The sequence below is a fragment of the Solanum verrucosum genome, unplaced genomic scaffold (assembly GCF_900185275.1).
Source record: "Solanum verrucosum unplaced genomic scaffold, falcon-dt-bn FXZP01000268.1, whole genome shotgun sequence".
NCBI classification, from domain to species: domain Eukaryota; kingdom Viridiplantae; phylum Streptophyta; class Magnoliopsida; order Solanales; family Solanaceae; genus Solanum; species Solanum verrucosum.
Window position 1 is genome coordinate 2323812 of NW_026019957.1, and position 140508 is coordinate 2464319.

General features: G+C 33.9%; 6 protein-coding genes and 4 pseudogenes across 6 annotated transcripts; 6 read left to right on the top strand and 4 right to left on the bottom strand.

The window, feature by feature from the left end:
- The first annotated feature begins 4601 nt into the window (after positions 1-4601).
- Positions 4602-6382, top strand: LOC125814752 (uncharacterized). Its single transcript, XM_049494213.1, has 2 exons — positions 4602-4674; positions 5499-6382. Exons 1-2 carry the CDS (start codon positions 4602-4604, stop codon positions 6380-6382), a joined length of 957 nt encoding a protein of 318 aa, XP_049350170.1.
- Positions 6383-8376: 1994 nt separating this feature from the next.
- Positions 8377-9047, top strand: LOC125814753 (uncharacterized mitochondrial protein AtMg00810-like). The gene is made up of 2 exons (XM_049494214.1): positions 8377-8719; positions 8863-9047. Exons 1-2 carry the CDS (start codon positions 8377-8379, stop codon positions 9045-9047), a joined length of 528 nt encoding a protein of 175 aa, XP_049350171.1.
- A 6141-nt stretch (positions 9048-15188) lies between these two features.
- LOC125814652 (abscisic acid 8'-hydroxylase CYP707A2) lies at positions 15189-18010 on the top strand. The gene is made up of 7 exons (XM_049494125.1): positions 15189-15461; positions 15566-15884; positions 15999-16385; positions 16553-16727; positions 16851-16957; positions 17040-17158; positions 17273-18010. Exons 1-7 carry the CDS (start codon positions 15262-15264, stop codon positions 17373-17375), a joined length of 1410 nt encoding a protein of 469 aa, XP_049350082.1. The 5' UTR covers positions 15189-15261; the 3' UTR covers positions 17376-18010.
- A 7312-nt stretch (positions 18011-25322) lies between these two features.
- LOC125814697 (peamaclein-like) lies at positions 25323-25948 on the top strand. The gene is made up of 2 exons (XM_049494169.1): positions 25323-25407; positions 25764-25948. Exons 1-2 carry the CDS (start codon positions 25323-25325, stop codon positions 25946-25948), a joined length of 270 nt encoding a protein of 89 aa, XP_049350126.1.
- Positions 25949-26844: 896 nt separating this feature from the next.
- Positions 26845-36353, bottom strand: LOC125814643 (long-chain-alcohol oxidase FAO4A-like). The gene is made up of 4 exons (XM_049494114.1): positions 35925-36353; positions 35149-35418; positions 27933-29357; positions 26845-27241 (listed from the first exon to the last, which is right to left on the bottom strand). Exons 1-4 carry the CDS (start codon positions 36141-36143, stop codon positions 26849-26851), a joined length of 2307 nt encoding a protein of 768 aa, XP_049350071.1. The 5' UTR covers positions 36144-36353; the 3' UTR covers positions 26845-26848.
- A 19889-nt stretch (positions 36354-56242) lies between these two features.
- LOC125814754 (tubulin-folding cofactor C-like) lies at positions 56243-57266 on the bottom strand (annotated as a pseudogene).
- Positions 57267-58242: 976 nt separating this feature from the next.
- Positions 58243-65971, top strand: LOC125814695 (beta-phellandrene synthase (neryl-diphosphate-cyclizing), chloroplastic-like; annotated as a pseudogene).
- Positions 65972-67162: 1191 nt separating this feature from the next.
- On the bottom strand, positions 67163-68966 carry LOC125814755 (desmethyl-deoxy-podophyllotoxin synthase-like; annotated as a pseudogene).
- Positions 68967-70114: 1148 nt separating this feature from the next.
- LOC125814756 (uncharacterized) lies at positions 70115-89335 on the bottom strand (annotated as a pseudogene).
- An 829-nt stretch (positions 89336-90164) lies between these two features.
- Positions 90165-93005, top strand: LOC125814757 (nerylneryl diphosphate synthase CPT2, chloroplastic). Its single transcript, XM_049494216.1, has 3 exons — positions 90165-90170; positions 91252-91307; positions 92467-93005. Exons 1-3 carry the CDS (start codon positions 90165-90167, stop codon positions 92912-92914), a joined length of 510 nt encoding a protein of 169 aa, XP_049350173.1. The 3' UTR covers positions 92915-93005.
- The last annotated feature ends 47503 nt before the right edge of the window (positions 93006-140508 follow it).

The window sequence follows — 140508 nt, forward strand, 5'->3', positions numbered from 1 at the left end:
GGACAATTATATTGCTTATTTTGTTTTATAAGACATAAAACTGACCAAGTATCTCCTTCCAATAAAAGGAATTGCCTTTTTGTTGTTTGAAAGAAAGAATCTTGAAATAATATTTACTAAATCCTCTAAAAGGGAATGCCTTGTCATTTCCAATATGGAATAGGAAGGATCTTGTTTGTTTCTATCACAAATCCTCCACTCCATTTAGTTTCAAAAAAATACTATATAATAGACTTTGCAAATTGGCAATGTCCCTTTCAACATCACTCTAAATAAATTACCAACACATGGAGGTAGTGCAGCGGATGAGATTGTTTTCTTAATCAGATGTCTTGTATTTGAATCTAAATATGAAAAAGTCTTTGGTAAGGAGCGCTTCCCCCCGAATGGGGTCTACGCGGCGCGAATTCGAAATAATCGGACTCCAATATGGACACCAAACATCGAAGGGAAAATAAAAATAAAAAATCACTCTAAATAAATTGCTTTAACCATAGTTTAATGAAAAGGCGGTTGAAACATTTGGCTCCACTAGACTCTACTTCTCTAGTACTACAATATATGTTCATTGTTTTCATCCTTGTTGTATCTCTTATACTCTATTAGCTACTAATTAAATAATTAGCATTGCATAAAGCTAGAGTTAATAGCCATCTAATTAAGTATGTATGTTAATTGCTAACAACTAACCAACTTGCTATTATATTATAAAGTAAAGTATTAAGTCAGAGGGGGACCTAGAACTTGAGCAGTATGATATTATAATCTACGTGTACACCTTTAGCCTCCAAATATCTTCATAAGAATAAAAATTAGCCATAAATTATCAAAAAATTATATTAATTACAAGCAAATTAGCGACAAATTTCATGAAAATTCCAATGTAGTGAACTTTATAAATGACCCCACACAACCATACCCCTAGCATTGAAAGAAAAAAGCTACTTTTAGGTGTAGGGTCTTCACGCGTGATTGAATATTAAGAGTGTGAAGTGAATGATTGAGTAAACAAATAAAGTTAAAACTATAGAATTAACATGCATGCACTTATGTTTTCAAGTTGTAGCAAGCTAACTGTTTCAATTTTTTAATTATTATTTATAGTATGACTTTTGTGATAAAAGGATATGATTTTGTATTGAAGGAGTTTATTTTATTATTATAGCTATTGTCAAATTTATTATTGAATAAAATTATGGAGTCCTCCAAAAATAATTTGTTTTACTAAATAACTAAATAGTATTACTAAAGAGGAGAAGATAGAAGGAGGCTAGTCCTCTGACTCTTTCATATAAAGTGCACTAATCTTCTATCTTATACCTTCACCTCCATATATATCTTTCTATCGAAGATCATGTCTTCATTCAATTGAAGTTATGTCTTGTCTTGTCTAATCATTTTTTTGTAAATTATGGCCTTAGTCAACTGAAACTACGGCATATCCTATTTAATCACGTCTTTTAAATTATGTCCTCAATTAGTTGAAATTATGTCATATTCTATTTAATCACCTTTTTCAAATTTATCCTTAATCAATTGAAATTATGTCATACCATGTTCAATCATCTTTTCAATTTTTTCGTGCCAAATTACTGATAGCAAATGTAACCCAAATAATAGATCTAATTTTTAGATTTTCTAATAAAATTTGCGTTGAATTACTATTCATCAATTGACGGTTGTATAATTTAATACTACTAATATTTAATTGTTTCATGCAATACCTATCTAAAGGATTTGTGGGGCGCAAGCGCAATTGAAAACTAGAAAGTTGTTTGTTGACTCTTACAACAATTTATGAACTTTTGATTGAGATGTATTGTATCATGGACCATGTTTGTAACTTTTCAATAGTTTGACTTCATATAAATCTATCTATACATATATCAATTTTAAACAATATGGTTATGGAGGCCCCTTGATTTTATTATCATTGACTTTTTCCCAATAGAATATTAATTAATATTTGTTGTTGTTGACTTCAACAAGACAAATACTTTTTTTGGTGTGCCAAGCACATATAGGAGATATACAAAAAGTGATCTAAGTTCTAAAAAAAGCTCTAGGACCAAGTCAAATTCGAAACTAACGATAAATTAAAGTTTCAAACAAGCCATACATAATTTAACTTCAAAGAGTCCAAATTTCTAAATGAATTAGGCAATGGATAATTTATTAGATTACTTATCTTTTGAGTTTGATTTCGAAACACAAGATACTATATGTTCATTTAGATATTCAGACTAAAGTTATGAACATTTTACTAAACAATGTGTTAGAGCAAAGCATGTGGCCAAGAACATTTCACAACTCACTAACACAAGAATTATTCCTATCGATGTACTTTATATATTCCACAACTTCGACATATCGCATCTATGTATAAACGAGATATCCAACAACAAGAAAAATTGAATAGAGGAACTTCATAGTATTGACTTTTCTTTATTTATTTATTTATTTTATTTGCATTCTTTAAATTGTGGAATTATTTGATGTAATCAAAAGAAGGGATGATGCTATAAATATTTTATTTCAAATGTGTCCTAGACGTGTGTATTTATGACAAATAATTAATGAAACAAATTGGTTTGCAGACAGGTATCTTTCTCACATCAAAACTTTATGAGTTCCTTTAGTGTTTTTTTTTAATTGGTAGAGTACTATTTTCTTTAACTTCCTAGAACCACTTATGACCCTCAAGTTGATGCTATATTGGGAAATGAATTATGGGGTTTTGTTGTTTTTTTGTCAAGGGCCAGAAAGCCCACTTTTAGCCGTGTGGAATAATGGTATATAGTGACTTCTTTTAAAGTTCAAGTTGACAATCCAACGTGTGATTTTATCTCGTTATTTAAAATTAAGAGATGAAATTAATGTTTCTAATTTCATATCATGAGAAAAATTTCAATTTAAAAAAAACTTGATTTGGAAATTTTATATCATGATTTCATATATTTTAAATATAAGAATTAACTCACAAGTTTATATTTTGTAAAAACAAATCATCATACTAATTACTATATCTACGTATTTTTTGCAAGAATATCATAGGAGTGATGAAATATTTACGACATATGTACATGATGATATAATTACTAATGATTTGACCAATAAACGACTCAATCAATATAGTAAAATGCAACTCAATACTTGAGCTAGGAAAGTTATGGCAATGGAGGATTGGAGAAGTAGTGGGGATGCAGACAACATGTGAGATAACACAACTAAGCAGACTAATAAGAAAATTTATAAGGCGGCGAAGGCAAAGGTTAATTTAGTGGTTACGATAGAAAATATGATTGTTTTTTAATTAACGATTGTATATGAACTATGGGACAAAGGATGAGTTAAGAAATTGTACAGGCTTGTGAAGAGGAGAAAAAAGGAAGCCTCGAGACCTAAATTAGGTGAAGTGCATTAAGAGTGAGGAAGACAAGATATTGGTGGAAAAAACCTTCACTAAGCAAATTAGATGACAAACATACTTCCACAAACTCTTAAACACAAAAGGGAAAAAGACAATGTGTTAGGTGATTTGGAGCACGCTATTAGTAGGATGAGTAGGAAAAAGAATCGAAGACTAGACCAGATGAGATTCTAAAGGCGCTTTGCAAGAGAACTAATAGAAAATATATGGAGTGGCTAGTTGGACTGTTTAATGTCATTTTAAGACGGTACTTGAAGAATAGATATGGAGTATAATGATTTGTTGTACAAGAACAAGAGTGATAGTTAAATTATATGGTTATCAAATTTCTAAGACACACAATAAAAGTTTGAGAGAGATGGTGGAGATAAAGGTCAGAATAGGGTTTGTCCATTTTTGAGAATCAATTTAGATTCATGTCGGGACGATCAACTATAGAAGTCATCCATCTTTTGAAGGGACCACTGGAGAAATATAAGAATGAAAGAGGTATATATGTATGAAGTTCATTGACCTTGAATAGGCCTATAACAAAGTCATGATGGAAGTCCTCTGGGATGCCTAGAAGCTAGAGGTGTGCCAGTGCCTTACATTAGGGCGATAAAGTACATGTATGTGAAGACAAGATTTAAGTTAGAATGGTCGAAGGAGACTTGGAGCACTTTTCATTTGAGATGAAGTTGCACTAGGGATTAGTTCTTAGCCCATTTCTATTTTTCTTAGTAATGAATGAATTGACGTGGTATTTTCAAGATGAGGTGTCATGGTGTGTGTTATTTATGTATGATATATAATGATTATGAGACACGCTAAAAATATATTGGAATGTAAATTTAGTGATGCAATGCATTAGGAAGGCGTGGAAGTGAGGATGGTGTCCAATCAAGAACTCCCATGTTGATCAGAAAATGCAAGTTGTGGACATGAGGATGCTAAGATGGATGTGAGGGAATATTAAGATAAATAAGATTAGGAATGAGAATATCCGAGAAAAGGTGACACTGACCTTCGTGGTGGATCAGATGAGAGAAGCAAGACTAATGTGGTTTGGACATGTGAAGTAGAGATGCACAAATGCCTCTATGCATAAATGCAAGAAGTTGGATATAGTGGGTGCGATAAGAGGTAGTCGTAGGTCAAAAAATATTGGACAAAGGTGATTAGACAGTACATGACGCAACTTCAGATTATCGAGGATATGACCTTACATGGAAGGGTGTGGAGGTTGTGTATTAAAGTAGAAGGTTAGTAGGTAAGGAAATGTTGATCACTTGCAATATCTAGCTATCCTCATCTATTATTATTTATTGTGTTTTGGTTATTTTACTATTTTGTTGTTATTATTATTCTTTTCTTGTAGACATTAACGATGAATTTTATTATTTAGTTACAACTTTAATCCATAGCTAGTTTATGTTTTTTAGTATATAGTAATTTATCTACAATTATAAAGGAAGAGAACTATTTTGATGATCATAGGGGTCTTTACTTCATTCAACAACCAAAAAGATAATGATCCATGTATATCTCAACTAACTACATTATTGAATAAATGATTCAAACAAAAGAAGAGAAAAGTTATCACAGTTTTTTATAGTATTTTAGCACTTTGACTTAGTCTAGGATAGTTGTTATTTGGTCCTTAAGTTTCTCTTTTTAGTTGAAAGCACTATTGAGTTAGTGCTCTTTTTAATTCTACATTTTAGTTGAGTTGTAAGCCTATTTAAAAGGCATCATTGATGCTGAAGATAATATGAAACAGAAGCTTACAACTTACAGTTCAAGAACACTTCTTGCCTGCTAGTTATTTTTTTCCTTTCCAATATTTTTGTTCTTGAGTGAGCTTGAGATCTGTGTTCTCCAACATTTGTGGTATCAGAGCACGCTTAGATTTAGGCAACCTATTAACAGAAAAACACCATGGCTTCCAATGGAAGTTCTCTGAACATATCTCAGCCAGCCATATATACCCATTCTTACGGGACAAAGCTATCAATTATGGAGCATCAAGATGAAGACTTTATTTAAGTCTCAAGATCTTTGGGACTTGATAAAGACTGGTATGCAGATCCGGATGAAGAGCAGCGACTGAAGGAAAATCGAAAGAAGGACGTAAAGGCATTGTTCTTCCTTCAACAAGCAGTCAATGAGACAGTATTTTCCCGAATTGCAGCAGCCACCACTTCGAGGCAAGCATGGAGAATTTTACAAACAGAATTCCAAAGCTCATCAAAGGTAATAGTTGTAAAACTTCAAACTCTTCGGCATGAGTTTGAAACTTTAATGATGAAAAGAAATGAACATGTGCAAGATTTTTTGTCTAGAGCAATGGCTATTATTAGTCAAATGAGGTCATACGGAGACCAAATAACTTATCAAACTGTTGTTGAAATTTTTTTAAGGAGTTTAACTCCTAAGTTTGATCATGTTGTGGCTGCAATTGAGGAGTACAAAGATTTGTCAAAATTTTCATTCGATGAATTGATGGGTTCTTTACAAGCACATGAGGCAAGGATAAACAAGTTAACAGAAAAGCAGGAAGAAAAAACATTTCAATCTAAGGTGGAGGCACAAAATTCAAGAGATCATGAAAAGGCACCAACAGGAAGAGGACGGGGCAGAGGTGCATTTCGTGAAAATAGTCGAGGTCGAGTCAAAGTCTTTGAACAAAGACACTTCAATGAGCAAAAATGTAATAGAAGCAACAAACAATGTCATAACTGCAAGAAGTACAGGCATGTGCAAGAAGATTGCTGGTACAGGGAGAACCAAGCAAATTATGCAGAGACAACTAATGGAGAAAGTAAGTTGTCCATGGCTTGTCGTGATACTAATGAAGTTTCAGGTGATATGTGGTTTGTAGATAGCGGCTGCTCCAATCATATGTCAGGTATAAAGTCAATCTTCAATGAACTTGATGAGACACTAAACTCGACTGTTAGGCTTTGGTGATAACAACGGTCTTCAAGCTGAAGGAAAATGAATAGTAGCAATAAGAAACATCCATGGTAAAGTAAAGCTTCTTCATGATGTTCAATTTGTTCCTAGTTTGGCCCATAATTTACTGAGTGTTGGCAACTCATGACTAATGGATATTCACTTCTGTTTGATGATGGAGCATGTGTTATTAAAGAAAAAAAATCAGGACAAACAATGGTTAATGTTCTCATGGCTAAAAGCAGAATGTTTCCGCTAGAAGTTTCAAATGTGGAAAACTTTGCTTTGGTAACTGGTGCAAAAAATGACTCTGAATTGTGGCATTTAAGGTATGAGCATCTTAATTTCAAGGGGCTAAAGTTGCTAGGCGAAAAAGGTATGGTCTTTGTCTTACCAGAAATTAGTTATTTTGATTTATGCAAAGGTTGCATTTAGAAAGTTGTTTCCTGTTGGAAAGGCTTGGAGAGCATCTACTTGCCTAGAATTAGTTCATGCAGATTTGTGTGGTCCAATGAGTACTGAATCTTTTGGTGGAAGTCGATACTTTTCACTCATCACAGATAATTTCAGTCGCATGAGTTGAGTGTATTTTCTAAAATACAAATCAAAAGCTTTTGAGAATTTTAGAAAATACAAGGCACTAATGGAGAATCAAAGTGGGTTGCGCATAAAAATTTTCCGAACGGACAGAGGTGGTGAGTTCTTATCTAATGAATTTGTCTATTTTTGTGAAGAATCTGGAATTCACAAGGAACTTACTGCACCCTACACACCGGAGCAAAATGGTGTAGTTGAACGTAAGAATCGTACTGTTGTAGAGATGGCAAGAAGTTTGCTGAAAGGTAAAGGACTTCCAAATCAATACTGGGCAGAAGTAGTTGCAACCTCAGTGTACCTACTGAATCTATCACCTACAAAGGTTGTGATGAATCAAACTCCATATGAAGCTTGGAAAGGTAGAAGTCCTTAATTCAGTAAGCCATTTAAGAATTTTTTTGTTGTATTGCTTATGCTTTGGTAAACTCTCAAACTTGTCAAAAACTAGATGAAAAATCACAAAAATGTATTTTCATTGGTTATTGTCTTGAATCCAAAGCATACAGGTTATATAACTCTCTTAATGGCAAAGTGATAATTAGCAGAAATATTGTATTTGATGAAAAATCAAGTTGGAATCGAAGTGAAAAACAAATACAACAGGAGATTTTAATACCCATTGAAGACTCTCCAGATGAAGGACAAGGGTCTGATCCAAATTCACTTGAAGAAGCGATTGAACCAGAGACATTTGCAACATTTGAAGAACCTTCATCTGAGCCAATTCCACTGAGAAGATCAACAAGAGCCAGGAAAGAGAATCCTAGATATTCTAATCAATCTTGTCAATGTGCTTTTATTGTTTCATATCCTATATTTTATGAAGAAACAATTGAAAAAGAGGAGTGGAAGAATGCGATGAAGGAAAAATTGATGGCAATACAAAGAAATGAAATTTGGCAGCTCACTTACTTACCAAATTGAAAGAATGTAGTTGGATTAAAGTGTATATTCAAAACAAAGTATCACGTAGATGGAAGTGTACGGAAACACAAGGCAAGACTTGTCACAAAGGGATACTCGCAGTAGCAGGGTATTGATTTTGAAGAGACATTTTCTCTTGTTGCTCGATTTGAGACGGTAAGAACAATTTTAGCTTTGGTTGCTCAACTAAAATGGTCACTTTATCAACTTGATGTTAAGTCAGCCTTCTTGAATGGTGAACTGGAAGAGGAGGTTTATGTTTCTCAACCTCAAGGTTTTGAAATAAGTGGCAAGAGAAAAAGGTGTACCATCTGAGGAAGGCATTTTATGGGCTGAAACAAGCGCCACACGCTTGGTATAGCAAAATCAATTCCTATTTTATTCAAAATGGGTTTGAAAGGAGTGAAAGTAAGCCTACTTTATACTTAAGGAAGCGAGGTAACAATGATCTTCTTGTTGTATGCCTCTATGTTGATGATATAATTTATATGGGTTCATCTCACTCTACTGTAGCTGAATTTAAATCTAGTATGATGAGTAAATTTGAGATGACTGATTTGGATTTGTTGCATTATTTCCTTGGGCTTGAGGTGAAACAAGGAGAAGGGGAAGTATTTGTTTCTCAAAAGAAATATGCATCAGACCTTCTTAAAAGATTTGGCCTTGTCAATTGTAAATCTGCCGCAACACCCATGAATATGAATGAAAAATTGCACCAGGAAGATGGTACTGGGCAAGCCAATGCAAGAAGTTTTAGAAGTCTAGTTGGAGATTTGATTTATTTGGCTCATACTTGCCCAGATATCTCTATTTTGTTGGTGTTGTTTCAAGGTTTATGAGCAATTCATCAAAGCATCATTTTGGAGCTGCAAAAAGAATTTTACACTATGTTGTTGGAACGTTAGAATATGGTATTTCGTATTCTCATGTTTCAAATTTCAGATTGTTATGCTTTACTGACAATGATTGAGGAGGCTCGGTGGATGATAGGAAGAGTACATCAGGCAATGTGTTCAGCCTTGGATCAGGTGCAATAACATGGAGTTCGAAGAAACAAGTAACAACAACATTGTCGTCTTCAGAGGCAGAGTACATCGCAACAACTACTTCAGCTTGTCAATGCATTTGGCTTAGGAGAATTTTGGTTGATCTGAACTAGAAGCAATAGAAAACAACGGAAATTTATTGCGACAACAAATTCACAATTTCAATGGCTAACAATCCTGCATTTCATGGAAGAACAAAGCACATTGACATTCGCTTCCATTTTATTCGTGAGCTGATGGAAAAAGAAGAGATCATATTGAAATTTTGCAACACTAATGAACAAGTAGCAGATATATTCACAAAGGCACTGCCATATCAGAAACATGTTTATTTTAGATCATTGCTTGGTGTTAGCGATTTTGAATCAAGGGGGGATGTTGAATAAACGATTCAAACAAAAGAAGAGAAAAGTTACTGCAGTTTTTTATAGTATTTTACTGCACTTTGACTTAGTCTAGGATAGTTGTTATTCGGTCCTGAAGTTTCTCTTTTTAGTTGAAAGCACTATTGAGTTAGTGCCCTTTTAAATTCTGCATTTTAGTTGAGTTGTAAGCCTATATATTTAAAAGGCATCATTGATGCTGAAGATAATATGAAACAGAAGCTTACAACTTACAGTTCAAAAACACTTCTTGCCTGCTAGTTATTTTTTTCCTTTCCAATATTTAGGTTCTTGGGTGAGTTTGAGATATGTTGTTCTACAACATACATAACCTCCAAAAAAGATTTGGTCAGCAAAATTCATTAAAATTGAAAAGTAAAATAGAAGTGAAGCTTGACCAAATGCTAATGAACCCACACATAACTAACAAGAATCTACAAAAGATTATGATCTAAATTTCTGGAGCCACGTGTACCCTCTAACAGTTGGCCTCTTTTAATGTTTGTCCAATTTTTGTAGTTGTACGGCTCCTATTGTTTTTCCCACAACATGTCTGGTTACATTACATATAACTTGAAGATCGTACGCAGGATTTTACGTAAACAATGTTGTTATATATGTGTCTATGGATGGAGATAGCTGGAAGGGGTATATTCGCGAGCCCCCTTCATCGAAAGTTACAATATAATATTGAAAAACTATCTTTAACATATATATAATAGGTATTGAATTGCTTAACTTTTATATATGTCTGATAGATTCAATTTTCATTTTTTTTAGGAAGATGAATCTTTCGAATTTGGTCAATCATTAACGAATAATTCTACCACAGACACAAATAGACGGATTTGGTCAAGGCAAAAATTGTCATGGACTATGACATTGTGGCCAATCTGCCTTTACAATATTAATGTAAAGTTTAATAATTCCATGCATGAATAGAGGCAGCATTTAAGTATTTTTGACTTTATTTTTGGTTTTGTCTACCTCATACTTCATTTTAGATTATTTGGTGGTTGGGGTGGGCATGAGGGGTATGGCTAAATTCATGGCATTGCATTTGTCACCTAATTTGTTGTCTTCCCCTTTAGAAAGTTTGGTTATGGCATGACATTTATGATTGAAAAAGGTGATCCTTGTTTGATATTGTGTATTATGTCATCAAGAGAAGGCCTTGGTAGTATATTGTACACCTTAAGGCACTAATTGGGTGTCTTTTCTTGTATTATAACAAATATTAATTAGTGTAACTCTTAGGAGTTCATGATTTGGTTTAGGGGCTATATGTATTTATGCAACAATTAGTAATATGTGAAATATTATATGATGAATAATAATATGTGGATATTGATTATCTTAAGGGTCTTTCTTTTATTTGTAATTACTTTTTATACAATATTTTTCCATAATTTAAGTATATGTTACTTCCTTCTTGCTTTTGAGTCGGAGTTTATTGAATAGTGATAAAATTTGCCTTGGGTAGACGAGGGACTGAAGGGGGGGGGGGGGGGGGGAGCAATTTTCATTTGATCGATAGAATTAATCATATTTTCACTATTGTTGATTGATTATAGCCAAATATTCCCTTAAGATACTTATTCAAGATTGAACCTTACTATAACATGATAGAAGAAAGAGAGGCCACTTAAATAGTTATCTCAGTTTATTTGTTATGTTAGAAATTTAAAATAAAGATATTATTTTTATTTTGTTCTTAATAATTTTTTAAGACTATAAACATCACAATAGAGTAACTATTTAATGAAGGAAGATTATATATTTAATTGCATGATCTATCCATTAATAGGCTGGTCTTTAATTTTTGGACTTAGCCACCAAACTTATAGCTAGAGGAGAATACGTTTTTTTAAAGATGTAGTGAATAACTTGTAGAATATTATATAATGCGAAAAACTATAAACTAATTCCCCCGAAAAAATAGAGGCAGAAATGCAAAATAATCAGAGATTATAGTTTAAGATATTTTTTTAAAAAAAAAAGCATAAAAGGGAAACAATATCAATAATAATTTGAGAGGGAAGAAGTAAATAAGACAATATATTTTCAATTTTCAATTTTTACCCCATCAGGTATAAACAATAAACCTCTCGAACCAATATATAGATAGTATTCTTTTCATCTCATATTAGTTGATTGTTTTTCTTTTTACACGCATATTAAGAAATCATAAATAAGAAGATAATTTTACTTATTCACTTTTAAAAAATTTCTTCTGAATTTTACAAACAAATGTGAACACTTTTAAAAAAATTAATTGCAAGTGTAATATAGGAAAATTTTAATCATTGTTTTTTAAATTTAGTAAGGTGGACAACTAATATGGGACAATTATTTTTTGTAAAATGATCAATTAATATAAGACCAAGGGAGGATTATTTTTCAAAAGATTTGTAGAATTTTTGCTGAGAAGACATTTTTTTTTATGTGTGTTTTTAATGAATTTAATAAATGGTGATTTTTGAGTTTTGACTGCCTTTTTGTATTGAATGCAAAATGGCATTAGCTTTTCTTATTTTTCACTTCATATTTGATACATTTTTAATTATTGAAGATACTTTAGTGTACTTTTAGTTGTTAGTTCACGAGACTTGTTAAGTAATGAAAACAGTAATTACATGTGATAAGCACATACTACTAGTAGTCAAAATTGTTATTAGTAAATTCATAAATATAAAAAAATAAATACATCAAGAAATCAAGGAAATTTAACGTACATCTTTATATATACATAAAAATAATTTAATCTTATATATATAATGTTATCTTTTACTGAATAAAATTTGGATGAACCTCCTTATTCCTACGTAGCTTTTCTACTTATTACTTAACCCAAAAATATATTACAACTATCAGAAGCAGATTCAAAATTTAAAAGTACATGTGAGATTTTAGTTTGCTCTTTTTAAGAATTAGATGTTCTAAATTAATAATTACACATATTAAATAGATTTCTTTAGACAAGTACAATATTTAGTTCAGATCAAAATTATTGAGTTCATAGAATTTGTAATTTACACACTAAATCCACCCCCGACAATGATCAACCAAAATCTTAAAGCAAAATTGTTATTTTTACGAATAGTAGTGATTATTCTCAAAGATAAAACTGACTCTATTTTCTTCGTACCGAATATATTCTTACTCTATTTTAATAAGTAAAAAACAAAGAAGTTTAGGTGAAACAAGAAGTTATAGAAAAATCAAAGTTGTTAGCTCATGCTTATAAGATTGAAAAGTGAGAAATTTTATCAAGTATAATTGTAAATTTACAAAGTAAGCAGTTAAAGAAACACTTTATTCATGATGGTTCTTCTTGTTTTCTAAAGGACGTAATTAATCTTGATTTTTCAATATTAATTCTCACCATCAGTTCATATTATATGGTGTTTTATGTAAAAACAGTGTCTTTCTTTGGAATTATATACTTAAAGTAGTTGTCCACGTACAAAATAATTGTCCATAAACACCATAACAAAATGGTATTATATATATTTGCTTTTAGGGCGTATCTCCTTTGATCCTCTTCAGTTTCTATATTTTGTACTGAATTGTCCTTTTTTTTTGTATTTCTTGATTCATTTAATCAGATTCTTCTGAGCTGATTGAAAATTCTTCATAGATGTCATCATTTTTTTATTGACGTTATAGATTCTAGATCTGAATCAATTTCTTGTCTATCAATTTTTGATATTTTAACTCTTTTTTTGTTACATTCGTAACTTTTGTGTCCTTCTTCGCCATGTTGTAGCATTTACATTATATATTAAAAAAAAGCGTCATGCATATTTTTAAAGTAATAATAAAGTTTCAAAGTTCAATTCCAAATTTGCCCCTTTTGCTATATAATACAGTAATACTCCTTCCGTTTCAAAAAGAATGACCTCCTTTTTTTAGTCTGTTTCAAAAAGGATGAGCTCTTTCTTTTTCTTGGTAATATTTTAATTTCAGTTTTCCACGTGACATGTTTAAGGCCACAAGATTAAAGGGCAATTTTGTACATTTGACATAACTTTATTTTAGGACCACAAGATTCAAAAGTCTTCTTTATTTTCTTAAATTTCATGTCAAGTCAAACTAGGTCATTCTTTGTGAAACGGAGGGAGTACTACATATACAATAAGATAGAATTAATAGTGCAAGATTGTTTTAGTAATATTAAGGTAGTTCCTTGTTGAGGTCACTTTATGACTTTACTGTATTGAATTCAACAAATATTGGATAATTCTTTCTATTTATAGTAATTAAAATTAAATATATGATTTCAGCAACACATTGGATGGGATTTTGTCAAGTTCCAAAATCAATCCATGTAGAAGATAGTGAGGTCAAACTTCAATTTGATAAATTTTTAACCCAACACTTGGCAACATAAAACAAAAACAAGTTTTATTTTCATATTAATATTAAAATCAAATTAATATGTTTAAACTTTACTTAAATCAAAATGAATTAGATAACGACTCATAATCTAGTTCATCTAATATGATCCAACTCAATTTTTCTATTAATTAGACTATTCAGCCTTTACTTTTATCTTCCATGATATTATTCTTTTTTCAATAAATACTCTCTATCAATTCTAAGGATTAAATGATTTTAAAAAATCTAATTAATTCCTTGTTGATTTTCTAAAACAACAAAATATTTTGAATAACTATTTTTAGTAAGTATAACAAATAATTACACTCACCTAAGAAAAAGAGGTTCAAACCCCCTCATATAAAATAGTCTCTAGGTGTATTCTTCCTTTTAATTTTATTTAAAAATAAAATAATATACTAATTTTATTTTATTTTAAATTTATTGATTCCCTTCACTAATCATTGTTTTAAATTCCTATACGATGGTACGGATTGTAAGTTCATCCCCTCTATACCCTTTCCTCCTCTCTGCCCTTTCATAATATGTCAATTGAAGTCCATGAAGTCAACCAACTACTCCCCTACCCCCAACTTGTACTTCTATACCCCACCCAACCCCACTTAATCTTATATCGAAGCGCGAAGTCAGAATTTGAAATTTATAAATTTAAATTTTAGTTTTACTATTTCGGTGGCAAATTTATAGGTTATAAAGAACATATAAACATGTTGTCTTTTTTTTTTTTTTTGTAAAATTAGATATTTTATGTCTATTATTTCAAAAATTGATTTCATATTACTTGTTGCGTTATTTAACTAACGAACTAGCGGGATCAATTTCACTCTATACTTTGTTTCCATTTTCTTTTAGTAGTGCGTCCATCTTTTAGAAATCCTAAATTCGTCTCCGACATATTCAATTGATATACTTAAGATAAATATAATATAAGAAGTTGGATCAAAACTACTGAATATTGTTGAACTCATAAGAGAAATTTTAGCTCTACACCTACCCTATTTTACTCACACACTCTTTTACATATATCCAAAACAATTTTTTTTCGTTCAGTATTCGGAGTCTGCGTTGGAGCTTCGACTAAATTCGAATCACGCACTGCATGACTCTTTCGAAGGTAACACTCTCAATAGAATTTTCTTCACACCCATGGCTCGAATCCGAGACCGCTAATTAGAGGTAAAGTAGTGCCACCACGACACCACAACTCGTGTTGGTACATATATCCAAAACTTACACGTGCCCCCACACACCCTCTACTTTCCTCTCTCTTTCTCTTCTGTTTCTGTTTATTAGTGTATATATAAACAAAAACATGAGCTGGAGGGAGATTCCGTGTGTTGATTCAAGCTGTATGTTAAAGGACCCCCCACCCCTACCCTACCCCCACCCCCACGCTATGATATTATTATTTTATTGCCTCTACTTTACCTATATATATACACCCTTTGTGCTTTATTTCATTCATCAAACCATTTAAGTTTAAAACTAGGTACACCTTACTAGCAACAAACAACACTTGAAGTACCTACTTTTGGTTTTAAACATGGAATTTGTTTCTATGTTGTGTTTGTTTACTTTCATTTCTTTCACTCTTCTTCTAATCCATTCAATCTTCAAGTTCTTGGCTTTTGCTTCCAAGAAATTGCCACTTCCTCCTGGTACTTTAGGTTTACCTTATATTGGAGAAACCCTCCAACTCTACTCACAAAATCCCAATGTTTTCTTTGCTTCCAAAGTCAAAAAGTAAGTATAAAACTCCTTCACTTTCTTGACTTTTCTCTTTGTTTTCTTGATTTCAAGTTACTAATGAAAAATGGGGTTTGGTTGTTTTTTGTGTTTTTGTTTAGGTATGGTTCAATTTTCAAGACTTACATATTGGGTTGTCCTTGTGTAATGATATCAAGTCCAGAGGCAGCTAAACAAGTTTTGGTCACAAGGGCTAATTTGTTTAAGCCTACATTTCCTGCTAGCAAAGAAAGAATGTTAGGAAAACAAGCAATTTTCTTTCATCAAGGTGATTACCATGCCAAATTGAGAAAATTAGTCCTCCAGGCTTTCAAGCCCGATTCGATCAGAAACATCATCCCCGATATTGAATCCATCGCGATAACATCACTCGAATCATTCGAAGGAAGATTGATCAACACTTATCAAGAAATGAAAACAGTATGTTCTCGAATTTCCAACTTACCAAAAAAAAAAACACAAAAACAGGGGAAAACAGAGTCCCCTGTTTTTGATCCTCTGTTTTACTAAACTTTTTTTTCGACTTTTTTGCAGTATACATTCAATGTGGCATTGATTTCAATATTTGGCAAAGATGAATTTCTTTATAGAGAGGAACTCAAGAAGTGTTACTACATTCTCGAAAAAGGATACAATTCGATGCCAATTAATCTCCCCGGTACACTCTTCAACAAAGCAATGAAAGCGAGGAAAGAACTAGCAAAAATTGTTGCCAAAATCATCTCAACTAGACGAGAAATGAAGATTGATCATAGCGATTTGCTCGGGTCATTCATGGGAGATAAAGAAGGACTCACTGACGAACAAATTGCAGATAATGTAATCGGAGTCATTTTTGCAGCTCGAGACACTACTGCTAGTGTACTTACATGGATCCTCAAATACCTTGGAGAGAATCCTAGTGTCCTACAAGCTGTCACAGTAAGATCTCATACACTTGCTAAAAAAATAAGAAAATTCCCAATTTCTGTTGCTCAGACTCTTCAAAAATGTCGCATATCTGACATGACTGCAACAACATTTTTGAAAAGTCCGACCAACATACGACTTCAGAATGAAATCTAATTATATTTTTGTAAATTTTACAGGAAGAGCAAGAGAACATAATGAGAACAAAAGAGGTGAATGATGAAGAAAAAGTTCTAAATTGGCAAGATACAAGACAAATGCCAATGACAACAAGAGTTATTCAAGAAACACTTAGAGTTGCTTCAATTTTATCATTCACATTTAGAGAAGCTGTTGAAGATGTTGAATTTGAAGGTGAATTTTGATAGATTTATTTTTTTTAACAAAAAAAAAGTCAAAAACTATCATATTCCAATTTAGATATTTTAAATATTTTATTAATTTTTTTTTTGTAATTTTGTGATGATTTTTTTTCAGGATATTTAATACCTAAAGGATGGAAAGTATTACCACTCTTTAGGAATATTCATCATAGTCCAGACAATTTTCCTGAACCAGAGAAATTTGATCCTTCAAGATTTGAGGTAAGAAAAAAATGTAATCTTTGATTTAAAAATGTTTTATTAATTATTTTAGTTTTTTCTAATCTTTTTTGTGATATGATAGGTGTCACCAAAACCCAATACTTTCATGCCATTTGGCAATGGGGTCCACTCATGTCCAGGGAATGAATTAGCCAAGCTGGAGATTTTGATCCTTGTACATCATCTGACCACAAAGTACAGGTCAGTAACAGAACTGAAAAAATCTCAAGAATCTAAAAAAAAAAAAAAAAAAAAAAATAGTTTGTCAAATATTATTATTCTAATTTTTCTTTTTTTTTGTTCATTTTATGATAGGTGGTCTATGGTGGGCCCACAAAATGGAATTCAGTATGGTCCATTTGCTCTTCCCCAAAATGGTTTACCCATTAAACTTTCTCTCAAAACATCATCAACATAAGCCTAACAACCATTTGAGATAAAAAATTTTACAAAATTGTGGTTTTTCCTCAAAAAAAAAAAAAAAGAACAAATATTATACAAAAATAAATTTGGGATCTCACATAGAGGCATCACATGAGCTTGACCAGTCTAAAAGACGGGACAAACTAAGATAGACACCATACAAGCTTGATCAGTCTGAAAGTCACAATAAACATCAGGACAACAAGCATCGCACGAGCTTGACCAGTCCAAAAGGCATGATCAAGGACAAAACAAGCATCATACGAGGTTGATCAGTCCAAAAAGCACGACCAGGCATTACACGAGCTTGATCAGTCCAAAAGGCACGACCAAGACCTAGACAAGCATCATAAGTTGAGGACCTAAAATTGTAAATACAAAGAGTTCCCATATTACTTAAGAGATATTACACCACAAAGGGTATGATTCATTTTTTTTCCTTAAAGAAAAGGAGAAAAATAAGAAGGTAATTTATTAGTGTATAACATATAGTAAGAGGAATTTTATTTTATTTTTTGTAATTTTATTTTAATATTTTAGTTTTTAAAATATTCTGACATGTAAAAGAAGTCCGCAAGGCAATTAATGAAAGGTTGATTAAGACAACACATTGTTCTGTCAATTTTTTAAGATTATTGTTGTTTATTTGCTATTGCTATGAAGATTCATATTCAGTTGATAGATACATATGCATCCTCATCCTTTGGATGCAGCTGCCTCCTCTTCCTCATAAAAATAAATAAATAACGGAAAAAAAAACTACTATATAATAATAAAAAAAAGTGTACACTTTGTACAGTACAACTTGTACTGAATTCTTATCATTAATTTTTGAATCATAAAGAATCCAACAACATTTTGTTTGTCCTCCTCTGTCCTCAAAATACTTTTTTTTTTTTTTTCATTTACATGTCTCTTAAAATAGTACTTTATTAATTAGGAGGCGTGTTTGACTATTTTATCTTTATTTATATTTTAAGATATATTTTTTAATTGAATATTTATTTTATTTATGTATTATGATTAAGTGTTTGTGGTCTTCAAAAACAAATAATATTAAGATAAAATAAAAATTAATTAATTAATTTTTTGAGCTTTTAAAATGAAAAATATTTTTGATAAGTACAATAATCATTTTGAGACGGATGGAGTATTTAAGTGTCTTTTTTTTCTCGTGTAAAGTTCTTCATTTGCTTTGAAGAAGAGGTGCACGGATATGGAGGTGTTTGAAATGTTGGTTGTAGCACGAATTAGGAGATGTAAGGTAGGTCAAAACTGAATGGGGGGATTAGACGGGGCATGAACTTAGATTGGAAGGTTTAAAATTGTAGGATTAAGATAGAAGATTAGTAGATAATTGAGTGTTGTCGCACTTTATATGGGATAGGTCGGGGGTTAGCCTCCTCATCTCCTCTTATTATTATTCATCGAAGAATAAGAGTCAACTTAATAATAATAATAATAAGAGGAGAGGAGGAGGCTAACCCCCTACCTATCCCATATAAAGTGCGACAACATTCAATTATCTACTAATCTTCTATCCTAATTCTACACTTTTAAACCTTCCAATCTAAGTTAATGGCAAGATACTTTTCTTTTGAGTCGAAAGTGTACTGGAAATAACATCTCTATCCATAAAGGTAGGAATAAAATCTAAATATATTCTACCCTCACTCAAACCTCATTTGCAGGATTACATTGTACACAATTTTTTTTTTCTTCAGAGGGGGTTCATCGAGTGTTCGGTACCCGCAATCCCGCGTTAAAGTCCGATTAATCTAAATCGGCCCTAGGTAGGGCCTCATTGGGGTAGTCCTCCCTGTCAATTTTTTTTTCCTTATCCAAGGCTCAAATTCGAATCTCACCATTTACACCATCACATCATTCAATTTAGTGGCGTATACGATGTTGTTGTTAGTTCTTCATTTGCTTGCTATGTCGTATACAATATTTTTATACAACGAAATTTGATTAAAATTGAATAAAATGAGTCATTCTGAAAAAAAAAAATTACAATAGCATGAATTAATTTCTAAATAATAGAAATAATTTAACTAACCAAATAATTGATTTCCCAATTTTTTTATAAGTGAACTCTAATTAATTCTGACCATCAGGCAAATTGAATTATTATATAGTTTTCAAATTGAATTTATATATTTTACTTTTATAATTAATTGATATGTATACCAACTTAACAATTACATATCTATTTATTTTTAAAACAATAAATACAAATGATGAACCAATCTAACCTTCACCCAGAAACAAACTAAAAAGAGGAAGGAAAAGAAAGAGCAACCCTACCTATTAGTGTTTTTTTTTTTAATACGTATGATAAATCTTTACTGAATGTGACATTGGATTTATATAAAAAAAATTAATGTTATAAATTTTTGGTCTAGTAGGCTCTTTTTGATATATTATCTGATATTCGAAGTTTCACTAATTCAATTAACTTTTAAATTTGTATTGTGTATAAGATTCATTTAAGATGTAGTTGTTCCTTATAATTTGATACGAGTATTGCTATTTACAAGGATCAAAACCTAAATCTCTAATTAATAGTAAAAAAATCCCAATCATCCACTCTCGGTGAATGGCAAGTAATGAAAATTTTACATAATTTTAAACTCAATTGTCGAAAAAGTTCACGATAGGAATGTTATTATATATTTTGGCCAAAATCATTATGTAAACTCAATTGAATTTTACAAACTCCTTGGGATATTATTTCGATTTGACACAAAATTTTAATAAAATTTGTAATCTAAAACAAATAATAAATATCTATATAGTTATAAATAGAGTATAATAAACATTTCATCTTAATGAAGAACCAACCATGTTCTAAATTTTGAAATTTTGAAGATGTACATATGCACTGTTAATAGTGTTTATAACATCTATGTTTTATATGTTTCGTGTTAAAAATATTAAATTCAATTCAACTTCCATCTTCTATATCTTCTCATTTGAATAACAATTAATTTGACATTAATGAAGATAGGGATATATAGCAAACTGTTGCATTTTAGAATTTTGACTTAAATGCATATATTTGACTTGACTTTCACAAACATGATGAATCACGTTATGTTTTATGAATAAGTCATGTCCTATACTTTTGTAACTTTAATTTTTTGAGAAGTAAAAAGTGCATATATATGTATGACAGGTGAACAACCTTATGTCTAATTAATTAAGAGGCAATAGTTTTCAATAGCACAAGTTTGAATCATACTACTGATCAGTATTGACTTGACTTGATCATATAGTTGGGTATAAATTTGATGAATCACGATTCAAATTTATAGCACGTGCTATTCGATATGGCTAGCTCTCGTTTTGATCAATATTGACTTAGACTTTATCATATTGTTAGGTATAAATTTGACGAATCACAACTCAAATTCATAACACGTGTTATTCAATTTAATAGCTTTCGTCGACCAACTCTCCATCATAGGCATCGCATATACCTTCCTCTTAAAGGACTCACCATTCTCGTTGAGGTTTGCCCCGCCATTGTAATTATGGAATGCCAAACTCTGATATAATATTTATCGCGATCTAAGCCCGTGACATGTATTATCGCATTGGCTTTACAAATTTCATGGATTGACTTCTTGGACTACACCATCACCGAGTTCAAAAGTGCACGTTATGAACTTGTGTTATGTTTTGTAAAGCGTGTATCAGATAGATAAAGACTAAATTTGTTAAATTAACTATCTCCAAAATAACTGATAATACCATTAAAGGACAGATAGACCGTTTACTTACTGCTCTTCACTTTACTCCCCTATTCTGATGTAAATTTATCTAAAATGTCACATGCACCTTTCTTTAAAATCTTATCAACATAAATATCTATCGGTCTTTCTCTTTGATCCGTCCTCATCCGCCAATCCTTCACATATGAGGTTATAATTTGAACAACAATGTTACAATTCTGTATCACCATGACATCTCTATCTCCTAGTTGACTTTGATATATTCTTGTTAATAACTTATTTAAAAAATAAAATAAAATTGTACAACTACCTAGTGTCCAACTGCACATGTCATCACTTAATTATCACCAGTGGTCCAATGCAAATTAATTAATTTGACTTTTTGATGGATTAAATTGCTTAATAAAGTAGATGACTTTAATTCATGAAAAGTTTTTTTATTATATTTATGAATTTTGGAACACTTGTCTATTGTTCCCAGTGGCGGACCCAGGATTTTCATGAAGTGGGTTCAAGATATAAAAATATATCTAATATTATTTGTAATTTTTATGAGGCTAACAACATACATAGCTGACTATACTAAACAATGTTAATACATTTGAAAAAAATTTACATTGACTTATGAATGAGACGGTAAATAACAAGATGGACGAAAAAACTAGGCTTCAATATAAACTAAGAAAATAAAAGAATATTATGAATGATTTCTCTTCATTCAACATTTAACAAATAAAAACAAAATATTAAACAAAATAATTATAACCTTAATTTCAGAATCAAATATATAGAAATATACCTAATATTATTTGTAATTTTTTGTTGATTTTAGAATGATAAGAGATTTTTTAGTTGAAGAAATAAAAAATAACCACAATAATCATATATGTATATATAAAGACTAGAATCAAGAGCGAAAAAACATTCAACAAAGAAGAAGACAAAAGGGTTTTTAGAATTGAGAATAATAGGGATTAGTGCCTTTTTGGTTGAGTGTTTAAAAAAAAAAAATTAAAAACAAAAAGGACAAAAGTTGTTGACTATTGGACTTTTAATTGTAAAAGTAAAAAGTCGCTCTACTTTTTATAGTTTCTAAGTAACTAAAAGGACAAAAATTACACCTACATAGAAGACAAAAATGTGTGTGAACGTTTTATATATCAATAAAACGAATTTAAACTAAAATGTGGCAATGGGTATTCGATCCCAGGTTGGCTGGGAAAATTGAACCCCCTCAACCACTCAGCTAAGCTTCAGACTTGTGTTAATGTGTTCAAAATTTAATATATCCATATAAAATTTTAAAAATTAATTAAATATACATATATATACAATATTATTTTTCAACGAAGTGGGTTCATATGAACCCACTTGAACCACTGTAGGTCCGCCCCTGATTGTTCCTGCATTCATGTCCTCTTTTTTCTTCCCTTATTATCACGTGAAAATCTATCATATTTTCATTTTTCTATGAGATTTTTTTTAATAAATATTTATACGCATAGAATATTTACATTAAATTTTTTCTTAATTATCATGATTAAATGATTTATTAATCATAAATATCATACAATTGTACAAATATCTCATAATAATTTTAATTTTTATAAAATTATACCACATAAATTTATGCTCTTGAATCATTCCAATACTCTACTGATTATTTGATACAATTATTCAATAGGGATAAAGGTTTTCCTATTTTCTTGGGCATGTGTACTGAATTATTTCACTCATATCATGTCCCTATCTTGGAAATTGGGGCTAGAACATTCAGATAAGATTGTTACCTAGTATTCAGAGAAAAAAAATTCTATAAAAAAAGAGATTTTTTTAATTAAGTTTTTACAAAATATAAAATCAGAATAGTAATGTAGTTAGAGAGAAGTATTAAAAACACTTCTGACTTTGGCTCAAATTATTAGTTTTATCTTCAAACTATTGACAGTTTTAAAAACACACATCTACTTGACTTATTAAACTTAGATACACCCCCGATCTTCCACATGACATAGTAAGTGATCAAACTCTTGTAGGAGATTGGAGCCTTAATAAATAGCCAAAAGAAGTATTGAAAATACCCCTGAACTTGACGAGAATTTAGATGTATATTTCACTCATGTTGTAAGATCGGAAGTGTATTTAAGTTAAGTTAGTCAAGTAAAAGGGTGTTTTTAAGGTTGTCAATAATTCGGTGATGAAACTTATAATAATTCACGCTAGAAATTTTTTCAATACTTCTCTCTTATTAAATTTAGGGCTTTTTTTTTGGGTGGGGGGGGGGGGGGGGGGATGACATAGTGTGACTAACAAAAATTTAAATGACTCAATTTTGAACTATATGTCCCTAAATATATTTTACCCCTAAATCTAAAAGAACATTCTCTTTATGGGTCTTAGTTGGTTAGGCCCATTGCATAGCATAACCTTAAGAACTTGGGCTGCAGCCCAAGAAGCTAACTCATGAGCCTATACATATTACTGAAATAACACACACTCATACTAGGTGAAATTTTCACTAATTGATTCTTTTTGGGTAACTGTTTAGTAAATTATTCTTTTTAATATTTTATCGTAAATTGTGGACATTTATTCAGGTCTAAAGATCATTTTTAAGCAAACTAAAATGTTTGAGAAAACATTAAATTATGGTGTAAAACTTTACAAGTTATTGCTAATGTTAAACAATGTTTTGTCCATAATGTTGAGCAATTGAGCAAATATTTGCACAATGTTTGTGTAAATTAGCCTCACACCACCTTTCAACTTCTCTTCTTTCTTGCCTATGGTTAAAAACATATAAACTCTAGACTAAAGCCCTACTTTACCACATAGAAGGCAACACTCAATTACCTACTAATTCTATAATCTAATACTCGATCTATACACGTTGCCCTATTTAGAGACTCCCCCCCCCCCCCCTCCCCCCCTCAAAAAAAAATTGGGGGTAGGAAAGGAGAAATGAGAAGGAGATTACAAGGTGGGGAATCGAACTTTCACCAATAGGGTGAAACTTCAGGTAGCCAATCAACTAAGCTATTAAGATTCACCATATTTTGGGGTGGACTTATCATGATAACATCCTTAATTTTCTATTTTTAATTTAACTCTTTTTTTTATTAGACAAAAAAAAAAGGACAGATGCCAGCCTGTATGGTAATCATGTTATAGTAGTAGGTGAAAATTCCCATGCTCCACATATAATTGCTTCTCTCTATATATAATATAAAAAAACAAGTAAATTAATTAAAACACCAACTTCTACTTTGGCAATTACAGTATGTACAATAAAATACAGCCTTTCATAAACTTAAATAATTGTCAATTTACCCTTTAATTAAGACCAACTTGAATTCCTTTTGATAAATACTAAAAAAATAACAATAATATATTCAATATAATTTTATAAATGAAGTATGAAGAGCATGATATGTATACAAACGTCATCTCAATCTTATGAAGGCAGATAGATTGTTTATGATAGATCCTCAGTTTAATACTACAACAAAAATAACTTTCAGCAGCAATAAATAAACATAATAATATAGAGTGCTAAAGTTTTTACCAGCATTAGTTAAGTGCCATTAGATCCAATGTCGCTAAAGGCTTTAGGGACATATACAAAGATTGCTAATTGCCGCTAAAAATACATATTTAGTGGTAATTGAGCTATTGCCGTTGATTAATTGCCACTTCTCAATTACCACTAAAGATCATTTTTGATGTAATGTAAGTATAACATTTCAGAACAAATTTGAAAAGAAAATATAATAGTGAAGAAGTCATGTTGATGATAATGAATAAAAAAAATAATAATAACGATAAATAATATGATACTTGGAGTTAAAAAAAAGCAAATGATTATATAATATTGCGATAACCATGCTCCACATTTATATAATTGCTTCTCTATTTAAACAAAAAAAAAAACACAAGAAAACTAATTAAAGCACCAACTCTCTACTTTGGCAACTACATTATGTACAATATAAAACAACTTTTGATAATAATTATCATCTTGTCTTTTACCTCTACCAACTTTAATTCCTTTTTTAATATATAAATTTAGAAATTAATAATAAAGCTACATTTCACATGTATAAATACTTATGTAATTTCCTCTTTTCTTCTTCACTAATCTACACAAAGCTTCTTCATATATATTTTTTCTCAATATTGTTTGGAATTTTTGTTTTCTAGAGAAAATGAAGACTTCATTTACTGTTTTGTTCCTTGTTGTTATACTCTTTAGCTCCTCTTTCATTGAAAATGCAGCAATGGCTACTTCAAGTAAGACTCTTTTTCCACTATTTCTTTAAAAAAAAAAAATTGCAAATAATATTTTTCAATTTTCACATATATGCTTTGTATTCTTCTTATATACTACTCAATTTATATGATTTACTTTCCTTATTTGTCAGTTTTTTTTAAAAATACATGTCTATATTCAGTACTTAATAATTTAACTTTAAAATGTTCATTTTAACCTTAATGAAATGATTTTATAGTCACACAAATATCTATGACTTATTTTTAACCACAAGTTTCAAAAGTCAATTTATTCTTAAACTACGTATACTCAACTCAAACTACATCACATAAATTAAACAGAGAGAGTAAGATTTTTTTTTTGTGGTCAATAATAGGTTATTGTGACCAAAAGTGCAGTGCAAGATGTTGGAAGGCAGGACTAAAGAAACGTTGTTTGAAGTATTGTGGAATATGTTGTGTTGCATGCAATTGTGTTCCTTCTGGCACATATGGAAACAAGTCTGAATGTCCTTGTTATAGAGACAAGTTGAACTCTAAGGGAAAACCTAAATGTCCTTAAATATTAAAGAGCTAATAAACTTTCTCTTTTTAAAAAAATAAAGAGTTTATGTTTCATACGACGTTAATGTAAAAAGATATTTATATCATCAGGTCACTCAAATAATGATATCTATGGATCAAATAACACTTGGTGTGACCTGATAGTGTGAAAAATCTTTATAATTTGAACTCAGAAAATAAACTTGTTTTATTTTACTTTTAAGTTCTTTAATTTGTCTTTGTATTTAATTGGTTCTTTGCAATAAAATACTAGAAAGAGTGGGTGTATTTATGTGTATCTTAGTTCAAACATGGTTGTAATTGTGTTTCATAGTGAAAAAAAAGAGAGAGAAAATCTCTATGTTGCTTACAATTTCTCTTGGTATTTGTATTAGTGGATAACATCTTGATGCAATATGTTTGTATGAGATTTAGGTGTTGTAGGATGATTGAGGTTCCATCACCCTTAATTAGAGGTCTCAAATTCAAGCTTTTTGGAATGAAAAAACTCTTGTTGGGAGCGCTGGTCGTCTCCAAAAATGGACCCTGCAATGAGCGAATCCGAATTTACTCAGACCCCAATACAAATACTAAACACCAAGTGAAAAATAAAAATTTTAAAAAATGAGTTTGAACCTTGGATTTTACCTTGACAAAAGTCTTATTAATTTATATACAAACTTAGGTATAATGAAGCGACCATCCAAACTATGGGAAATGTTGTGATCACACCAAATAAATTGTTACACAAATTAAAATAACATTTTTCATAGCTATATAATAACGATTCAACAATACGATACAACAAAATATAAGTATGTAACATTCAGAACAATATTGTATTATTTAAAATATCAATACGATACGATACAATAGGTAACAATTCATCATCCTCAATCCATTAGCAATAATTTCCCATTTAATTCATCTTCTTAGCCTTAAGTACTTGAAGCACATTTTGTGCAGTGCAATATGAAATTGCTTGAACAGTGACCATAGGGTTCACACCAAGGGCAGTTGGAAAAACACTTGTGTCACCAATAAACAAATCTTCAACTTCCCATGTTTCTCCTTTTGGATTTACAACTGATATTTTTGGATCAATTCCCATTCTACAACTTCCCATTTGATGTGCTGAACATATAGGTGTTGAGAGATTTTTAAATCCTCTTGAACTTTCTTCTTTCACAAAACTCTCAAATTCATCAACACTTGATTCTTTCACTTTCAATTTCTTTCCTTTTACATTGTGAGTTCCAATTTCTTCTGCTCCAGCAGCTGCCAAGATTCTTAATAGCTTCTCTATACCGACCTACATCAGTGGCGAAGTCAGAAATTTCATCAAGAGGTATTTAAGGGTAATATTTGACCTATATATAGTACACGGTAGAGGTTTCTCACGAAGAGTGTTCAACTGATCACCCTTCGACATACATATTAGTTATGCCCCTTGCCTTCATGTTAGAACTAAAATATCTAGAATAATTTGCACAACTAGAGTTTGGGGAGGGTAAGGTGGACGATGCAGACCTTATTCCACTACATAAAAAATGATCATTAGAGGGAATTAATTCTTAATTGCCGCTTTTTAGCGGCAATTAGCACTCTTTGTATATGTCCCTAAAGCCTTTAGCGACATTGGTTCTAATGACACTTAACTAATGCCGGTAAAATCTTTAGTATTCTTTATTAATGTCAATATTTATTGCCGCTAAAAGTAGTTTTTGTTGTAGTGTTCCTACCTTTGTGGGGGTAGAGAGGTTGTTTAAGATAGACGACCCTTGGCTCTAGAAAATCATGAAAGAGTAAAAAGTTCTGATGAAAATATTGAAGAAAGAAAATACTATACAAATATTAAGGATAAGAACATAAAAAAGATAAAATTAGAGTATAAGATAATGCTAGTATAATAGGATAATCAGAGTAAAAGAAATAACATTAGTAATGAAATAGAAGAATAAGATAATGCTAGCATAATACTACTAGTAATTAACTATCCATACCTTAAGATTTTGTTCATCAATTTGATCCAATTTGTATGATATTGAATTCGATGAAATTGCTTCTCCTGATCCCTTATCTCTTGCCAAAGCAAATATATGTGCAGTTCTTGAATATTTGCACATTCTCATCTTGATATCAAGGCCTGAAATCCATGGCATTACTACTGAGAACATGCCAGGGTGCAATGCTGGTGTTTGTATAACCACACCGTATCCCGATTCCTCGAAATTCGCGACAACTTTAGACATTACTGACATTATTCCCCCTTCATAGCTCTTTTTCTTTGACTCAGGCCAATTCTTTACGTTGTCATCACTATCTGGAAAGTGTCCCCACGCAAATACAACCGGATGGACATGTAGGTTTTTACCAATATTTGGATTTTTTAAACCACTTCTCTTGAGCAATGAAGGGGTACTAAGTGCACCACATGCTACAATTGTGACTTTGGATTTCACCATGAAAATTTCTTTCACCCCTTCATGTTGAAATTCACAAGCAACTCCAATAGCTTTACTTTTGTTGTAATTATTTTTGTGTTCATGAATTACCTCTAGAGCTTCACATTCTTGAATTATTGCACCATTGCCTGATTTCACTAAATCAACTAGCCATGTCTCATTTGTCCCTTTTTTACTACCATCTTTACATCCCATGCTACACCAACCACAATTATGATTTGACGGTGCATTTCTTGGTATATTTTCCACATGGTACCCTAATTCTTCACACCCTTTTCTCAAAATCATGTTTTGAAACCCTTCTTCATCAATCTTATCTTGAACTCCCATTTTTTCGCGAATGGTTTCTAATGCCTCCTTGTAGAATTCACTTTGGAACATTTCCAATTCATAGATATCACACCATTCTTTTAGAACGTGTGATGGGGTGTCAATTGAGGCGGACCAATTTATCGTTGAGCCACCACCAACGGTGGAACCGGCTAGGAGAAAAACTTCCATGTCTTTGGTCATCATTAGTCCTTTTCCAAGGAACATTTGATCCAATGAAGGTCCTTCAAGAAGGGAAAGATTTGTTCTAGCTAGGTAACTTCCTTTTTCTAAAACAAGTACTTTGTGTCCCGCGTTTGCAAGAACACCAGCTATAACTCCACCCCCAGAGCCCGAACCAACTACCACTGCATCACATTCTATGATGAAAGAAGGACAATTTGATGATGAATTTGGTTTTGAGACATGAAACCCTAGTTTTTGGAGCTTATTGAATAGGGCATTTTGTGGTTGTTTTAGGGTAATGATTCCCTTGTAAAGTGGTCCATATAAATGTTCGTCTCGTTTGTCTGAAAATTCTTCGTGTTTGCTTTGCTTACTATTCATTTTTTCATGTTTTTGTTTCTTGAAATCCGGGTCTTGTCCACAATAGCCTAGTGCTTTCCATGATGGGTTCTGGCCTTTCTCATCCACCTGAAAAACTCACCAAGAAAGGATAAGATATAAAAGGATAAGATATAACAATGTGATTAACTACTGCATATACTGAATTTTTAAACTATCAAAATATATTTAAGATAATTATAGATAAGTTTTCATGAAAAATAAAATTAGTAAACTAGAAAATAAGACGGATTTCCCCCTACGACAATTAACTAATAGCATAAAAGAATATTCTCTATACTGATTATATTCTAATTTATATAATGTAATTTAATTCGATACGAAATTTACAAAGTAAATAAAGACTTTTAGAACTTACGAGTAAGATAAAATGAGAAGTTTAAAACTTAAAATTAATTTAAAATGTAGAAATATATCGTTACTTATTTTAACGGACTAATAAGGAAACAATATCACACTTAGTTCCAAAGCCTCAAGCTAATCCATCTTTGATTTGCTTATGATGTATTTATGTTTTGCAAAGGGGAATTTCAATCTATCTTGATAATGCTAAGGGCATTGAAAAGTTTCTCTAATGTATTTGGGTTGGAAACAAATGCAGCACAAAATCAAATATCTATGGAGTAAATATAACGAGTTAATATGTAAATGATGTTTGTGAGTTAACTCGGTATCAAAAAAGGGCTCTACTTTTTAGGTACTTAAGAGTATGCTGCTTTGATGGTAAACTCCTTTAGTCCTTTGAAGCTCAGTTAGTAGATCCACATTTGACAAACAAGTTCTGCACTCTGGCAAGGTATAGGATAACTCATCCAATTGGGATCGTAGATTGGACATCGTCAGGTCAAATGGTGTTTGTTGATTGTAAGAAATTCTTCAGTAAAACTACTATTAATTTTATGTACTTGTATCATTATATAGATTTTGAGATGCCATTCATTTTTATTATATTAATTTATGATTATGTCCGGTTATATCTTACATACTCAGTACATTCCATATACTGACTGCATACATTTCTCTTCGCTACATTTTTTTATGATGTAGATTTAGATATTCACACTTGGCCTTGTGGCTAGACAGGTTGCAACATTCCAATCAAATGTTGTTAAGGCCTCATCATTCGAGGACTTTATGGAGTAGCTAATAGTTAGATATTTCATTAGAGATAATATTTATTTTAAGGTAGTTCGGTGTTGTTAAATTAGGTCTTAGACCTCACTCACACCCCAAAAGCTAGCTCAAAGGGAGGAGGATTGTCCAAGCTAGTGTTTTAAAAAAACTCTTCTGGGACTCACCCTGGGGCAGGGCTCTAACAAAATGCCCCGAGACTCAAGTGTGGGAATTAGTTCTGCAAGACTTACGCCCGAAGCGCCCGACTGTACGCCCTAAGCACGGCCAACACCCAACGCTCGAGACTCGCCTAACAGATCTTACACAAATTATGCATTAAAATTTTTAATTAACATTGTTGACCCTCGTAATTCTTGAATAAATGAATGATACATAATAATTTTTTAATCTATAGAGATAAGAAGATTGAGAGCAACTCAAACAACAAGTGTAGTATCGCATCTTTACTATTTGGTAACACTATAAAGGTGATTATATATTACGTAACAATTCTTTTAAAAATACGTAGCGAAATTTTACTTTTTCACTTATCATTGGTATTCATGGTTTTGTCATATGTCACAAAATTATCATATTTTATTTAGCTATTTGAAAGTAATTTTATTTTTATTCATGAAGGAGTGATGTTTTTACTATAATACTAGTAAGTTCATTGACTATTTTCTTTTAGGGGGGTAAATTGTATAGTATGATAAAAAAAATTCTAGAAACAATGATTCTTTTATTACTAGGAAGTTAAGATATTAGATTATTTATACTTGTATAGTCATGTTAGAAGTTTTATTTTCTATGAGTTTCCTTAATCATGTTTGTAATTATTTCAAACTATTGATGTATTTTTATAATTTTGTGTTATTAGATTATTATACTATATTGTAAATTAAAAATTTAAAGATCCATAAGGCTTACACCCCACGTCTCGAGGCTTACACCTCTTCCTATACTAAGTAAAACGCCCGCCTCATGCCCCCGCCGTTTAAAACACTGTTCCAAGCATTATAAGGAGTCCACCCATCTCATTAACCACCAATGTGAGACTTTTTGCTTTAACATCCCACCTCACGCCTAGTGCTTAGCATCTACGTGGGTAATTTTTGACCCACTTCACGCCCACTGCTTAGCATCTGGTGCGTGGGCAATTTTTGATTATTTTGGGCCCCAACATTGGTTGAGATGGGCTCAACTCTGATACCATGTTAAATTAGGTTTTATGCCTAACTCACACCCCAAAACTAGCTCAAAGGGAGGAGGATTGTCCAAGCCTTATAAGGAGTCTACAATCTCATTAACCACCAATGTGAGACTTTTTGCTTTAACACGTGTGATGTCCTAGCAAACTCTTTTCTATATTCCAGTTAGTAGAGACTTATATTCATACATAAATTGTTCAGTCTTGTGGATCTTCTGATTATTTTACTTTAGCTTATATTAAGTATATGTTTCAGATAAATGAATTTTAGTTTCCACTTGCATTTTATAAAATGTCATATCAGTTCATTAGCAGCATGCCAATATCAAAGGTCCGTTTGAAGTCATTTGTGATCTTGAGTACCGATCACACCTAGGATATAGACTCATATCGTAATAAAAAATCATTGAATGTGTAATATGAAATGAAGTAGCGGTAGCAAAATACGTGTGGAACTTTGCTCAAAAGGTTGATAATTGTTGTTAATATTGAAAAAAATCATTGATTGTTGTTGGTATTGAAAAAAGACCTATCATATAAGGGATAAATTTTGTTTGTGAATAATCATAAATTTATAATTATTAATCATATTAATCATATCAATCACCACATAATTATGTCATATGTTAAATTTGTAATGCTTCCTTATATTTGACAGTAATATAATTCTATAAATAGTGATATAACATATACTGTTTACATTAAAGAATAGAAAATATACACTTTCATTAATTAAAAATAAATATTATGTCAAGACATAGTATCATAAAGACAAAAATAATATTTACCACTAACTTAGGGACTACAAATACTATTTTCCATTTATAAAAAGAAAAGTCTGTAGATCATATATTCCTCATTGTAGCACCGAACTTGGAGGAATATCATAACTATCATTCGATAATAATATATTTAGTGTACTTCTATAGGTGAGATTTGAAAATAATGATATACACACGGCATATCTCTATTTTATAAATATCAAAACACTATTCCTAATAAACCTACGGATCTAGAAAAGCATGTCAAAAGAGTAAGTATATAAAATAACTATAATAGTAAAAGTCATACTGAAAATAATAAAAAATAATAATAGCAATGATAAATAATATTATAAAACTATCCTTAGGACCAAAGATAATAATAATCATAACTACCCTCAAGTGTAGGATACAGAAATAACAGAAAAGGGGACCAAAGAATGTCAAATGCACCTCATGACAGAACAAAGTGAGTTGGCAACTTTAATTTAAAGGAAGGAAAACAAAATATTATTTTTCATAACTAATTTCAGATCTACTTACCCACAAATGTACTGCCTAGGCAGTACATTATATTTTAAAATTTTAATAAACATGTACATTAATTTATATACCCTCAAGAAGTTGTACCTCTTGTAACTACTAGGCTTGAGAAATAGCCACGTTGAACTTTGTAGCAAATATAACCGTACAAGTACATTTCTATATATATATATATTTATTATTGGTGTAACTACCTGTAATAAGAGCCTAGATACATGTCTGATTACAAGTTAACGTTAACTTAATAGCTTTTATTCATCAATTTAAGACTTAGTCGGACAGTTATTATCAAAAAACAAAAAAGAAGATTGTGGTCAATATCGGATTCAGAATTTTCATTAAAGGGGTTCGAAGAAAAAAGACAATGTCTAAGATTTGAACTTGGAACCCCAAGGTGAGGTTTGAACACTACCACTAAATCAACGTCTAATCTTACATTTAGGAGGTTCAAAATCAATATGTAGACATCAATTATTTTTAAAAAATATATCTTATACATACAATGTATTTTTTTATCAAGGGAGTTTGATCCCCTCAACTACCTCTAGGTCCGCCCCTGATAATGGCAGAGTACTTCTTTTGTTGTTTAATTTGATTTTCAAATTTCTTTAGGAGTACTCTAATTTAAAGTTATGTAAATGCTTACAATTTGATTTCTACTTTTTGAAGGAGGTAGATATGCTTCCCTAGCCATTTTGTTACCCCCTCCGTTCAATAATAGTCGTTCACTATATTATTTTGGAATATTCAATAATACTTGTTCACTTTATAAAATCAATGGATAATTTATAGTTAATTTATAATTTATCCTTATTATTAATTATAGTCATTTCTCTATTACATTTTTCAAGATATTGTATTTATTATATTCAAAAGGTAATATAGTAAATTACCCTTCTATTTATAATTTCTTAAGAAGTGTAGAAAGTTAATAGTGGACGTATTAATTAATGAGGAAGAAAGTGAGGGACCATGCATGTGGAAAGGATGTCATAAAACTCTATTTAATGTGTTGGTGTACAATGAATGCACTTTTAGTGGCGAATAGGCACCAAAAAAAAGGGAAAAAAGAAACTAAGTGACAATCGACCTCAAATCTTTTAGGTAAAAAAATCAATATTAATTCGCCCCTAACTACCAACAATATTAAATGTATGTATTTTTCATGTGTGTCATATAGCTCATATCTATAAGTTAAACTGAAATGATTTTTAAGTCAAAAAATAAAAAATGGCGGGATATCTATTTTTGGTTTTTGACTTATTTTAAGTTATTTTAAACTTATTTTAAGTCATTTTTACCTTGCCAAACACTTCCTAACTTATTTTAAGTCATTTTTTTTATATTTACCAAACACTCCAGAAATCAAAAACCGACTTAAAAGTTTAAACCAATCCAAACACCCTCTAAGAGAGTGTATTTGATTAAAACACTTATTTTGAAATGAAGAAATTTGATGAAATTGAATGGCTTATTCATTTTTTTCATAACAGTTTTGTTAACCTTATTAATTGTGAATGACGAATGAATGGATAAATAAGACAAAAAAGATATTCCATAAAAGGAAAGAAATGGGCAAAACCAAAAAGGAAAAATATATATATTAAATGCAATTTGAAGCCACCTTCAAGGTGGTTGGTGCAAGTGGTACGTTCACCATTAAAGCACAAACAGAACTATAATAGATTTTTGTCGTTCAATTTTTTTTTCTTAAATTCAACGAATAGAAAGAGTTTAGTATATTGAACTGTCTTTTACCTAAATGAGTTTACCTTATATTTAAAGGTAGTGTAAGAGAATTTTTATACTATAAAAGATAACTATACTTATAATTAAAGATTTCAACTTTTATATACTAACAAGGTAAAAAAATACTTTCACTATCAGATCACTTAAAAAGAACACTAACTATAACCATATAACGGTTCAATCTGCAAGTGATATTATCCGCTTTGGACTTAGGCCCACACGGCTTTAAATCGTGTTCCTAGTTGATAAGACCTACTTACTTATATACCCAACATATCTCATGTGCTTTGGACTTAGGCCCACACGGCTTTAAAACGTCCTTGCTGAGGTTTATCCCCATCGCATAGAGTTTGCCTAGATTCAGCACTGAGGTTTACCCCCATTATATTGGGATTTTCCTAAACTCACTTGAACTCCGGCCATGCCCCCGACAACACATAAATTTAGACATTTATATTGTCAGTGCAGATAACTAAAATCGTACCTGAGTGAAGAATACAAGGAGAGTTAGAACTTTCAAGGCAACAAACAGAAGTTTGATGAGTTTGAAGTTGCTGCATGACCATGATTGAACTATTTCTTCCCTCTTGTTTGGTGTAACTCTAGAGAAGTTTTGCAAATATGGGAATTGGCTTGACAAGCTTGCCTTGCCACAAAGTATGAAAGTTCCTATCCTTGTTGATAGTAACCATAGAGCTAATTTGCATAAGTTTAGCTTAGGGTGTTGTATTCTTTCACTTACCATCCATGCAAGCTACAAATTATAATAAAAAAGCAATTTAAAAAGATTTGTATGGGAATTAGAAACATATATGGGAAAATTGTACCCAATAAAGGATGATAACAAGGAGATTAAAAAAAGGATGTGACACTAGGGATCAATAAATCAATTCTTGAAGAGGTTAATTATTTTAATTATCCTACTTGATCATTATAATTTTTTGAGTTCATCGATTAAAATCATGTAGCTCCGCCCTTTGTGTGTCAAATAATTTACTTTTCCTATGAATATATTTGGCTCAAAAAGGGTGGTCAAGTTAAATTACACTTCAAAAATGTCCGGAGAGCTATAAGGTCTTCGTAAGGTATAAGTGTGTAGCTGGAAATCTGATTATTATGCCTTTTTTCCAACCAAAAAAATGAAACAATATGAGTGTTGTAAAACAAGTTAATTTTGTTTCTTCTCTTCCCTATACTTTAATTCCCCAACCCCACCCCACCCCACCAAAGAAAATAAAAAGGAAATTTGAGAAGTCTTACATGTTGAGGAGTTCCATTCATGGAAGCAGAAGTGTGAAGGAATTTGATGACAGAATCATCCATATTTTCTTGATGAAGAGAATTAGTATCAATGGATGGCAAGAAAGTGTCACAAATAGCACTAAGTGAATCCATTTGACTAATAGAAAGTGAGCCAAAGTGTCCATTTTTTGCAACATCCTTCCCTTTCTCCATATTTCCACCATTTTGATAAGCCATATTCTATAGTTTTATTTTTCTTCTATTTTATTTGATAAGAAAAATTATGTGAATTTATGAATGAAAAAGAGTATACCTAGCCTCAATTATCACCACGAGAATGGGCACCATATATAGGGAGAGGGTGTTATTTCTTGTGTTCTAGATAATATCGACGTACCATATAGTGGTCCATGTAGAAAAATTGGTTTCTTAAAGAATTGGTACAAGTAAATCTTGATCTCCTTTATAAAACTTCTTTATTAGATATATCAAAATTATCGTTAACACACACTTTTATAAGCTAAAAACAATGATAATTGGAAGCGGGATCTGAAAAGGATGATGTGTACGCAGTCGTAACCTCATTTTGTGAAGGTGTAGGTTGTTTACGATAGATTCTTCGCTTAAGTAAGACTTATCAAAATCAGTAAGAAAAGAAAACGTTGTAGTAAAAAAACTATGTAAAAAATAACGGAGAAAGGGACTATAGCAATAACAAATAATATGACAACCAAAGAAAAGGAAACAACAAGTAATAAAAAAAGATATATAGCTAACTAATTACAATTAATTAATGTGTATTTTCACCTATTTCGGATTCGCGCCCTGCAGGGCCCATTCGGGGGGAAGCGCTCCTTACCAAGGATTTTTCCATACCCAGATCTCAGGGCTCAACCAAGACCTCTGGTTAAGGAAAGAATATCCCTATCTGCTGCATCACATCTTTTGGTGGTGTGTATTTTCACCTAATTAATGTGATGAAAGAGGTGATTAGTGATGATAATTGATGTCGTTTATAGACAACATCTTAGTGAGTCTTAAGATAAATAAGTGTTTGAGTTTCTTAATATAACTAAACATATTTAATGGCCTAATTAAGTATTGAAACAAACACATGCATGAGGCCTGAATCATCAAGATAATTTACTTAATTTCCTGTTTTAAAATTAATAAGACTAATCAAATTAATTAAAATACCAACTACTATTTTGGCAACTACAGTAAATACAATAAAGCTGCCTTTCATAATAAACTTAAATAATATCTCATTTAACTCTATCAACTTTGACTCCTGATAAATACAACAGAAATAATAACAACATTCAGTATAATTCAAAAGATAATATATATATATAACTTTTATTTTATCTTATAAAGGTAAAGATTATTTTTAATAGATCTTTGACCTAAATACAATATTTCAAAGCGGGTCGGAAAAAAAAAACAATAATGCTAAAGTCATGTTAAAAATTAAAATTAGGAAAAAATACATATATACACAATTTAAGATATCATAATCTCTAAAGTCCCTACCGTTTAAAAAAAATACAAAAGTCTCCTATCGGATACATCCGTATCTCCCCTCGGATACATCCATCTCCTCTCGGATACATTCCTAGCCCCTCTCAGATACATCTCTATCTCCTTTCGGATACATCCCTCCCATTAAGTAATGTATTATTTGCAATGTATTGGACAACCAGAAATGTATCTAAGAGCAATGAAAAATCAGGAATTTTGGTAATTGGGAAAACTTCCGGGATAGGATGTTGAGATTTCTGTACTTTATACTAAAAATTAATTGTGGGGTGTTGTAAATGTACAAACTTAGTCAAGTTAGCGAGTCTAAGAAAAAGAATTCGAGCAATGAAGAAATGAACAACAACAATAAATATTAATCGAAAGAAAGAATATAATAAATTTTGATAAAATAATACGATACCCATACTTCACATGTATACAATTGCCTCTCTATATATAAAAGACTAATCAAAGTAATTAAAACACGTTTACCAAACAAAAATTTAACTAGAACGCCAATTTCTGCTTGGGTAAGGTGAATTACAGTATATATGTACAAAAAACAGACTTTCGTAAACTTAAATAATTATTATCTTGTCTTTTACCTCTACCAATTATTTTTTTTAAAAAAAATTTATACATATAATTTTAGAAATTAATAATAGAGCTAATTTTCACATGTATAAATACTTATGTAGTTTTTCTTTTCTTCTTCACTAATCTAAACAAAGCTTCTTCATTTTTTTTTACTCTCAATATTATTTGGATTTTTTGTTTTCTAGAGAAAATGAAAAAAATATTTGTTGTTTACCCCTTGTTACAAGTAATTATCTTGATCTCCTTTATAAAACTTCTTTATCAGGTATATCAAAATGGAAAATCCTTTTTCCCAGAAAATTTTGTCAGAATGGTAAAATAACATATTTCACATTATGCTATTTTACCTTTTTGAACATTTTTACCCTTTTAACTTTAATACCTTTTAATTAAAAAATAGAAAAAAATTAATTTATTTTAAAATGAAAAAAATATTATAGACTTTTTAAATTTCCGGCACACAATTTTGTCAACTAAAAACAACAATAACATACTCATATTCACGTCAGTATCAATGTGACTAGGAAGGATGATTTGTACTCAATTTTATTTTTACTTGGTAAAGATTTAGGTTGTTTCCACTGCACCATCCACTCAAGTAAAAATATATTAAAATTAATAAGAAATATAGTAGTAAAAGAAGTATATAAAAAGTTAATGAAGAAAAAGACTATAACAACGGCAAATAATACAACAATTGAAGCAAAGAAGCAACAAGTGATAAAAAAATAATTGAAGAATAAAATGGTAAGAGAGTAATAAAAAAAAAGTAAATAATGCTCTACTACCTATGGACCTTCTAACAAAAATAAATAAATGATAACAATAATAAAAATAAATTTTTATTCTAATTCTCGACCCTCATACGTTCCACACAACATATTTATGTGTATTTTTATCTAATTTATTACTTAATCATAGTAAAGTAAATTAGTTTAGTGTAGGGTATAGGCAAACGTTTATCTCTTTTTATTCTGCTTCGGAAAAAATATCACGTTTCTAAAAAATAATTTAGCTTTAAAGTTTTTATATTCATATAAATATTGTTGCAGTAAAATAAATCAATACGTAACTAATTATTACATTTGTAGACATTACAATTATATTTTTGCACCACCCAATATGAAAGAAGAGACGTTTCAAAATATTTTGAATTAAAGATCCAAATTTGTACAATCAAATATTATATTTATAATTATTATATATATATTATTACTAAATTGTTAATAATATCAAATTCAATTAGAATAACTTTCCAAATAGGCCCTTATAATTAAGACTTGAAAATAAAATGTATCACCTAATTTATTACTAAATTATAGTAGTAAAGTAAATTGGTTTGGTGTTGAGTGTAGGTCCAACTTAAATTTCGTTCAATTCATAAAAAACATCTTTCTATTTTGTTTTACAAAAGAAATCATTTTTATAGAGAATAATTTAGATTTGAAATTTTTATATTTACATAGATGTCATTGCAGCAAAATAAATCAACACGCGACAAATTATTCCATTTATAGATATTACAATTATATTTTTGCACCACCCAATACACAAGAAGAGATATTTCAAAATAATTCGAATTAAAGATTAAAGGGAAAATGCATAAGTACCCCCAAACCTATGTCTAAAATCCTTGAGACACATCTAACATTTACTAAGGTCCTATTACCCCCCCCCCCCCCCCACCGAACTTATTTTATATATAATTTTCTACCCCTTTTCGGTCTACGTGGCACTATCTTGTGGGTCCAACGCGTGTTGACAATTTTTTCAAGAATAGTGCCACGTAGGCCAAAAAGTGGTAGAAAATTAATTAAAAAATAAGTTCGAGGGGGTAATAGGACCTTAGTAAAGGTTAGGTGTGTCTCAAGGATTTTGGGCATAGGCTGGGGGGTACTTATGCATTTTCCCAAGATTAAATATGGGTGTATATAAGTTTGTATCCCTTTTTATTCGGTTTCGAGAAAAATATCATCTTTCTATCATTGCAACAAAATAACTCAACACGCAATAAATTATTTCATTTTTAGATATTACAATTATATTCTCGCATCATTCAATACGAAAGAAGAAACGTTTCAATATTTCAAATTTAAAAACAATTTAATTTAGTTTTCTACTCTAACTTTCATGAGAGATTTTTTATAGTCAATTAAATGTTATGATATTTTAAAATTGCGAGTTTTAAAAGTATTATAATTACACAAATATTTATCATGTTTAATCACAAATTATAAAAATCTGTTTTATATCTTAAGTTTCGTGCTTACCTAAACAAATTTACTTAAATTAAAATTAAAAAAATTTTACGTAAAATTTTTTATATTAATATTTAATTTTAAATCACTAATTTTATTGACGCATCAGGTATGCGGAGCAGAGGCATACACGTTGATATTCTTAAATACTTTCTTGTTGTCATCAAGTCTAACGATAGGGACCAAGGGTCTAAGATTTAGGCTTTTAAAATATAAAAGTCTAGCGTATTATTATTTTTTATTAATCAAGACGTCTGAATTTAAATAATATTTTTATATTAATATGTGAATTTAGATGTAGCGGCCGAGGGTTTAAGATTAGGCTTTTAAAACCTAAAAATCCAAGGCTTATTTTTTTTATTAATTAAGACGTTTGAATTTAAATAATTTTTAAAATATTAAAATGTGAATCTATATTACTATATAAGAAGAGCGAATAAGCACACTCTTCTCTGTTAACACGTGTGCTTACATGAAAATACACTCAATTTAAGGATTATTTTTGTCATTCTATGCTTTACTTTACATAAGTGTTGAGTACCTTCAATACTACGAAATCAGTTAATAGCCTCCACTTGGGGCGGACGATGAAGGTACTTGTGTAAATAAATCAAAATAGAGGGTTGCTTTATGGTATTACTTTTCAAACTTGAAATATGATTGTACTTGCCTGCTTCATAAATGTACTTCCTTTTTGTTGGACACAAAAACCATTTGCTTTTTTTCCTCTTTTACGGCTTTAATTGTGTGGGCCCTATTATTACTTTTGTACACCATTTCATTTTTCCTTGCATTGTTCTTATATTTTATTATTTCCAATTTCTATCCTCCAGGAATCTTTGAATATTATTTATTTAATTCATTCATTCATTAATAAATTATTTATATTGTTTCTTCCATTTTAATTGTTTCATCTTTTTTTTTTTGCACGAAGTGTTAAATATGAAGAATATTTTTAAATTTTGTAATCTTAAATTTAAAATATATCATATATATTAAAGTAAAAAGTATTTCTAATTTTATAATCATAGATACGCTATGTAAAAAAATTAAAATTAAGAAGTAATTTTCTTTTTCAAGTGAAATAAAAAAAACATGTTCAAATAAATTGATACGGAAGGAGTCATATTTAAAAAAATAGAATTAATATGTGATATTATTAGAAAGAGCTTTAATATATATTTTAAAAATTATTTTGTCTTCCGTATATTATTTTGTGCATATATGTGGAGTTTTAAAGTTTTAAACATTTTAATATATATTTGAATATTTTATTACTTTCTTCATTTAAATTTTTTCTTGTTTTTCTTTTAATTTGTTCTATATTTAAAAATTACATAAAAAGTACTGAAAATCACAATGTAATAATATAAGATATTAAAAAAAACATAATTAAAAATCATAAAAGAAATTTTATTGACTCTTTAATTCCATATTGAAACAAAAGAAGTTTGTTTGAAAATAACATAAAAAGTACTGTAAATTAAAGTAAAATAACAACTAAAAATATTTAAGAATCATATAAGAAATTTAGTTGACTTTCGTAAAAGTACCTACGTCACATAAAATGGAACAGAAAGAGTAATATATATTATTTGAAAATGATATAAGAAGAGCTATAAATCACAATAAATTAACAACTTCAAAATATATTTAACAAAATCACATACAAAAAATTATATAACTCTCCAAATTTCATCGGTGTCACATATATTGAAACAAAGAACTACTCCCAATTTATGTGACTTACTTTCCTTTTTAGTCAGTCCCAAAAGAATGTCACATTTCTATATTAAGTAACAATTTGACTATAAAATATTTATTTTAACCATGAAATAATTTACAGTCACACAAATTTATATAATTCATTTTGGACCACAAGTTTTAAAAGTCTTCATTTCTTTCTTAAACTCCGTGGCAAATCAAATTACCTCACATAAAATGAGACGGAGGAAGTAATATATATTGGTCCCGCGCTAGCGCGGGAACCTAATATCTAGTATATATATAAAGCTGAATGTAGGCTAGGCTGATGTGGCATGTCTCAATGGCCACCATCTATTTATCTATTTTCTTGTTTTTTTTTAGCATTTTTAATTTCACTTTTATACATGATCTATTAATTAAATATATTAATAAAAGACTAATACAATAAATGTATAATCAAGCTAGCCTACATAGTAACCACAATTGACTTTTATGACCTCTCTTAATTCATCATTAAAAAGACAATAATGAAAGACCATTATTGTGAGCAAATGTCAAAACCGTTTTAATTGATTTAAAACCTCCACACAAAAAAAAATCAATGTTAATATTAATCCTTAGCATTTATAATAAAAGACTGTTTATTTTTCATTCATCTACAACATAATTCTGCATTACTTAATTGTAGAATTTGAAAGATTTCTACACCATTAAAATTTGAAGACAACTATATAAACATAATACAATATACATTCACTATCTCAATTTTTTCATGAATCAATATGAAATTTATGCAATATAAATTTGTAGAAATAAATAGACAAGAAAGAATGAGTCAAAGGAAGAAGACCATAACAATTCAATTTTATTTTGTAATCTCAAAGCATGACTATTACTATTGTCTTGTGTTCTTGTAGAAATGTTGGATCTGTGAAAACATATATGCACAGCGGAAGCATACCAAAATCTTTCTGCTTACATGAATAATAGACAACCAATAATGTTTATGCTAGACCACATAATCATGCTAGAACACATAAAAATACTGAAATTTAATTCGATAAATACCTCCTGAAGCGTGAACAGATACCTTCAAGCGAATCCCCAAGTTAGACAGACCTTCAAGTGAATCTACAAGATAGCTATGGTCTTCTACAGTGATCCCAAGTTCACATATGAACTCTCTCAATACTTGGGTGGGCAAGTATGAATAGAAAACTAATCAATCTAGGGATAGAAGAATCCCTAATTATAGAGATTTCTTCACAGTCCAAAGAGGAGAACCAAACACACGTTATTTTTCTTCAACCGAAAAATGCACGCTAGTTTTCTTTTTATAAGAAAACTAACGCCTCTCCCCTTTTCCCTTTAGAATTAGGATTTTGAGTTCTAGTTAAATATGGGCACTGGAGGGACCACAAAATTAATTATTGAGGCTTCCTATTATGGAAATAATTCCAAATAATTAATTTGAATTATTCTTACCATAATAAATTACAAATCATTCCACTAGAAACTCGTAATTGCACTCCTCTATTTATATTTCGTAATTTCCCATTAAACACTTATGTAATTCCCCATGTTAAGATTTCAGATACTAATCAATAAATTAAATTACTGACGAATTTAACTTAATGATTAATTTCCTTTAGAGCACTACTTAACTTATTTCATGTGTCGGATTCATAAATCCACTTGCAAGGTTTGACACGATGAAAACTTATAAGTTTCTCAAAAAGACATATCAATCAATCTCTATAACGAGACATGGATTCCATCAACTAACTTATTATTGTTTTATTTAAAAATATACTTAAGACTGATTTAAGAGTCGCCACTTAATTTTGGAAGCAAAATCAAGAAAAACTGCGTTTTCAAAAGATTAAAACAGAAATCTAATGAAAGTATTCAAAGGGGTTCGGGGTTCATATTAACATTTTGAGAAGGGTTTGAAAACACCCGAAATGCCCACTAATACGCGGTTATCCAATAATTAATTATTTGGCTAAAATAATTTAACTTAACTTAAATTGCAAAATTGAATTATTTTATAGTTAGAACTATTTTCAAGGGGAAAAAAGGAAATATTTAAATATTATCTAAGTGAGCTATCTTATACAATTATTTCTTTAAGTCTTGTTAAGAGATGACTGGTTTAGTTAATTTCTTAAAGCGAAATGGACGTCTTTCGAGAATTTGAATTGTTGGTCTTAAGATTAATGGCAAATATTAACAAGTAAATAAACATAATAAAACAAAGAGGGAAAGAGATTTGGGCCCAAATCTAGTTTTCCTGTCCGCCTGAACCGGTATTTGAGCCCATTTTCATTTGAAGGCCCATTAGAGTCACCTGCACCTGTCCTAAACTAACACAAAAAAGATGTTTTTCTTTGAGCCTTACGCCCAATTCTTTCATCTGTCCTAAAAAACTAACAAGTAATAGCAAATAAGTGGGCTTAGGCCCAAAATAACAAAATACAATTTATTTATTTTTTGAATTAAGAGTGGGCCTTTGGCCCAAATTTTTCAATTTCTCAATCTGTTGCTTCTTTCAACTTCAGGATCTATTCGTCGACTTTTATAATTGGCTGACTCAGATAAAAAATAGAATTGGGCCTCCATGGTCCAAAGGGAAATGCAAGGAAAGGGTCCATAGAACCCGGACATATTTCACATGCAAACAAACAATACAAAAGAAAAAGGCATTAGAGTTATGAATAGACTCTAATACATATATTTAACCTTAAACTTGGCTTCAAATTTTAATCATAGTGCGCAAACAAGCACTTTAACTATCCAACCTTTTAATAAATAAACACGCGATTTTTGGAGCCAAGAGCGTGAAATGCAATCGCTGCCACGTGTATTAGTGAGCCACTCAATGGCTGCCAACTAATTAAACACTTTACACGTCCATTTTAGAACTAAAAGAAAAAAAAAATTAATTAAGGGTAGAGTTGTCATTTCAACATTTTTTTCACTGTTGTGTGCCTAAAAATTACTTCTCACTCGCGCAAAATGCGTGCACGTCACGCGTTTTGCCAGGTAAGACACGCGTGTTTATTTATTAAAAGGTTGGATAGTTAAAGTGTCTATTTGTGCACTTTGAAAGTTGGAGGTCAAAGTTAAAATTTGAAGCCAAATTTAAGGTCCAATATATGTATTATGCCTAAAATTTAGCGCAATATTCGAATAAAAAATAAACAAAATAAATGGAACAATCAATACTATTAATATCAAATGGGTCAATTGATAAAGTAACATCACTCCAATTGAGAGAAGCAAAATGAACATTATTATTATTTAGCTAAAGCAAAAACTACTGTGTGAATATGCTAATGTATAACTTTAGTAAATGGACAAGACTACATGCGCATGATAAGCATTTAATGTGCAGCAGGTAAGCATTGTAGAGATAATCCATTATCAACACAAAATAGGTAAATAATGAGGCATAATTTAATTCTTTCTCATAATTTAACATTACTAAGCACATCAATAAAAATAAAATAAGAATAAAAAGACACTACACTGCCAAACATTTTCTGAAAGCTCAAATTAATTGCCATACCCTTCCATAAATGCACAGGCGACAAACAAAGATTAAAACATAAAAACTGAGTAGATGCAAACAGAGGGAGCCACACCGTAATCGGGACAAATAGATTCTCATGCTTAGGCTAAGATTTTTAAATCACCGGCAAATGACATTCTTCAAATAAATAGCGAAATTTTCTCAATATCAAACTAACTATGAAATAAAAGACGATTCCTGAATCCTATGGCACTGAAGAATGTAAAAATTGAAATCAACTCACAATATGAAATCCACCGGACAACATGTAACTAAACTCCATTCAAACGATACCATAAACTTAAGACAAAGGATATTCGAAGAAAAGAACCTTAAAATCATAGCAACTTATCATTTTTCAAACACTTTAACACCCAAATGTATTTAAATTAAACCTAAAGAAATGAGGAAAAGGGGCATGGAGGAATGAAGCAAGTAAATGGACCTTATACTTCACTTAAATCAACAGCGACATGCTTGAAAAGAAAACAGAAGAGACAACAGCTGGACATATAGTATTGCACCCATAATTCTATATTTATTCAATCTATCAAGACTTAAAAGAAAAGTGAAGCTCACCGAGACCACAAACAGTAAAGAAAAGAGCAGATTTTGTTTGCTACTAGAGAGTAAAATTTATATAGATCATAACCCGAAAGAGGCAATACAAACACACTTAAGGCGTATAATGGAAAGATAAATCAATTTTAAACAAGAAATATTAAACAAAAATGGGGCGGAGACTTGAACCAAAAATCATTCTAAGCAATGAAATCACAAACCTCAAAACAGGAAGAAAGAAACGGTCAAACATCATTATTCAAGAATGACTTAAATACATATAAAAAAAATCATTTTTTTAGCATGCTTCGCAGAAAGGAAAGATGCATAAAGACATGAAAATAGAGCCTAAGAAGAGTAGCATCAAAGAGATAGGAGACGGAGCAAGCCGACACGAAATGGACATCTAAACAGCTTGAGACGCACATAGCGCCTGCCCATTCTACTCACTCCAGACCAATCAAACCCATTACAAGTAATTGGACATGAAGGTTGACAAAAATAAACAACTAACGGGTTGAATATAACACTTAACCCTGAATGCAACTAAGCAGGTATTATAAAACAGAAAATAAGGTAGTAAACTATATCGAATTCAAGATTTACTAGCTAAAACAAAATGAAGACCCCCACATATTAGACCGACCAGACAGGCGGATTGTATTTAGAACTTCAAAACTAGGACACGACTTACAACCAACACCGCGAGGAATATCATAATATAAGTAAACTTAGCAAGGAGGAAAGAGACTTGAGACAGAGAGAAACCCTCAAACTTTCAAAGAAAAGGAAAAAAAAAAACGAACAACATTCGAACTATCGAACAAATTCTACCGCTGACATTAAATCGAAACAATAAGCGACTCCCAACACTTAGAAGATTTGCAATGACTAAAAAAAACGAACAGCCAACCCATTAAGACAATAGAGAGGTTGAACTGAAATGGGGTTTACCTTTTCCGGGGTAGCGAAACAGGGAAAGATGAATAGGGGACGACTCCATCACTACGTAAACTTGACCACGATCAGCGATTAAGAAACCTGGATAGAATGTCGAACCCAAAATACTGAAACTAGTTCTCTTTTCCCGAAGTGTATTTCGTATGTATTTTAGCTATTTTTATTTTAAGCTACTCTCTTTGCCTTTAGTTAAAAATTTTCTCCCAACCCCCTACAATGGAAGAGAAGAGAGGTATTTATAGGGGGAATTAGGGTGAAGAACGGATAGGAACGAGGGTCAAAAATGGAATTCTCCCTTGGCTTGAAAATTTAAAATTCGGAACAGGGAGCAGCTGGGTTTGCACGAGATTTCACCCTAAATCCCACGAATTATCCGGATGAAAGGATCAGCGTGGAAGGCTTAGATCAAACCCACCGCCTTATGCTTGACGTGACGCCCATCCACGCGAGTCAAGGGCGATTTTTCGCGGCTGTTGCAGGACGTAAATGCAAGTTCGCTCCTGCTGCACTGTTGATGAAGATGGTGGCAGCTTTCCGTCTATTTTGACGCGTGAAAGAGAAGAAATCGTGTATGGGTCGTCTGGGTGTTGTGTGTGCTGCTGCTATGAGCTGTGTTGCTGCTGTATACAGCCGCTACTGCTTTGACAATTTTGGTCTTTGCTGAAGAAGAAGGAGAACACAGGTGGGGTCGTTTGTTTTGTATGTAGTGGTGTACTGTTGTTGTTGTTATTATTTGAGGAAATACATAATTACCTCATGGAACTTATACCTTTTTTTAAATAGACACTTTAACTTTACGGGAGTCCTATTACCCCACGAAATCATCCAAAAGCACAATAAATATATCAGTTTTTCACCATCAGTGCTCTCAATCCAAGAGTGTGTGCCACATCTCCAACCCATTTAAAAAATGCCGGGTTTTATCCTAACCCATTTATTTTTTAACCCATAACCCAAACTCTAAGAAATTTTCAACCCATTTCACTTTCACCTACCCTCGTCTCTCTCTCTTCGACCGATCAAAACCCTAAGAAACTTCATGAGGCGAAGCTAGTTGGTAACCTTGCTGGTTGAAATTTGTTGAATAGTGGTGTCGGAACGAAGAAGTGAAGGCTCATAGGTTAGTTATTTGAAAAATCTTTGAAAAAAAAGTTTATTTTACATTGTAAGTGAATTTTGTAGTGATTAGTTGTTAGTTTATTTTACATTGTTTGATGCGTATTTCGTTTGTCTTGCATTTGACATCTCTCCCTCAAATCCTAATCATAGGAAATTGATTTCACAGATTTTAAACAAAAAAAAAGTAATTAAAATGAGAAATTGCAGATCTCCAATGGCTAACAATGGAGAATTTTGGGAAGGTGGTCTATTTAATGAAGAAGCTAATTCAAATTGGGAATGCCACATGGCGTTTTAACATTGGTTGGATGTTGTTTTTTTATTCCTTGACGTGCTCAACCTGCGTGACAACACTGATAGGTTTGAAATGGGTCAAGATGATGTATTTATTGTGCTTTTGGATGGTTTCGTGGGGTAATAGGACCCCCGCAAACTTAAGGTGTCTACTTAAAAAAAGGGTACAAATTTCATGGGGTAATTATGTATTTTCTCTTATTATTTTATTGGAATGGGTCGGTTGGTACATGTATGTATTGTATTGTTAATGTGAATGGAGTGGGAATTGGGTTGGTCTTGATGCTAAGGGCTGCTGGAAATAAAAAGGGCCCAAATTTGGTCCTTTAGGATTAAAGGTAAGGGTAAATAAGAGGCTAGATTTGAAATTAAGACTTGGCCAAATGAATTATAAAATTAGCCAACTTATTAACCAAATTGAGTTTAACTTGTGAATTTGGCTTAAACTTAAAATAGGACGAACTAATATAGTCAACTAACGAGCTTCTTAATTTCAACGAAATAAAATAATAAACTCAATTATAAAGTAATTAATTAAAAATAGAAACTAGTTGTAATCATAATTGAAATTAAACTAAATTAAAGAACATTCGACTTACAATGCGAAATCTTTTTGAGATGATTTTCAAATATTAATAAAATATACTAATTACATATATAATTTATGAAATATATTTATTATCCAAAATATTATGAAAATTGACTAAAATTACTTAAAATAACCACGAAACTATTTAATTTTATAAAGTTAATTATTCTAGATTGTTTGAGAAATTAAGAAATTCGGAAATTGATTATCATTGGGGAGGGTCAAAATTAGGCGTCAACAATTATTTCACCAATATATATTATTATCATCCAACTTACCAGGCATATTGATCTATCTCAGAATCTCACCTTTTAATAAATCAAAACGATAATTAATATATACAGATCATAATAGTTATATCAGGATTAAGAATATAAGTACATTTAATAGTTTAGAGAATATGTTTTGTCAGTCAGTCTAAAACAACTATCTCTACTCGGTCCCGTTCAATACATACAAAATGCACTAGCACAAGAAGTTGGAACTATACTGTTCCCATAATCAAGATAAATTACCTATAATCTTGTGCTACAATCGTACCGATGACATGTCCAATTTCCATCCTAGATTGTGAACAAAAAACTTTATACTTATAAGAACCGATGATTTAATCCTCTGTGTATAAGCTAAAACTCTACACACTAAATCATCTATTATATAAGTAAATAGACACCATAAACGAATATATGATCTATTAAAATTGAGCAAATATTTATTCTGTAATAAATATTATTTCTTAACACATGGTTAATAATATATATCCCAACAATCTCCCACTTAGACTTTTAACCATCACAATTGTTATAATGTACTATGTCTAAATGCATGGTTAATAGTATATACCCTAACAATCTCCCACTTAGATATTTAATCTTGAAAATTGTTAGAATACTATGTCTAAACACATGATTAATAGTATATACCCTAACAATCTCTCACTTAGATATTTAATCTTGAAAATTGTTAGAATACTATGTCTAAACACATGATTAATAGTATATACCCTAACAATCTCCCACTTAGACTCTTAACTATGCATTTACAACTTTCACAAGCATTCCTTTATTTCTATTTTCTCATGCAATTTTGTCTAGTAGTGCTTCGTCATAACAAATCAATTTTGTACTAGATCTTGAGAGAGCTTCTCATGAAACCTTCCAAGAGTGTACTTCTTTTCAGATCATAAAAGTTCTCTCAAGCATACAAAACAAATCAATCTTTGCTATGATTCTCCCACTACGACTAAGCACTACATAGTGTAATGACCCTAAAGGTCATTTTTGGAAATTTTCATAAAATGACCGTTTTACCCCTTCCGATAGTTGCCCCGAGTCCTAATTATTGTATTTTCGAAGTTGGGTTGAAGGAAAATTGATGAAAAGTTGAGTTTTTGGAAAGTTGAGTTTTTAAGAGTTAAAGTTTGGTTAAAAGTGCTATTTCAAGTCATTTGGAGTTTCGAGACTCGAATCAAATTTTCGTCGATTCCCGCAGTTTTAGAATGTCGAAACGGGTCTATGAGAATTTACGGAGTCGAATTTGGAGTTAAAACGAAGATTTGAGGTCCTAAGTTGCTAAAATTGTGAAATTTTGATCAAGAGCTGACTTTGGTCAACAAACGAGGTTCCGGTGCTCGAAATGGAATTTCGAGGGCACCGTTGGATTCAGGGGGTGATTCTAAGTCTAGAATGAGTCTTGGTTGATTTTTTAGAGGCCCCGAGTGCGTTTCGAGTTTTTGAGCCTAAATTTAGTTTCTTGACGCCTTATCGGATACCGGGTCAAGGAGACCTCGAATTCAAATTTCGACGATTTCATTGAGTCTGAAACGTCATTTTCGAGCTAGTAGCATATTTGGTTCGTGTTCGGGAAGTGCCAAATGAGTTTTGGGTGAGCTTTTAAGCTTCTTGGATGCTTTGTCACTATTTCAGCAAATTGTGACAACTAAAGGGTTCATTATTAGTTTTAAGGGTCGAAAAATTATTCCGAAGGTTCTGAAATTTTGAGCATGAATTATAAGACTTATCTGCAAATTTTGGTGCATTTTCGCTAACCCGAAATTAGACTTTTATTGCAAATAAGAAATAATTGTTTACCGAGTAGAAATGATATTTTACTGGGCAAACGAGTATGAAATTGAGCTCCGATTGAACGAGCAAGGCCGTATCATTATTTAAGACATTTACAAAAAAGAATCGGGTCATTTCACTATTGTATGAGGAAATTACGGCCTTTTTAGTGAAAGATTAACTGCTGTTTTTCTGGTGCATAACAGCCATGTACTGTTATAAAAATCTCAGATTGTGTTCATTTGGTATTTTAAGCATATCGGGAGTCCTAGAGATCGGAATGGAGTGATTCTTACGGGTTTATTCTTGAATTAATATGAGGGTTAGTATTCAATCCTCAATTCGACATTTTCTCATAATTTCTTTATCTGGTTTTTTTTTCCTATCCGTAAGTTTCTTGGGAAAAATTGGGGTTTTATCGATTTGGACTCCCTTTTTGATGAAAAAGGTATATTTACGATCCTTATGTTATGGGTAAACTGATTTTAACATAAAATTATTGATTCATCGATTATTTTCATCATATTAACCGCGTACAATTTGGACTTTTCCGGTAAAGTTAAAGTTTGATAAATTGATAATTTCAAGGTCGATCTTAGCTCCGTTTTTGATGAAATTTCATATTTGAAATTATCTAAGTATGGGTAAGATGTTTTTCAAGAAATATTTCATTTTCGAGTCGGGGTTTCGGATCCGAATATTTTAGGCTTCTTCAAGAACATGAATTTTCCTTCAAATTGAGTTTGTGAATTGATTTCAACTCCGTTTTCAAATTAGTTTTCACCATTAGCTTCCAAATACTTTAAGGATCATTTTACATCAAAAATTTCCAGATTTGGGTATCGTTTTCCGGTATGAGACTTTTGGACCGTTTTGCCCTTTTCCCCTAAATTTCTTGATTTTGGTGTCATTGAACTCGAATTGTGATTGTGAATAATTGTTTGAATAGATTATCGTGATCCGGATTATACTCGGGAAGGAAAGGCTCAAGTCAAGTAACTTTTGGAGTTCGTTTTAAGGCAAGTGGCTTCCAAACTTTGTAAAACTTTTAGACTACGCATGACTACTTTCCTAATTGTGTTGGGGAGTAATGGGGATTGAGGATGAGTTTTATTTGTTGATTGAAATTGTTGTAGTGAAAGATGGGGAATAAAACGAGCTAAATGTGTTATATGTGACTTGAATTTGTTGAATAAGTCATGTGATAACTGATATTGAGGGGATAGGAGAGCATGAGTAGGCTATGATTAATACAGACATTGATGTTGAGACAGGTGATGTGTAATACTATGATGTGGTCGTGATATGGTTGTGATTGAGACAAGTGATGTGTAATACTATGATGTGGTCGTGATACGGTTGTGATTGAGACAGGTGATGTGTAATACTATGATGTGGTCGTGATATGGTTGTGATTGAGACAGATGATGTGTAATACTATGATGTGATCGTGATATGATTGTGATTGATGACATGTGCATATTCATTATTCATCCCATGTGTGAACTATCTATTGCATTAGTTCTGAGACATTGATATGAGGATGGATGGATGTGAGACACAATTGAGACTAGCTTCGGCTAGAGATATATGAGATGGACTAGCTTCGGCTAGAGATATATGAGATGGACTAGCTCCGGCTAGCGATTTGGATGCCGATGGGATCTGGTTTTGGCGGTGATACATGGTTCATGTGTGGCCCCCATGGGTTCTGATTTGAGTATTCAGCGCAGACTGATTACGTCAACAGATGTGTATCGTAGGACAGACATGTATCACGACTACATGACATCATTATTGCATTTTGCATCGCATTTGCCGTATCTTTGTCTGTGATGTGTGGATTGTATCGGTTTACCCTTCTTATGTGGAATTTGATCTACTTGCTCTTATTTGTTGATCTGAGGTTGATGAGGATATACCGTTGGTTCTGGCTGTTGAATATGATCTGTTTAGTATAGGTTGGTTGGTTTGCTGTTAGATTGAAGTTTCGGTGGTTCGGTTGGGATTGAAAGGAGTTGTTTGTAGCTACTAGTTTTGCTTAGTTTAGAGTTACTTGTGAGTACCTGTGGTTTTCGGTACTCACCCTTGCTTCTATACAATTGTGTAAGTTGACAGCTCTCTCAGATTTGGCTTAGTATTTTCTTTAGCAGATTGAGTTTCAGGACATACTCGAGAGGTAGCGGTTCAATCCAGACGTGCCCTTGAGTTATCTTTACTTTCAGTTTTGTTCTATTCGAGAACTATACTCTGGGACTTGTATATTTTTATTCGAATTCTGTATTTAGAGGTTTGTACATGTGACAACTAAATTCTGGGTAGTGTTGAGTTTTAATTAAAGTCTTCCGCTTATTTATTATCTCTTATTCTCGTATTTCTACTTCTCTATCGTTGTGGTTGGGTTAGGCTGACGTGTCCGGTGGGAAATGGACACGTGCCATCACATCCGGATTTGGGGTGTGACATCTTACTAGGTCGTTCTTATGAATCTACCAAATTTAAGATCAATCAGAGTTTTTTTTTTCGAATTCCAAAACTATGATCAATTTGGTTGAAAACGTTGTTTGGACAAAATAGAATTTAAGATTTTCCCTCTCAGTAATTCTTATCATATATCATCATTTTGTGAAATGGATACACGAATTAAGAATAAAGAACAAAGAACGAAATTTTAAAATTCCAAAAAAGAAGAAACATGTTTATGTATACATTGAATATTAAAATTCAAAACACAATCTCATAAATATTAATGCATCTTGAACAATAAATTTTGATGAAAAAATGACTACTCATGCAACATACATATGTGGTGTCAGATATTCTTCAACAAATTTAGAACAAAAGCTAACTCATATGGAGAGTATATGTTAATTTAAGTCAAGTGAATATCATTATCCCTAGATCCATTGATCCATTCAAATATTACTCAGTTTAGGAGAGTCACTACAGATAATCAAAACTAGAGATTAAACTTTAATGACTTGTATTAATTTCATCCGTTATGGAGGAAGGTCTAAGCCAACACATGAACTTAATACTTCACTAAAATTAAGTCATGAAGACCATAGAGAACAAACTCTATCACCACTATATTATAGTTGAGAATTTTTTCGGTAAAATTAATATTTAAAGATACAAAAATTATCTAAAAACATCTTCTGAACGACCTCAAATTACCAAATCACTTCATAATAATGAGTATTTTAAATTTGATCGTTTCTGATGAACCTACCGAATTTCAGATCAATTGGAGTTCAAAAATAATATTTATCCCCAAAGCTATGATCAAATTCAGATTCAAACGATTTAAGAAAAATAAATCAGATCTATATCCTTATCATATATCAATTCATTTTAACTCATCATGTGTACTCATGCATAATATTTAACATAAATAAAACATATATAAAGGATTGATCCATACTAAATCATATTTTAATTTGAAAGAACAACTTGAAAATCATTTTAACGACCTCAAAGAATCATAACCACATAACAATGAGTACTTCTTACTAGGCTGTTATTAATGAACTTACCAAATTTCAGGTCAATTGGAGCATATAAAGAATCTATATTTCCAAAGCTGTGACCAAATTCAAATTCAAGTAATTTAAGTATCTTTAGGAATTAAAATAATATGACGTACATTCTTATCACATATCAATTCATGTTAAATAACCATGTGTAATCATGTCCAAATTTAACATAAACATAATTAACATAAATAATATTCTTATCATATTCAATCAAATTTTAATCCGACAAACTACCTAAACCCATCTAAACGATTTTCGTGGGAACCATCAAATTTCAAGTCAATCAGATATCATAAAATTCATGATCACCTTAAATATGACCAAATTTGAAAAATTAATCGTTTCAGGCATAGTTAAAGATTAAAATAACTTAGTTCACATTTTTATTCTCTTTTTAATAATTATCTCATGAGCACAAAACATACTTGTGTCCTGTCTTTCGGCAAGACACACAACTAACCTCTTTACAACATATTGTTCTCTCAATTAATACACTTGAGAATTCAAAATATTATATTTCTCCCTTTAAACCGGTGAAAATCTTTAATATCTCTTTTCATGAATTAATTTAAGTGTTACTAGTATCTAAAGGTAAATCTCCTTCCGAGTAAACAAATCTTTACTAGTATACATTTATGAAGAACAATCCACACATGATACAATGAGAATATTCTAACGACTCAAATAAATAGACCACTTTCGTGGATCCTAGTTATTTATCATAATTCTCAACTCAAATATTATAATCTCAAATATATATAATATTAAGAACTTCTAATAATTCCAAATAAAGAAACCACTTAATGGTAATCATTTATTAATTATAAGATTTTTTCTCTCTATATATATATCAATAAATACGTATTAATATATTCACGTGAGATGGAATGCTCATATAATTAAGTACACCGCTAAAACGGCTAAACAACACAAGGCAACCAACCTAAGACCTTGGTGAATTGAAGCCAATTGTTCAAAACACATCTCCCACGTGCAACTGTTTTGAAAACAAAAAAAAAAAAAACTTTCCCTTATCCCACACTTAATTGTGTCAGATAAATTTTTCTTCAAAAAAAATTTAAAAAATAAAAGATTAAGGGTTGGTTTTATTAGAACTAGAGGTTGGAAAAGAACAACACCCACTACTAACAGCTGCCGTCGGGATAAGGTAAAAAGTTGCCCCACAATTTCTGTTGTTTGTCAAATAGTTTAGATCTGAACTTTGAACACGCCAAAAAATATATATCATATTTTTTCTTACGGGACGATTAAACTGACTTTTGCCGTCACACCAAATTCATCTCATCACTATTTAATTTTGGGAAAATGGTCAAAAATGCCCCTCAATTTTGGTTTATAGTTTGACTTTACCCTCGCCATTAAAATGAAGTTAATTTTATCTCACCCGTTATTAATTTCACCAAAATTACCCCTCATTTGACAGAATCCCCAAAATTGACCCAAATTATCCAAATTTTAAAAAATACCCTATTCCTTATTTTTAATCCAATGCCTCGACCCTCTAGAGGATAACACATTCCCCTTTTACCCATTCTCTCAAATTTTCCATATAACTTCTCCTCCATTATTCTTCATTTCTCTTCCCTCTGATTGTTCTTCCATATCAACTGTGCCAACGCGTTCAATCAGTTTATGCACAAACAATGCCCTCACACTCCCCATTAATCTCACATCACAACCCTTTAAATCTGATAAACCAAATTCCATGATCTCTTCATCATTACCCCTACCGAAATTCCTTCACTAATACCTCATTTTTTTGCCCCTAAACCCTAGCGAATCCAAAACCCTTAACACTGAATCCTTTGATTCCACATTTGGAACTTCTTATATGATGTCATTTTGCACCGCGATTTTCTTCGTTGATTTATTTTTGAAAGAGAATAATTTCTTCCTTGGATTACTTCGCACGTAACCTGTTTGACTAATTGTTTTAGATCGGTTATAGTTTTGAGGCATGTACGGACTTTGTAGGACGGTAGGGAAAAGGAGTTTTCAGCGACGAGTTTTTCGAGATTTGCAATGGATATTGAGACATTGTCGAGTTCAGATTTAAGAGTCGGGTTGGAATACGGATCGGGCGTCTGAAGGATGCGAGAGAGTGTGGATTCAATGGAGTTTTTGGATTCCGAGAAAGGAAGGAACTTGGGGAGATGAACTAGAGTTTGATTCCGAATTAGAGGGAAGAGAAATGAAGAAGAATGGAGGATACGTTATATGTAAAATTTGAGAGAATGGGTAAAAGGGGAATGGATTATCCTCTAGAGGGTCGGGGCAGGTCGGGCATTAGGTTAAAAATAGGGAATAGGGTTTTTAAATTTTTTTTTTGGGTAATTTGGGTCAATTTTGAGGATTCCGTCAAATGAGAGGTAGTTTTGGTGAAATTAGTAACGGGAGGGGTAAAATTAACTTCATTTTAACGGCGAGGGTAAAGTCAAACTATAAACCAAAGTTGAGGAGGGGTATTTTTGACCCTTTTTTATTTTTCTTTATCCTTAAAACGTTAAAGCAAATTTAAAATATAACATATTCATGCATATATTCACATACATATACACATATGTTTTAAGTTATCTATTTAGAAGCAAGAGTGACTCTGATACCAATTGTTGGAAAACTTTATGCACATCGAAATCATACTAGAATCTTACTACTTACATGAATAATAGATAATCAAATCATTTATGCTAGAACACATATAATATCCTAGAACACACAAACTTACTGAAATTTAATTCAAGAATTACCTCTTGAAGCGTGAATAGATACCTCCAAGCGAGTCCCCAAGATAGACAAACCTTCAAGCGAATCTACAAGATAGACAATAGTTATGGTCTTCGACAGTGATCCCAGGTTCACATCCGAACTCTCTCAATACTTGGGTGGGCAAGTATGAATAGAAATTGAATTTAAAAACAAGCTTTAAATTATTATTTTTTTGGGGGGGTTGGTTGGGGGCTGGTTTGAGGGTAGGGACAAAATAAATTGATTTTTTCAACAAAAAAATAATTGTAGTTTGAAGTTGGAAGAGAGTTTTGGAAAATGTTTTCCTTAAGTTTTGAAGGGAAGTCATTTTCCTTAAATTTGAGGAAAATGAGTTGATTTGGAAAAGGGGGGGGGGGTGCGAGGGTAGTGGGTGGGGGTAAAAAATAAAAAATTGAAATTAGAAATATTTTAAAAAATAATTTTTAATATTTTTTTGGGAGGGGGTGAGGGTGGGTAAAAAAATTGAATTTAAAAACAAGTTTTAAATTATTATTTTTTTGGGGGGGTTGGTTGGGGGCTGGTTTGAGGGTAGGGACAAAATAAATTGATTTTTTCAACAAAAAAGTAATTGTAGTTTGAAGTTGGAAGAGAGTTTTGGAAAATGTTTTCCTTAAGTTTTGAAGGGAAGTCATTTTCCTTAAATTTGAGGAAAATGAGTTGATTTGGAAAACATTTTCCAAAACATTTAACCCAATCAAACATGAGAAAATTGGAAAACATTTTCTGGAAAATGTTTTCCTTCGTACCAAACACACCCTAAGTCTTCCTCTTTTAGGTCACCCAACATTAACAATAAGGACTTGTTAATATTTTCAATACACGACTTTAACTTATGCCAAGCTCAACACCGAGAAGAACTTCAACAACTCAAGAGGTATATATTGATACTTTTCTTTTTTTTTAGTCCGTTGAAAAATGATATTTTTTCTTATATTTAGCGATAATTATATTAAATTTTTAATAAAATGATTTATAATCATATAGATATTTATAACTTTCATATTTATCCATCTTCACTGTGGCACTAACTTCTGTTAACAGAACTCAAGAAGCAAAAGAGGAAAGGTTCAAATTATAGTTAGAACACTGTTAGTCAGTTAGGAAAAATTAGTTAGTTAAAAGTTAGTTACATTCAAGAAACAATTAGAGGGATGAGTATGTGTATAAATACAAGACTAGAGTCTCAATGTAAAGTAATCTTTTCCTGAAGAAATAATATACTACTCTGTTTCAATTCATCTTCTTCTTTAAAAGTCATCTTCTATAAACCTTCATGGTATCAGAGCTTTGATCAAAGTCTGAGTAGATCAGGTGTGTGAGTTACAAATCTTGGATTTCTGAAGATCAGAGTCTCAAGTTGATTAAGCTTCCGCAATTACAAAGTGAAGATGGTTGATATGTCTCAAGAAATTAACAATGGTGGCCATGTTACTGATGTCAGTAATGGTGGAAATCCTGGGAACAATAATCCCACACCAGCTACGTCAATGAGTCAAGGAATGGATTACAATCATCCACTGTTCTTAAGTCCAGCTGACATTAGTGGAGTTAATCTCATTTCGTTTCAACTTCTTGGAATTGAAAACTATGCTGTCTGGAGCAGGTCTATTAGATTGGCTCTTCTTGGAAGGAACAAGATTGGATTGGTGGATGGTTCATGTACAAAAGATGGTGTGTCTCCTGAATTAAGGAATCAATGGGAGAGAGTAAATGCTGTGGTTCTTTCATGGCTTCTCAATTCTGTTTCAAAAAGTCTGTTAGGAGGAGTAGCTTTTGCCTCCACTGTTCAAAGTGTTTGGAATGATTTGAAGGAAAGGTTTGATCGAATGGATGGATCAAGAACTTTCAGTCTACATAAGGAAATTGCAACACTGCAGCAAGGTACAGATTCAGTGTCTGTCTATTTTACAAAACTTAAGAACTTGTGGGATGAGTTTGAAGCTCTAGTCCCATCCCTGGTTGTAACTGTGAAAAATCAAGAGGTTTTATCGATCATGTAAACAGGCAAAAACTCTATCAATTCCTTATGGGATTGAATGAATCATATGGACAGGCTAGAAGTCAAATTCTATTAATGAGTCCTATACCAGGAGTGAACCAGGCATATGCTATGGTTGTTAGTGATGAGTGTCAAAGATTTGCTTCTAACAGTAATAACATGGGTATGAATTCTATAAGTATGTCTGGAGTTGATCCACTAGCAATGTACTCAAGATCTGGAGGGTCTACCAGTGCACAAGTACCAAACAAGTTCAAGAAAAGCTTTGGTATTGTCTGTGAATTCTGCAGGTGTAAGGGTCATACTAAAGATCAATGTTACAAGTTAATTGGATACCCTCCTAAATTCAAGTCAAAGAGGAAGGCAGTTAATGGAGCAGGAAATACTGCCTACATGGTGGTGAATGAATCCAGTAATACAAGAAGAGAGGCATATGATGGTGTATCTGATAGCTCTACATCATTTAACTATGGATTTAACACAAATGTGCCTGGTACAAATGGCAAGTCATTTGCTGGAAATAATGAAGAAGATGAGTGTGCAAAACACCTACAAGGCTGCACTTTTACCAAAGAGCAATACAGTCAAATACTACAAATGCTTAAGCAGAATAAAGGGACTGCAAATACAGGAAATGCAGCTCAAGCTCATGGAGTTCAGGCTCATGAAGTTCAGACTAATGCAGCATGTAAGGCTCTATTAGTGTCTGAAAATAATGATGTGTGGATCATAGATACAGGGGCAACAAATCATATGATTTCGAAAATTGGTATGCTTAATAAGGAGTCTGTAGTAGAGGTTAAATGTCCAAAACCAGTATCATTACCTAATGGTGAAGTGGCCTATGTGACTCATACTGGTTCTTGTCGCATATCTCCAACAATTATAGTTACAGATGTATTTCACATCCCAGAATTTAAGTACAATCTATTGTCAGTAAGCAAAATGACTAAGGAGTTAGGTTGCTCAGTCACTTTCTTTCCACATTTTTGTGCGTTTCAGGAGCTTTACACTGGCAAGGTGAAGGCGATTGGTAAAGAAAGTGATGGGCTGTACTTGCTACTGAAGAATCTTACACAGGATCAGATAACACACCAGTCGTGTATGATGACAGAAAGAGAGGAAAAGGAAAAACAATTGTCAAAAGAGGAGGTGTGTGTATGGCATAAGAGACTAGGACATGTGTCATCTCACATTTTGAACAAGTTGTTTCCTGTAAACTCAGATTGTATGAACAGAGTTTTGAATAAATGTAGTGTGTGTCCTTATGCAAAACAAACAAGATGTGTATTCCCTGTTAGTAGTATTAAAAGTACTGAGTCATTTGAACTGATTCACTTGGATGTTTGGGGTCCATATAAGAAGGCAACTTTTGATGGTAATAGATTTTTCCTTACAGTTGTTGATGATTTCTCAAGAATGTCTTGGATTTTTTTGTTGAAAAATAAGTCTGATGTCTGTGTATGTGTATCACTGTTTCTGAAGGTTGTAAGAACTCAGTTTGGTAAAACAGTCCAGAAGGTCAGGTCTGATAATGGTACAGAGTTTGTAAACTCTGTATGTGCAAATATGTTTAAAGAAGGAGGTATAATACATCAAAGGTCATGTCCCTATACTCCACAACAAAATGGAGTAGCTGAAAGAAAGCATAGACACATCTTAGAGGTAACAAGAGCCTTGAGGTTTCAAGGGCACATTCCTATAAGGTATTGGGGACAGTGTGTACTAGCTGCTGTATATCTAATAAATAGGATGCCTAGTAAAGTCCTAGGAGATAAATCTCCATATGAGAGGCTATATGGAACCAAGCCAATGTTGACACACCTAAGAGTGTTAGGATGTCTGTGTTTTGCTAAAAATCTATTAGAGAATGATAAGTTAGCATCCAGGTCAAAATCTTCACTACACATGGGGTACTCAGAAACTCAAAAAGGTTACATATTGTTTGATTTATCATCAAATAACTTCTTTGTAAGTAGAGATGTCATATTCAAGGAGTCAGTGTTTCCCTTTATGGCTACATTCACAAACAAAGAAGTTGGTCCTTTTGTGGATAATATGAATGCTGAACTACTAAATGTAGATTGGATTCCAAGAGTTGACAGTGTGACTAGAGATATTACTCTTGGTCAAAACTGTTCACAAGAAATGCAAAGTTCTGAGGAAAGTGAACAGGAAATGGTAGAAGAGAATACTGTGATGGAACATATGGAGGAAACACATAATTATGAGAATCAAGGCAATCTGGAAGAAGTTGTTACAAGAAGGTCTACAAGAGGGGTACATCCACCTGTATGGATGAAGGATTTTGTGTCTCTAAATATTAACAAGGAAGTACAATTTCCTATATCAGATTGTGTGTCTTACAGTCATTTATCTAAGAATTATCAGCAGTTTGTTGTAGCAACCTCTATAAATACAGAACCTGCTACTTATGCAGAGGCAAGTAAGGAGCCAAAATGGGTAGAGGCAATGCAAGCTGAGATAAAAGCCTTGCAAGATAATAACACTTGGGAGCTTGTTGATTTGCCCAAAGGGAAATCTCCAATTGGTTGTAGATGGATTTATAAAATCAAATACAAGTCCACTGGGGAGATAGAAAGATTGAAAGCAAGGTTAGTCGCAAAGGGGTACAGTCAAAAGGAGGGAATAGATTATAAAGAAACTTTCTCTTCTGTGGTAAAAATGGTGACTGTTAGAACTATTCTAGCATTGGCTGTGTCAAGACGTTGGCACATTCACCAAATGGATGTTTATAATGCATTCTTAAATGGTGACTTACATGATGAAATCTACATGAATGTGCCTCAAGGATTTGCTAGTCAGGGGGAGAACAAGGTATGCAGACTGATCAAATCCTTGTATGGTCTTAAGCAAGCACCAAGACAATGGAATCACAAGCTTACTGAAGCATTACAAAACCTTAACTTTAACCAAAGTCAACATGACTATTCCTTGTTCACAAGGAAGAACTCTGAAGGAATTACAATAATATTGGTGTATGTTGATGATATCTTGATTACAGGAAGTAGCTTGGAGCTGATAAAAGGAACAAAAGATTCTCTACAACAGATATTCAAAATGAAAGATTTAGGTGAGTTGAAGTATTTTCTTGGGATAGAATTTGCAAGATCTGAAGCTGGAATTGTTATGCATCAAAGGAAGTATGCACTTCAACTTATATCTGAAGTGGGATTGTCTGCTGCTAAACCTTCTGGCACACCTATTGATGTGAATGTCAAGTTGACATCTAAACAATATGATGATCAAACAGGGCAAAATCAAGGAGACAAACTTGTAGATCAAAGTTCCTATCAGAAGTTAGTTGGAAAACTCCTATACCTGAACATGACTAGACCTGATATTTCTTTCAGCATCCAAACTTTAAGTCAGTTTTTACAACAACCCAAAAGGTCTCACATGGATGCTGCACTTAGAATTGTCAAGTATATCAAACAACAACCAGGTCAGGGTATATTATTGTCAAGTAATCCAAACAATGAGGTAACAGCCTATTGTGATGCAGACTGGGCAGCTTGTCCTATTACAAGGCGATCTGTAACAGGCTATGTAATCAAACTTGGAGAGTCTATGGTATCCTGGAAAGCCAAGAAGCAAACAACAATATCAAGGAGCTCAGCTGAAGCTGAGTATAGAAGCTTGGCATCTACTGTGGCTGAGTTAGTTTGGTTAGTGGGAATGCTGAAGGAGTTAAAAGCTGAAGTAAGGCTTCCGGTACACGTACACAGTGACAGCAAGTCTGCTATTCAGTTAGCAGCTAATCCAGTCTATCATGAGCGTACTAAACATATCGAAATCGATTGTCATTTTATTAGAGAGAAGCTGCAACAAGGACTAATCAGTGTGAGCTACATACCTACTCAGAACCAGCCTGCTGATCTCCTTACAAAAGGTCTGACCAAAGCACAACATGAGTTCTTATTGTCCAAGCTAGGAGTTCTAAATATATTTGCCTCTTCTAGCTTGAGGGGGAGTGTTAACAGAACTCAAGAAGCAAAAGAGGAAAGGTTCAAATTATAGTTAGAACACTGTTAGTCAGTTAGGAAAAATTAGTTAGTTAAAAGTTAGTTACATTCAAGAAACAATTAGAGGGATGAGTATGTGTATAAATACAAGACTAGAGTCTCAATGTAAAGTAATCTTTTCCTGAAGAAATAATATACTACTCTGCTTCAATTCATCTTCTTCTTTAAAAGTCATCTTCTATAAACGTTCAACTTCCCTAGGTAAGGAAATGACAAGATGACGATGAATTTTTTAAGATTTTTTTTTTTTAATTCTTAAACTTCATGTGAAGTCAAACACCTTTACATATACGAATGTAGGTGGTTTGAAGATTGCAGATTAGACCAACTTAGACTCTCAGAACAATTTATATATACTACTTACTTAATTGGCGTTGTTGTTGTCTCCGACCCTGAATTCTCTGAAGCACGTCTCATTTATGCAAAATACGTCATGCTCCTGACCGTGGTCGATGATCTTTTCGATGAACTTATAGAAAGGTATTTCGTCTGAACTTATAAGCTCGTCAAACTGACTTATTAAGTATTTTTGGTTTATTTATGTGTATTCATAAAATTAGTTTCAACACTTAAAGTTTATCGATTATTATTTACAGGTGGGATGACTATGCAAGTGTAGGTTATAATTCTGAGAGGGTTAAAGTTTTTTTCTTTCTGTTTTTTATAAATTAGTAGAGGAGCTTGCAACAATTGCTGAAATTAAACAAGGCCGATCTGTCAAAAATCATCTTATTAATTTGGTAAGGGAATTATTCTCTAACTTCCCTCTTTAACAAATTTTTATACTCTTTGTTTTAATTTATTTGTCTATTTTTAGTCTATTTAAAAAGACAAAAAACACGTCTTTTCTAATTTAACAATTCTTTAATTTTCTACTTCACGTCATATGTAAGTCTTTAAAACCAGAAGGTTAAAGGAAATTTTGATACGTTAAGCGTATTTTTAATTTCAGATTAAAGATTCAAAAATCTTATTTATTTTTGTTTGTCTTAACTTTTTTTCTTCTAATTTGACAACTCTTTCATTTCAATATTTTACGTTAACATGTTTAAGACCACATGATTAAAGAACATTTTGATACAAAACATATTTTTAATTTATGACCACAAGATTCAAAAATCTTCTTTACTTTTCTTTTTAGTTTGTTTTAAAAAGAATGTCTATTTCTAATTTGTAACTCTTTAATTTCAATATGTCATATATATGACATCTTTACGACTACATCTGATTAAATAACATTTTGGTACAATAAGCATATATTTACTTTAACACCACAAAATTCTAAAATCTTCTTTACTTTCTTAAACTGTATACTTAGTCAATTAAGACAAATTACAAATTGAAATAGAAAAACTATTTCAATTATTTTTAATTTACTTTCTTAAACTCTATGTCTATTATCTCGGAATTTCAATAGTGGCTTGAAGTGATGAAGTGCATGTTGATTGAACGACTAGAGTGGTGGACAAGCAAGACAATGCCAAGCATAGAAGAGTATTTGTATGTTACTTCTATAATATTTGGTTCAAGATTGATTCCTCTAACAACACAATACTATCTTGGAATAAACATCTCCAAGGATCTTTTAGAAAGTGATGAAATATATGGTTTATGCAATTGTACTGGTATAGTCATGAGGCTCCTCAATGATTTACAAACCTATAAGGTAACAACTCTTGTATTTTTTTGTTTTAATTTTAGTTTGGCTCATCAAGATAACTTTCATGTGATATTGTTTTCTTGGTACTATTAATAAATAATATTGTCTAAAAGTATTCATATATTATCTAGACAAATAATATGAAGAGGTGGAGTTGGCTATGAGAGGTAGGGATGGAGGGTGGTAGGCTAGGAGACAGGGTAAAGATGAGATGTGTTAGAAGTTGGAAAAGAGACCATTTTTTTAAATTTAGTGAGAAAGTCATTTTCCTATGTACCGAACACGCCCATAATATTAGAGTTTCTCTTCATGTCAAAACAATCAACTTGTCCAATATACCAATGGTAAACAATACAAAATCTTGATGAGTAAGGAGATGCTGATCTAGAATTTCAAGTTTATAGGTTCTAAAATCATATTTTTTTTATTGAATTCTGAATAAACTACTAATATTGGTCAATTGTCTCTCACATGTTTTCCTGTAGAGAGAACAAGAGGAGAGCTCAATGAATTTAGTCACAATACTGATGACACAAAGTCCAAGAAGAACAAATATTTCTGAGGAAGAAGCTATAATGAAGATAAAGGAAATCTTGAAAAGTAATAGAAGAGAGTTGTTGAAAATGGTTTTAGTTCAAAAAAAGGGAAGCCAATTGCCTCAATTATGCAAAGAAATATTTTGGAGGACAAGCAAAATGGTTTATTTCACTTATTCACATGGTGATGAATATAGATTTCCAGAGGAAATGAAGAATCACATTGATGAAGTCATTTACAAACCACTCAATCATTAATCCCTCCTTTTAAATTTATGTGTTTTATTGTCCTTCTGTTTCAATTTATTTGTCTGGTTTACACTGTGAATTGAAGAAAAGTTTGATGTATAATTGTGTCTTCCCTCTCTACATGATGGACTATATTATATATTGTTATAATGACACTACGACCATTGTATAATGTTGGAAAATCAAAGATTCATCTCCGGTGAGTTTTTTAATTTCTTTGTGTGAAAACGCTATTTTCTTCGTTTCAATTTGTTTGATCTATTTTTCATTTTAGTCTGTTTGAAAAAAAATGTTCATTCCTTTTTATCAACTCTTTAATTCCAAGTTTTCGCATGACATGTTTAAGACTTAAACGACATTTGGTTACATTTGACATATCTTAAAATTAAAACCACAAGATTCAAAAACCTTTTTTACTTTCTGAAATTTTGTATTAAGTCAAATTAGGTTAAACAAATTGAAATGAAATTAGTATCATTTTCTCTTTTCTAACCGATTCAATCAAAATATTTATAAGAATAGGAAAAATCACTCACTTCACTATTAGAAAACAAGAAATTAGCGAGGATAAAAATTTATAGTTAAACAAAAAAAAATCTCACGTTAATCTCATTTAGCTATGAATTAGCAAAGATTATAAGAAAATCCAATTAGCTAGGAGATTTTTCGCAATAAATAAGTAGGGATTATCGATAAATTTGATAGCTCATTCCATGTTTTCTTGTAGTGCTTGTAACACAGAATTTTGCTAAAATATTCAAGAATAGGGATGGGGCTACTTTTGGCCAAAATAAAATGGTTTGAAAGTTTAATTCTCATAGTGCCATGTAAATTATTTTTTTAAAATAATAATAATAAGGATAACAAACTCAAGTTACATAAAACTACTACTACTACTTATTACACATTATCAATTAAAACAATACATGAGGAATACAAGAAAAGAAAAGGGAAGGGAAAAAAAGAAGCAATACTGAAATAGGAAAATGGTGACTTTTCTTTATTACTATAAATAACTAAGCACCATATAGGAAACTTTTATTATTTCCTTTGTTTCATTTTTTGTGACATCTTTCAGAATTCAAAAGTCAAAATTTTAACTTTTGACAATCAATTTAGACATAACAGAATTAGTTTGACTTTCAAAATTTCAAAGACACCACATATAGTGAGACAAGCAAAGTAACTCTAAAAAGACCAAATCTTATTAGTCATATGGTGTAGCAACCAAATACAAGTTGTTTTTCCTTGTAGCAGCAGCACCAAAACCTTCAATCATATCTAAATCTTCTGGATTCATACCATTAGGAAGTTTCCAATCGAAATGATAAAGTAATCTTAGCCAATATAAGTTCACTACTTGCCGAAGCAAATAACATTCCTGGACAAACCCTTTTTCCAAATCAAAATCCCAAAAACTCCATAGGAACATTTGATGATCCTTTGATCATTTTCACATCATCAACATCGTTATTGAGATAATTGTTGAATCGATTTGGTATGAATTTCTCTGGATCGCGCCACTATTCAGGATCCCTTCCCATTGCATACAAATTCATCAAGACTATTGTTTTATTAGGTATAACATACCCGTTAATCGCGATTTCTTCTATTGATTCTCTTGGTATAGCTAAGGGACCTGGAGGATGAAGTCTTAGAGTTTCTTTCACAATCAATTTCAAGTATTTCAAATTTTGTACATCAATATGATCAACTTTTTTTCCCCTTTTAAAACCTCTCATACTTCAAATTTATCATATTTGGATTCTTCAATAATTCAGCCAAGGCTCATTCCACTAAAATTGATGTTGTGTCCTTTCCACCTATGAACATATCCTGTATTTCAGATAAATTTCATAAATGATCATATAACTATTTATCGATAATTTTATTTAAAATCAAAATAATCTATGTTTATAATAGAAAAAAAATCACAAAAGAGGATGGACTCGACTTAATTACCCCAGTTTTTAACCTTTCGATGAGTGAAAATGCCCTTAAACTTGGCTTCAGTTGGCATCTATACCCTCTAACTGTGGGTGTACACAATTAGACACTTCAACTTGTATATAAATTTAAACAAATAAACAAACGCGTCCTACACGGCATAATACACGTAGGACATCACATAAGACTTAAAATTGTCATGTAGGACGACGCCACATAGGACGAATGCGTCTATATATTTATTCAATTTTATTTTCGATGTAATGATGAGTGATAATTTCTTAGTAGCCAACAAAAATGTAATACTTTCCATAAGATATGTAGTGGGATAAGAACTTACCAAGATAATAGCTTTGATGTTATCTCTTGTTATAGGGATTTGAAATTTGTGGCTCACCTTCTCTCTAATTCTTAGAACAAGGTGCAAACGATCTTCCTCATCAACATTATTTTTTCGAATACTTTCTTCGTGTACGTGGACAATTTCTTCTAGAATGCGATCACATAATTCATGATGCATTTTCAGTAACTTTTGATTAGATCCTGTAATGTACCTATCGAGAAACTTGAGGGAAGGGAACAAATCCGATATCAATGAATCCGAATCGTTACAAGTCGTTCCAACGGTTGCCCTACAAATAATAGCACAAGAGAGCGAGTTTAGACACTCGTACACATTAATTAGGGTACCTTTAGATGATGACTCCTTAATATTTTTCACTAAGCGCGAAATCTCCTCTTCCATAAGAGGATAATTTGAGTGAATTCTTTTTGTATTGAGGAGCTCTGATGTACAAATTTTGCGCATATGTTTCCAATAATCACCATAGGGAGCAAAAGCAATGTCTCCACCGTTGTAAGCCATGGTTTCCGAGACAAGGAGCTCCGGCCTATGAGAGAGGATGGTGTCACTTGTTTTCATCAATTCTTTAAGTATTTTATATGAAGATATGACAATAGTTGAACGTTCACCGAGTTTTAGGTGCATCAACGGTCCATATTTCTTCGATAACTCCTTGAGTGTGATGTAAGGTCGCGAAATTCTGAGTTGGTGAATATTTCAGGTAAAATTAAGCTATATTTAGCTTTTAGAGTGTATCATAGTATATAGTCCGTATATAACTTATGTATAGGTAAGTTATATTGTATAGTTAACATATACTTTCTATGACTTTTGGTAAGCTATATTGTATAGTCAGTGTATACTTCTTATAATTTTTGACTTCTTTTTTTTTATGTAAATAAATATAGTTATATTTATTGTAAACTAATAAATTACTTTATTGTATATATTTGAAACTAACCTTATTTATAATCGATTGGAGGGTAGTGCCGGTCATGGTTCGCCAATTTTGTTTTGAGGATTTCTTTTTAAAGCATTACAATTTAGAGACTAATTATCGTTCACAATGATAATTCAATATTTATTAGCTTGTATTAGTTGTATTCATTCAGCCTAAATGATTATATCAATGCATATAATATATTGAAATACACTAATACGTACAATTATTATATCTCTATATGTAACTCAATAGTTTAAAGGTTAGTTACCTGTCTTTTCTTGAGTTTTTGATATTTCAATATTTATGTCATAGTTCAGTCTCTAGATATATCTAGTTATATATATCTGACAATGGAACGAAACTGAAAGACATTAATTTAGGAGCAAATCACGCAACGACTTGCGAGTATCAGTGATTAAGTGAAGGGGTGGGCCAGTCCCACCTTATAATACTCCCTCCGTTCACCTTTATTCGTTCACTATTTTCAAAATAGATTTTTCACTTTTAACATATCAAGAAAATAAAATTGATCTTTTTCCATGTTTTACTCTTTGCATTAATCACTTATTCTCCAAATCAATTTTTAAAATATAATTCTAAACATCAATTAATATGAGCATTATGTTAAATTCTTATATTAATCATTTTTTAAGAGACATGCAACGTTCAAATAAACAAATAAAAGTGAATTGACAAATTATATTCATGTTATATATACAGTAAAACCTCTATAAATTAATACTTGATAAATTAATAATCTCTCTAAAATAATATTTTCCTCTGGTCCCGACTTGGGCCAATGGAAAAAATCACCAATGTTGATAAGATAATAAGATAATATATTTTCAGAAGACCCCTATATAAATATGTGGTCCCATTAATATCATAAATTAATAATTCTTTAAAAGTACAAATATATCTAACGCAATTCAGTGAAATATGATTCTATTGTGTTTTGTTTTTTCTTAAAATATAAATCTAGTTGAAGCCCATCTCTAACTTTTCTTATTGTATTCAAGAGCTCCGGTGTTGTCTTTTCGAACTGCACCATAAAAATTGTGAAGAGTTCTAGATGCGATAAGTGCTTCCTTAGGCGTAACTGGTTCCAAAGGTATAGTATCATCTTCAACTTCATCATCAACATTGCTTTTTCCGATGGTATCCATAATTTCTTCTAAGCTCTGGACCTTTGAACGTGTATCACTTTCACCCGGATAATCCCACAGGTTACTGACATTCATTTTATTGTGGTAACCGAGATCATTAATCATGACCTCAAGTTCATGAATGTCGTTTTCACAAGTAGGTTCATTCAAATTCTCTGAGATTGCATCCCCCGAACGAATTTTGCAGTGTCGGAAATAATTTGCTATTATCTCTTGATGAGCATTTGTTGTCCAAACAGGAATTGCAAAATTGATAGCATCCAAAACATTGATCTTTGTTGGATCAGTTTTTCCCACTTCATAGCCTTCTAATATCCTGCTATAAAATCTGTTTGATAATACATCTTGAAAGTTGTTATTATCACAACATTACAAAGTTGAAATTAGTAAGATACAATGATTTTGATGTATTCGTTGTACTTTATATATAATTTTTCTTTATGTGAAATCAATAAATATGATACATAAATTAGTAAGATACAATGATTTTGATATAATCAAAATTAACCTTCATCAAATCTCAAACCATTCTTTAAATTAATAAATATTAATTTATCAATTAAATAATATCTCTATAAAATAATAAAATTTCATAATCCCACCTATATTAATTTATAGAGATTTTACTGTATATGAAAGCAAAAAAGTTCAAAACAAAAAATCCAACAAAAGACTAATTCGAGTCCAAGCCCAAAACTTGCAAAAATAAACAAAAGCAATATCTGTTGATTTTGATTTATTGCAAGTTGTATCCAAATAAGCTCTGAATCTTATCGAAATAAGCTTTGAATCTTGTAATTTTAAACTAAATATATATAAAATGTATCAAAATATCCTTTGATCTTATGATATTAAATATGTCATATAAAATTTGAAATTAAAAAATTATCAAAAAAATATTTTTTTAAAAAACATTCTTTTTAAAAGGATTAATTTAGAAGGAAAATAGAAACCAATGAATTGAAACACAGAAATAACCTAATATCAAAGGAAGTAAAAAGACAATCGGTGGTGCGGTGGATGGAGCTGCTTCTTCTTTAATTAAAGGTCTTGGATTTGAGCCCTAAGTATGGAGAAATCCTTAATAGGGAACACTTCCCTCTGAATGAGGCTCTATGTGATGCACTCCTGAAATCGTACTCCAATATACATATCAAACATCGAGTAGAAAAAAAAAAGTTAGGTGTCAATCATGGCAGCATATCTTATTTCAAATAAGAAAAGGTATATGAGTATTATTGTGCAAATCTTAGAACAACCATCCAAAAGAGAGAAATTATTTTAATTACTCACATGGAGACCATACCTAATCAAGACACTATTATCTCCCCCTCTGTTTAATTTTTTTTTTTTATGAAATTGCTTTTTATTAAAAATAATTTATTGAAAATTCTGTTATTTAAATTAATTTTATATATGACATATTTAAATTTATAAAATTAAAGTGTATTTTAATAAATTCTACATATTTTTAATGCAATACTGTACAAGATTTAAAAATCTTTTATTTTCTTAAAGTTAGTGACAAGTCAAATCATGTTGTATGAGACGTATAGTGATTGTTTTCTAGAATCGACACATCTCTCCGCTGAATATATATACCTTATTATGCATACTAGTATACGTGCCCGCGCGTTGCGCGGATGATTTAAAATGTAATAATTTTATAATTAAAAATAACTAATAAAATGTATAATGCACTTAAATAATATATTTAATTTATTGTAATAACAATATAATAATACAAATTATTAACTTGTGTATTTGAGCAATATTAGATTAATATCATTAGTACACAATTTAATTTATTATATTTAAAAATATATATATATATATATAAATTTATTCTTTTATGTAGTTTGAATAAAAAAATTATGTTAATAATTTATCAATTCTAACCTTCCATATGAAATATTTGATATCATAAGACTAAATAACATGTTGAAACATTTTATATATGTTTATTCAAATTTAAAAGAGTCAAAATATTATTTATTGTATTAATTTGTGTAAAATATAATATAAATTTAAAAATAATCTTAATTAGTACAATCACTATATTAGATTTAATCAATGTATGTAGATGATATATTAAATTTTAATTTGAATTATATCAGAAAACGTATGCATATAAATGAGAGGATGTTTATTTGAATTTTATCCGATAAAGCTTATTATATGTAATTATAGTTATCTTTGAATTCAAATTTAAAAAGGTAAAAATTGAAAATTTAAAGCTTATCGTATATTTAAAAATCGCTATTTTCAACTTAATTTAATGTTGTTATATAATATTGGGAATAGTCTTAAATTTGCTAAATGACTTATAATAGTGATATTGTTCAAGATAGAATTTAACGCTAGTTAGATCATAAATATTATGATAGTTCCATAAAATTAGATAATGCTTGATAGTTCTATAAAATAATTAGGCTCAAAATAAAATTTTAGATGCAGAACTTCCGTGTATTTTTTATTTTTATATTTTCAAAGTTAAGATTTTTTATTTTAAACTTGAAAAACAAAAAAATTAGCATTTCTATTTTGAAATTTAATTTAAGTATTATTTTTTTTTAAATCTTTTTTTAGGATTCGAAATTTTATAATAGTTATTGCTGTGTAAATTTACACGTATACATAAATTTTAAACTAATTCCACTAATTTTGAAATAATTAACTACCAATACACCTTTTTTTTTTTCAAAGACAATTTTATTATTTTTTAAAAATACTGCTTTTTTCTGGCGATGACATATATAGATTTTAATCCTAAAAGTTATAGAAATATCTTGTATAACGCAAATCATCTCGTTGTAGGCATCCCCGTTTTGATAGTCTAAACTTGTATTATCTAGTCGAAATAAAATCATAAGTATTATTGTTTTAAGCAATCATAAATAATATATACATAAAATTTTATAGTTAAAATCCGGAAACAAATTTACATCAATAAATAGTAGAAACTCTTTATAAGAATAAATACTATTAAGGAAAAATCATGTTCCAATAATACGATTTTAATCTTTTTGTTTCATTGCAAATTTCTTTTGCAACATTTCCTGCGGCATTCCTAGACATTGGCTTGCATAAAAATTATATTGATAAAAATTATATTATATAGATTATTGATTTTACATATCTTTAATCTAAGAAAAACCAATTTCATAAGAAAATCTAAAGAAAAAGAAAGAAATAGAAAAGCTTATATTTAAGAAAAAGAAGAAGAAAAAGATCGACTATACCTATTTTATTTTATTTTTGTTGGTCTCATCACAATCCGATAGTTTTCCTGTTTGGAAAGAGAAGAATGCTCTTTGTTGCCTTTTGTTTGTTTGTTAGAGAGACATCCTATTTATGCTCCTCAAAATGATGCAGTTGTGTTTTTGAAATTTAAAATTATATCTCATATCTCATTCTAACCGTATAAAAAAACTGACATGTGTTTTTTGAAAAAAAAAAACATATTTCTTTTTAAATTTGATTTTAAATACTGAAATTTGAAGATTAATTGTGGGGTGACACATATGCCATTTTTCTATATATATATAGATAGATGTGGATGAGATGGTCTATTATCAATAGGTTTCTGTATATAGAAAAAAATTGTTCTATTTTTTATTTTTATTTATTTATGTAAAATTTATTATGCAGAGGTTTTATTTTCTTCAAATAAATTGGCGGTTTATATTTTTTTGGTATTTGTAATTATGGTGCAGAATGATTTTTTTTTATTTTCAAATAAATGGCAAATGAATTTGAGTATATTTTAATATTGTTAAAAGTTATGTCGTAGAAGTTTTTTAAAGTTCCTATTTTTGGTCTTTGAATTATTTTATTTTATTTATTTTATGTATGAAATATAGTCTATTAAAAGAAAAGGAAACAAATCTTTAAAAAACTGCTCATTTTTTAAAGGAATTTAATTTTTAAGTATTTTGTTGTTACTTGAACCTAAAATTTAGCATCATTATCTATATATCATGTATAATTTTAATTTTAGTTTCAATTTTAACTTTTATATTTTTAAAATTTATTTTAAAAAAAGGCAGTTAGCATTTTATTAGGAAAAAAAAATATTCATTTTATTTAAACAAAGAAAAAAGATTATGTTAAAACAGTTTTTAACGTAAACAATTTTTTAAAAATTGTTTTTAATTTCTGTTTTTTTTTAAATGTTTTGTTATTTAAATTGTTATTTATTATTTAATATATCTACAAATTTTGTGGTGCTGACACGTGTCACTTTTTCTTCTCCTTTTATATATAGATAGATTACTCTCTCCGTCTAAAAGACTATCACTTTTCTTGTTTGATAATTTTTTAGTTTAATTTTTTCATATGACATATTTGCCTATCATTCAAGCATATCTTATTTTAATTAAAATAAGAAAAGTAGTATTCTTGTGCAAATCTTAGAACAACAATCCAAAAGAGGAAAATTCTTTTGAATATTACTCTGTGATTCACGTGGACACCATACCTAATCAAGAAACTGGTTATCATTTATATATATTTTTAAGCTCATATTACTTGTCCACATTATTAAAAATATTTATTTGTCACGATCCAGACCGTCGTGATTGACACCTACGCTAACCCTCCAGTGGGAGAACCATTACTACAATCCAAACTAATAAATTTTATGAAACTAAGACATTTAAAGATACGAAAGCAGGTTTAAATGACAATAAAAATGGAGTTCTCATAAACTCCAAAGGTTTAAACAATTAACTAACCAAACTAATGCGGAAATTCAATCCCTAGAACCTGAAAGTCAATGTACCAAAACTCTACTAACGACAAGTCTAAGAACAAGAGGTACAACCCCGAAACTAAACAACACCTTAAACAAAAGTCTGAGTCCGAAAAGAGTGGACTTAAACAAGGAAGATCCATGGCTACTTGAAAGAACTGACTCACCCTTGAATCTGGTCACGCTCATAGTCACCTAGCTGAGGTCTATCAATAGCCACCTGAAGATGCCCTGTACTCAACAAAGAAATAACAAGTGCAGTATCAGTGGTACTGGTAGGATCACACGGCTATCCCACTAAGTGCAACATACATTAGTCAATACAACAATATAATCACATGCACATATCTAACATATACAATATCATCAACATATACGAACAATGAACAACTTCACGATTCTCACATATCACAGTTATATCAATTTAGAGCAACACCGTCTTACAATATCAATCATCATTAGATATGAACGAACTCATCACAAGTAGATACATAACACAATTCAATGGTCCTCTCATAGAACCCAATTCAATGGTTCTCTCATGGAACCCAAACCCAAACAGTTAGCATGCCAGAACGTGGCAATCCGATCCAAGTTAGTTATGATAAAACTTGGCAGCCGATCCCATATTTATGCCAGAACGTGGCAATCCTATCCAAGTTAGTGTGTTGGATCGTGACACCCGCCCATTCAACAAACCACAATCACAATCACAATCACAATGTATATTCTCACAATCATACAACAAGAGGTGATTCATGACATACAATTATTCAATTATCTTTATTTACAACAAGTGTGATCAATAATGCAACACTCACATACATACATGTATAATGATGAAGCAAAAATAAACATACATCACACAATCATAGAATCACAAACATCACCTACTTCGAATCCAAACTTGAATCCCCTAAGGCACTTGATTCTTCCTTTCTGGATTCTTTTCGCTTGTTCATGGTCTAAAAACAATCATAATAACACGGGAATCAACAAACAATAACTAATTACCCGAAACTATAACAATTCTATAAACCCTAGATCAAACTCATGATCCCAATTATCCAAATTAGGGTTGTTTTCACCATATAATCTATAACAAACCCTCCCCCCATCAATATTGACCCATTCTAGTTCTACGAATCGAAAAACGGATATAGGGAGTAAAAAGCTTATCTTTAGTCTCAAGAATGGTGAAAAACGAGTAAGAGTCGCCTGGGTTTCGTTCCTTAGCTCTAAAAATTAAAATGTGCCAAATAAGGTCTTTTAGGGGTTTATTAACGACTTTAAGTCGCGTCTGGCCCACCACGGCGGATCCATCCCGCTACAGTGGCCCCGTTTTGGCGGCACCAATCCCGCTCTGGCGGACTACACGGAGACAGAATGTTACCCGTTCATGCTAAGATTATTTTCATGAGTTCTACTTGCCCAAATTCTACTCCGTAAAGTTGTACGGGTTCCTTAACGTCTTGGCTATCTACTCATGTGGTCCAAATCATAATTAGATCTCTCATTAATTACCAGATTTCCTTACACCTTAATGACTCCGATTTCATCCAAATCTGAACTAGGTTGGGAAAATCCAAATACTACGAAAAAGTTTTCCGGCCCCAAATCTTTCTTCATTGGCTTTTCCCTAACGACGGAATCAGATCGTTACAATAGATACCAATTTACTCATCACTCGTCCCCGAGTGATCGACTAGGAGAAGACTTGCTAACGTAAGGGTAGAGTAGTACCTGAATCGTCGAATTACTGGGGATGCTTGTGTAACACCCCAGAAAATTTTTGAACTAAGACTCGAACTGTTCTTCGTAGTGAGTGAGATTTTACCAAGGAGTTTAAAATTTCTTAAGTGTTAAGGTCACTAGATGTAGCACCTTGAGTTTAAAAAAGAATTAAATTGAAAATAGCAAAATCTGAAATTTTGCAAGTTATGCTTAAGTATGAGTTTTGGGTCGACTTCAAACAACCATAACTCCTAGTTCAAGATGAATTAGGTGTGCTACCAGATACCGTAGCGAAGATCTTTGAATTATATTTCCAACGCCGTGGAGTTTGCTATGTTTCGAGGTCGGATGAGTGAGATATGACCTTTTGAAGATAGGTTGTCCAGTTAAGGAAGGTTAGCCGAAAATAGAGAAGGGTATTTTGGTCTTTTCCTTACCCAATCAGATTTAATTCTATTTTAGTAATATTTTAAGGGTCTAATCCTATTAGGTTCAGTTTTATAATCCTAAAATTATCCTAGGGTTTTAGTTGAGAGTTCAAGAAGAGAAAAGAAGAGAGAAGAGGAGAAAAAAGGAGAGGATCAAGCGTTCCTCGAGATTCTTGCGTGTTGTAGCGGATTTTCGCCATGGGTTTGATCCCTAAGAGGTATGTAAGCTTCCATAGTGTTGGGTTCTTTCACCCACATGCCAATCAAGATTTATTCAACGTAATTTCGTTCTTGAAATTTATGGATTTAAGTTCTTGATGAGTGTTTGACAAGTGTTCTTGAAGTTTCATTAAGTTTTGATGTAAGATTCTACTTGAGTCAACTTTAAACGACCATATCTCTTACAATATTAAGAGTTACGTGAGCCATAACCTATCCAATTAAAGGTAATTGAATCTACTTTCCAACCCCACCAGTTTCACGTCAATCCAATATCGTAGTAAAAAGTTATGACTATTTTAGTAACCTATACAGTGCTGTTACGAATTAGCCGACGGGAAAATATTGAAAATAATCGTTTTTGTCTTTTTACCTCCAAGAAAACCATCAACGAATTTCTTGACTAATTAAAAAGTTCAAACAATCAGATTTTCATCTTAACTAATGAAAATCATAATTTTTGGCTATAGAAATTTTAAGAAACTAACTCGAGAATCTCAAGAAAGGTTTTCTTGATTGTTTACCTTCAAGCTAGGGTTTCAAGGCTTCTAATCAAGTTTTTCTTCAAGATTCTTCAAGAATCTTGTTCTTCTAGGTATGTAAGGCTATCATAGTGTTGGACTAGTTCGACCTCACACCCTACCTCTACTTTCAGATCAGTAAAAGAGTAATCTAAGATACTTTTCCTAGATTTGAGTATTCTTGAGATAAGTTGATTTTGAGTTCTTGAATTCCCGTTTCTTTTAAAAGTTATATTCCTAATTATCGAATAACTATATTGTTATTGAGATCCTTCATATCATGAATCATAACTCTTGAATTCATAATTCAAATTCAAGAGAGAGTTAAGAGTAGAGTTCAAGAAAGCCTTTGAGTTCAATTGTGAATCCTTTGAGATCAACTATCGATTTGAACTAAGTTTTGAGGAAGTAAGTTAGAGAATGAGAAGAGTCACATACATGAGTTTCATAATGTTATGTAGACCTACGAGTCAAGTCGTTCATGCCCATAAATTCCGCATGAACTCCAGAAGTTGAGTATCTTTGAGAGGAGTAGTATCTTCAAGTTCAAAGTCTTGAGTATTGAGTTCCTAATACCCTTTGAGATTATATTTCTAAGCATGGGACTATTACATGTTGCCCACAAAGTCTTTGAGTTGAATTGTTCATGCCCATAATTCCGCATGAATCCTATAAGTCGAGCAGTCTTGAGAAGAGAAGTATCTTTGAGTCCTTAAGTTGAGTCATTCATGGTTATAATTCCGCATGAACCCTCTGAGTTGAGCATTCTTGAAATGAGTAGTATTATTGAAGTTCTTGAGTTCCAAGTATTTGAGTTCTATCTGTGGTTATTGAAAACCTTGCATTGAGTCGTTCATGTCCATCATTCGACACGAACCACATTTTAAGAAGTCTTTTACAACTGTTTTACCTTTGTTTTAAGACTTAAGTTTTGAGTTCAGTAAAGAGTGAAGAGTAAAGTTTGAAGTCCTTTTCTTCAAAAGTATATGGGGACTAAGTATTCTCAAAGAGTTTATAAATGTTTTCACAATTAAATAAGAACGGAAACGTAGATTTCCAAAGGGCCTTCGGGCTAGTTTTTAGAAAAGAGTAATAGCTTTCTAAATGAAGCAAGTAGGGAAACTGAGATTTCCAAGATAGCCTTTGAGCTAAGTTTTTGAGCAATTATCTCAAAGCAACAGAAAGAAGTATGTTTTTAAAACATAAGAGGTAGTATATTTTTGGGAGTAGTATTGAGCACCGATATGGGGGAGAGTTCACACAACTCACAGCCCCCATAAACTATGTAGCCATCATGGGTAGAAAAATGTCATACTTTTTAGATGAACCCTTTTCACATAGACTAGTGGATCCATTAGTAGTTCAGGTCCTATACCCTTGGCCGGGTATAGGATGCGCTGGCAGCGTGAGGTAGATCGCAGTATCATCACTATTGCTCTTATGTGATGGTTGTCGGTTAGAGAAACTCCCACAGAAGTTATTGTAATTTTATATACATCAGTTTATTGTATTTTATATACATCTCAGACTTTGGTGTATCCTTGCATACACATAGATTTGACAGCATGTTTTAAAATAGTTTGTTTCTTTATATTGCACTTGTTTTAAATTGCTTTATATTGAAATGAGTTCAGTCATATTTAGTTGAGTACTCAAAGTTGAGTATCCAGAGTCGAATATCATATCTTTGAGTCGAATATCATATCCTTGAGTTGAGTATCTTATCCTTGAGTACTTCTGAGTTGAGTAAGTTTGAGTAGTTTCGAGTATCCTTGAGTATTCCTTGAGTTGAGTAAGTTTGAGAAGAGGTAAGTATGTTTCATTTCTATCAAGTTTCAAGCTTATGTTTATATTTTAGAATTCTTCTTACATTCTCGTACATTCCACGTACTGAGCCATTTGGCCTGCATCTTCTCATGATGCAGACACAGGTATTCAGGATCATCAACAACAACATCGTTGATACATCCGAGAGTTCGAGTTAGCTTTGGTGAGCCTCCTTGCTTTTGGAGGATTTCATTTATCTTTCAGTTATATCAGTTGTTAGGATGTCGTGGGTCTTGTCCCGACTTCCATCTTTATCAGTTAGAGGCTTCATAGATAGTCAGTATAGTTGAGAAGTCTGTATCATTTATTTCATTAAATGTTTTAAAGACTAAAGTTGCCTTTTTATGGCGAGTTGTATATATTTTATTATACAAAGTTTTCTTTGGACTTAAAGTTTGTATTTAAGTTTTATGAACTTTTATTTCAGTTTTTAAGCTTTGTATGGTTGAATCAGTTTTCCGCTTGTAGTCAGCCAGGATGAGGGTTCGCTTGGGGACCAGCAATGGTCTTCGAGTGCCGGCCACGTCCAGGGTGTAGGCTCGGGTTGTGACAAACTTGGTATCATAGCACAGAGTTTAAGTGTCCTATGGTGTCTATGAAGCCGTGTCAGTAGGATCTTGTTTATGGTTGTGAGGGCCCCACTTCTATAAATGAGGGACTACAGACATTTAAGAAAAGTTTTCCTTCTTTCATACTCTTAATCGTGCAATAGAGCTATGTTATAGAGACTTATTCTAACTCGTGCATTTCTTAGAATTATTTGACTACCCACCATACTAGAGGTAGTTGAAAAGTAGAGTCAATACTTTGTCGACGAGTTGTTCTTAGCAAGAGTTTTAAGGAAGTCATGAGACTCCAATGGGGCTTAAGAGAAGTCCAAGAGTAAGTTAAGTGTTCAGTTTCAGAGTAATGCCCTCATATTCATATGAATCGTGCATTTGAGCTAAAAGCGAGTTGTACTCTTTTCCTTAAGCCTTGTTTCAGTTGAGATCCTTATGAGACAGTATGTTTAGAGCTTGGGTATAATTTTCACCCGAAAAGGTAACATGAGTTACGAGATCATGAGCAGTAGTAGTGAAAAAGCTCATAGTTATAGGAAATTATGCAGAGGTTTAGTAATCCTAGAAAGGGAGATAGTGATGAGGCAAGCTATGTTATTATAGTCATGCACCCAGTAAGTTTTGATGAGGAGTTTTTCCTTATGGGTAGACTAAGAAGTGATGAGTTGTGAAGAGCTCAGGAAAGGAGGTAGAGTAAGAGTTACAAGTCAAGATGAGTTAGAGTATACCTTAACTAGAAAAGGGTTATGAGGATGTGTCATCGTGTTTGTAATGACCAAGTGTAAGTGGTGAATAGAAGAGCAAGAGTATTCATGAGGTGATAGCTCTAAGCTAGGCTTATAATCTTTAAGGGAAAGCCCGTAATATTCAAAGTGTTATAGAACTAATTAGGCATTGATGTATAGTGAATGAGTGAATAATACTCAAGTTGTGAAGGGAAATGTGATAGTAAATTATAAGTATGAATACTAAGAGGTGAGGATTGGCTATTTGTCATTAGGTCATAGTGGACGAGTGCTTCTGAATTTGTATCTAGTAGTGGTAAGTTAGTATAGTAAGCAAGCAATCATATTAATATTCGGGTTTAGTCATAAACATTAAGCTTGAATTTGAGATGAGTGTCATGATCCAAAGAATGGAACCATGAGGGTGATGGTGTTAGTCATGAGATTTGATTTTGTAGACTTTGGCATAGAGTAGGTGAGGAATTAAAATGTTAGCTCCTATGAATATGAGTGGTACATGTGAGAGAACCTAACCTTTAGATAAGGGCAGTGAAGTGTGGCTAAGTCACAAGAGTAAAAAGGGCAATAAGAGGTAGACCATTTAGAAATGATGGAATATGTCCATACCCTTCAGGTGTTAGCTTTAGACCTAAGGGGGAGATGACAAGATGAGAAATTAAGTCAAGTGTTTGAGAGTAAGATAGTGATGAGTTCCAAAGAGTTTGGGGGATATCTTTTTTAGAGGTCCTTTTAGTAATGAAGTTGTTAGAGTACTAAGCTTGAATGTGGTGGTAAAGGGTAATAGTTTGGGATGAGATTTCCTATAAAGAGGTATATAATCCGAACTTAAAGATTTGAGTTAAGCTTGAATATAGTAGTAGCAGACCATTAGACTCAGACCTTAGTAAGAGTAACCCCATTTCATACCCAGTTCAGTTGTCATTCGAGGACGAATGATCCCAAGGGGGAGATATTGTAACACCCCAGAAATTTTTTGAACTAAGACCCGAACCGTTCTTCGTAGTGAGTGACATTTTACCAAGGAGTTTAAAATTTCTTAAGTGTTAAGGTCACTAGATGTAGCACATTGAGTTTCAAAAAGAATTAAATTGGAAATAGCAAAATCTGAAATTTTGCAAGTTATGCCTAAGTATGAGTTTTGGGTCGACTTCAAACAACCATAAATCCTAGCTCAAGATGAATTAGGTGTGCTACCAGATATTGTAGCGAAGATCTTTGAATTATCTTTCCAACGCCGCAGAGTTTTCTATGTTTCGAGGTCGGATGAGTGAGATATGACCTTTTGAAGATAGACTGCCCAGTTAAGGAAGGTTAGCCGAAAATAGAGAAGGGTATTTTGGTCTTTTCCTTACCCAATCAGATTTAATTCTATTTTAGTAATATTTTAAGGGTCTAATCCTATTAGTTTCAGTTTTATAATCCTAAAATTATCCTAGGGTTTTAGTTGAGAGTTCAACAAGAGAAAAGAAGAGAAAAGAGGAGAAAAGAGGAGAGGATCAAGCGTTCCTCGAGATTCTTGCGTGTTGTAGCGGATTTTCGACATGGGTTTGATCCTTAAGAGGTATGTAAGCTTCCATAGTGTTGGGTTCTTTCACCCACATGCCAATAATGATTTATTCAGCGTAATTTCATTCTTGAAATTTAAGGATTTAAGTTCTTGATGAGTCTTTGACAAGTGTTCTTGAAGTTTCATTAAGTTTTGATGTAAGATTCTACTTGGGTCAACTTTAAACGACCATATCTCTTACAATATTAAGAGTTACGTGAGCCATAACCTATCCAATTAAAGGTAATTGAATCTACTTTCCAACCCCACCAGTTTCACGTCAATCCAATATCTTAGTAAAACGTTTGACTTTTTTAGTAACCTATACAATGCTGTTACGAATTAGCCGACGGGAAAATATTGAAAATAATCGTTTTTGTCTTTTCACCTCCAAGAAAACCATCAACGAATTTCTTGACTAATTAAAAAGCTCAAAACAATCAGATTTTCATATTCACTAATGAAAATCATAATTTTTGGCTATAGAAATTTTAAGAAACTAACTCGAGAATCTCAAGAAAGGTTTTCTTGATTGTTTACCTTCAAGCTAGGGTTTCAAGGCTTCTAATCAAGTTTTTCTTCAAGATTCTTCAAGAATCTTGTTCTTCTAGGTATGTAAGGCTATCATAGTGTTGGACTAGTTCGACCTCACACCCTACCTCTACTTTCAGATCAGTAAAAGAGTAATCTAAGATACTTTTCCTAGATTTGAGTATTCTTGAGATAAGTTGATTTTGAGTTCTTGAATTCCCGTTTCTTTTAAAAGTTATATTCCTAATTATCGAATAACTATATTGTTATTGAGATCCTTCATATCATGAATCATAACTCTTGAATTCATAATTCAAATTCAAGAGAGAGTTAAGAGTAGAGTTCAAGAAAGCCTTTGAGTTCAATTGTGAATCCTTTGAGATCAACTATCGATTTGAACTAAGTTTTGAGGAAGTAAGTTAGAGAATGAGAAGAGTCACATACATGAGTTTCATAATGTTATGTAGACCTACGAGTCAAGTCGTTCATGCCCATAAATTCCGCATGAACTCCAGAAGTTGAGTATCTTTGAGAGGAGTAGTATCTTCAAGTTCAAAGTCTTGAGTATTGAGTTCCTAATACCCTTTGAGATTATATTTCTAAGCATGGGACTATTACATGTTGCCCACAAAGTCTTTGAGTTGAATTGTTCATGCCCATAATTCCGCATGAATCCTATAAGTCGAGCAGTCTTGAGAAGAGAAGTATCTTTGAGTCCTTAAGTTGAGTCATTCATGGTTATAATTCCGCATGAACCCTCTGAGTTGAGCATTCTTGAAATGAGTAGTATTATTGAAGTTCTTGAGTTCCAAGTATTTGAGTTCTATCTGTGGTTATTGAAAACCTTGCATTGAGTCGTTCATGTCCATCATTCGACACGAACCACATTTTAAGAAGTCTTTTACAACTGTTTTACCTTTGTTTTAAGACTTAAGTTTTGAGTTCAGTAAAGAGTGAAGAGTAAAGTTTGAAGTCCTTTTCTTCAAAAGTATATGGGGACTAAGTATTCTCAAAGAGTTTATAAATGTTTTCACAATTAAATAAGAATGGAAACTGAGATTTCCAAAGGGCCTTCGGGCTAGTTTTTAGAAAAGAGTAATAGCTTTCTAAATGAAGCAAGTAGGGAAACTGAGATTTCCAAGATAGCCTTTGAGCTAAGTTTTTGAGCAATTATCTCAAAGTAACAGAAAGAAGTATGTTTTTAAAACATAAAAGGTAGTATATTTTTGGGAGTAGTATTAAGCACCGATATGGGGGAGAGTTCACACAACTCACAGCCCCCATAAACCATGTAGCCATCATGGGTAGAAAAATGTCATACTTTTTAGATGAACCCTTTTCACATAGACTAGTGGATCCATTAGTAGTTCAGGTCCTATACCCTTGGCCGGGTATAGGATGCGCTGGCAGCGTGAGGTAGATCGCAGTATCATCACTATTGCTCTTATGTGATGGTTGTCGGTTAGAGAAACTCCCACAGAAGTTATTGTAATTTTATATACATCAGTTTATTGTATTTTTATATACATCTCAGACTTTTGGTGTATCCTTGCATACACATAGATTTGACAGCATGTTTTAAAATAGTTTGTTTCTTTATATTGCACTTGTTTTAAATTGCTTTATATTGAAATGAGTTCAGTCATATTTAGTTGAGTACTCAAAGTTGAGTATCCAGAGTCGAATATCATATCTTTGAGTCGAATATCATATCCTTGAGTTGAGTATCTAAACTCGGAGTTGAGTATCTTATCCTTGAGTACGTTTGAGTTGAGTAAGTTTGAGTAGTTTTGAGTACCCTTGAGTATTGCTTGAGTTGAGTAAGTTTGAGAAGAGGTAAGTATGTTTCATTTCTATCAAGTTTCAAGCTTATGTTTATGTTTTAGAATTCCTCTTACATGCTCGTACATTCCACGTACTGAGCCATTTGGCCTGCATCTTCTTATGATGCAAACACAGGTATTCAGGATCATCAACATGAGCTTCGTTGATACATCCGAGAGTTCGAGTTAGCTATGGTGAGCCTCCTTGCTTTTAGAGGATATCATTTACCTTTCAGTTATATCAGTTGCTAGGATGTCGTGGGTCTTGTCCCGACTTCCATCTTTATCAGTTAGAGGCTTCATAGATAGTCAGTATAGTTGAGAAGTCTGTATCATTTATTTTATTAAATGTTTTAAAGACTAAAGTTGCCTTTTTATGGCGAGTTGTATATATTTTATTATACAGAGTTTTCTTTGGACTTAAAGTTTGTATTTAAGTTTTATGAACTTTTATTTCAATTTTTAAGCTTTGTGTGCTTGAATCAGTTTTCCGCTTGTAGTCAGCCAGGATGAGGGTTCGCTTGGGGACCAGCAATGGTCTTCGAGTGCCGGCCACGTCCAGGGTGTAGGCTCGGGTTGTGACAGCTTGTCTCGCATGCCCTTCTTACCGAATCTCATTACCCCATAAGGGTTTCACATCTCCAACCTCAAACCAACCAATTGAATACCTACACATCCTCCCTTACAATGCCTCAATGAAGTCATCTCAACACTCGAGTGATAAATATTGTTGTATGTAAACTTAACTAATAAACAAAACGAATTCCAACAACCACCAAAGTTGATCGTACAGACGTCTGCCACATGTTATTAAGGATCTTGACACAATCATCAGGACTAATCCCTTCTCAAATAAGCATGATAACACTCTAAATCAAATACTCACTACAATTAGAAGTGAACCTGAACAAACCAACACACATTCATAATACCCAAACAATCACAGTTCTTAACAACATCTCCATCCCACAACATAAATTCCCATGAGCTTAAGTTATAACAATTTTGATCTTTAGAAATTAGATACTCATCGAGGGATATGTCCAAGCATACAACCCCTCCAACAACACTATCGAAATGCTAGATTTAGTAATTGTAGATTACCTCTTAAGATTAGTAGAATTGGACCCAATGATCCCCACATTCAACCACACATAATCGATACATGGCCTCGACAACTAGAGATATATTAACATTGTCGGACAACCACAAATATGCATGGTAGCTCTTCTGTAAATTCTCATAAGCAAGGTGGTACATGTAGAACCACTAAAATACTTTAACAAATCCAAGACAACACCAATTATGTCATTCGAAATAACCACATCTTCCCAATCTTCCCACTCAACCAAGAGAATATCGCAGGAATTGGTACCCCTGATCCACCATTAGGGATCCACCCACAAAAGTGAAAACACACGAGCGCATAGCTATTGAATCATACTCATAATACTAACAACCATCATAAACAATCCGACCATTTACCTTATTATAAACCAACACTTTTTAAATGAAAACCTTTCTTAGGTACTTTAACAATCAATAGTAGTAAACTTACGACTCAACCCAAGTGTAAGTCCTTTCAAATGCTCAAATTGAATACAATTGATCATTTCTCACCTTGCCAATTCATACCTTGACAAAATACATCACCACGAATGTAGACTCACAATGAAAAATCTAAATTGTAATTTCCACCAGATAACACAATCCCTTTCTCTATCAACATTAGCTTGTACCTTGAAGATTTTTATGAATTCATGGATCTCCGTTTATCATTGATTGCATATCCATCGATCTTACCATATATTTTGCTAAAATTTCAATCATACTCATTACTAGACTCAAAAACAAAACCAAGCACTTGTTTTCACACTCAAGCTAATGTCCGCACACTCATTTCTTAAGTCTTTTCCAATGCTTTTTAACCAATCTGACGAACTTGTAACACTATTACAATAGCCACAACAAAACGAATGAAATCACGCATCTCTGAACCCAATTATCTACCCCTATGAAGATATCTCTTTAGCCTTTGCAATCAAATAAAATATTCTTCCTCTCGCCTCCCTCTAAAGGTTGTAATACATCCAACTATATTTCTTCATCATGACCCTAGATCCTTTAAATTCTATTCGAGTGGTGTCCCACCATCTCTTAAAACTTTCCATACAACCACATTACTCACCAAGTATTAGGAAACCACAACCTTAGGTGCTCGCAAGTCGTAATTACTATACAAAATTCGCTTAATCAATAATCTCATTATATAGTTGCATCCCATCATAATCTATCACGAACTCTTATTACTATTACGCTCAATTAGCCTTGACTATCACTATGAAGTCAACCGTTTCATCAACATGACACCTAAAACTCAAGTATACTCATCAAATTTAAAGGATTAACCTAATCTTGTTACATACTTTCTTACTAAAATCTTCAATTTCCTTCACCCAAGTATACTCAAGGGAACTTTCTTTATCGGTAAGCTTGACATTCTGGTATTAATCCACTCCCTTATAGGTTAAGATAAAATCATCAATCATCATACTACCCTTCTTCTACTTAACAAACAAGACAGGAGCACCCCACGGGGAAGCACTAGGACCGATGAAACCTTTATCAAGAAGCTCTTAGATTTGAGCTTTTAGCTCTCTCAATTTTGACACCACCGTAATAGAATCAGTAGAGGGGGATTCAACCTCAACATCCTGAACATGAGCCAATAAGCCAACAATCATGCCCCACCAGTTTCCTTGCCTGAATGGAGGATATGATTTTAGCTAGCTTAGTATTGTACACCCCTTCTCACTCTAATCTTTCCCTATCAGGGATCTCTAGAGTTACCGACTTAGTATTACAATTCAGCCCGATATAATAGGGGGACAACCAAGTCATGCCTAAGATTATATCAAGTCAGTCATATATAACATAACCAAATCAACTCAAATCTGAAAATCCATAACCCCAACAGGACAACACGATACATATGGGTCACTATGACTGACTCTTCAACTGGGTAGAAACATGGATGAGGGCATCAAGTATATCAACAAACCACATCAAATCCCAAGGCAATTGAACTGACACATACGAATAAGTAGAATCCGGTTCAAACAAAACAATAGCCATTCGAGTACAGACAAGAGTAGCTCTTGTGACCACTGCATCACACTCTCAAACTCGGTCTTGCCCAAAAAATATAAAACTGAGCCCTGTCCTCTTGACGGGCAACCTCATTGCCTGGTTGCACTACTCCTCTACCTGTATTACCCTTTCCCTCGACCTCCACGACCTCGCTGATTTCCTCCTCATATGCCCAGGTCCTCCACAATTTTAACTGTAACATCCGATAAGTTGAAATAACTATGTAGAGGCTAAAAAAAATAATCGGAAATAGTCATTTTTGAAAAATAATAATTTAAAACCTGGAAATTTGGCTAAGTGTGGAAATCAGTGAGATTTTGGCCAACTTTGAGCGGTCATAACTCTTAGCTCAGGATGAGTTAGGAGTAGTTCCAGTTATGATTGCGAAGCTTGTGGAATGATCTTGCCAACGCCACCGATTTTTCTCGATTCCGAGTTTGTATGAACGAGTTATGCCCTTTGAAAATTGGGCAGTTGGCAGGGAATCCGTCCAGAAATTTTAAGGGCATTTTGGTCTTTTCCCTAGCCATTTCCTTTGGGATTATATTGTTGTGTTAGGCTGATCTTTGGATCATTTTGTCCCATTTTAAAAGAGAAAGAGTTAGGGTTCTTGAGTAAAGAAGAGAAGAAGAAAGAGAAGAAGGAGAAGAAGAAGAGAAGAAAGAGGAGATCAACAAGTTTCCGCCAAAGATCGTCGTGGATATCGTCGGGGGTGATCCCTATCAAGGTATGTGAGTCTTTAGTATGGGTTGATCATTTCCCCCACACACCAAACTCATTATTATTAAGAAAGATTGGATATGTTGTTGAAGCTGTTGGGTTGTGTTGTTGATGTTGTTGATTGTGTTGTTGAAGTTATTGTTGGTTGTGAGACATGATTTGGTTGTGTGTTTGAGTTGAATCTCTTGTATGTTGAGGGATTTTATGATCCTTAGTGTTTGGGATTGGACCCTTTGAAGTTAGGGTGGTTTAGAATTGAAGAAAAGAGGGAGAAAAGTCGGGTTTTCTGGGGAAGGGGACTCTGAAGTCCAGCCCTTGGGGCGGCGCGCCTCTCAGAGCACCAGCAGGTGCCTTCTGAGCTTCAAGGGTTGGCGCTCCGCGCCTTGCAGAGCGCCAAGGACGCCATGTTCCCCCATTCTTTCCATGCTTTCTCATGCATGTTCTTAGGTATTATACCTATGTTTCCTAGTTGTTTCCAACATTCTAAGGTACATTTAGACATCCCGAATTCATCCATAAACATGTGATCATATACCTTGAATCCGTAATTCAATTCAAGGCAAGTTAGGATCGAAATTAATGTGAAGTTAGAGTCAAGTCAAGCAAGGTTTAAAAGTGAGTTCAAGCAAGTTTCTAAAGCTTTTCAAGAGTCATTATAAACGTTTTACCTTCGTTTTAAGGTTCAAGTTTCAAGTCGAGTAAAGAATATAGAGTTCAAGCCAAGTGAAGAGTCTCAAGTTTCAAGTCAAGTCAAGAGCATAAAGTCGAGTCCATTTCTCGAAAGTTATTAGGGAACTATGTATTTCCCAAAGAGGTTTCTAAATGTTTTTACATTTGAGTAAGAAAGGAACATCGATTTCCAAGAGAGCCTTTGGGCTAGATTTTGAGCAATTTTCTCAAACCAAAGAAAGATGTGTTGAAAACACTTACGAGCTAAGTATTTTTGGGAGTAGTCTTGAGCACCGAATTGGGGACACGAGTTCATATAAACTCAACTCTCCATAAGAACCATGTGCTAACATGGGAGTTAACGGGTCATACTTTTTAGATAAATCCGTAAAGTTAAGCTAGTTGATCCACTTGGTAAAGTTAGCTTCCTATATCACGGCAAGGTATATGATGGTCCTTGGGCAACGTGAGGTAAAACGTTGTATCACCACTAAGTTTAATAGTGGTGGTTTGTCGGTTAAAGAAGCTCCCACAGTAGAAAAAGCTTGGTTCCTCGAATAGTTCTGCTTAGTGTGGATGGGGGTATAGGACTTCATTCATACATTGCACAAGTAGACTTTGAGAGGAAGCATGGTATTTTCATGATATTATAAATATGATTTTTACGTCATGTTTTAAAAGTTTTACAAGCTTTATATATTGCATGTGTCTTATTGCTTTATATATTGAGTTCGGTTATTCATGAGTCGAACAGAGCCAAGGTAAGTGTCCTCTTGTACTCTTTTCAAGCTTAAGTTGTGGTTTAGCTTTCCAGCTCGCATACTCATACATTCCATGTACTGATGCCAGTTGGCCTGCATCTTATGACGATGCAGATACAGGTACCCCGGATCAGCATCCTGCACGTCGTTGATCCAACTGAGCACTCCAGAGTCAGTGGTGAGCCTCCTTGCATTCCGGAGGATCAATTATTTTGTGTACCTAGTTTTGTTCTATTAGGATGTTGTGGGGTCTGTCCCAACATCCATCTCAGTATTTTTGAGGCTTCATAGACAGTCAGTCAGTTAGTTTTGAGTCTCTTATCTATGTATATATGTAAATATTCTATTTTGAGACCCGAGGTGCCTTTTTGGCCAGATTTGTATCAGTTAAGTTGTCTTATGACTTTGCTTTGCATGAAGTTATTTTGTTGAGTTAGGTTTCCGCTGAGTTAAAAAAGCCAGGCCAAGGGTTCGCTTGGGGTCAACAATGGTCTCCGAGTGCCGGTCCCGCTCAGGGTGTAGGCTCAGGGCGTGACATTAACACACCTTATAACTTATATTCAATTACCGAACACTGAATTAGATCGCGGGGGTTAGTTCGGGTACGATTCAAGGTCCATAATTGTGACTAGAAAAATAGGGGAAACAGGGTTGAGATTCTGTCTCGCCCTGTCTCGCTTTGGAGGGAGGAATCCCGCACTGGCGGGAAAATTCTAGCCCCAGCGGCCATAACGAAAACAGAATTAACGATTCACTAAAAGAAAAAAAAAGGCATTCCTTTTGAAATGAACTAAAACAGAAAGTAAGCCAAATAAATTGAAACGAATTAAATATAATTTATAGAATTTGTATTTGTTTTTTTTTTTCCGTTGAAGCATATATAACCATTTGTTTTGGAGCAGGAGGAGGTTGATTTCTTGATGCAATTGTTTGAAGAATTCTTTAACGGATTTTTGAGGTACTGCATTTTTCGATTAAAATATACAAATGTCATTATGATAATTGTATGTCTGTATTTTATTATTTGGTAAATGACACATAAAAATGTCGAAATAGCAAAAAGGATAATTAAACATTGTCTTTAGTTAATAGTTTGGTCTAAGAATATATAAATTAAATGAAAAAGGTTTAAAAATTCCCTTGAATAATGTGAAATTGAATACAAATATCTTCGATTAATAGTTTGATCTAAAAATGTCTTTGTCATCAATAGTTTGATCCAAAACGTTCCTATTATTGCTTAATTAGTCAAAAATGCCATTTTCTCAAATAAATATATTGTTTTATTACTTTTTAAACACATTCTTTTCCTAATAATATATTAGCAAATGTTTATCCTATATCAATTTGGAAAATATTAAAGAATAAGAATACTTTCAATTTTGTTAGATTTTTAAAAATATTATTGAAACAAAATTAATGATGAGGTTATTATGATAAAAGCTATATTATCAATTAAAAAGGTGCATGTAGGTATTCTATTTCAATTGATAAAATGAGATTAAAGAAGAAAAATGAGAAGAAAAAACAAGAATAAAGTTCTTTAAAAGTTAATTTTTGTTTAAAAAGAATAGAAAAAAAATATTTATCAGGAAAAGGGAAGGATATTTTTGACCCATTAAGGAATAATAGGGACATTTTTGGTCCATACTATTGATGACAAAGACATTTTTAGATCAAATTATTAACTGAAATATTTTTTCCTCAATTTCACATAGCTCAAAAGTATTTTTGACCATTTACCATAATTAAAAACATATAATGATAAACTAATAAACATCAAATGGTCTAGTGTAGAAATGTTCATACTTCATATCATAGCAAAGATGGGAGTTCAGCCCCAAATGGTGCATTTTATTATGGACTTCTTATGTAACTGTACAAGTAATAAAAAATTTCAACAAACATAGCACTATATGTATATATGCATTGTATTGATATTAAATAAATAGTGTACAATGTGTATACATATGATGTTTAACTGTGTATCATATATATATATATATATATATTCATATACACTGTTTATACATTGTCGTTATATAATAACCACAAAATTCTTTATTTATTATAGCGAATGATTGTTTTAATTTCTCATTGCCCTTACAAATCAATAGGTTTGGAGTGCGAGTGTCTGTTATTGGTTGTAAATCCAACCTTCCAATGACATTACAAAAATGCATAGCATTAACAGAAGAGACTACAAAGGGCTACAAAGGACTTCACCTTGTGATTGCACTAAACTATGGAGGATATTATGACATATTGCAATCAACAAAAAACATTGTCAATAAAGTAATGAATGGTTTATTACATGTAGAAGACATCAACAAGACTTTATTTGAGCAAGAACTTGAAAGCAAGTGTGTAAGTATTCCAAATCCTGATTTACTTATAAGGACAGGAGGTGAACAAAGAGTTAGTAACTTCTTGTTGTGGCAATTGGCTTATACTGAATTCTACTTCACCAACACATTGTTTCCTGATTTTGGAGAGAAAGATCTTAAGAAGGCAATACTTAACTTTCAACAAAGACATAGACGTTTTGGTGGACGCACATATTGAAAACCATTGTTAATTTTTAGACCTAGCCCCTTGTATGTCTTGTTTTATGTGTTTTAGACTACAACAAATAAAAGACTTTTCAGTAACTATTTAGTGGTAGTACTATAATTATTGCTATATATATTTGTAACATCTCGCAACTCTACTATTGTAATTTGAATTTTTCGTTGTAAGTATATAAGCTTGAACAGGGTATTGTCCTACTTGTGCTGATGTGTCAAGGTTCATTCCTATGTGTGAGAAGTGGTTTAGGGTCAAAAGAGACCTCTAGTACTAAGTTGAGTTCAAAACCATCCTATTGGCTAAGTTTCGCATTAGTTCATGCAAGGGTCAACTTAAAACGACCATAACTCTCAACATATAATGAATTAGGTGGCCATGACCTACTAAATTAAAGACCTATGAGTCTTTTTTTGAATGCCACCAAGGTTGTGTCAATAAGTGTTCGGAGTAAAAAGTTATGGTCATTTTATCTGACTACTCCAATAGAGTTTTCAGAGTTTGACAACTACTACGAACTCCATTTACGTATAGTAAATTGAAGTACGGCCCATAGTTTGGACTTGTAAAACAAACTTCAGAAACTGATTTTTCTGGTCTGACTTTCACGGATCCAATTACGGGTCTGTAACGACCTGAGAGCACCCCCTAGTCGTTACCGGCGTATTCGACCTCTCGGAGGTCTTATACAAGCCCTTAGCATTCGTCATTGCATTTATCATAGAAAAATAGCAAAAAATTTAAAACTTTTTCATAATATAATACAAGACTTAGAAAGTCACCTCATTAAAACCTTTAATACAAAATCGGAATACTATGTCTCAAGGTAGCCATCTTAAAACACGACTACAACACAAGAGGGACACAACCCTTACAATACAAAAAAAAACTACTATCTAGTACATTGAACTTAAGGAAACTCTTTAACATAAAGGTCCTTGAATCTTTAAGGACACACCCGAACTTGGGAATAGTAAGCCAAGCTCATCACTTCTAGGAAAGGCCCTTTAGCCACCACCACCTACACTTGGTGTAAAAAGATGAAGAAGAATGGTGTTAGTACAAGAATGCACTAAGTATGATAACCATGCAAAAACATGCTTATAAAAGGGACATTTAGTTGGAAACCATGCATCATGCCTTTTTAGAGAAACTTCAAGAACATTTAGTACAATAGGCACTATATAAACCACATACATCATCATACACATGGAAACCATTCATAATAGCACATCGAGCCACTTATAACATTTTAGGCACATTCAATGCATACAATACATTACCTTCCTCTTTATCTTAACTCCTTTCCTTAAGCAACCCTTAGGGAATACTTGGTGTAATGTATCACCTTAAGGTTACCAAAGGTGAACTTACATATAGCCTTCATCAATCCAACCACATATATTCATAGAGTCATAAGCATACCATAAGAAGTAGTTTTCACATAGGAACCATCACCTAAGACAACCCCCAAGTCACACTAGTGCAATGTGCAAGTAGCATCCCATAATACTACTCACACCAAGTGTTCCTAGGAAGCCACCATAGACTAGGCACATCATATTCAACAAGTCATAACATCTTCATTTAACATTAGACATAAGACCAACATACTTCATTACATCATATAAGGACTCATTCATTTACTACATCATTAGTCATAACCCATTTAGTTCATATCATAGGTAAACCACCCTCACAACCCCTTCACAAACTCACTTGTGCAATGTACACATGGAGTCCCATACCCCCATATATACTAAGCAAATCCATGAAGAAGTCATAAGTATAATTCACATGCATAATCATACTTCATGTCTTGACATAAGTAAAGTCAACCTTAACATGCTTTCATATTAACATACATAGACCATAGTCTTCATTACATAAAGAGCCTAATTATAACCTCCCTTAGAGTCCACTTGTGCAATGCATAAGTAGGGTCCATAGTCCTACCTACACTAAGTAACTCTTCAAGAAATCATGACTAGAGTTCATATTCTTATCTTAGTTCATTTCTTAACTTTCGGGAGACATTGCCATAACCGACAGAGACTATGTGAGCTACATGGAATCCGATGTTCTACTCCCACACCGAAAAGAGAGGGTACTACTTGCCAAGGTAGGACCTACATACATAAGAGCTATCTAGTGGATCCGCTAAGCTAAGACCTACGGGGGCACGTAGTTATGGAACAAGGAGATTGATACTAGAAAACCTTGACTTGCTAGGCGTAGAGGTTTCCATCTAATGAGACAACATCTACGTTGGGAACCCGAACTTGCTAAACGTGAAAGTTCTCTTATGGGAAGCCGAACTTGCTAAACGTGAAGCCCCCACTCTCATTTTTTCATGTTCACTCGGTGCTAAGCTCCAACTCCCTTTTTAAACATCTTTAAGCCTTTATTTAACATTAGTTCATAAAATAGGCATTAGGGACTTAATCCCTCATATCATATAGCTCAAAGGTTCCTAAGATGAGAATGACCTTTCATCATAGAACTACATTATGTGAGAATGTCCTTTCACGTAGTCATACCATATTCATAACATAGTCTAGTTTAGAGTACAATTGAGGAAACCTTTCAAGAGACTCACTTTCACTAGATTATCATAAACCTTATTCATTCATGTATGTGTGTGTATATATGTGAGAAAGCCTTTCACACAAACACCTTTATGCAACACATATTCATACCTTGCTAATCATACACTTTGCAGGCATAATAATATGTAAGGGTGCATATAAGAGTTAACCTTTCAATAGACACCATAACACATCATATTCATAACTATACATGTAGAGTGTGTGTGTGTACATATTGGTCCTCATAGTGACATAATAGCAACAACATTGATACTGAGTGCACTTCCCTTCACAATGTCCCAAAATCATAAGCAATTCACATATAAAGCCTTTAGGGATTCTAGACCACACACCCACACTTCATCATAGGAGAGAAGGACACATTCAACATTGAATAGGTACTCCTAACATGTATATGATCACACATTCATATAGGTAGGGTTCATTCCACAATAGTACTTAACATAATCAATCATGTAGACCACACCTTATCCCTAACATTATCATTCACATTATACTCCTCATCATCAGCACACTTTAAACATCATGCTAGCATTGAGGATTTCATACATAACCTTTATAGCACAACTTCATAAACATATGTATTATAATCATCAATTCACTTCACATCTATTGCCTTCAAGGCCATGATCTCAACATGCATAGATAGACAAGAAGTAAACACCGCCACCATAATTGGGTCAAACTACACAACATCAATTCCCATACTATAGACTAGAAGTTAGGTCAACTTACCAATTCTCCAACCCATGATCACCATGGATCAATCCTCAACAATTCATAATCAATTGACATAGATAGCAATAGGAATCAACAATGTAATTCAATAACATAAACATAATCTAAGTACAATTCTATAAACAAAGGGATCAACCCATAACTTTGCCCATAAGGCCATAATTCTCAACTCATCAATATACCAACAATTCAACATGAATAAGTATAGATAATCATAGGAAACATCAATATAATCTAATCTAAACATAATTTCACCAGTAGAAATCATATTCACAAAGACCCACATCATAGGCCAATTTTTGATAATTTAGGGATCATGGGTTCTTCAAGAATTCCTTTGAAAATTATCTTAAAAACCTTAATTCCACATTAATTCATCAATATAATGATTTAGAAAATCGTTTGACAAGAGACCCATATTTAGATTGAAAATTGGGAATTTTGGTCTTTGAATCACTTTTGAAAATCTTTGATAGAACTTCTTGAATGAGAGGTTATTCAAGAATCAAGAGTTACCATACCTTAATTATTGAAGACCCATGAAATTGAAGAAGAAATCAGTTGAAAACCCATCTTATAGCTTGAGCTTCATCAAGGTCTTCAATGGAGTTTTTGAGAGAATCTATTTTTGAGAGGGAAGGGTCAATTTGAAGAATGGGGTCTAATTCTAGGTTTTGGGGTTTTAACCAACTTAAAATACCCTAAAATAGGTAGAATAACCGTTTATAATAATTCCCCAAAGTACCCAAACTACCCCTCACTTAGTTGGACCTTTTAAACAAGTCAAACTTGAGTTTTATTTTCGCAGATTTCGTCGGGAATCAAGTTCGCGACACAGAGGTTTTCCCACAAGTTTCATAAATTAAATTTCGAGACAGTAGAGTCCGCGACATGTCCGCGATGCAGACCAAACTTTTGGCCCTTGGTGGAGCTAGTCCGCGACGTAGACATGCTCCCTCAATGAGCAAACTTCAAGCTGCCTTGGCAACTTGTTTGGCCAAGGGTTGGGGTCCTCCTCGGGGACCCTTAGGGTGGTCCCGGGGAGTCGTACACGAACGTTTTGACCCTAAAAACATTTATTAAGACACTAGGGTCACCTCCACTGATTTTTGACTCCAAACAACAGATAAAAACATGAACAACATACTAGAACACATCAACACGTAAAAGACTAGTTTCTAAACGTCTTGGTCATCCCTTGACGTTTAACTTCCAAACTCTTTAAAACTGACTAAAAGGCTATTCTTCATTATTTTAACAAGTTATTAATGCATAAAACCCATGTAAGGCTCTACTTTATCCACTTCATTTTGAGGGGTGTTACAGGGTTGTAAGTCCATCTTTGGGCGGTAACTTGGACACGTAAATTGAAGTTTAGAAACTTGTTTTTGGCCCGATTTTCACATATCTTATTATGAATCGTAAACCCAACTACAAGCTGTAATTTGGGTTCGTAGAATGAATTTTAGAAACTCAAAATTGCATCCTAACTTTCACGGATGGGATCTACAGTTCGTAGATCAAACCACGGGCCATAGATGACCCTTGTTAAAGGTTTCTTACAACTTTTTAATTGAGGTTGTTTTGGTATTTTCACATCCTTATTAATCTAAGACACAGCGCTTTAACTTCTATTAGGGAAATATATTTCATCAAGTAGTCAATTTTTTTTTCTCGTATACGCTCTCAACCCCCCCTCCTCCTAAAATCGGAAAAACAAACCACAAGAAAAGCAAAGCTAGGGTTTCAAGGTTTTCAAGCAAATTCTTCTTTCAAATCTCAATCTCCTAGGTATGTAAGGCTTCAATGAGAGTAGCCCATCACTCTCATGCGTAAAGTATTTTAATTCATGAAATCTGTGAAATCGTGTAAAGGAAAATTAGGGTTTTCATAACAACTATGGCTTTTCTCAAAAGCTTATGTTTTCTTTAATTTAGTTTAGCCATTAAAACCTCATTGTACTGATTTAGCATGATTTCTATAGTTATTTAAACCTTTATACTTTTCAAGCATGAAAATTTGCATGACATGAACTTAACCTCAATACAAGTTATTATAGATATGACTTTTGAGTTTAGTCTCATATATAATTTAGATAAATGAATATTTTTTATACATATTAGCATTAACATGTATATATGTTATTTTGGGAGGAGTATTTCGTACCAAGAGGATGCGAGTTTAGTCTCATAACTATGTGTCACCTTATGATTTGAGTACACCACTTTGTTGGACAACTCCATTTAGCCTTGAGAGGCTCAGTTAGTGGATCCACATAGATAGATAGATTATACACTCTGGAAAGGTATTGGGCATCTCTTCCAATTGAGATTATAAATTGGATATCTTGAGCTCACACGGTGTATGTCGATTCTAAGAAACTCCAGTTTATACACCTTTTTACGATATGTTCTTAACTTTATATGGTTCATTTTAAGTATGATAATTTATGTATATGTTTATGCAATATATATATATATATATATGCAATATGTATATATATATGTGTGTGCGCGCTTGCGCGCGCTTGCGCTTTTGAAAGAAGATTTTAAAAGATACTTACTCATAGACTTCAATTGTGTTCTTTTCAATTCTTTCACTATGTATATGATCTTGGAAATCTTATTTCCTCCCTGTTTAGGCCATATTTTATGATTAAGCTAGCGTCCCTTACTTACTCAGTACATTCCACGTATTGACCGCGTATATCTCTCTGCACTGCATCCTTTTATGATGTAGATTCAAGTATTCATACTCAGACTCGTGGCTAGTTGATTGCAGCATTCCAGTCAATAGTTGGTGAGTCATCTGCATTCCATGGATTAGTTGCTAGTCATATTTTTGTTAGTTCTTGTTACTTGGTTTGAGGTAGTTGGAGGTCATGTCTTGATAGACTTAGTTATTTCATTCTAATAATAGAGGGTTTATTCAGACACTAGTAAGGTAGTTTCATGAATTTCCTTGATTTTTATTATTCAGACTTATGTTAATCATGTGTTCCAACTTCCACTTTAATTTTCATGAGTATTGCATAGATATGCTATGCCAAGTATGTATACACTGTACACTATCCGAATCTCACTCTATGGGACTACACTGGGTATATTATTGTTTTTATCTATTTAGCCATGAAATTTGATAAGATTTTTAAAATTTTGATTTTCAAATATTTTCATGTTCTCAAAATCTAGCTCAGATCAATTTTTAAGATCTTAGAACTTCCACTCACAAAACTTGAAATTTTTCTAAAGTAAAATGAGTATTCAAATACTACTTCAAATTTCAAAACACAACGTCAAAAACTCACATGTTCAAGCTTCAAAATCTATGATCAAACCGACACTTAAGAAGTTTGTAAATGACTTCATTGATATGAAACTTCACTTTTTTTGGAGCATGAAATGCATCATGATCTGCATAAAAGAAATAAACCGTTTTGATTGTCCTCCAAAATATTTCCTTCAATGGTTGTGGTAATTGGCTTCCTTTTACTTTAGGTTGAAGAACCATCCTTAGCAACTTTCTTCTATTACTTTCAATTGTTTCCTTAATATGCTTTATAGCCTCTTCTTCACATATTGTTCCTGAGCTTTGCTTCATTACTACATGCACCATATTCAATAACCTTCTATCTGATTGTTCTCTCTGCACAAAAACGCGCGCTAGTGAGAACACCAATGCCAATACAATTATATTTGATTTCTCATGTCACACCTCGAGCCTACACCCTGGGCGGTACTAGCACTCGAGAACCATTGCTGGCCCCAAGCAAACCCTTGGCCTGGCTTACTTACTCAGCGTAAGACTTAAACACAAGAAAATATAACTCATGCAATAACTTGAGAAATAATATCTTAGCCAGAATGGCAGCTCAAGTCTTAAACGTATACAACTGAAATGATTAAGACTAAAATAAAGCATATGCAATATATTGAAAGCTTGTAAAAACAGTGGAAAATAACTTAGTTCGTTAAACAAAATGCAATAGCAAACTCAACTTTACTCATATAATAAAGTAATATAGTTTATGTGGGAGTTTTTCTAACCGTCAACACCACTATGAGCCTAAGTTGTGATACAATGTCTTGCCCACGCTGTCAGAACTGTCCTATACTTTGCCATCATATAGAACGCCTTAACTAAGTGGATCTACTAGTCTATGCTAAAAAGCACTTAAGAAGTCATCTAAAAAGTATGATCATTTACTATCCATGATGGCTACATGGTTTATGGAGACTTGAGTTAATATGAACTCGCATTCCTATATCAGTGCTCAATACTACTCCCAAAATATACTTAGCTCATGTGCTTGTAAAAACAAAACTCTTTCTTTGAATTTGAGATCATTACGCAAAACTTAGCTTAAAAGCTCTCTTGGAAATCGGTGTTTCCCTTTCTTGTTCAAATGTGAAAAAAATATTTTAAACTCTTGGGAATACTTAGCTCCCGTATAATCTTTGGAGAGATGAACTCAACTCTTTACTCTTTGCTTAACTTAGAACTTAAGTCTTAAAATAAAGTTAAAATGTTTGTGAAAGACTTTTGAAAACTTTATAAACTTCTCTTGACTTGCTTCTTAACTTCTATACTTGACTCTTAACTTTCCTTGAATTGAATTATGGATTCAAGGTTCATGATCTCATGTTTTGGATGATTTCATGATATTTAGATGTATCTAAGAGTGTTGGAATCAACTAGAAAACATAGGTACATTGCTAAGGAACTAGTATGGAAAGAAGGGGGAGGAATGGGAAGAACTAGCGTCCCTGGCGCTCTGAGAGACGCGGGGCGCCAGCCTTAAAACATCAGAGAGCTGGGTGGGGTGCTCTAGCTGACATGGCGTCTCAAGACCCAAACCTCAGAGGTTCCCTTTTGGGGCTCTGATAGGGGCGACGCCCCATGGCCCTACCCAGGTGCCACCCGACTTTTCTTCTCCGTTTTTCATCTTTAAACCCTCTAATTTCACTTAGTTCTTTCCCAAACACTTAGAATCAATTATACCCTCAATATATACTAGATTTAACTCGAAATTACACCTGAAAAAATGAATCAAATCTCAAGAAAACTCCAACAACACAATCCACAAGAATTCAAACAAATTTCATCAAGAACTCATAGGATTTACTTTCAAATCAATACAACTTTGCTGAATTGAATCATGTTTGGTGCATGGGTGAACTAACCCAACACTATGTGATCTCACATACCTCGTAGGATTGAGTCCTTGGCGAAATCCACAACCAAACACGAACGTTCTTGACGATTCTTGATTTTTCTTCTCCTTTCTCCTATTTTCTCTTTTCTCCAAGCCCTAGCGTGAATTTCCAATTGACTAAACTGATCTAATTCTGATTATACCCCAAATAAACAAACTCCTAAAAATTAATCAAAATAATAGGGTAAGGAAAAGACTAAAATACCTTTCCAAAATCTAGATTGAACTTTCCTTATTTAAATAACCCAACTTTCAATGGGCATATCTCACTCATACAGACTCGGAATTGCACAAACTCAGTTGCGTTGGAAAGATAATTCAACGATATTTCCTACGGTATTTGGAAACAACCTAAATCATCCTGATCTAGTAGTTTTGGTCGTTTGAAGTTGACCCAAAGGTCATTCTTAACTTAAACAAATTTTCAGATGTTCATTATTTCCAAAAAATCACTATTTCCATTTCTTAACTTCTTCCTAGTTATTTCAATTTGTGAGATGTTACAATATCTCCCGCTTGGGAATATTCATCCTCGAATGAGATTACTCTTAGTAGGCTAAGGGCGTAACATCAAATATGCAGTTTAAACACCCAACAAGCAATGCAATTACAACATGCTAACTTATAATCAAAATGCCAAGAAAAGGATTAGTACCTTAATTCGGAACTTCTCCAGATTTGAAGAGATGTGGATATCTCTTTTTCATATCCTTCCCAAGTAGCTTCCTTGAAAAATTTGTTCTTCCAAAGAACTTTGACTGATGCTACCTCCTTTGTCCTCAACTTGCGAACTTGGCGATCTAAGATCTGAAGCGGAACCTCTTCATAAGATAAGCTATCCTTGATCCCAATATCTTCAGTTGGTATGATCAATGAAGGATCGCTCATGCACTTCTTCAACATGGAGATGTGAATTACCGGATGGACCGCTGCTAACTCTTGTGGTAGCTCTAACTCATAAGATACATTACCTACCCTTTTTGATATTCTGTAAGGGACAATATACCAGGGACTAAGCTTTCCCTTCTTACCAAATCTCATAACATCTTTCATGGGTGAAACATTCAAGTACACCCAATCATCTACTTCAAACTCTAACTCCCTTCTCCTAACATCAGTGTAGGATTTCTGACGACTATGCGCTGTTTTCAACCTCTCTTGAATCACTTTCACCTTCTCCATAGCTTGATGAACTAAATCTGGTCCTATCAACCCTGCTTCACCAACTTCAAACCATCTAATAGGAGATCTGAATCTTCTCCCATAAAGAGCTTCATAAGGAGCCATTTGGATGCTAGAGTGGTAATTGTTGTTGTAAGCAAATTCAATGACAGGTAAGTGATCATCCCAATTACCTTTGAAATCAATTACACAAGCCCTCAAGATATCCTCTAAGGTATGAATAGTGCACTCTGCTTGCCCATCTGTTTGAGGGTGAAATGCAGTACTTAAGTTCACCTTTGAACCCAAGCCTTTTTGGAATGACTTCCAAAACTGTGCAGTAAATTGCGCACCTCTGTCTGAAATAATAGAGATCGGAACTCCATGAAGTCTAACTACTTTCTGAAGATACAACTTGGCATAGTCCTCTACTGAATGGGTAGTCTTGGGCAAAAAATGGGTTGATTTTGTCATTCTATCGACAATCACCCAAATATAATCATGTTGCTTACGAGACCTTGGTATACCTGTGATGAAATCCATATTAATCATCTCCCACTTCCATTCTGGAATTTCTATATTCTGAGCCATACCACTGGGCCTTTAGTGCTCTACTTTAACTTGTTGGCAATTCAGACACTTGGCAACAAATTCTGCAATGCCCTTCTACATACTACTCCACCAGTAAACTTTTCTGAAGTCGCGATACATCTTTGTGGAACCTTGATGAATTGAATAGATGGAGCTATGAGCTTCCTCCATAATCCTCTCTTGGAGTTCATCCATCCTTGGTACACTCAACCTACATTGATACCTCAATACACCATCTCCCCTTTGTTCAAAACCCAATACTTTTTTGCTTATGAACATTTGCCTTTAATTCAAGCAAAATAGGATCTTGATCTTGCTTCTCTTTTACTTCTGACATTTATCATGATTCAGTCTTATTCATCACCACTACTCCTCCTTCTGTGGAATCCATTAGTCGGACCCCTAAGCGTGCAAGTCTATGCACATTTTTCGCTAACTCTCTCTCTTTTCTTCCTCAACATGGGCGGTACTACCTATAAACAACCTGCTTAAAGCATCAACAACAACATTAGCCTTACCTGGGTGATAAAGAATACTCATGTCATAATCCTTGAGTAATTCTAACCACCTCATTTGTCTTAGATTAAGCTTTTTCTGAGTAAACACATACTGAAGACTCTTGTGATCAGTGAATACATCAACATGAAAATGATACAAATAATAACGCCATATCTTCAAATTAAATACTACGGCAGCCAGCTCTAAGTCATAGGTTGGGTAGTTCTTCTCATGAACTTTCAACTGTATGGAGGCATAAGTTATAACTTTGCCATTTTCATTAACACACAACCCAAACCAACTCTAGATGTATCACAATACACCACAAAACCTTGAGTACCTTCTGGTAAGGTCAATACTGGGGCAGTAGTCAACCTCTTTTTCAATTCTTGAAAGCTTTTCTCACAAGCTTCAGACATTCAAACTTCACTATTTTCTGAGTTAACTTGGTCAAATGGGATCAAATAGACGAGAACCCCTCTACGAACCTTTTATAATATCCATCCAAACCCAAGAAACTCCTAATATCAGTTGGAGATGTGGGTTTAGGCCAATTTTGCACTGCCTCTATCTTTTGGGTATTAACTCTAATTCCATCATCGGAAACTATGTGGCACAAGAACGCCACAAACTCAAGCCAAAACTCACATCTAGAGAATTTAGCATATAACTCCTTATCTTTCAAAGACTGAAGAACTATTCTGAGATGTCTAGCATGATCTTCCTCATTCCTCGAATAGATTAGAATGTCATCAATGAAAATGCTAACAAACATATCTAAATTAGGCTTGAATACTTTATTCATAAGGCCCATGAATGCTGCAGGTGCATTAGTTAAACTGAATGACATGACCAGAAACTCATAATGACCATAACGAGTCCTGAATGTTGTCTTGGGAATATCACACTCTCTTAGTTTCAACTGATGGTAGCCAGATCTGAGATCAATCTTAGAAAAAATAGAAGTACCCTGAAGCTGATCGAAAAGATCATCAATTCTCGGAAGAGGATACTTGTTCTTGATGGTAACCTTGTTCAACTGACGGTAATCTATACACATCCGAAGGGAGCCATCTTTCTTTCTCACAAATAAGACCAGAGCGCCCCAAGGTGAGTCACTTGGTCGAATAAAGCCCTTATTAAGGAGATCATTCAACTCTTCTTTACGCTCTTTCAACTCTGCTGGTGCCATTCTATATGGCGGAATAAAGATAGGATAAGTATCAAAAAAAATGTCTATGTCGAAGTCTATTTCTCTCTCAGGAGGGACTCTGGGTAGATCATCTGGAAAGACTTCTGGAAACTCTTGTACTATTGGAACCGATTGAATGAGAGGTATCTCAACACTAGAGTCATTAAATCGGACTAAGTGATAGACACAACCCTTGGAAACTAACTTTCTTGCCTTAAGGTACGAAATAAAACGACCCTTAGGCACTGTTGAACTACTTTTCCACTCTAAGACGGTCTCATTAGGAATTTGGAACTTACCATCTCGAGTTCTACAATCAATTGAGGCATAACAAACATGAAGCCAGTCCATACCTAGAATGACGTCGAAGTCTACCATGTCTAACTTAATTAAATCAACCATGGTGTTCTTGTGATTGATGGAAATGACACAATCACGATATACTCGCTTAGCTATAATAGACTCCCCAACAGGTGTAAAAACACAAAAGGGTTCATAGAGTTTCTCAGGAAGAACATCAAACTTATTTGCAACATAAGGGGTTACAAAAGAAAAACTTGCTCCTGGGTCTAGCAAAGCATAAACATAAAAAGTAGAGACTTTGATCATACCAGTGACAACATCTGGAGAGTTCTCTTGCTCTTGGCGACTAGTGATCGCGTAGAGGCGGTTTGCTCCTCCGCCAGTATCAGAAGTAGCTCCTCTAGGTGCAGCCATGTCTGGTGGAGCAACTGATGAAGTTTGGGCCCTATTGCCATGATTCCCACTACCTTGCCGGTTCTTCGAGCACTCTTTCATGAAGTGGCCCTCTTGTTTGAAACAACCTGTTGAGCCATCGCAACACTTACCCGGGTCGGTTCTACCACACTTAGCACATGCAGGATCCCAGGTACCTGCTTGTGCAACACTATCCTAAGACTGTGTAGGTCTAGCTTTGAAATGCTGGGAATTTTGACTATTATACTCACCTTTGTTTTTGGGTGTAGGTGCACTAGCAGATGATGGAGCAGACCCCTTTTGCTTTTGCTGAAAGGACGAACGGTTTACATTACTTTTCTGTTGCCCGGACTCATTCCCTGTCTTATCTTTCTTGTTTCTAAACTCCTCCATATCCCTCAACTTCTCTTCTTCAACCTGCTGCACATATACCATTAACCTCGATATATCTATGTCCCCAATTAGCATCCCTGCCCTGCCCTCTTTACTTGATAGACGGGACAACCCAACCACAAACATACTCATTCTACTCCTCATATCCGCAACCATCTACGGAGCATAATGGGATAGTTGGGTGAACTTCAACCCATACTCATGAACACTTAGGGAATCTTGCTTAAGTGTGAAGAAATCTCATACCTTAGTCTCTTTCAGTTCTCGGGGAAAGAAACTCCCCAAGAAGGCCTCCTCAAAACATGCCCAACTCGCAGGTGGTGCTCCCTCAGCTCTACCCTTCTTCCACTGGTCAAACCAAGTCTTAGCAACATCATTCAGTTAATATGCAGCTAGTTCAACTCGCTCACTATCGACAACGTGCATAACATTAAATACCTTTTTGAGTTCCTCAATGAGGTTCTCTAGATCCTCAGTAGTGCTTGAACCAGTGAAACTTGGAGGGTTAATCCCCAAGAACTCACGAATTCTCAAAGTGTCAGCCTATTTTCGTCATACCCCTCTTTGTTGCCCAACCTGATTAGTCACATCTTGACTTAGCATCCTTATCACTTCCATGAACTCAACATTAGTAACTTCTCCTTGGGGTTGCACTTCCGATGAATTGGGTACCCCTTGCTCCTCAATATTACTCCTAGCAGGACGACTTCCAATAGCTCTTTGTGGAGGCATGATTATCTGAAAACACGCACAATCATGAATTAGAAGGAAACTCTTTAGAGATCAAACTCTAACGCACGAAATGAGTGTGAAAGAAGTGAGAAATTTTCCTAAGTGTTGCAGCCTCCTAATTATAGATGTGGCGCGCTTCACACCTATAACTAAGACCCTATAGACACGGCCTCATAGTCTCCCTAGGACTCTTGAACTCTGTGCTCTGATACTAAGTTTGTCATGCCCCGAGCCTACACCTTGGGTGGGACTAGCACTCGAGAACCATTGTTGGCCCCAAACGAACCCTTGGCCTAGCTTACTTCCTTAGCAGAATACTTAAACACAAGAAAATATAACTCATGCCATAACTTGAGAAATAATATCTTAGCCAAAATGGCAACTCAAGTCTTAAACGTATACAATTGAAATGAATAAGACTAAAGAACTATAACTATCTATCTATGAAGCCTCTAAAATAAAGAGGGATGTTGGGACAAGACCCCCAATCATCCTAACAACTAAAATACTATAAGTAAATGATAAAAGGAGCCCTCCGGAAATCAATGAGGCTCACCAACTGACTCTGAGTGCTCAACTGGATCAATGAGGCCCTGGATGCTGATCTTGATTTCCTATGTCTGCATCATAAGACGATGCAGGACAAATGGCATTAGTACATTGAATGTATGAGTATGCAAGGGGAAAACTAAACATAACATAAGCTTGAAAGAAATCTAAAAGAAACACTTACCTTGGCTTTACTCAACTCATGGATAACTTAACTCAATGTAAATCAATAAAGCATATGCAATATATTGAAAGCTTGTAAAAGCAATGGAAAACAACTTAGTTCGTTAATGAAAATACAATAACAAACTCAACTTTACTCATATGATAAAGTAATATAGTTTCTGTGGGAGTTTCTCCAATCGAAAACCACCGCTATGAGCCTAAGTGGTGATACAATGTCTTGCCCACGCTGCCATAACTGTCCTATACTTTGCCGTCATATAGAACACCTTAACTAAGTGGATCCACTAGTCTATGCTAAAAAGTACTTAAGGAGTCATCTAAAAGCTATGATCTTTTACTATTCATGATATCTACATGGTTTATGGAGACCTGAGTTAATATGAACTCGCATCCCCATATCAGTGCTCAATACTACTCCCAAAATATACTTAGCTCATGTGTTTGTAAAAAAAAAACTCTATCTTTGAATTTGAGATAATTACTCAAAACTTAGCTTAAAAGTTCTTTTGGAAATCGGTGTTTCCCTTTCTTTTTCAAATGTGAAAAAACATTTTAAACTCTTGGGAATACTTAGTTCCCGTATAATATTTGGAGAGATGAACTCAACTCTTTACTCTTTGCTTAACTTAGAACTTAAGTCTTAAAACAAAGTTAAAACATTTGTGAAAAACTTTTGAAAACTTTATAAACTTCTCTTGACTTGCTTCTTAACTTCTAGACTTGACTCTTAACTTTCCTTGAATTGAATTATGGATTCAAGGTTCATGATCGCATGTTTATGGATGACTTCATGATGTTTAGATGTACCTAAGAGTGTTGGAATCAACTAGAAAACATAGGTACATTGCTAAGGAACTAGTACGGATAGAAGGGGGAGGAATGGGAAGAACTGGCGTCCCTGGCGCTCTGAAAGGGGCGGGGAGCCAGCCTTAAAACATTAGAGAGCTGGGTGGGGCACTCTGGCTGGCGCGGTGCCCCAAGATCCAAACCTCAGAGGTTCCCTTTTGGAGCTCTGAGAGGGGTGACACCCCAGGACCCTACCTAGGTGCCCCTCGACTTTTCTTCTCCGTTTTACATCTCTAAACCCTCTAATTTCATTTGGTTCTTTACCCAAACACTTAGAATCGATTATACCCTCAATATATACTAGATTCAACGCGAAATAACACCTGAAAACATGAATCAAATCTCAAGAAAACTCCAACAACACAACCCACAAGAATTCAAACAAATTTCATCAAGAACTCATAGGATTTACTTTCAAATCAATAGAACTTTGCTGAATTGAATCATGTTCGGCGCATGGTTGAACTAACCCAACGCTATGTGATCTCACATACCTCGTAGGATTGAGTCCTTGGCGAAATCCACAACTAAACGCAAATGTTCTTGCCGATTTTTCATTTTTCTTCTCCTTTCTCCTCTTTTCTCTTTTCTCTAAGCCCTAGTGTGAATTTCCAATTGACTAAACTGTTCTAATTCTGATTAGACCCCAAATAAACTCCTAAAAATGAATTAAAATAAGAGGGTATGGAAAAGACTAAAATACTCTTCCAAAATCCGGATTGAACGTTACTTATTTAAACAGCCCAACTTCCAATGGACATTACACACTCATACGGACTCGAAATCGGGTAAACTCGGCGGAGTTGGAAAGATAATTCAATGATATTTCCTACGATATTTGGAAACACACCTAAATCGTCCTGATCTAGGAGTTATGGTCGTTTGAAGTTGACCCAAAAGTTATTCTTAACTTAACTTAAACAAATTTCCAGATTTTCATTATTTCCAAAAAATCACTATTTTCGACTTTTAACTTCTTCCTAGTTATTTCAATTTGCGAGATGTTACATCTAAGATGTTCACTCAACTAATATATATATATATAGTTATTTTCACAAAATGTATTTTCTTTTCTTGATTTCAATTTTCTTCAACGAAAAAAGGACGACTTTCTGAAATAATAACAATTAATTGAGCCAGCACCTGAGAAATCTAATTCCAATAGAACTTATCCTAATACACATTGTGTCACGACCCAACCCACCGGGTCGTGCCGGAACATACTCTAACGCTTAAGCAGGAGAACCCTCGATTCCCACCAGTTAAAATCATGCGGAAAAATTAAGAAGAATTGTCGCATAAAGGGAAATCATATAATAATTTTATAAAACAAGAGTTTAAAACGACTCAAAGTTAAGACTTGTAAAGTAATTAACACCCCAGGGATCTAGTCTAAACATGTACAAGAGCTACTAAGATTACAAGATACGAACGCGATAACAAGACACAACTCCCACCATGCGAAATGAAAAGTAGAAGCAACTGGAGAGTTTCTTCGTCTTCACCTAATGAAACATCACCGACCCTGCATCCAGACTATGCCCAAAAAGCCATAGCAAGAGTAGTATCAGTACAATACTGGTAGGCATCATCGGTCAACTCAACGCCTACCGCATAATATAAGAACTCAACTACCAATAACATGCAATAAAACTGTTCATTTCTCCACATTTACCCTCTCCCGGATACCTCAGAATTACACTAGTACCTTTACTACTAACTTCCGTCTCAATCAACCTACTTACTAGGTTTTTGATCATAGCCCAACCATTCTAACTCATAGAAGAGTCCACAAAGACAAGTACAAACATTCCTACTAACTACTCACGACATACCCTTGCTTTCTCTTCATCTTACCTAGCCCTTGCCACATGATACATCATATCAAGGTTTCATAACAACTAACCGTGAATCCCTTTTTCCAAGGTGGGATCTACCTAAGTATTTACATCACGTACACTACCCCCACTTCTCACTCTTGCAACACACGGACAACCTTTTTTCTTGAACATTAGTAACTTTTGAACCCTTGACCCTCCCCCCCACATACCGTATCACATCCCGGTTTGGGCTTGCCCTTCCTGATTTATTCAACAACGAGATACATAACTAGTTTACTTAACATAGTAGGAAATCAAATATAGGTCATCATACTCATTTATCAATTCAGGAGCAATATCAATTCAGAAGCAATGTAACATTCCACATTCTCAATAATATTCAATTAATAACAAGTCAATGTTCCTTGCATGGAACCCATACAGAAATTGTTAGTGTACCGGTACGTGGTACCCGATCCAAGTAAGTGTACCAGACGTGACATCTGTTCCAATGTTTATGCCGGTACGTGGCAATCGATCCCAGTTAGTGTGCTGGACATGACACCCGTTCCAATGGTTATGCTGGTACGTGGCAACTGATCCCAGTTAGTGTGTCGGAGCGTGACACCCACTCCATTCAACAAACCACAATCACAATCACAATGTATATTCTCACAATCATACAACAAGAGGTGATTCAAGATATGTAGTTCTTCGTTCCTACTTATTTACATTATGTCTAATCATAATGTTTCATTCAAGTACACACACACATCACCAAGAAGTATGATCTTGCCCAGAGTCAAGCATTCACAGAGGAATTGTCAAGCATTCGTAGAGGGATTGTAGATCAATTTCTGGTTTTTTGGACGACAAAATGGTGATCTTGACCGGAGTTCCGTAATCCATTGACCTCTTTACGCTAGAAATCTCCTTCTCATTCCTTCAAAAGCTTGAAGCAGCATATGGAGCGTTTCTAGAGTAATCCTCGCCTATTTTAGGTGTTATTTGAAAAAGGAGAACATAAGACTTCGCGTTATTTACATTCTTCCTTGCCTATCCCGCTTTGGCGGCTACTTATCCCGTTGTGGCCCTGCCGCCCTAGCAGGAATTAGCCCGCCCTGGCGGGACAGTGACCCCAGTGTGTTCTCGATGTTTTGCTTTTCATAATAACGATGATTTGGGTCGTTATAATATATATCAATTTACCCATATTTCATCCCCGAACGACTAGTGAATAGGTCATAACGCGCCTATCTTAGAGTAATTTTAAACTAAAGAACTATACCCCTTATGAAACCACGAGAGATGGGGACTTTTCAACATTCAACACACGATAGGTGTTATACTCAAGGGACCAATTTGGAATTTGAGGAAACACATGAAGAAAGAACGCGTCCAACTTTCACAACCTAAACCCACCAGGGCGACAACCCTTTCGCTGGGGGACTTTTCAACCTTCAACACACGATAGATGTTATACTCATTTCTCCCTTCTTCTTCACTCAAACTCTCCCAAAATTCTCTTGATTTCCTTGCTCTAAACATCAAAATCAAGGTAAATTTCTCATTTATTACGCTCTTTACCTCAATACTTGATTAACAACGATTGCATGACAACTAGATGATTGAATTAAAATGGCTTTTGGGTAGTTATCAAAAATGAACTTAGGTTGCTAGTTTGATAGATGAACGTAGCATGGGTACTTCTTTTACGTCCCCAACGTCCTGGGCATAAGGATTTCGTAAAACTACATTCAAATTGGTACCAAGATGAGTGGGGGAAGTTGAAGGGTCTCTTGATAGAAAACCTGGATTTGGACACTGTTTAGGGGTTATATTGCTAAAATGATAGCATATTTCGGTTCTAAGGTACTTAATATACCCTGAACTACTGCAATTATGAGAAAAACGAGAGTTTTGCGATAAAGGGGTGCCATGAACGTGCCTGGTGTTCACCCCAGATAAAAGGCCGCTCTGGTGACCTTTATCCCACTGTAGCGGCCTACATCATCCCGCTCTGGCGGGATTTTGGTCGCTTTGGCGGGACTCAGTGGGGCAATAGCCCCTTGCCATACTTCAAAAAAATTTCCTCTTCTTTTTTTCCCAATACTGTCTAATCATATAGAGTTCTCAGGTCTATCTTCCATACTTTGCAGGCTTCTCTAAATAGCTGGTGCTAACGAGGAAAATTTACCTTTCATCTAATTTTTTGATGCTGCAAGTCGGGAAAGGTACCACGACAACTGAAATATGAAGTTCTATTGCGAGCGGGGTTTCTACTTACTTGAACTAGAGGAGGAGGCTCCTGCCTTCTATGCTTGTTTCATGGAGTTTGGTTGGGCGCCGTTGACAAAGGCTCCCTCGATGCACGTTCCCCTTGGGTGAGAGAGTTCTATGCTATCCTCCCTACTGTCCGCTTGGATGACCCTTACCCTATCATCTGCATCCGGGGAGTTGACATCCCCCTAAATGCCACAGCCATCAATGAGGCACTAGAGGTGCCCTAGATCTCCAACACGGGGTACGAGGCAAAGCTAACGGAGATGGATCTGGGCTGATTGAGGGATACCTTGATTGAGCCTGCACGTCAAGACAAGGTCTATTGAGCAACTGTAGAGGGCATCACTAGCACAGACAGGTCATCGAATGCTAAGAGGTGGCTACACTTAGTTACTAGGAGGATCCGCCCGTCGGGCAATCGCACTGACGTGACATTTCCTCGGGCCATGGTGGTGGTGTGTGCTATACAGGGTAAAAGATAAATGTGGGGGCGTAGATTATCTCAAAATGGAAGATGTTATATCAGGGCAACAAGAAGGCATTCTTCCTACCGGGACTGGTGACCGCGTTGTGCAAACGGGCGGGGGGTGCCATTCTTGGACACCGATGAGGTACTCCTTATGGATCCCCCTTTCCACCCTCTTTTGATTAGGCATGGTTCTACTTCTAGGAGTAAGAGGAGGAGGATAGACAGGGCTAATAACAGTCAGGCGGCTGTAGAGGCGGACGATAAGGGAGGGGACGATGGTGTAGGCGACGACACTCTTCCCACCCGGTCCCAGCCCCCGTGTGGAGGAGGACTTGGCGGCCGTCTGGAGGAGATTGAGAAGATTTATTGCTAACGCTACTTCAGTTCCACCCGCCACTACTTTCGAGGTCGAGATGCTCCGCCGCCAGTTGCATCACGAAATAAGGAAAAGTATCGAGAGGGATCGTCTGATGGCCCGAATATGGAAGACCATTAAGGCTATCTTCCCTTGTGTTTCCCCCAGAGGGAGATTCCCCGAATCAGGCCAGAAGACTTTGCGGAATTTCCTTGGTTGAACGAGGCATGGCCTGGCATACTACCCCTAGAGGACTTAGAGTCCGACAGTGACACTTCCCATTCCCAAGGATCCTGATTTGGTTTTCACCCCACTTGGGCCTGTAATGAACAATACTATATTTTTCCTTCTTTGCTTTTCCTTATATTTTGTAAGCACATTGATGCTGGATTTTGCTGTTTTTCATAGCTAATAATGAAATGCTAGGTTTATAACTTATTGTTCTATGAATGAGCAATGGTTGAATTGGAGGGGTTAGCTCTTACACGATTCAAGATCTATATGCGTTACTAGGGAAAATAGGGGAGGCAGGGCTGATATTCTGTCTTGCCCTGTCCTACTCTGGCGAGAGGAATCCCCTCTTGGCGGCCTCGCCCTGGCGGGAACAATCCCACCCCAGCAACTCAGACGGAACAGTACCCCAGGTCAATAATTTCCTGGGGTTCTGCCTGTTCCGAAAATTTTCCCTGGATTCCCAGGCTATATCTAAGCATTTAGAATAATCCTCTTAGCTAGGATAGTCGTTGCTTACCCCGAGTCAACCCAACGGTACACGCTCCAAAATCCCCTCACATTACTTAAACACTACAACACACTCATCCCAGGATACACCCAGAAAGTCACACGGTTATTAGTCGGTCCCCACGCAAGTCTAGATTCCGTTTATGAATCACCTCATAGATTATCTAGACCCTCACACCGAACATAGTCATGACCTTTTTTTCACAACAAGTTTCTCAATACTCAAGCAGTTACAACTTGCATAATTTCAACAATCCCGGTAAGCATATTGCACATATCAAAGTTCAGACACGCATTTACTGTGCACATAATCATATCATCACATCCAAGCAAATACAACTTTCACATTCACAGTTAATTCAAACAATAAGAAGCACGCATTCACATGTTCAAGTTACAACTCACAGACAAGTTTAAATTCTTAACTAGTTCGTTCCATATATGATCATTACTGGTCATCTATGCGTTTATGCAGCCCCTAGGGCCAACTACCAATTGGAACCTTCTCAGTTCCAATTTACCTTGCTTGTGTTCTTTCAGCCGTAACTATGACATCTACTTCACTTCGTTGAGATACTAATTGGAATCGGGAGATACCAATTGGACTCAACTCATACCACAAGCGACACTCGCATGAAAAGACAGAAAATATGGGACAACTTCCTAGAATGCTTCATAGCTTCCTGAGGATTAGATGTGGACGTCAACACACCCATCCGCAGGAGTCTACTCCACATTTGCTCTTGTATGGTGAGACCAGTAACCTGGTCTTTGATACCAATTTGTCACGACCCAACCCACCGAGTCATGCGGGCAACTACTCTAACGCCTAGCAAAACTCTCGATTCCCAATAGTTAAAATCATGCGAAAAAATTAAGAAGAATTGTCGCATAAAGGAAGATTATGTAATAATTTTATAAAACAAAAGTTTAAAACGACTCAAAATTAAGACTTGTAAAGTAATTAACACCACATGGATCTAGTCTAAATAGGTACAAGAGCTACTAAGATTACAAGATACTAATACGATAACAAGACACAACTCCCACCATGCGAAAGGAAAAGTAGAAGCTGTTGGAGAGTTTCTTCATCTTCACCTAATGAAACATCACCGACCTTGCATCCAGAATATGCCCAAAAAGCCATAGCAAAAGTAATATCAGTACAAAACCACACGTATTGGTAGACATCATCGGTCAACCTGATGTCCACCGCATAATATAAGAACTTAACTAGCAAGAACATGCAATAAAACTGCTCGTTTCTCCACATCTACCCTCTCCCGGATACCTTAGAATTATAGTAGTACCCTTACTACTAACTTCCGTTTCAGTCAACCTACTTAATAGGTTGTTGATCATAGCCCAACAATTCTAACTCATAGAGGAGTCCACAAAGACAACTACAAGCATTCCTACTAACCAGTCACGACATACCCTTGCTTTCACTTAATCTTACCCAACCCTTGCCACATGATACATCATATCAAGGTTTCTTAACTACTAACCGCGAATCCCTTTTTCCAAGGTGGGATCTACCTATGTATTTACTTCACGTACACTACCCCTACTTTTCACCCTCGCAACACATGGACAACCCCTTTTCTTGAACATTTGTAACCCTTGAACCCTTAACCCTTTCCCCCACATACCGTATCATATCCCGATTTGGGCTTGCCCTTCCCGGTTCATTCAACAATGAGATACATAACCAGTTTACTCAACATAGTAGGAAAATCATATATAGGTCATCATAATTATTTATCAATTCAGCAGCAATGTAACATTCCACATTCTTAATAATATGCAATTAATAACAAGTCAATGGTCCTCTCATGAAACCCATACCCAAACTATTACTGTATCGGTACGTGGTACCCGATCCAAGTTAGTGTGCTGGACGTGATACTCGTTCCAATGTTTATGTTGGTACGTGGCAACCGATCCCAGTTAGTTTGTCGTACATGACATCCGTTCCACTGTTTATGTTAGTACGTGGAAACCGATCCCAGTTATTGTGTCGAAAGGTGTGACACTCACTCCATTCAACAAACCACAACCACAACCACAATGTATATTCTCACAATCATACAACAAGAGGTGATTCATGGTATGTAATTCTTCGTTCCTACTTATTTACATTAGGTCTGATCACAATGTTTCATTCAAGTACACACACGCATCACCAAGAAGTAATCATCAACATATATCCCTAAAACAAGAATCAAACCATCATCTAGCCTTAACTCATCGTCTATGGCTTCTTCCTATGATTTAATCATCTTTTATTCGGTGCACGAAGGTCTAAGCATAGATCCTATCATTGATTAACATTATACTACGCAGTGAGCACATGTTTATAACTACTCAATTAATAAACCTAGCCTACTTGGGTGCCAAGCATTCACAAAGGGATTGTAGATCAATTTTTGGTTTTCCAGATGACAAGACGGTGATCTTGATCGGAAGTTCACAATTCATCGACTTCCTCACTACTAAAAAAACAGTGAATACAGACCTAAAAATTATCGACCGCAAATGGAGGTCGGTATTCTTAAAAAGAATAAAAAATTAAAAAAAACTTTAGAAAACCAACTACAAGTAGTTGATTTTTATGAAAAATAAAGCGGGAAAACAAAATTCCTTCCCGGGAAAAATGAATTACAATAAAAACCGACCTCTTGATGTCGGTATTAAATAAAATAAATAAATAACAATATTTTATTTTTTCCCAATTAAATATAAAAAACAAAATTGAGAAATATTTTTGATTTAATTTTATTTAAATCGTCTTTCGGAGGACAATTTTGTGTAAAATAAAAAACAAAAAAAATTATAATACCGACTTCCGGAAGTCGGTAAAATTAAATAGTATGTAATTAAATTAATTTTCATTAAAATATTTATATAGTGACTTCCATAAAATTAATAAATTAATATTTTCAATTAACTTTAAATAAATCGTCTTCCGGATGACGGTTTTATTTAAATTCAAAAAATAAATTAATATAAAATACCAATTGCATGAGGTCGGTATTTTTATTTCATTTAAATACTTTTAATAAAAGCGACATCCGGAGGTCGGTTTGTTTAAAATGTTCCTATTAATCATAATTTTGCTAGCATAATACTAAATTTTCATTTTACACCTACAATTAATTGTTTAAAAGACTTTAACAATTTTGTATACTTTATAAATAAAAAGTTAGAATACGTGGAATAAACCAAAAACATCAATAATCCATATTTAGAGTATGAAACTACGTTGATATGAAAACCGACAACAAGTAGTCGGTTTTTATGCAAAATAAAGCGGGAAAACCAAATACTGACCTCTAGAGGTCAGAATTTTTTTTGGAAAAAAATGAATTACAATAAAAACCGACCTCTTGATGTCGATATTAAATAAAATAAATAAATAACAATATTTTATTTTTTCTCAATTAAATATAAAAAACAAAATTGAGAAATATTTTGATTTAATTTTATTTAAATCATCTTCCGGAGGACAGTTTTACGTAAAATAAAAAACAAAAAATATTATAATACCGACTTCCGGAAGTTGGTAAAATTAAATATTATGTAATTAAATTAATGTTCATTAAAATATTTATATAGTGGCTTCCTAAAAATTAATAAATTAATATTTTCAATTAACTTTAAATAAATCGTCCTCTGGATGACGGTTTTATATAAGTTAAAAAATAAATTAATATAAAATACCGACCTCATGAGGTCGGTATTTTTATTTCATCTAATTAGTTTTAATAAAAGCGACATCCGGAGGTCGGTTTGTATAAAATGTTCCTATAAATCATAATTTTGGTAGCATAATACTAATTTTTTTCATTTTACACCTACAATTAATTGTTTAAAAAAGTGTAACAATTTTGTATACTTATAAATAAAAATTTAGAATTCGTGGAATAAACAAAATAATATCTATAATCCATATTTAGAGTATGAAACTACGTTGATATAAATTAAGAGATAATTATACTTATATTTCTAGAGTAATGTACAAATTTTATCAGTCTATTGTCAAATCATGAACTTAATATATCATGTCATGATGTAAAGGTGAAGAGCTAACATATAATCTATTCGAGTATGAAATGCGATTATAATATTATTATATACGTTCGATATTGAATGGATGTCAAGTGTAGTGATCATATCGTAGGCAATGATGACATGTAAAAGGATAATACATCGGAGTATGTGTAACATCTGACAATTTGAAGTGGCTTAGAAGGAGCTTGAAATTCGGAAATAGTCATTTTTGGAAAAATGACGAATCTGGAAATTTGGCTAAGTGTGGAAATCAATGAGTTTTTGGCCAACTTTGAGTAGTCGTAACTCCTATATCAGGATGAGTTAGGAGTAGTTCCAGTTATGGTTGCGAAGCTCGTGGAACGATCTTTCCAACGCCACCGAGTTTGCTCGATTCCGAGTTCGTATGAGGGAGTTATGCCCTTTAGAAGTTGGGCAGTTGGAAGGGAAATCCGTCCGGAAAAATTAAGGGCATTTTGGTCTTTTCACAAATCATTTCTTTTGATCTCATGATGTTGTATTAGGTTGATCTTTGGACCATTTTGCCCCATTTTTTTGAAAGAAAAAGAGTTAGGGTTCTTGAGATTGAAGAAGAGAAGAAGGAGAAGAAGAGAAGAAAGAGGAGATCAACAAGATCATTGTGGATTTTTCGTCGGGGGTGATCCCTATCAAGGTATGTGAGTTTTCGTGTGGGTTGATCCTTTCCCTCCCACACACTAAGTTTATTCTATGATTTGAGAAAAGATTGGAATTGTTGTTGAAGTGTTGAAGTTGTTAGTTGTTGTTGATGTTGTTGGTGGTGTTGTTGAAGTTATTGTTCGTTGTGAGACATGATTAGGTTGTGTATTTAAGTTGAAACCTATTGTATGATTGAGGGAATTATGATTCTAAGAGTTGTGACCCTTTTGAAGTTGAATCACCATCAATTCCCAGAAAGTTTTGGCTGTCGATCCCGATCTACGGACGTGACCTACGGACCGTAGATCGATTGACGGTCCGTACTGGTCAACCGTCAATCGGGACAGAAGATGGGTTCTTGGGCATCGATCTACGGGCACGACCTACGGTCCGTAACCTGACCTACGGACCGTAAGTCCGGACCGTAGGTCAACACTTAGTCATTTTTTTTTAAAAATGAATTCTGGGGAAGTTTCTGACACGATCTACGGACCTGCAGGACGGACCGTAGGTCCATCTATGGTCCGTCGATGGCGTCCGTAGGTGTCATCTGTGTCACCAGAAATCTGAAGTCTCAGTCAAATTTCCCCATTCCTTTTCTCACTTTCTCATGCATGTTTCAAAGTATTATACCTATGTTTTATAGTAGTTTCCGACACTCCTAAGTACGTCTAAGCGTTCAAGGATCCCTCCTCAACATGTGATCGAATACCTTGAATTCATAATTCCGATTCAAGGAAAGATAGTCAGAAGTCAATTAGAAGAGTATAGAGTTTCAAGTCGAGTAAGAGTCTCAGTTTCAAGTTAAGTCATGAGTTTAAAGTTGAGTTCTTTTCTCAAAGTTATTAGGGAACTATGTATTCCCAAAGAAGTTTTAAAGAAATGTTTTTACATTTAGACAAGGTTGGAAACTGAGATTTCCAAAGGAGCCTTCGGGCTAGTTTTTGAGTAATTATCTCATATCAGCAGGAATAAATATGTTTTAAAAAACATAAGAGCCAGTACGTTTTTGGGAGTAGTATCGAGCACCGAATTGGGGGAGCGTTCAAAGAACCCACAGCCCCCATAGAACCATGTTAGCCACCATGGGTAGAAAAGGATCATGCTTTCTAGATGAATCCTTTTCAGATTAGACTAGTGGATCCATTAGGCAGTTCAGGTCTTATACTTTTGGCCGGGTATAAGATGCTCTGGCAGCGTGAGGTCGATCGCTGTATCATCACTATAGCTCTTATGTGATGGTTGTCGGTTAGAGAGGCTCCCACAACAGTTATTATATTTTCATATGCAGAGATTATTGTGTTTTTATATACATCAGTTCATTGTATTTCTATATACATTTCAGGCTTATTGTATCTTTGTATACATACAGAGTTTATAGCATATTTTAAACAGTCTTTCTTTATATCGCACTTGTTTTAAAATTGCCTTATATTGAAAGAAGTCAGTCAGGTTGAGTTGAGTTGAGCTAGGTAAGCTATTCAGCTTCTTCCAGATTTTCCTTCTAGCCTTTGTTGCTTAGTTTTCCAGCTCGCATACTCGTACATTCCATGTACTGATGCCAGTTGGCCTGCATCGTTTGATGATGCAGATTCAGGTACCCCAGATCAGCTTCCGGCACGTCGTTGATCCAGCTGAGCACTCCAGAGTCAGTGGTGAGCCTCCTTGCATTTCGGAGGACTCAATTATTTTGTGTTCTTAGTTTTTGGTTTTATTAGGATGTTGCGGGGTCTGTCCCAACATCCATCTCAGTATTTTAGAGGCTTCATAGACAGACAGTCAGTCAGCTAGTTTGAGTCTCTTATATATATATATATATGTAAATATCCTATTTTGAGACTCGGGTTGCCTTATGGCCATACTTTTTATGTTAAGTTGTTCTGCAATATTGCATCGCATTGAGTTATTCCGCTGAGTTAAGAAAGCCAGGCTAAGGGTTCGCTTGGGGCCAGGAATGGTCTCCGGGTGCCGGTCCCGCCCAGGGTGTAGGCTCGGGGCGTGACAGTATGAAATACGTTGATTAATTATATACTCCTCGAGTAGTTTAACAAATCAAGTCTTATATATTAGTGGTTCAGATATGAAATACATTATCAATTAAAGAAATACCCATGATCAATTCAAGGAGATTTATATATTAAATTTGATATTGATAAACTTTAATTTGTTGATCGATAAAATTAAATGTATATAATTAGGAGGTATATAATTTAAATTTGTATAATTAACTTGATCGATAAAATTATATTTATTAAATTAAGCTTCTGTTGATGTGTAGTTAAATTAAATTTATATATATATATGTAATTTTAATTAATAAAATCAACCTCCAGAGATGAGTTTATATTAAAATAAATTAATAAATACCGACCTTAAGAGGTCGATATATTTAAATTATTATTTTATTTAAATAATATCGACTTCATGATGTCAGTATTTATTAAATATTTTTAAATATAGATAATTATTTTAAAAGATACCGACATCCCGTAGTCGGTAAATTAAACACTTCTCTTAAAAAAATGATAATATCTAAAACCCTAAGTCATCTCTCACCCCGACCCACCCCCGACGCACCCCCATCGGTGCCCATCCCCACCTATCCATGCGCCACACCACCAAGCTCGATCAGCGCTGCCTTAGCAGCAGCAGCAGGTCGCAACAACAGATCGAGGGTGGTCACAGCAGCAGCAAGAGGTTGTCAGTTCGCGCCTCCATCCCGATCAGCATCGCCTCCGTCCTGATTGGCGTTGCCTCCATCAGCTACTTTTTTAGTTCGCGCCGCCTCCATAAGGTTTGTTCTGTTTATTTTCTCAGCAATAACAACCCACTCACTTCTCTCTTCAACTATATGAAATGCTTGTTCATTGGACAAATTGATGTTGATTTTTTTATCGGTATTGATTAATTACTAGTACAGTGTGAATCCATAAACGGAAAAAAATGGAGTTTGAAAGGATAAAACTTCATATATGCTTGATGTTAACTATTTATACTTGATGTTTGTTAACTATTTATACTTGTATCATAGTACAGCCTGCAATTACCAGGACTCGTTGCGAAAAAATCTAGCTGAAGTAAGAACTTCACTGGTCTTATTATTGTATCGGATACAAATCCAAGCACCTTAGCTGGTCTCTTTACTAGGAATATTGATCTTAGGTTACTGTGGTTATTTGGATCTGATAATACACTTTTTTTGTTGTTGCATAGTCTCTTCATAGTTGTAGAGCTAATATATTGTTTGATGATGCAAATCTGACCAACTTCAACATTGGAATTCATAAAAGCACACTAAATTGGACAATTCTATGAATGCAAGTCCAACTTCATCATATATTGACCTTTTAATTTGTGAAGTAGACAAGCTGGTGTTATGGAAACTCTTGGGTTATTGGGGATTTTTAGTGCATACCTGCATGTAGTCTCTTGTTTTGTTCTGTTATGCCCACAAGTTTGTTCCAGGTTTCTGGCAGCAATGGTTTGTTGCTAGTCTCTGTTCATGTTTTTGCATATATGAAGTTTCATCCTTTTTCCAAAGGAATGATATGCCTGCTTGTGAGGTATATCACCAAAGTGGGTATGAATTTCAATAAGATGATTAACATTTGTTTCTTTTCATGCTAGGCAACTGAGGAAGCTCAACATCTAAGAAAGTTGATACAAGACTATATTGCTTTTCTCATCAAAGTAGGAGATAATGTTTGGTGCTTCTAAATTTCTAAAGTTCAAGTACAATTGTTTTCTATAAGTGTTTGTGTCCATCTAGTATTAATACTTAGCTTTAATTTTGTGATAACTTGTTTGTGTCCATCGAGTGTTTGTTTTGCACAAGTACCAACACTAAAATTGATTTTCTTGCAAGATCGATTTGTGTCCATCTAGTGTTGATATTAAACTTTAATTTAGGAATAATGTGTTTGTTAAGCATAAGTACCAACACTAGTTGATCCTATTGATGACAAAATTAATTTTCTTGCAAGATCGATTTGTATCCATCTAGTGTTAACACTTAGCTTTAAATTTAGAAATAATATATTTGTTAAGCATAAGAACCAACACTAGTTGATCCTATTGATGACAAAATTAATTTTCTTGCAAGATCGATTTGTGTCCATCTAGTGTTGACACTTAGCTTTAAATAAGTTAAAATAAATAATGTGATTTAGTTAGTGAATTTAGTTGTTGGAATTAAGTCAAAACTAATGTAGTTAAATTTAAAAAGTTGTTAAGTTGTTTAAATAAGTTAAAATAAATAATGTGGTTTAGTTGGTGGATTTAGTTGTTGGAATTAAGTCAAAACTAAACTAGTGAAAATTGTTAAGTTGTTTAAATAAGTTAAGATAAATAATGTTGTTTAGTTGGTGGATTTAGTTGTTGGAATTAAGTCAAAACTAATGTAGTTAAAGTTAAGAAGTTGTTAAGTTGTTTAAATAAGTTAAAATAAATAATGTGGTTTAGTTGGTGGATTTAGTTATTGGAATTAAGTCAAAACTAAACTAGTGAAAGTTGTTTAAATAAGTTAAGATAAATAATGTGGTTTAGTTGGTGGATTTAGTTGTTGGAATTAAGTCAAAACTAAACTAGTTAAAGTTAAAAAGTTGTTAAGTTGTTTATATAAGTTAGAATAAATAATGTGGTTAGTTAGTGAATTTAGTTGTGGGAATTAAGTCAAAACTAAACTAGTGAAAGTTGTTAAGTTGTTTAAATAAGTTAAGATAAATAATGTGGTTTAGTTGGTGGATTTAGTTATTGGAATTAAGTCAAAACTAAATTAGTTAAAGTTAAAAAGTTGTTAAGTTGTTTGGTTAAGTTAAAATAAATAATGTGGTTTAGTTGGTGGATTTAGTTGTTGGAATTAAGTCAAAACTAAACTAGTTAAAGTTGTTAAGTTGTTTAAATAAGTTAAAATAAATAATGTGGTTTAGTTAGTGAATTTAGTTGTTGGAATTAAGTCAAAACTAAACTAGTTAAAGTTAAAAAGTTGTTAAGTTGTTTAAATAAATAATGTGGTTTAGTTAGTGAATTTAGTTGTTGGAATTAAGTCAAAACTAATGTAGTTAAAGTTAAAAAGTTGTTAAGTTGTTTAAATAAGTTAAAATAAATATTGTGGTTTAGTTGGTGGATTTAGTTGTTGAAATTAAGTCAAAACTAAACTAGTTAAAGTTGTTAAGTTGTTTAAATAAGTTAAAATAAATAATGTCGTTTAGTTGGTGGATTTAGTTGTTGGAATTAAGTCAAAACTAAATTAGTTAAAGTTGTTAAGTTGTTTAAATTAGTTAAAATAAATAATGTCGTTTATTTGGTGGATTTAGTTGTTGGAATTAAGTCAAAACTAAATTAGTTAAAGTTAAAAAGTTGTTAAGTTGTTTAAATAAGTTAAAATAAATATGTCAAAACTAGTTAGACTTAGAAAGTTGTTAAGTTGTTTAAATAAGTTCAAATGTTATTTAGCTGTTGAAATTAAAATTATCATTATTGTTTGTGTAGATGGATCCTGATCGTAGTTGGATGTATAATAGAAACAATCATGGTCGAGCAGGTATGATTCCTGAATTCGCAGAAGGTGTCACTAGATTTATAAATCATGCAAAGACACTTGATGATTTTTTAACTTCAAGATTGATTAGGTGTCTGTGTGTTAATTGTGAAAATGTGAGATATCATACAACAAAGACTGTTGGTATGCATTTTATGATGAATGGATTCAAACCAGGGTATACAGTTTGGACTAGCATGGTGAGGTTGAAAGTGACACTATGTTTAATAACTTTGTTGTCGGTGAAAGTAGTAGATCTACCGAGCATAATTATTTCCAAGGTTCTAGAATGGCAGATATGGTTGATGATGTTTTTGAGATGCATTCTGATTTTGAACAAGGAGAAAATGTAGAAGAAGCTCCTAATGAAGAAGCAAACATCTTTTATGAACAATTGCATGATTGTAGTAGTCCTTTGTTCAACGGAGCAATGGACTCTATAATAGATCTTATGAAGGAATTAGTTGATCCCATTGTAAAGATTCTTGATTCTTATTATAAAGCAAATGCATTGGTGTCTAAGTTAGGACTCTCCTCAATAAGAATTGATTGTTGTGAAAAAGGTTGCATGTTATACTATAAGGAGGATGTCGATCTAGAGTCTTGTAAGTTTCGTAGTCACCCTCGCTATAAGACTGGTTCTACCGGAAGAAACTTGCTATTAAGGCGATGCAATATTCACCTCTTATACCAAGATTGAAGAGGTTGTATACATCAAATAGCTCTGCTCCTCATATGAGATGGCACCGTGCAAATAAAAGGCCACCTGGTGTCATGTGTCATCCATCTGACGGAGAGGCTTGGAAACATTTTGATAGAACTTATCCAGATTTTGCCGCTAAACCAAGGAATGTTAGGCTGGGTTTGTGTGCGGATAGTTTTACCCCTTTTTCAGTTGGGCTGCACCATATTCTTGTTGGCTTGTGTTTATTACACCGTATAATCTTCCACCTGAGATGTGTATGACAAGTCCATATATATTTCTGAATTGTGTCATTCCAGGTCCGAGTAATCCAAAAAGCAAGATTGATGTGTACTTACAACCTTTGATTGATGAGTTGAAATTGTTGTGGTTTGAGGGGGTAGAAACATGGGACATTTCTTGTAAACAAAATTTTAGCATGTGTGCTACTTTAATGTGGACTATTAATGATTTTCCTGCATATGGAATGCTATTTGGATGGATGACAGCTAGAAAGTTAGCATGTCCCTACTGTATGGAAGATACTAAATCATTCACATTAAAACATGGCTGAAAAAATTCATGGTTTGATTGTCACCGTCGGTTCTTGCCACCTGATCATGAGTTTAGGAGAAAGAAATATGCAACTTAAAAAGAATAAAACTGAACAAGATGATCCACCCCCAATATTAACGGGTGATGATATTTGGGAAAAGGTTCAAAATTTTCCAAAGGTAACTGAGGAACCACCGTATAAATTTGATGGGTATGGTGTTGCACATAATTGGACTAAACAGAGTATATTTTGGGAGTTATCTTATTGGAAGGATAATTTGCTTAGACATAATCTTGATGTCATGAATATTGGAAAGAATTATTTTAATAATCTGTTCAACACTGTAATGGATGTGACTGGCAAGACAAAAGATAATGTTAAGGCTAGACTTGACTTACCAGAACATTGTAGATGACCGGAGTTGCATTTATAGGAGTCTGCCAACAACAAGCTACTTAATCCCAACGCTAGTTATTCATTCACAATGGAACAGAAGAGAAAAATTTGTGAATGGGTGGAAAGCTTGAAAATGCCAGATGGATATACCTCAAATTTGGGAAAGAGGGTTGACATTAAGCGTGGAATATTACATGGGATGAAAAGTCACGACTATCATGTTTTCATGGAACAATTGCTTTCGATTGCTTTTTGTGGATTGCCTAAAAACATATGGAAACCGATGACAGAGATCTGTTCTTCAAAGACTTGTGTTCCAGCACATTGAAAGTAGAGAATCTGGTTCGGATGGCCAAAAATATCGTCGTTATTAGTAATAAGTTGGAGAAGATTCTTCCACCTGGGTTCTTTGATGTGATGGAACATCTTCCCATTCACCTTGTTCATGAACATAAAGCCCTACTGGGAGGTCCAGTTCAATATAGGTGGATGCATCTTTTTGAGTGGTAAGTAACTATAATACATTTATTCTTATTTCATAAATCATTCATATATATTTTGAAATTATATATCTAATATAAAATTTTACAGGAGCATTGGCAAGTCTAAAAGGGGTATTAAGAATAAACATGGGGTGGAGTGTTGTATGGTTCAAGTATATCTAGCTAAAGAAAGATCCCACTTTTGTTCTTACTACTTTGATGATTATGTGTCGTGTTTGAGAAACAGACCTAATCGACATGATGATACTGGGAATGATCCTGCAGTACAATCATTATCAATCTTCAACCAATCGGGTAAGGATTCAAAAAAGCGTACATAGCGCAAACTTACCGAAAAGAAGAAAAAATCTACAGAGCTTCATGTCTTGTTGAATTGTCCAGAAGTCCAACCCTTCTTAGAGTAAGAAAATTAAATATGTAAACAACATATATCCAACTCCAATTTTATTAAGGAAACTAACTGTATTTTCAATGTGATTCTATAGTTATTTTATGAGCCAATATGGTCATGATCAAGTGTTTCAATCATTTATAACGTGGTATACTAATTCGGTAAGTGTTGTAATATATACACCTATTAACATATCAGTGTACTCTTCTTTCTACTAATATTGCTTTTAATTTACTAACCATTTGTAACATCTCGCACCTAGAAACGACTATAAAGAGTTTAAAATATGAAAATATTGATTTTTGGAAAGAATAAGAAAATCTGGAAATATTTGTCCAACTTAAGAAGTGAGTTTTGGCCTTTTTCAAATGGTCATAACTCTTAGATCAGGATGATTTAGGAGCATATCTTGATATGGTTGGAAAGCCCTTGGAGAGATCTTTCCAACACCACCAAGTTTGCGCGATTTCGACATCATATGAGTGAGATATGCCTTTCGGAAGTTGGGTTGTTGGATTGAGGAAAGTCCCAATCCGGGTTTAAGGAAGGGCAAACTAGTCTTTTCTCTAATTAATTTCCTAATTCATTTTTAGGGATTTATTGGGGTAAAAACTTATTTTTGGTCAGATTAGTAAAAATTAAATTCACGCTTAGGGCTTGGAGAAAAGAGAAAGGGAGAAAAGCCAAGATTTCGCCAAGAACCTCAAGCGTTTGGAATGGAATTCGTCGGGGGTGATCCCTATTAAGATATGTGAGATCACATAATGTTGGGTTAGTTCACCCACACGCCAAACTTGTTTCCATTCAGCAAAATTGGAGTAGTTTGAATGTTAAGAAAGTGAAGTTCTTGAAGAACATTGTTGAATTCTTGTGGGTTGATTGTTGAATGCCTAGTGTTGATTTGATTAGTGTTTCCGAGTTGTTTCTCGAGTTAAATCTATCATGTATTGAGGATATAAATGATCCTAAGTGTTTGGGGAAAGAACCATTGAAGTTTAGAGGATTTAGAGATGAAAAACGAAGGAGAAAAGTCGGGGATTTTCTGGGCAAGGGCATGGGGCGCCGCGCCTGCCAGAGCGCCACAAAAGTTCCTCTGAACTTTGACCTCTGGCGTGTCGCGCCAGCCAGAGCGCCTCAGGAAGTTCTCTGAACTTTGAGGGCTGGCACCCCGTGCCTCTCAGAGCGCCAAGGATGCCAGTTCTCCCTATTCGTTCCCCACCTTCTCGTACTTGTTCCTAAGTGATGTACCTATGTTTCCTAGTCGATTCCAACACACTAAAGTACATCTAAACATCATGAAATCATCCATAAGCATGAGATCATGAACCTTGAATCCATAATTCAATTCAAGGAAAGTCAAGTTCAAAGTCAAAGATGTCAAGAGTCAAGTCTAGAAGTTAAGGAGCAACTCAAAGCAAAGTTTCTTAAAGTTTTCAAGGGTCTTTAACAATGTTTTAACGTCGTTTTAAGACTTAAGTTTTAAATTTAAGCAAGAGTAAAGCTATTGTTTGAAGTTTCTTTCTTCAAAGAGGTATATGACTATGTATTCCCAAAGAAATTTAAAAGAAATGTTTTCACATTTAAACAAGGTTGGAAACTAAGATTTCCAAAGAGCCTTCGGGCTAGTTTCAGAAAAGAGTAATCGCTTTCTAAACGAAGCAAGAAGGGAAACTTTGATTTCCAAGATAGCCTTTGAGCTAAGTTTTTGAGCACTAATCTCAATCACAAAGGAAATATGTTTTAAAAATATAAGACCCAGTGCATTTTTGGGAGTAGTATTGAGCACCGAATTGGGGGAGCATTCAAAGAACCCACATCCCCCATAGAACCATGTAGCCATCATGGGTAGAAAAGGTTCATACTTTTTAGATGAATCATTTTCAAATTAGACTAGTGGATCCATTAGGCAGTTCAGGTTCTATACCTTTGGCCGGGTATAAGATCCTCTGGCAGCGTGAGGTTGATTGATGTATCATCACAATAGCTCTTATGTGATGGTTGTCAGCTAGAGAAACTCCCACAACATTTATTGTATTTTCATATACATCAGTTCATTTGTATTTCTACATACATCTCAGATTTATTGTATTTTTGCATACACACAGAGTTTATAGCATGTTTTTAAACAGCTTCTCTTTTTATTGCACTTGTTTTAAATTGCGTTATATTGAAATGAGTCAGTCAGGTTGAGTTGAGTTGAGCCAGGAAAGTTATTCAGTTTCTTTCAGATTTCCTTCTAGCCTATGTTGCTTAGCATTCCAACTCGCATACTCGTACATTCAATGTACTGATGCCAGTTGGCCTGCATCATCTTATGATGCAGATTCAGGTAACCAGGATTAGCATCTAGTGACTCGTTGATCCAGTTGAGCAGCTCAGAGTCAGTGGTGAGCCTTCTTGCATTCAGGAGGACTATTTTATTCGCTTTCAGTCTTTGATTTATTAGGATGTTGTGGGGTTTGTCCCAACATCCCTCTCAGTATTTTAGAAGCTTCATAGACAGTCAGATAGTTATTAGTGCAGATGTGTTTCTTTATCCTTTAGATGTTCTTTAATGACTTAAGTGTTATTTTGGCCAGTTTATTATCATTTAAGCTTTTTTATGATCTTATATTGTGTTGAGTTAAGTCTTCCGTTGAATTAAGTAGCCAGGCTAAGGGTTCGCTTGGGGCCAACAATGGTCTCTGAGTGCCGGCCACGTCCAGGGTGTAGACTCGGGGCGTGACAAACTTGGTATCAGAGCACAGAGCTCAAGAGTCCTATGGAGTCTATGAAGTCGTGTCTGTAAAGTCCTAGTTATCGGTGTAAAGCGCGCCGCATCCATAATTAGGAGGCTACAACATTTAGGAACTATCTCACTTCTTTCACACTCTTTTGTGCGTTAGAGTTTATCTCTAAAAAGTTTCCCTCTAATTCATGCTTGCACGTGTTTTCAAATAACCATGCCTCCACGAAGAGCAGTCAGAGGTCGTCCAGCTCGGAGGAATGTTGAAGAGCAAGAGTTACCTAATGCACCTGAAGTGCAACAACAAGGAAAGGTCTCTAATGCTGAGTTTAGAGAGTCTATAAGGATGCTTAGCCAAGTTATGACCAATAAGGTTGGACAGCAGAGAGGAGCTCGGCAAGAAGAGGCTGACACTTCAAGGATTCATGAATTATTGAGGATGAATCCCCCAAATTTCACTGGTTCGAGCACTGCAAATAACCCAGAGAATTTCATTGAGGAACTGAAAAAGGTGCTCGATATGATGCATGTTGTTGATACTACGAGAGTTGAGCTAGCTGCATATCAGATGAAGAATGTTGCTAGGACCTGGTTTGATCAGTGGAAAGGGGGTAGAGATGAGAATGCACCACCTGCGAGTTGGGCATGTTTTGAGGAGTCCTTCTTGGGGCGATTCTTTCCCCAAGAAATGAAAGAGGCCAAGGTATGAGAGTTTCTCACACTAAAGCAGGATTCTTTGACTGTGCATGAGTATGGGTTGAAATTCACCCAACTGTCTTGCTATGCTCCTGACATGGTTGCAGACATGAGGAGTAGGATGAGTTTGTTTGTTGCTGGTTTGGGTCACCTGTCAAGTAAGGAGGGCCGAGCAGCAATGCTTATTGGGGACATGGACATCTTGAGGTTGATGGTCTATGTGCAGCAGGTAGAGGAAGAGAAATTGAGGGATAGAGAGGAGTTCAAGAACAAGAGATCTAAGACGGGGAATGAGTCCGGGCAGCAGAAGATTAATGCAAATCGGTCATCTTTCCAACAGAAACAGAAGGGACCTGCTCCATCGTCTGCTAGTTCACCTGCACCTAAGAATAATAGTGAGAACTACGGTCAAAATTCCAGAGTTAAACCTACCTATTCATAGGGTAGTGTGGCACAAGGGTGTAGTAAGCCTCCTGCCTGCGCCAAGTGTGGTAGGAACTATTCAGGTATTTGTCGTAAAGGCTTCACTGGTTGTTTCAAGTGTGGTCAGAGTGGACATTACATGCGAGAGTGTCCAAAGAACAGGCAGGGTAATGGGGGCAATAGAGCCCAGTCTTCTTCAGTTGCTCCACCAGGGCTGCACCTAGAGGAGCTACTTCTGGTACCGGCGGGGGAACAAATCGCTTGTATGTTATCAACAGTTGCCAAGAGAAAGAGAACTCTCCAGATGTTGTTACTGGTATGATCAAAGTCTTTACTTTTGATGTTTATGCTTTGCTAGACCCAGGAGCGAGTTTTTCTTTTGTAACTCCATATGTTGCTATGAACTTTGATGTTATTCCTGAACAACTTAGTGAACCAATACGTGTTTCCACACCTGTTGGTGAGTCTATTCTAGCAGAGAGGGTCTATCGTGATTGTCCCGCCTCCATCAATCACAAGAGTACCATGGTTGATTTAATTGAGTTAGACATGGTAGACTTTGATGTCATTCTTGGTATGGACTGGCTTCATGTCTGTTATGCCTCAGTTGATTGTAGAACTTGAGTAGTCAAGTTTCAGTTTCCAAGTGAGCCAGTCTTAGAGTGGAAAAGCAGTTCAACGGTACCTAAGAGTCGTTTCCTTTCGTACCTTAAGGCAAGGAAGTTAGTTTCTAAAGGGTGTGTCTATCACTTAGTCCGAGTTAGTGACTCAAGTGTTGAGATACCTCATATTCAGCCAGTTCCAGTAGTAAAAGAGTTTCTAGAAGTCTTTCCAGATGATCTTCCCAGAGTCCCTCCTGAGAGAGAGATAGACTTCGGTATAGATCTTATTCCAGATACTCGTCTTATCTCTATTCCGCCATAAAGAATGGCACCAACTGAGTTGAAAGAGCAGTTGAAAGATCTTTTAGATAACGGCTTTATTTGACCAAGTGTCTCACCTTGGGGGGCTTCAGTCTTGTTTGTGAGAAAGAAAGATGGTTCCCTTAGGATTTGTATAGATTACCGTTAACTGAACAAGGTTACCATCAAGAATAAGTATCCTCTTCCAAGGATTGATGATCTTTTTTATCAGCTTCAGGGTGCTTCTTGTTTTTCTAAGATAGACCTCAGATCAGGTTACCATCAGTTGAAAGTAAGGGAATGTGACATTCCAAAGACAGCATTCAGGACCCGTTATGGTCATTATGAGTTTTTGGTCATGTCGTTCGGTTTAACTAATGCACCAGCAGCGTTCATGGACCTTATGAATATAGTCTTCAAACCTTATTTAGATATGTTTGTTATCGTCTTCATTGATGATATACTAATATATTCAAGGAATGAAGAAGATCATGCTAGTCATCTCAGAATAGTTCTTCAGACTTTGAAAGATAAAGAGTTATATGCTAAATTCTCTAAGTGTGAATTTTGGCTTGAGTCTGTGGAATTCTTAGGCCATATTGTGTCTGGAGAAGGAATTAGAGTAGATACTCAGAAAATTGAGGCAGTGCAGAATTGGCCTAGACCCACATCTCCAACTGATATTAGGAGTTTCTTGGGTTTAGCTGGCTACTACTGAAGATTTATAGAGGGTTTCTCATCTATTTCATCTCATTTGACGAAGTTGACTCAGAAAACAGTGAAGTTTCAATGGTCTGAAGCTTGAGAGAAAAACTTTCAGGAATTAAAGAATAGGATGACTACTGCCCAGTGTTGACCTTACCAGAAGGTACTCAAGGTTTTGTAGTGTATTATGATGCATCTAGAGTTGGCTTGGGTTGTGTCCTAATGCAGAATAGCAAGGTGATATTTTATGCCTCCAGACAGTTGATGGTTCATGAGAAGAACTATCCAACCCATGACTTAGAGTTGGTTGCGGTAGTTTTCGCTTTGAAGATTTGGCGTCACTACATGTATGGTGTTCATGTTGATGTATTCACTGACCACAAGAGCTTACAATATGTGTTCATTCAGAAAGAACTCAATCTCAGACAAATGAGGAGGTTAGAGTTGCTCAAGGATTATTACATGAGTATTCGCTACCACCCAGGTAAGGCTAATGTGGTTGCTGATTAAGCAAGTTATCTATGGGTAGTACCACCTATGTTGAGGAAGAGAAAAGGGAGTTAGCCAAAGATGTGCACAGACTTGCATGCCTAGGAGTCAAACTTATGGATTCCACAGAAGGAGGAATAGTGGGGACGAACGGGGCTGAATCATCACTAGTGTCAGAAGTTAAAGAAAAGCAAGACCAAGATCCCATTTTTCTTGACTTGAAGGCAAATGTTCAAAATCAGAGAGTATTAGCTTTCGAACAAGGGGGAGATGGTGTGTTAAAATACCAAGGTAGATTGTGTGTACCAATGGTGGATGAACTCCAAAAGAGGATCATGGAGGAAGCTCATAGCTCCAGATATTCCATACATCCGGGTTCCACCAAAATGTACCGTGATTTGAGAGAGGTATATTGGTGGAATGGTATGAAGAAGGATATTGCAGAATTTGTTGCCAAATGTCCGAATTGCCAGCAAGTGAAAGTTGAACACCAAAGGCCTGGTGGTTTGGCGCAGAATATAGAACTTCTAGAATTAAAGTGAGAGATGATTAATCTGGACTTCATCACAGGTTTACCAAGGTCTCGCAGACAACATGATTCTATTTGGGTGATTGTAGACAGAATGACTAAATCAGCTCATTTTCTACCGGTAAAGACTACCCATTTAGCAAAAGATTATGCGAAGTAGTATATCCAAGAAGTGGTAAGACTTCATGGGGTTCCGGTCTCCATTATTTCAAATAGAGGTGCCCAATTTACAGCACAGTTCTGGAAATCTTTCCAGAAAAGTTTGGGCTCAAAGGTGAACTTGAGCACTGCCTTCCATCCTCAAACTGACGGGCAAGCAGAGCGCACTATTCAGACCTTAGAAAATATGTTGAGAGCTTGCGTGATTGATTTCAAGGGTAATTGGGATGGCCGCCTACCTCTCATTGAGTTCGCTTACAACAATAGTTATCATTCTAGCATCCAGATGGTTCCATATGAAGCTCTTTATGCGAGAAGATGCAGATCTCCTACTGGTTGGTTTAAAGTTGGTGAAGCAAGGTTGATAGGACCATATTTAGTTCACCAAGCCATGGAGAAGGTGAAGGTGATTTAGGAGAGGTTGAAAATGGCGCAGAGTCGTCAAAAATCCTACACAAATGTTAGGAGAAGGCCATTAGAGTTCGAAGTGGATGATTGGGTTTATTTGAAGGTTTCACCCATGAAGGGTGTCATGAGGTTTGGTAAGAAGGGAAAACTTAGTCCCCGGTATATTGGACCTTATCGCATAGTCAAGAGGATTGGTAATGTAGCTTATGAGTTGGAGCTACCTTAAGAGTTAGCAGCAGTTCATCCAGTGTTTCACATCTCCATGTTGAAGAAGTGCATGGGAGATCCTTCATTGATTATACCAACTGGGATTAAGGATAACTTATCTTATGAGGAGGTCTCGGTTCAAATTTTAGATCTCCAGGTTCGCAAGTTGAGGACCAAAGAAGTAGCTTCAACCAAAGTCCTTTGGAGGAACCAATTTGTTGAGGAAGCTACTTGGGAAGCTGAAGAAGAGATATCCACATCTCTTTGAATCTGGGGGAAATGCAGAGCAAGGTACTAATTCTCTTCTTAGTACTATTTGAATTATGAATGAGCATGTTGATTGTTGCATTTACTTGTCAGATATTTGAACTAGATGTTACCACCCTTAGCTTAGTGAAGTAAAAATCATTTGAGGACAAATGTTCCCGGGGGAGATATTGTAACATCTCACACCTAGAAACGACTATAAAGAGTTTAAAATATGAAAATATTGAATTTTGGAAAGAATAAGAAAATATGGAAAATTTTGTCAAGTTAAGAAGTGAGTTTTGGCCTTTTTCGAACGGCCATAACTCCTATATCAGGATGAGTTAGGATCAGATCTTGATATGGTTGGAAAGCCCTTGGAGAGATCTTTCCAACGACGCCAAGTTTACGCGATTTTGACATCATATGAGTGAGATATGCCTTTCGGAAGTTGGGCTGTTGGATTGAGGAAAGTAAAAACTTATTTTTGGTCAGATTAGTAAAAATTAAATTCATACTTAGGCCTTGGAGAAAAGAGAAAGAAAGAAAGAAAGGGAGAAAAGCCAATATTTCGCCAAAAACGTCAAACGTTTGGAATGTTATTCGTCGGGGGTGATCCCTATTAAGATATGTGAGATCACATAATGTTGGGTTAGTTCACCCACACGCCAAACTTGTTTCAATTCAGCAAAATTAGAGTTGTTTGAATATTAAGAAAATGAAGTTCTTGAAGAACATTGTTGAATTCTTGTAGGTTGATTGTTGAATGCCTAGTGTTGATTTGATTCGTGTTTTTGGGTTGTTTTTCGAGTTAAATATATCATGTATTGAGGATATAAATGATCCTAAGTGTTTGGGGAAAGAACCATTGAAGTTTAGAGGGTTTAGAGATGAAAAACGAAGGAAAAAAGTCGGGGATTTTCTGGGCAAGGGCATGGGGCGCCGCACCTGCTAGAGTGCCACAAAAGTTCCTCTGAACTTTGGCCTCTGGCGCGTCGCGCCAGCCAGAGCACCTCAGGAAGTTCTCTGAATTTTGAGGGTTGGCGCCCCGCGCCTCTCAGAGCGCCAAGGTCGCCAGTTCTCCCCATTCATTACCCACATTCTCGTACTTGTTCCTAAGTGATGTACCTATGTTTCCTAGTCGATTCCAACACTCTAATGTACATCTAAACATCATGAAATCATCCCTAAACATGAGATCATGAACCTTGAATCCATAATTCAATTCAAGGAAAGTTAAGTTCAAAGTCAAAGATGTCAAGAGTTAAGTCTAGAAGTTAAGGAGCAAGTCAAAGCAAAGTTTCTTAAAGTTTTCAAAGGTCTTTAACAATGTTTTAACGTCGTTTTAAGACTTAAGTTTAAAGTTAAGCAAGAGTAAAGCTATGGTTTGAAGTTCTTTTCTTCAAAGAGTTATATGGGGACTATGTATTCCTAAAGAAGTTTAAAAGAAGTATTTTCACATTTAAACAAGGTTGGAAACTGAGATTTCCAAAGAGCCTTTGGGCTAGTTTTCAGAAAAGAGTAATCGCTTTCTAACTGAAGCAACAAGGGAAACTTTTATTTCCAAGATAGCCTTTGAGCTAAATTTTTGAGCACTAATCTCAATCACAGAGGAAATATGTTTTAAAAACATAAGAGCCAATACATTTTGGGAGTAGTATTGAGCACCGAATTGGGAAAGAGTTCAAAGAACCCACAGCCCCCATAGAACCATGTAGCCATCATGGGTAGAAGAGGTTCATACTTTTTAGATGAATCATTTTCAAATTAGACTAGTGGATCCATTAAGTAGTTCAGGTTCTATACCTTTGACCGGGTATAGGATGCTCTGGCAGCGTGAGGTTGATCGATATATCATCACTATAGCTCTTATGTAATGGTTGTCGGTTAGAGAAACTCCCACAGTAGTTATTGTATTTTCATATACATCAGTTCATTTGTATTTCTACATACATCTCAGATTTATTGTATCTTTGCATACACACAAAGTTTATAGCATGTTTTTAAACAACTTCTCTTTATATTGTACTTGTTTTTAAATTGGTTTATATTGAAATGAGTCAATCAGGTTGAGTTGAGTAGAGCTAGGTAAGTTATTCAGTTTCTTTCAGATTTCCTTCTAGCCTATGTTGCTTAGCATTCCAACTCGCATACTCGTACATTCAATGTATTGATGCTAGTTGGCCTGCATCGTCTTATGATGCAAATTCAGGTAACCAAGATCAGCATCCAGCGCCTCGTTGATCCAGTTGAGCAGCTCAGAGTCAGTGGTGAGCCTCTTTGCTTTCAGGAGGACTTTTTTATTCACTTTCAGTCTTTCATTTATTAGGATGTTGTGGGGTTTGTCCAACATCCATCTCAGTATTTTAGAGGCTTCATAGACAGTCAGATAGTTATTAGTGCAGATGTCTTTCTTTATCCTTCAGATGTTGTTTAATGACTTAAGTGCCATTTTGGCCAGTTTATTATCATTTAAGTTTGTTTTATGATCTTATATTGTGTTGAGTTAAGTCTTCCGCTGAGTTAAGTAGCTAGGTCAAGGGTTCACTTGGGCCAGCAATGGTCTCCGAGTGCCGGCCACATCCAGGGTGTAGACTTGGGGCGTGACACCATCTATAGGTCTACAATTCAGAAAATGCCGCCACATTTGATTAATTTTTCAAGGGTATTTCTTGGGGACCGATTACAGTTCACATAATGTCCCAATATAACGTAAATGGTTTTAAATTTGCCACAGAGAAATACTCAAAGAATAAGAAAACTAATAATAGTGGTGTTTGGGTTAAAGGTGATGATGGAAATCAAAATGAGAATGTTGATTATTTTGGCGTCCTACAGGAGATTCTAGAGTTGGAGTATTCGCGTTGGTCAATCAAAAGAATAGTATTTTTCCAATGCAAGTGGTTTGATCCAACTTCAAGAGGTACGAGGGAGCTTAAGCAGCAATATATAATTGAAGTCAAGCACACTAGGAAGTATGAGGCTTATGATCCTTTTATTATTGCACAGAATGCTAAGCAAGGTACTATGCTCCTTATCCGTTGTGTAGGGATAAGTCTGATTGGTGGGTTGTAATCAAACCAAAACCAATTGGCGAGTGGAAGTTGAGAATGAATTGGATGTTGCATATCAAAATGAAATATCAAGTGTCATCAAGTAGTGGATGTTAAGTTAGAAATGAATTTGGAGCATCCTGATCACATTTTAGAAGAAGTTAATAGAGAAGAGTTAGATATGCCAACAAATATGGATGAGGATGAGGAGGAAACTTTCGAAGAGGATGAATGGATAGATGAGAGGGAAACTTCCGAATATGATGCATGTGAATGGATAGATGATGAAGAAACAATTTGTATGTTTAGTTGGTGGATTTTTAGCTATTCCTATTTAAGTATACTTTATATTTTAGTAGTTTTAACTTTTGTTCGACATTGTGAAATACTATTTAGTAGTTTTAACGTTTCTTGCAAGATCGATTTGTGTCCATCTAGTGTTGACACTTAGCTTTAAATTTAGAAATAATATATTTGTTAAGCATAAGTACCAACACTAGTTGATCTATTGATGAAAAAATTGATTTTCTTGCAAGATCGATTGTGTCCATTGATGACAAAATTGATTTTCTTGCAAGATCGATTTGTGTCCATCTAGTGTTGACACTTAGCTCAATTAATGACAAGTAGCTCATGAGTCATGGCAAAGAATCCTTAGTATTGTAGAGTTCGATACATAGAAAAGAGTTCAATCTCACAAGTTACAGTTCAATGTAAGCCTCTTACATCGATTTTTAAGTAATGTAGGTAGATATTCTGAAACATGTGAACACACATTCCCTTTATTGATCATTGAATTTGCAGAAACTAAGTGTTGTGACTGGAAATGGAGAAAAAGAGTTTAGGGACAATATTACCACTTCTCTGAAATATAACTTGTAAATTGAACAACATTGCAACAATTTTTAATAATATTACCAAAGCAATTTGAATAACAGATTTTGGGGAAACTCCGTCCACCTCAGTCTGCCCATTTTGAGCTGAAACCAATTCTAAAAGCTAAAAAAGTTAAAACATAAGCTAAAGTGAAATGCCCCAGGTGAAAGATAAATAACAATTTGTATGTTTAGTTGGTGGATTTTTAGCAATTCATATTTAAGTATACTTTATATTTTAGTAGTTTTAACGTTTGTTCGACATTGTGAAAGACTATTTGGATTAAGCCTTATGTTATGATAACTTTGTTTGATATATTTGTTTGATATTGTGACATTATTTTGTACTACTTTGTTTTAATCTTTATATTTAATTGATATAGATGGTAGATAAAGACAAGGGTAAAACAAAAAAATCCGCTAATTCAAAAAAGAAATTTAAGGCCAACGCTATGAGAAGGCCCACTGGGGTCGTGATATCTGATGAGCCCTCTCGAGTTAATATTTCAAAACGAGCCTCAGTTTCAACTACTCACTCGGCATACCAATCACATAATGCCTCTACTCATGTGGCTCCACAATCTGGTTATACTATATCTACATCCATTGTGGTACCTAGTTTGGGTTACCAAACATTACAGGGCAATTCACATCTTGGTCGTGGGTCTACCATACCATCAGCTAGTGTTAGTCAGTGCAATAGTTTGAATACTAATAGTGGATCAATTGGACTTTCCAATCTTCATCTTGAATCTAATGGCTCAGAGCCTAATACTCCCACCACCCAACACTCAAATGCACATGGTCCTCAGCCAGGTGATAGAGACAATTTTCGGAGACTCGTCATTGAGCCATTAGGATACAAGTATGATTTAATTATATTTCATCTTTCATTTATCTATTTATATTTTAATTGATTGATTATTTTTTTGTTTACTCTACTTTGTCAATGAACTCGTATTTCAGCTTACGTCCGGATGTGGATATGGCAAAGATTATTTTAAAGTTCATCGGAACTCACTATAATGGTGTGTACCCGAATTGGAGTTCGATTCCACTTAACACCCAAGGGCAGATGTTCAATGAATTTAACGTAAGAATGTATATCAATTAAATTCACATCATATACATTTAAATTCGCTATTCATTTGAACAATAATGTTTATTTATTTTTTATTACATAAATATTATGTATGGCTCTCGAATGTGAGGAAGACGTTCAAGTGAACTTCAAGCTTAAGGCTTCAAAGTTGCTTTCTAGCACATTTCGTGATTGTTGGAGAGAAAACAAAATTCCTAAGTTTATGTTACTGGATCGATGGCTCTGTTACTGGAACATTGGAGTACTGATGAAAAATTTAAAAAAAGGAGTGAGATTAGGAAGATGGCTCGCGCATCAGAAAATGGAGGCTCTTTGCACACTAGTGGAGCTATTAGCCAGGTTACGAAGAAGGAAAGAATGGTATACTTTCTTAATTTAGTAAAATATTTTTTTTCTTTTTTGATAAGTAGATTTTGGAGATTAATGAGATCAAATTCTGTATATGTTATTTGCAGGAAAAAGAGTTGGGTAGGCCGGTAGTTGTACCAGATATGTTCAAGGTTACTCACGTCAAGAAGAGTATGAACCCCACAGAAGAAGAAAGTTGGATTGAGCCACGTGTTCAAGAGACATATGTAAGAACTCCATTCAAACTAATCTTTTTTCTTTTCCTTTTAATATTACATTCTTATTCGTAGAGTTCTTTGGTTTAAATTACAGGATAGGTATATACGAATATCTCAGGAATATCGTAGTACTCTACCTCTTGAGAGTCAGGACATACATTTACACAAGAAGAAAACGAGAATTTTTGGAAACAGAGTGCTGGTGAACCGATTAGAGGTTCAGTCTACGGCTATCCACAAAGGCATATCAAAAGAAGAAGTCTTGGTATTGTGGTTCATCATCCTCAAGCTTCGATGGCGGGGATAGAGAAACAATATCTGCAATGGAGAGTAAGATAGCTTATATCAATGTCGAGCTTGTTGTTGTAGCCGAAAGAGAGAAGAACAAAGAAGAAAGAGAGAGGAAGAGATTGGCGGCAGTAAAGGATGTAGAGAACAAGAGGTATGACGCGCTTCATGCCCAACTAACTTTTCTTTTTTAATCAGGAAATATTCTTCCTCCATGTTCGGCCAACAGTGATGGATCTGATCAGGAGGGTGATGAGAATGATAAGTCTAATAAGGAGAGTGAGGTGATGAGAATGATAAGTCTGATAAAGAGAGTGAAGGTGATGAG

Bases quoted from the DNA above. Each gene is read 5' to 3' on its own strand.
- LOC125814752 (XM_049494213.1), top strand. From the start codon at position 4,602: ATGACGCAACTTCAGATTATCGAGGATATGACCTTACATGGAAGGGTG. The intron at 4,675-5,498 runs GTTAGTAGGTAA...ACTGGTATGCAG, and splicing joins GTTGTGTATTAAAGTAGAAG to ATCCGGATGAAGAGCAGCGA.
- LOC125814753 (XM_049494214.1), top strand. From the start codon at position 8,377: ATGGGTTCATCTCACTCTACTGTAGCTGAATTTAAATCTAGTATGATG. The intron at 8,720-8,862 runs GTTTATGAGCAA...ATGATTGAGGAG, and splicing joins TTTGTTGGTGTTGTTTCAAG to GCTCGGTGGATGATAGGAAG.
- LOC125814652 (XM_049494125.1), top strand. From the start codon at position 15,262: ATGGAATTTGTTTCTATGTTGTGTTTGTTTACTTTCATTTCTTTCACT. The intron at 15,885-15,998 runs GTATGTTCTCGA...ACTTTTTTGCAG, and splicing joins CTTATCAAGAAATGAAAACA to TATACATTCAATGTGGCATT. The intron at 16,386-16,552 runs GTAAGATCTCAT...TAAATTTTACAG, and splicing joins GTGTCCTACAAGCTGTCACA to GAAGAGCAAGAGAACATAAT.
- LOC125814697 (XM_049494169.1), top strand. From the start codon at position 25,323: ATGAAGACTTCATTTACTGTTTTGTTCCTTGTTGTTATACTCTTTAGC. The intron at 25,408-25,763 runs GTAAGACTCTTT...GGTCAATAATAG, and splicing joins TGCAGCAATGGCTACTTCAA to GTTATTGTGACCAAAAGTGC.
- LOC125814643 (XM_049494114.1), bottom strand. From the start codon at position 36,143: ATGGCTTATCAAAATGGTGGAAATATGGAGAAAGGGAAGGATGTTGCA. The intron at 35,419-35,924 runs GTAAGACTTCTC...TATAATTTGTAG, and splicing joins TGAATGGAACTCCTCAACAT to CTTGCATGGATGGTAAGTGA. The intron at 27,242-27,932 runs GTATGGATAGTT...CCACTGATGTAG, and splicing joins TTGATGAACAAAATCTTAAG to GTCGGTATAGAGAAGCTATT.
- LOC125814757 (XM_049494216.1), top strand. The intron at 91,308-92,466 runs GTACTGCATTTT...ACAAATCAATAG, and splicing joins TTCTTTAACGGATTTTTGAG to GTTTGGAGTGCGAGTGTCTG.